Source organism: Anopheles nili, chromosome 3 (genome assembly GCF_943737925.1).
Source record: "Anopheles nili chromosome 3, idAnoNiliSN_F5_01, whole genome shotgun sequence".
In the NCBI taxonomy this organism is placed as follows: domain Eukaryota; kingdom Metazoa; phylum Arthropoda; class Insecta; order Diptera; family Culicidae; genus Anopheles; species Anopheles nili.
The window spans coordinates 47,649,928-47,769,503 of record NC_071292.1 but is presented as its reverse complement, the minus strand read 5'-3'; the positions used below and the strand labels follow the sequence as shown (position 1 = coordinate 47,769,503).

The following is a 119,576-nucleotide window of genomic DNA, read 5'->3' as shown; positions in this document are numbered from 1 at the left end:
CCAAGAGAATTTGGCACGTCGTGGACATTTCTTTGGGGTTTTTTTTTGGAAATACCCACCCACTCGGGTCTGACTCGTACACTTCGAATTAGGTTAGCCGAACGAGCTGCTGGAGTTCTTTAACCCAAATCCATCGTCAGTTTTCTGGTTAAATAGCTGACCAATGTATACTTATCTTTTAGATCTTTTTTCCCTATATGTGTTCACTGATGGCTATATTGTTTGTGTGCCATTTTTAGAAAAAAAAAAGATATTTAGCTGCTTGTCTGCCTTAACTCTGGCGCAGTTGAGAAAAAAAAAATCAAAAATTAATGTATATAACTAAAAACGTATAAACATAAATACTTTCTGGAAAAAGCTGATAGAATCGAAAGAAATAGAAAATCCTTAGAACCAGTCAAGCAACTACATTCTGCGAATCACAAGAAAACGCATGCAGTGATGCAAGAGATGCATTTGCAGTTAGGAATCATTCACCCTTGAGTGATTAGGAATGAGCCGGAGTATAATCGTTTATCCATCGGGATTCTCGTGCAAAAACGCCCCTCTGCTTCCAACAATTAGTTCCCTAACTCGCTTATCTCGCCTATTCCTTAGTTCGTAAAAACTATTGCCTGTTTTCATGGTTGTTTAATAAGTCAAACGTTCTGCTGTATGCTTGAACGAATGCATGCAACCTGGAGCCGTTTTACGCACCGTAATTATATGTGCACGGTTGAATAAGATCCGCAATAGAACTAATTCATTTTGCCTCTTGTCGGAAAATAATGGGTTTTTAAGTATTCGAAACAGGCCAACCTTTAAATATACAACGTGAGAATAATTTTCCTGTTGTCGGCTTGAAAAAAGAAAAATGAACTCACAACGCTTAGAAGTCTTTCTTGGGTTTGTGGTAAATGAAGTCATTGGGACTAAAATGGGTAGAGAACGCGTTACCGTTGCTAACTGCATTAACAATATGCTAAATGAAGCAATCGAACAGCATAACCGACAGATGACAAGCTCGCTTTCAATAACTTACATCTTTTGATGCGTTTTTATTGCGCAATTCCCCTCAACCGGAAAGCGTTAACGCAGCGAGGCCGATGGGCGCGTATTATCTTTAGACGCGACTTTGCTTAAGATATCTTCGATAACGGTCAAACGGTTCGCGGCGTGCTAACTGTAAAGCGTTTTTCATCCCGATGGACCGCAATTCGACACGCTCTAAGTACACTGAAGCAAGGCGTCAAAAAATAAGTCGGAAAAATCACAAATAATAAAAAAATGATAGCGTATTCGATATTAGCGGTGGTCTACATTCCCCTCCCAGTGGTTAGTGCTAATTAGAAACACATACATCCGCTGCTATTGGGGAGACATTTATCACGATTCTGAATGCCATTCGTGTCCTATTTGGTCAAGCAGTCATCGTTCCAGAAGTTGTTGGAATGTGTGGGAAGTTCTTCAAACGCTGGATTGGTTATGTTTAGAAGTGCTTTCCATAGTCAATCCGTCCCAGGTTCATCCATCAGTAGGTTGAGTTGATGAAACCACGCCGGATGAGAAAATGATAATCTTGATCATTTGGGCAAATGATCAAAAGGTTCTTAGTTGCTGCATACGTTGCTCTAATTTCAACATTTCATCTAAAATCCTCTCACACACCCTACATAAACATTGTGCAGCGATTTTCATCCAGCTTATAGTTCATTAAACAAACCAAGCAGACAGCTCATTTTCTTGCGTTGATCTCTCTAACTACTAATGACACAATCGCCTGAGCGATGCACCAACGAGCACGCGATAATTAGAACCGTCTTTCTACGGCCTCTAATCGAGATACACGCGCGTCAGGTCAGACTCCGGCAGAGATTCAAGGGCGCCTAAACAAGTGGTACACCGAAGGGAAGAAAACAACACCACACTAAATCATAATATGCGGCCGAAAACGCTGCTGCTGAACTCCGAACGGAGTGAATGGAAGGGTCCCCGGATGCGGGATGGTGCATTAAACCTGTCAAGGTCCTCTCGAGGTTTCGAAGAGGCATGAAAAAAAAATAACTTCAAATGAAGCCGGACTAGTCGTCGTTTCGAACGTATCCCGAGGGAAACCAACCCAGCAAGGTGCCGATGCTGGTGCACGAAAGGCGTAAGGCCCGGTGAAAGCAGCAACGTACGCCCGTTTGTGGAAAGGTACTCCAAAGGCTCCACCGGATCAGTGCGGGCATCTTTCGGGGTTCTTGTCTTCTTTGCTCCTGCTCGTGCACAGAGCGAAGCACAGCAGCGAGTTGTATAACACACCCGAAGCTAGGCATACGCTTGGGAGTACGTGGAGAAGCAAAAAGCGCACCGCGCCCCGTTCCTCTGCCACGTGAACGAAGGAAAGATGCGAGCACCTAGTTCTCGTCCCCGTTCCGGGACTGCGGGACGTCATCGGTGATGTTGGTAGAAGAAGAAAAACCGGGCTCATCTGCGGTTCGCTAGCAACCGAGAAAATGCGAGAAGAGCGTCCGGAACAGACATCTTTTCCCAGTTTTTCCAACCCCTTCGCTGTGTTCCACGCGTGCTGCGTGAACGGCAAAGCGAAAGAGAACCACATACACACACATAAACGCGTTCCGCGGGGCCGCTTTCGGTGCTGGCTGGCACTTTGGCGGAGATCAACCGTCGTTGGCCACGGCAGTTCAATTGCAAAGCTCGACCAGTGCGGACGAAAGCTGCTGCTGTGCCTTGTTACGTTTCTGTTCGGTTGTGGAGTTGCCGTCCGAGGAGCTTCCGGTCATCGCGCGATCGTGTGATTAAGCGTGGTGGGTTGAAGGAGAAAACCTCCCTCTTGGTGTGTATGTGTGAGTGTGGGTGTGTGCGGAAAGAAAAGTAGCTCACGTAAAAACGCCGTAACTGTTTGCTTACGTGAGGTCCTGTACCGCGGTTAAGGACAATCGACTGAACTGGAAGCTGTTGAGAAGTGATCAAGCGAATTATGACATATCTGACAGCGATGAAGTACCTGGTGTTTCTGGTAAGTACACTGTGAGAGAGCAATTAATATTTCCTTTAGGTCTGCGCATATTCCAGCGTTGTTTTTTTTGGCAAAAAGAGCTTCAAAGAACTAAAGAAAGTGGTGTAAATGATTCGCCCGGATTTCCACCACCCCAATGTTCGTCATAAATCGCAGGTCATTGGCAACCAAACCTGCCATCTGCCACTGAGAAGACAGGTGCCCAAATGGATGGAAGAATAGGAACTGTTGGAGAAATTCCTACGCGAGGGCGGATAGGCTCCGTTGCCATGTGTACCTAATAATTATGCAAATACCGTTCTACTTTCTGTGCGTCCGGAGCCAATCCCCCGGACATCGGTGGGCGCTGAGACATCGCCTCATTCGTCTCGGGTTTCGGTCAAACCGAATCCGCGCGCTGTGGTGGCCCCCTTTTTCGGGTGGCCGGGATCCATTGGGAGAAAGTTGTCGGCCGTTGATGGCTCTCGGATTCTTGAGAACAGTGCGAAAAAAAATACCACCCCTAGGTGGTTGCACAGGGGGTGAGCAAAATGGTGAGATTGAGATTGGGGGGTGTATAAAACTGGGTAAAGAGTGAGAGAGATGGGCATCGAAGCAAGCATTGATCAGCAAAGTGCGTCAGCACCGTGATGCATTTTCGTTAGTACCGCTTTCAACAATCAACTGTAGACCGACCTAAACACGCTGTTAAGGATTCGGTAGGACTTTCCTACCACTAAACCAAAAGGAGCTGGCATTAAGAGAACATTTCTAATGTCCCGATTATGTATTTCCCTTCATACGTACGATGGCACTGCTCGTCGATACGTGTTCCGGTTCAGCGGGAGGCCTTCTCTTCGGCGGCTCAAATGTGTTTGTAGGTCAGACCTGCCAGAAGAACTGTTAGCTGGTGTATGAGCGGCTTTTTTTTTTCTTTCTTTTTTTCCCCATACGCTTTAATTGATGAACGTTTCTTTCGCGTATGGTGTGGTGTGCATAGCGAGACTGCATTTCTCTGCATACCCCCCATTAACCCCTCCCGTTAGAGAAGGGGTTCTTTTGGTCAGGGTGGAAACGGTCTCACCATTAAGGTGTGGGATTCTTGCTTGATGATGATCACAGATCCGCGGCGGATCGATCGTAAGACCGTTACCACGAAAGCAACGTTCTAATCGGTTCGTTAATCGATAATCAACCTTTGAACCATACCCGCGGCGAACGGTTGTTTTCGACCGAAAAACCGTTTCGTGTGTCGAATTTTGAAGTTTTCAAAACAAAAACAAAACGGAAATTGTGCAGCAAGTTTGATTGAAAACCAACCGAAATAGGGAACGCATGAGCGTAATTGATAATGGAAGTACTTTGGGGTGATTGCACGAAGCAGTAACGAAGTGTGCGGCTTCGGGTTCGGGGGTTCGTCGCTTGCTGCTTTTGAGCGCACGAAAGGCATTGAAGTCTTTTGTTCCATATAGCGTATTTTTTGTCGTGGATTAAAAATAAACTTCTTTTTAGAGTATTATTTATTGCAAATTGTTTTAAAAGGATTACATAACATTGTTAGAAATTCTGTTTTCATTAATTACGTTTGATATTTTTTTTCTGGCTTTGGCTACCTTACTAAAATATTATTTTTTCTACAGTACAAACACATCGTTTTTCATCCGTTATCTCGCTGTTCGTGCATATTTTATTTGAATCTCTTCTTATCAATACTGCTTGCTTACAGATAAATATTATCAGTCATTTAATTAATTCGATTTCGACATTTACACTAGATTAGTTTATGTCTTGCTATATTATCGCCAACAGAATCAAACATTCTTCTACAAATGCTATCCGACTACTTACAGTAGTGGTTCTTCATTGCATTCCCTATAAGCTTGCACACGTAGGTTGGATGTTTGAATGGAAAAATGAGGCGTCGAGAAGACTCGCGGAAGTGCGCCGTGGGTTTCTGTGCCCATTTCTCTCACTTGCCTTCCCCAAATATAGCATATCCGTCGTACGAATTGGTTTCGCCGGTCGTGCGATCTGGGTGAGGGGGAAAAAAAGAAGGCTTTCAAAATGGAACAGCATATTACTCACGTACACATTCCGGCGATTCCCGAAGTCGTCAACCGGGTCCAGTTGGTTCATGAGGTGGGAGATATGTGTGTGCAAGTGTGTCGACCACGGTCGCAGAGACGCATCCGTTCGGTGTCTCGATTTATCAGAAGGCCTGTACCACATGAAGCGTAACAGAAGGGACCATGAATTGCTTCGGGGACCAACCGAACTCGAACTAAAGTACCACGGGAAGGTCTATTTCGATCCATGCCGGACAGTAGATTAGCATCGTGAGCGACCTGAACGGTAGGTCCTCTCTCTTCTTTGCTTTACCTTCCCGTCTTTGCCGCGTCGCAATCGAGGAAATAGGCCAAAGAAATCGGGGCTGCTGTACTAAGAGCACATCGCGGGTAATATCAACTGCGCGAGTGGAAATGGTAACCGGTAATTGTATCGAAGATTGCTTGAACTAGACAAGCCTCCTCCCTACAATCGCCTCGCCTTGTGCAACGGGTTTTTCATGCTACTCGGGAATGGCTCTTGTAGATGGCTCATGCTTTCATCCGCTTATTACTTGATTTGATGGTTGCGAAATTCTCCCAATAAAAATGCCATCGCCCAGTTGTGTGCCCGTGAATATGGTTTGTGAATGAGATGTAGGAAATGACCAATCCGAGGCCATTTGATGTTTTTTCTTCCCCAAACAAACTTTCCTATCGATAGACCCGAATCTGGGACGTCGGAATCGGGAAAAGTAACAAAGGATACGTGAAACCACACAGATCACCGGTTAGAAATCAATTCGAAATTAGCATATTTTCAGCTCTGAGTTGACACTTTCGTCGCAAATCTAATGCAAAAGAAAATCAAGCGCATAATGGATTAGCATAAAACACATCCATTTAAAGAAAAAAAAGTGGTTTTGATAGTAGAAATTCGGTGGAGCTCGGTTCATCTGCGGCCATGAAATGCATCGCAATACGGTTTAATGACAACCAGTAGCGAAAGGTATAAAAATTGCTCGACAGCCCATGAGGCCTCCACGCGAACAGAAAGTGAAGTGAACATTCACATGCTTGCATTATCCATGTCCGTCGAATAGCGATGCAACCCCAATTTCGATTTCCTTTTCTCGCTGGAGATCAACCCCAAAAAATCGAGCTAAAAATCGATGACCACAAATTTCACCCTCGTCGAATAAGACGTAGAAAGTGGTGAGTAGTCGCTTCTTTGAAGGAACCGAAGCAGTATCGCGCACAGCACAGGCGTGAAATTGTATTGATTTTGGGATCGAAAACAAGGTGATTTTTGGATGTGAAAGAAAAAAAGAACGATAAAAGAAGTGTAAGCGGAGCACATGCACAGCGGAGAAAGAGTCATTTGCAAACTCGTGCGCATAAACCGAGCTTAATTGAGTTTTGGTCTTCAAAGGAGAAAAAAAGATATTGATATCGATATCGATCGCGAGATGATCGTTGAACTAATTCCCGATATTTGCGATAGCACTACACGCGTATTAACCTAATTAGGCCACTGAAACGGAGAGTGCCATTAAGCACGCGCGGATCGCTCAGATGGCCGCAATTGATCGGTGGTGGTGAAGTACACGTTTTCCTTTTCTTTTCGTTTGTCTATCATAGAAAAGTGAGTGAATTTTATTTGAAATTTACGCATAAATTTCAAACGGATTTTGATTGTGGAATTGGAAATTTTGAAAATGATCATTTTACGAATAATGCAAGTAACAGGTGTTTTTGTATCCTTTTCGATAACAGCTGCTCTTTGGATGCCAAGTATTCATCAGGGGCGATGAACTTCTCGATTCTGAGGAGCCTCCTGAGGGGTAAGTCGACATAAATCAATAAGGAAATTAAAGCGGATTTGAACTGCATTATTTTTCGATGTCATCCAAAACCGCTTCACATTACGAAACTGTGTGCTTACATTAAAATTTTAATTCGCAGATACTATGCATTCATAGAGTCTCCTTCAGCAGTGCCGCCGAAAGTACGCTCGCCACCCTACACGCATATTAACATCGAGTGCAAGGAAGCGACCAACCCGAAGCCGTATGTATCGGCTAACAACCTGTGCGGGGATCTAAACAAGGGCAAAATTCCTCGTAATCCGATGAAACAGAACGTGCTAGGCGAACCGTATCCATTGTAAGTGTCCTTAGTCTTGGCGCGCGTGGGTAGCAATTAAATGTGTTAATGTTATGCCTGTGGTTTTTTTCCTGATGCTAGCGAGCTGATCCGTAATCAGACGCTCAAGTTCTTGTCGAAGACGCTACCGGTGTTAAAAGCGGACGACACGTTGCCCAAGGTAACGCAAATCATTCCTGATGATCCTGTGGACCAGTTCGACGACAATGGGTAAGCCGACAGGAATTCGTCCTTCTTCGTCAGGAATTCCCACAACATCCTTTTTCGTCGGTTTTTGTATTAATTTTTCTTTTGTTCGTTGTAGAATTGGACGCCGAATGGGAAAATCGATGCGTATGGAGGAGGAAAGCCCACGCATGGACGAAGATGGACGTGCACCAAGGAAGTTCTGCGACGGCGGTGGCGTATTTTGTGCCCTTTATCGCGCCATCCAGGGTGAGCCGATCACCAGCAAGTTGGTAGCAGAACGACGCGAGGAAGCTGCCGCTGCCTACCCACCACCTCCGCGGTATGAAGGACCCCCGACACCCTGTCCAGCCAAGGTCGAGTACGCAACACCCGTGTTCGCGAAGAACTACCAAGGATCGTGGCGTTACGTGGTGCAGATCCCCTACGAGGGTTACTTCACGCAAACAGTCGAAGTGACGCGGTGCTTGCAGGCTCGCTGCCACTATCTCGACGGTGGGTGTCTGTCATCTCCACGCTGGGTTAGCCTGCTGGTGGCGGAAATCTTCTATCCGAACGCCGAGGAACAACCAACCGCACCGACAACCACAACCACCACGGCACCCTCGATCCAGGACTTCCAGGCGTACCAACAGTACCTACAGAAACGTGCCGGCTTGCCGACAGACAACGTATACGAGGGTCCGGTCAACGGCAATCCGTCATCGCAACAAACTCCGACAGCAGCCGCTGCCACTTCGAAGCAAAATCAACACTGTGATGGACACGACGAGATCGGATGTTTCCAGGTGCGATTGTACTATGACTGGTTCCTCATACCCGGCTCGTGCAAATGCTGGCGGCCAGATTACTTCGCAAAGTACGTGCGAAAACGACCATCGCCGGATCTGTAAGCCGCAGCATCCTATCCGAGGTCCCTAGCATACTAAGGCTACCATAGTACCCGTACACACGCACGCGCTCATCTCAAAGGACTGACTGGAAGGCTGGTAGACTATTTATTATTTATTTCACGACGGATCCAGCCACCTAAGCGAACGAGTGAGGTCCAAGAAACGCGCACGTTCCGGGAAACGGACCATATCTTGAACTCTTTATGTTACTGCCAAAATTAGTAAGACTGGATATGCAAGCACACAAGGGACGTATGCTCACTTTCCGGTACGCTCGGAATCCTCGGGCGTCTTAGGTTATTAGAGGCAGTAGCTGTAGCTATAGCGCAGTGAACCAAGGACAGCAAAGCAATCGGTTGCGGTGTAACTTCTACTATCCTTTTGAACTGTTCTATCGGGGTAAAACAGAACACAGCCTGGCAGTGTCCCAATTGTACTTGAAAAAAAAAACAGGATGCTGTGAGGTTTTCGCATGCGCGTCTTCTGGATTGTGAATGCATTGTAATGCGGCTCAGTCGCAGCAATGACGTTGCCAACCACGCGAATGCAGCACACCTTTAAAATCCTCATACACACTAGCATTACTTTTTACTATGTAAATAAGACGTAAACCTTTTTAAAATACGATCGTGATTTATTTTTTTAAATAAACGGTTTATGACGTACTGAAGTGATGGGTTTGTTTTATGTGCGTTATGAAACAAAATGAACTTGTATTTTGAGACTCTTTTGGAAAATGAATATAAATAGTGTTTCTTTTAGATGGTTGAGGTTCTTTAAAATCAAGGTGTTGGAACCCGCTCTAATGCTGAAGCACTGTTGTTCCTGTTATCCTAATTCGTCAAAATACAAATTTGTTGGAATAGATGTAACGTGAAAGGAATTATTTTAAAAGTAGTTTGCAGTAGTGGTGGGGTAAAACAAAAGAAAATAAACCCATTGAACTTTGATTCATTATTATGGTAAAATATTGATTTATCAATAAACTTTTTATCAACTTATAAATCAAACATCATTATCAGTACATTTATATTTTTGTTTTTCATTTTAACATCCCATTTTTTAATAATATCAGTTTTGCACAAAAGAGCACATAATTTCGTTAATGCAGTAAAAATAATTGTAAAGTTTGTATGCTATAATAATGATGTTGAGAATGCAACAGGGGATAGCACGCCGAAGTTTAGCCGGACCGGGCCAATTCCGATATGTCGAGGTTGATACCACTTCGTCCTTTGCGTTAACGTTGGTAGATAGGACGCAATCCATTTTTTCCAAAATAAATTGGCATACAGTTGCGAGGTTTTGGAGTTGTTACGTAATGCATCTGGCGAATCGGTGTATGGGATCAGAGGCTTTACTCCAGCTGATGATCCTAACAGGATGTGGTTTGGGGTGATAGGGTCATCTTCCTCTCGATCAACTGGTACGTCCGTCAGCATTAACTATATATTCGACTTCAATTAGCCAGCTATTCAGAACTGTCTCGAGAATTGAATGTTATCGACGTTGACGGATAGGTGAGCGCCGTTGATAGTCGACATATCAGAATTGGTACGGTATGCTATAATAATTATGCAATAAAACCTTGCACGCCATGTCAGTCAAAGAGTGACTGACGGAAAATTTACTAGAATGCCATGTCACCCATTTTTCGGTTACGGCAAAAACGCTTCATTTTAAAATGCAGTTTTTAAATATTTAGAACAGCTATTATTGCCACGTATCACATTTATGACCAAAAAGAAATACGAATGAACGCAAAGAAAGCCAAAAATTCATCACAAACGTAGAACGTTAAGAATTAGAGCCGGTGCAACCGAGGCTCTGACGTATGAACAAGAAACGCTTGAATCGTGGCTTTTTGTGCACTTCCCTAAAAAAAACGCTTGGCACACAAGGTGATAATTGTAAAATTTGTATGTGCTATAAATTTTTCACATGGTCATTCATTTTGACAGCCCATAGCAAATCGCACAATCATTTTTCAGCATCTGACTTAACAGCATAGCGATCTGCATTCATTTCTCGCCCACATTTCGATGAATGTGGCTCGCCTCTGATCTCTGTCGGAGTTTTTCCTGTTTGATTCAACATATTCTGCTAAAATAAGTTCAATTTTCCTTAAATATGCCATTGGATTATATACAAACCTGCAGATTGTGCATGACCGATCGTCATCCCAACAGGACGATCGACGATGACCTGAAACGCCTAATACATATACATTTTCAGCTAAATGTAAGTGAATCGAGTTGGATTTCTAAGTAATTTTGTGAGGTTTAATATTCGGTGGGTATATGGATTGTATCGGTGTAATCGGGGAATGGATCCGTGCATATATCGAAATTTCACGTGTTAACGTGCCACGAGCGGCCTGGAACGATCGTTCGGATGTCGATGTTTCGGGAGACTTTTGCACCAACTACCGTAACGACTGGACGATGGTCTAGAACTCTATGAAATGGCTACACCAAACGATGCGTTTGTCCTTCGGTTGATGTCCTACAGCCTGTGATGTTACTTCTAATGTGTCATTATTTCGATCCTCCCGCTTCCTCCTCCCTACGCGCACATTCTAGTAAGATTAAACACTATCCCATTCCCATTCCCCTCTGTTTTAGGTCGATCATAATGATAATCGCTTTTCTACGTTAATCTGCACACCTTGTTTCAATAAGCTGAAAGAATTCGAACAGTTTCGAGCTAAAATATGGAATGTTCAAGCGGCGTCATGTAAGCAACTTGGGATCATTTCAATGGGTTCAAGAAATGATGAAATCATAGTTAAAACTAAAAAATCGAGTATCTCTATACGACGCGAAAAGCAGTCTAAATCCTTGGCTGCAATTCCTGAGGCGGAGACTCCTCCAGCTATGCGGAAAAACACCTCTAAAAATATTATCACTATGTGGAACCAGGCTAAATCCCCAGCGGAAATCGCCTCTGCTGCCGTCAAAAGAAATGAGCAGCTGAGACTAAGACAAACGATGGAAGATATAACAGAGGAGTTTGAGATACTGGATCTAGCGCAAATAAACGCCAATAGTGTGTCGCCCTTAAAAAACTTGGTGACAAATGAAATAGAAATTCTAAATCCTAATAGACAAAGCTCACCCGATGACGATATCTGACTGAGCACATACGAGCCTCAAAAAACTTCACTACAAAGTAAGTAATCAATTTTGATTATTGGGTAATAAGTTTACCTATTATTTCTGATTGTTCTTTGTCTTACAGATCTCGATGCTGCTAGCATCGAAAGTATTATAATATGGAGAAAAAACATCAGTGTCATTTGTGTAACATGAGATTTTTTGGAAAGTATGGACTTAAAGTTCATATGAGAATCCACACAAAATCGTAGCCATATTCTTGTCCTATTTGGTAGAAATAATTTCGATATATTAGTATGGTAAAAGAACATCTCATACAGAATAACGGTATAGGTATAGCGCATCAGAATTTTTTTATTTATGACGTGGAACCAGATCCAGAAGAAATCGGTATCGCAAATAATGATCCGAATCCGATAGTCTTCAACAAGCTATTGCTAGATCCAGAAGAAGAACTGAACTATCTAGAATAAGCAGGATGTTGATCTTATACTTTAATGTTCTTTAGTATTTAATTTTTATTATTTTATGTATTAACGAATTCCTTAGATATCTTTATTTGAAGCGAGCGGGTCAGTAAAGAAGAAGTTATTGCTCTGATTTTCTTGTCGACAAGCTTTGACTGACAGCTATAAAGAAAAAGCAAAAATCAAAAAATGAATAATTTTTAGGACATTTTAAGTACTTTGTTCATGAGAAGTATTAAGAGGAGTAGATGTGAAAACTACATCACGAACTCATGTAGGTCCACGCGGATGCAGCGGAGCTGATTTACAAAAGATGTTATGGGAAGATTCAAACGGGAGGAAGCTAGAGCGTCGTTTTGATTGCACGAATATGTTACGTTAAAAATAATTAAAGTACTCTTCATGTGTCTCTATTAATTTCTATATCATTGAGTAATTTGTTAATGTGTCATTTTTTTTGACGTCAAGTCATAAGAAAAAACATCGAAAAATTGATCGCCGTTGACACACTGCTTTAGCACAGCGTTGATCACATTGAAGTACATGTACTAAGAGTATAATCACGTCAGTTCGTAATTTGTTTGATAATTATAAAACCAATAAATATTATTTATACACTAAATAAAACATAAAAATAAATATCCAACGTTATAGTAAAAAGAGAGAAGCATTATCAATTGGTAGAATCATTGGTAGAAATGCAAACGGATCATGTCATTTATAAAGAAAGATACACAACATCTGGAAGAGTTTTTTTGTTAGAATCGTATACGCAATACACATGTGCCACCAAACTCTAATTCGTTGCATTATTAAATAATGAACTATACTTTCAAACGAAACTGTAAATAAATTTTAGAATGATGTATTCGCTTGATGTAATTTCTGTTAGTGTGCTGGAAATTTTCAAAGTTTTATTTTGTTTTATTTTTTCACAAATAATTTTGTGAGTATACATTAAAAACATTGAGCGTATCAAATTTGTGTTGATTTTGGTTGTTGGTATCCTTAATTAGTTGGTAAATTCGCCTAATATTTTTTTTACATGAGAACCTTTAGTTGGACCCTATAACTTTTACAAGTGGTCTAAAATGGTCTAAAAGCATACGCAGTGATATATGCAGGGTGAATCATCAAACCCTTTTCGAACATTCGAAAACTTAACTATGCATAGAATACTAGTGTGTGAAACTACAAAATTAAAAATACTTGTAATATGACACGCTAAATACGATATATCTGCACTTTCAAAACTCAATCTTAATTCCAGTACCTTTCGTGTAATTGATTCATCTCTAGGTGGCGTACTTTGTTTCTCCTGGTGAAAGTAATGTCTTTGATTGGGAAATATTCCTTTCCAAAGTATTGTTTCCTTTCTAAATAAATAGAGAATGATGACTATTATGAGCAACATATTTACAGCATAATTTAGAAACATTTTATCAACTATCATAATTCAAGAATAAACAAAATGTGAAAATGTGACCTACACACAACACTATTGCTTCACTATCGTTTAGCTGGCACTGCGGCTATCACATACCAGTGTTTTGAGTGTAGTGTTGCTGTAATATTCGTAAAGACGGTGTGACAGCTTGAGCATAAACAATCAACATTTCATTTCTTCTCTGTCGCACGCGGCTAGCAGTACTACGACCGGCGGCGCTGTACTGCCGGAAAATCAGTAAACGAAAAGACTGCCGCGAACAAAAGCGCTAGATTATCTCGATTTGTCTTACGCGTTGTGTGTCGTTTTTGTGTGCCGTGTATTCGAAACTCACGCGAGAATCGGAGAATAAGTTGTAAGAAAAAGATTATATTTAACGAAAACTGTTCAAACATCGGTCGGGGTGTTCCGAGACAGCACACCATTCATTTCCCGCCGTCTCGATCTACTCGTTTTTTTCTCGCCCGTCACCACAATTACTGCTCGGCGTCTGGCTGAACATTTTTACTGGCAAGGTCGAGAAAAATCTTCCTTGCGCGTGGTTTGTGCTTCGAGAGCAGACATTTAGAGTTGAAATACCGCTCCAGCCTGATGCGACAATCGGAGTGTCCATGTGCATAGATTTGGTAACACAGACATAACGCTCTCGAGCACATTGTAGCAGCAGCCACAGCCCATAGGGTTTCGACACGTTTCGGGTGTTGTGAAGAAGAAAAGCGGGTTGCTTGCGAGTGTGACCACGGTGTGTGCTGGTGGTGTTTGCGTTTTCAGCACGTCCCGCGTGCACCACAAACCCTCGCACCCTCCCGGACGCGTTCACTTCCACTCCATCGTAGGCGCTTCTCTCTTGCTCAGTCATTCTCGCTCTTTTGCTCCGGCTGCATTGGCTTTGTGCTTCCGGATGCATTTCGGGATGCATCGTACACAAATGGCGTAACTCGGACCGATACAGTTCGTGTGTGTGTAAGTGCGAGGGAGAAAGAGAGATAAATGGGAAGCGACGGCGAGGGAGCATATAAATATATATGTCCGTGAACTATGCTGCCGACCGGGATTCCGCCGCTTACGGACCACAGCAGCACGATTTTATCTCGCCAATGCTACAGCACTGGGTAGGGAAACTATCTCGCCCTCCATTAATGGGCACGCCACGGTTTTCCGATTCTCCGATGCTGGATACGTTTTCCGTGCGACGACCATTTTGTGTAAAGCGGGGGAATTACTACGATCGTGTGTGCACATAATACACGCGAAGTAGTACAGTGCGCGCACACTGCGACACATCGCATTGGTTGCTTTGATCTTCGCGGAAACTGAGCTTTCCTTTTAAATTATCTTTTCGATCTTGCGCTGATCACGCCGCGGTAAAGTCGGGCCCGTTTTCATTTTCTTCACCTTTTTTTTTGCTCTTCCCCTCCCTTCCGCCCCCTGTCCGGTCTTCGTCATTTTCCAGTGATTCTTAAGTAAGTATTCCGCGCTTCGCTCACGGCGTTTCGGTTGCTGCGTCACAAACAAAAGCGGAAAAGAGCAAAGTAGGTTGAAGCAAGCGAGAGAGAGAGAGCACGCGAACGTGCGAGATCCAGAACACGCAGTGTTGTTTCAGGCCGACGACGGTAAAGGGCGACGCGCGCGCGAGTCCCAAGCGAGGAAGGCGAGTGCGTGATAACGAGAGAAAGCCCAACCTCGGTGTGTGAGTGTGTTTCTTTTTTTTTAAGTTCATTTTTTTACCATCGCCGTTCGCTTCGAAGCGCTAAAACCTCCGACACGGGGCGCGATAACGAAGGGACGCTGCCTACCAAAGGCGCTACCCGTGAGTGTGTGTGAGACAGAAAGAGAGAGAGAGAAAAGAGGCAAGTGCCCGCAGCCACCACCACCACCCGGAGACGCATGAGTAAGCCGCCGACATTTCGGTTGGAAAAAGTGAAAGTGAGGAAATCGACAGACGCGGAACCACGGAGTTACTAGCCGCCGGTGGCCGCCATCATCCCAGCATCACCACACCACCGCACCGCACCGTTCCACCCCCACCCTCTTTCTGACTGGTCGCCATACTGTCCGCTCCACGCGGGTTTTGGCGTACGCACACGCGCGTCAATCACGCCAACGGAAGAACGCCGGGTGCGGGAAGAAAAACAGATAAAAGCCCGGCTAGCTCTCTCGTATCTGGAATGTCGATAGAAGGAAGCGCGACCGGATAAAGACGCTCACGCAACGCATCACCACCACCACCGGCGCCTTCCCACACGGCCACACGAAGGGAAGCGCAAAAGTTAAAGGGTAAAAACGGAGAAGAAACGGCGCATAACAAAATAGCTGAAAGAAGAAGAAGAAGAAGGAAAACAAGGCGCTTCTCCATTCCGTGCATGTGTGTGCGTGGATCGTACACCGGTGGTTGCGCTCCATGGTGGGGAGCAGGTCTACTACCTTCGACGACGGTTCGTGGTGTATGTGTGCCAGGTGAGGCCTTACGGCGGCTCTAGGATTGGATAAAGCAAGCCGTACGCCGGCAGGCCGCAAGGTGTCGACGATAAAAGGTAAGCCACGGTTTTACTACAAGCCAAACAGCTTGCTGGGATAAAGGGCAGCATACGGCTCCTGCTTGGAAGGGCTTCTTGTTCTAGCAAAATTTTCCCCTCGCGTTTGAACCAGTCGAACCAGGTGACAAGGAAAGAAGGGATCACAACCAGCCTTTTGAGAAGAAACCATACCAAAAAAAACGCTGGTATGCGTGTGCATCGCATTTACTACCGCCACTACCACACTGACGCCTCTTTCTCGCTGTTTTTTTTCCTCGATCGAGAGAGTGAAAGTTGCGGGAAAGCGCTTGTGTGTCGTATTGGCCGGATTGTGGGATTGTAAATTTACGCAGCATGGCCGGAGAGATGAAGGCCTCCTCCCCCAAAGGGAACGGAATCAGCAATACGGGCCCGCGGTGGGCTTTAATTGCGACTTTTCTTCTCCTGGGAAAACTGCTGCCCTCGGCTAGGAACGAGGTTGCTTTTGAGCTGGAGAGGGCATACCATTTTCGAAACCCCACACAAAATGGTACAGCGATACATTGAAACGGTGTGTGCGATAAGACAGACAGCGCTTAGTCAAAAATGCCGTCTCATGAGGGTGATGAAAATTGCACGCCAAGACAAGCACACACACATTCAAAAGCTTCAAAAGGAAGATGGTTCCTAATTTTAAAATCATTTCATTCCGAGCGTTCCTAAGACACGCTGGAAAATGCGGAAAAAAGACACTATCGTTTTCCCTTGTATTGCAGGACATCGAATTGATGCTTCCTTTTTTCCGATCCCTTCCAACCGTCAGTCATTAAACACCCACCGTGTTTGAGTGGTAGTTTTTTTGTGCACAAGAAAAATTAGCTGAACGACGAAATTCTTACCTCAAACATGGCAAAACACACCCCATCAGCCCTGCCTGCTGTTGCGCCAACACACGGCACCACTCTTGCCCCCAGCTACCAGCCGCTGGCAGAAGAGTTCATTGACCTGATTTCCTCATCAACAGCGCGCCCTAAGGATTCGGCGTGTCCCCGCACGAAAGCTGCTGTAACCGGTGGTGATGGTAGTGGTGCGGTTGCTTGGTTCTTGGTGGTCGTAAAACGAGGGGGAAATCGCCCTGGTTGCTGCTGATCCTTGGCCGAAGGACTCATCCTTTGGTGTGCTAGGCATGAACAAAAAAAATCATCCCAACGTCCGTTGAAGTCGGTCTCCTTGGTAACGGGGCACGAGCGCGCTAAGACGGTTTCCAACTTTCGTTGTTATTGAAATTTCCGCAGCACATCTTCGTGCTCTCTCTTTCGTTCGTGTTACATCCCCGAAAAGCATCTCCCTCGCGCCAGTTCCTGGCCGGGACGTTTGCTCACGAACACTACGCCAACAAGCGGGACCGGAAATACTACCGGGGCCGTATTTCGGGATCGAAAAAGCCTGGTGCATATTGTCCAATAAATTCCCTACCAAAACCTTACGGCCGAATCCGCCCTCTCGGCTATCAATCGGTCCCCAGCTCACAAGGGACGCCTTGTGGGAAGTGGGAAGGGGGGGGTGGGGTGCGCTGGCCCACATTTTCGGGGGTGATGGTACCGGGGTCAATGTATCCTTGGATCCTTTTGCCGAAAGTTCAACCAACCTTTGGTGGTGTGGCAACATCGCGACGTTTGATATTCGGGCCTCGTTTCACCGCGAACCCCCTCTCCCCTACCCCCTACCTATCATCGACTTGGTCACAATTTTTCGGGGGTGGAAACAATACACACACCCCAGCTGGTGCGCATGCGTCCGGTACGCGGTGACCGAGGAAGAGAGAGAGAGAGAGAAAGAAAGAGACGGTATCAACAAAAACAAACCCCGAAAACAACACACCCCTTCGCAACATTCTTATTTTGGGGGTTGAGGGTTGCGAGCGTGATCTGGTGCGGAAATCGGAGTGGTGGAAAAGCCGCACATGTACCAGTGTGGGTGGATGTGTATCTGTGTGCCGGTGTGTTTGCCATAGGTGGTAAACAAACGACCAAAACCGTGCTCTGATAAACGTTCCCCATTCTTTTCGTGTTCATTTTTGGGGGGTGTTTTTCCTAAACGTATGTCGTGCTGACGAACGGAAGGATAAAATGCATTCAAATTTCAACTGATAACGGCTAGCGTGTAATGTGTACTGCACACGTCACACCAAACAGTGGCCTATTTAAGGCCCCTATTTTAGGGACCTATTTTATTATTTCCAACGAAGGATGTAAAATGTCCTGCAATTTAAGGCAAACGCGTGGCGCAAAAAGGGGGAGTCACGGAATCTAATTTGCGATTCCCACTGCCCTGAGGGAGCCTTTACCGAATGCTGCCTGCTAGGTACAAAATGGTTCCGCCTTGGTTCCGGTATTTATTTTTTTCCCCCGTCGTTCTCAAGAAGGATGCAAATTTTGTACGATGCCCAGAAGCTAGCGATTGAGCCGCGAGAATCAATATTTTTGCGCCCCCTTTTTCCTGACGAACAACGGTCCTTTGGCGTTCAAACTAAACGACAGTTGAGGCCTGCTGCATCCTTTTGCTTGCTTCGGGATACAAATTACCTGCCAGAACTAGGCTGTGGTGGGCATTCCGATGGCACACACATATGTTGGCTCCGTACATTTCGTGCCCAAACGGTGTTCGGTAAAATGGCTGCGCTACCCTTGGGTCGCCTTCGCCGGAGAGAAGACAAAAAAAGGAAATAAAACATAAATATACGGTCTTGAAACCAAACCATCCGAACCACCGCGTGTAAGCGCTATTTATTCCTGCACGGCAGCAAACAGCAGATGGTTGTGCTCTCTCGAATGGTTTGAGAGGAAGCGTCTTACATAAATTTGTGTTCCTTCCCCGCCGGTTTGGGTTTTGTTGTTTTCGTCCGTTTTCTGATCCTCCACGTACGGTTCGGTGGAACGAACGGTGGAAGAATATTTCACTTCCACTTCCACTGTTCTTCATCGTTCGTTTTTTTTTTTGTTAAACGTCTAGCCGAAAGGGCCCTGTCGCAAATGGTTGCTCTGCGTACGACTTGTTTCGTTTCGCTTTGTTTCTTTGTAAAACGTTACGAGGCTCTTAGGTGTTCTTTTTTATTTAATGGAACTGTTACTTATTCTATGTTACAGTTTTATGCATCACTGTGAAATTTTTTGTCCTTTTATGTTTCTTTTGCCTGAAGGCAACATAAAAACACCAATGGAAAATGATCGTAAAATGCCTGTCATTATTTGTTCTTTTTTTCGAAATCAGACGCCTTTCAAATTAAAACTTCAGCGTATCTTTGGGTGCAAAAAAGCCAGCTAGTGTCACATTTAGTAACATCATGAGTTTGGAATAATGCGATAAAAGGCTGCTGCTGAACCATCAGAGACAGTAAAAGGATCGACGATTATTCGATCTCATTGCTAGAACCAATTGGCTGCGCTGAACACGTAATTGAATTAACTTGTGGCGTTGTTTTCAAAAAAAATTCCTCCCCCTATAGAACCAGATCGTGCTGTCGATGGTGGAGGAAGATTAACGCGAAAAGTATGTAACATTCGCCGGTACACATATGGTGACGTTCAGGCGCAAAAGGATAACAACAACGAACCGCAATCAATCCAACGAAATGCATCTTCTTCATGTCGTATTTATGCGGTTTTCCGAGCGAGCGTCCATGACTCTGGGTTCATTTTGCGGTTCAAGGGATGCCGGTCAAGGAGGGAGGGGGGGGGGAGGGGCAGGGAGTCAGCACAAGCAAAAGGGCGGCCTACGAAAACTGCAGAATGGCTGGTTGGCCAAGAAATGCGCCACAAGAACGCTAGAGGGTAGATTCGAATCGATGCGGCCGGATAATAGCACTACAATGCACATGCAACGAGTGCAAGTGTGTGTGTGCGTGTACGTGAATGGTCGAAAGGAGAAGGATGTAAGGGCAAGCGTGGACTGCAACGAAGCCGCATCTGCAGCGAGTTGCAGCTGCTGCAGGCCAAGCAGGTTGTTATTCGTCCGCAGACAGATGGAAAAGCTGCACGACGGTGGCGATGCATCCGAAGTGCATCGACTACACCAGCAGCAGATGTTTGCGGGTATCACAGAAGAGGAGGGGGACGTAACCGCGGGGACCTTCCCGAAGGGCGGCCAACATCTAGGGTGGGGAGCATCGCCTGCAAAAGACTTCCCAATTGCGATGCAAAACGGCGTAACGAAAATAAAAACACGTCTTCTCGCCACGGCAGGAGTCGTCAATAATACGCCCGTACTATCGCCTGGAGTTGATCTATTTCCCAAGCGATCGTTTGCTGCACCGGACGAATCCGGTAGCCGGGCAACAGGAATGATTATGTGCCCTTTCGAATGTAACGAACTGCATGGCGTGCAGCTGCGCGAAAACGCACGCGTGCGCGCGCAAATAATTGACGCCATGTGCGCGCGCGCGCGCAACCCCTTTGGCGTGTACTCTCCTTCCTTTCGTGTTTCGTTGTCTGTCCCTTTTTTGCGCCCTTTTTCACGCCCCCCAGTGCCATGGGGTGGAAGACGCATTTTTTTTTATTTACAAATGACGTTGTTTTGTTTTCGAATCTGCACGAGAGCGCTCCTATCTATCCTTATGTAGGAGGCAAATGAGTGATAAAGGGTGAGAGAGACAGACGAAGGGTTGCTTGGGAAAGGACCACGAGGGGTTGTTTTTGCCCCTCGCATCAATCCCCCAAAAGGGGGTAGTTCAGTGAGCCCCGCTCGCGATTCCAACCCCTTCCGCAAAACGTCGTGGTCTGTTTGCTTTCCTGTTCTTTCTCGCGCTCATTCGCCCTCTCGCTCACGCGTGGTTCTCCCGCGGTGGTGTTGTTGCCTTTCAAATTCGCCGACTACGATCTTCTCTTGCTCTCTTCGGGTTGCGATCTTTCTCTCACACTATGCGGGACTACCTCAACATTTAACGCTGCCCATTAAACCAAACGGCGGGTCCCATATGCCCTCTGTTGTGTGTGTCCATGCGTGTGTGTGTGTGTGTGTCGCTCGCAGCCTCCTTTGTTTCGTTTCCCATTTGCGTCTTTCCCACACACGTCCGGCCATCCGCCCTTCGCTTGATTTTCCCACCACCCGCCCAAACGAGGTTGTGTGCTTTCTCGCTTTTTCCTTCGTCGCAGGATCGACACAGCCTCGAGAGCGCTTGGAAGCATGTTTTGCAGCCCTGCTTTTTTTTCTTTGCTTTTCGCCGTGCCTTTCATGCGAATTTTCTTCACATCGGCAAGCGTTCGCGCGTGTGTGTGTGTATGTGTGGGGTGTGCACCGTTCCGGTTCCCGTCACATGGTGTCCTTGGACGGATGGAAGATGCGCCCAACGCCCTGCGGAGCCGCATCAAGTCAACCCCATTTCAGGCGCCGCCTTCGGTGTAGAAAAAGTGCATTCCATCCTGGGCGAGTGCAAGCAGGCGAGTGGCAAACAGTGTGTGAAACTCCCGTGTGTGTGTGTGTTCCGGTTCCTCGGTGGGAAACGAAAGCAAACCAAGTCCTGTTCACACTTTCGACACTGTTCGACAGCCGAGCTTTTTGGTTGACTATATTATTACAACTTTCTTTGTGCGCTTGATCACATTTTGGATCCCTTTTTTCGAGAAAACCCCGGACGAACACACATACACTCCTTGCCGTCAGGAATATCACGTATTGTGTAAAACCGGAAAAAAGGAATCTATTTCAGCTGCATCGATCTGCTTTCACTGATTGCATTCGATGGGCTGCATTTCGTGCTGCACATTTTGTCTCCATTGCTTTGCGTTGCAATTCGCATGTGCTCTTGGGGTGGTGATTCTTTTCCCGCACTTTGTTCGGTGGGCAACAGTGGTGGAAAAGTTAAACAAACCCCCACGACTATTCTATGCGCGCGTGTGTGTGCTGTGACGAGTATTGCTAGATTCGTAGCGTACACAACACCCGGTTTGGACAGGAAAAGAAAGCATACAGCATCGCCTCCACATTTTGACCGAGTTCGTGTCGATGAACCAAAAACCCCTCAGTAACTACAAGCATCTTCAACTTGTGGAGGTGAAGGGTCAATTTTATAGTTGAGCCAAAGGGCGTGGTGTGTGATGCTTTTGTTTGATTTTTCTCTCTTTGCAGCAACAATGTGTGGGAAATATTTCAGAATATTTCTGGACCCCAATTTACCCAATTTACATTTAACAAAGAAGCAAATTTAAACAGTTTACATTTTTGTTGGCAATTGCACCCAAAAGATTTCATAAATAAGAAGAAAAAAAAAGAAAAATTTTTAAAGTAAAATAGTGTCATTTATAGGTGAAAATGTGTTTTAATCCTTGAACACTCGCCTACCTGAATGTTGGGAATTATGTAGTCCAAAGTTTTTTGGACCTTTTCCAAAGTATACCTGCGGGGAAAAAAAATCCAGTCTATCCTGTTGATGCATCCTGCTTGCTAGAAGATGCTCTGGTTAATCTAAAATACCAATCAAGCAACAAGAACAAAGCTTGGTTAACTTGGCATATTGTTTACGCTTCCAAAATAAGAGCCCACACACGTAAGCAAAACCCGTCAGCGATGTATCCGCAGGACTGCCGAGACAGGCACCTGCTTCTTCCTCCGAACACCGGCTGAACCGGATGAAACTAAGAGCAATAGTAAGACAAACCAAAATACATTCGATGCGGGCCGATAAAATGAAATCCATCCGAGGATCAGGCGCATTTTCGACGATCCGGTCATTAATGCTTTCCTTGTTTTACGGGGCTACATTCAACTACAACCACAAGCATCTTGAGAACGTTTAGCCCTCAAAGCCCTCGGCACACCAAATCCCGATCGGGTGTCAGGTAAAGGCCCCCGGTCTCACAATCACGGCCAGTTGTTTGGTGCGTTGCTGGAGTGCTTCTTCGAACTGGCCTGGCCGTAACGTGGATATAGGCGTGTTGAAAATGCATTCGTTAAGGATTTCAGAGCATTGTAATCGCGTTCCATCCGTCTTTTTTATTTTCTACCAGCAGGTTTGGGTTGCTTGGGTGGCTTGGTCGAAAGACTTAAATGCACGATAAAAGCAGAATCTGGAAGCGGGCCCTTCGTGTGCGGTTTAAGGAACGAAAAAGTGTGCTTTTCTGATCCTGGTGATCCAAACAGGACACCAAGCCGGCAGGAATGAAGATATAATTACTCGAGTTACAACGTTTCGGATCTTCATTATAACGTGCTACAGCTGAAGCGCTACCGAAATACGATCTGGCAAAGCAATAATAATAATTTCATTTCGGAAAGGATTCTTTTCATAACGTTGCTACATAAGCGCAACGCATAAAGAATTTGTTTTCATATAAATCGTTTTATTTAATCATAAAGCGTTTGTTTACATCGTGCATCTTTAAACGTCTTTATAATTTAGTTGATTATAAAAGTGATTAAAGAACAAAACGATGTTTTGTACACTATATTAGCTTGTAATTTGTATATACCTTCGGTTCTTTTTGTTGCAAGGACATGAAATATTTAACTTCTCGATGTGGTTGAAAGAAATCTGAAAATGCTTTTTTTTCTAGTTTTCAACTGAGAGTTTGTTAGAGTTTCCCCGTAAGCAGCATTTATTAATTGCGGTGTTATGAAGCGAGAAGAAATTATGGCGTTCCTTCGAGAGCGCTTCTCGTCGTGTCTGCCTACCACATGTTGAACTGCCGCTGGCACTAACAATTGCATGCTGCATCCTGCCGAAGGGTATCCGTCCTGTCCGGGGCCCCCAGGGTTCAGGGAAAAGGGCCGAATTAACGATGCATAGGGCGAGCAGTTTGAAGGCCACAACACACGGAAAGGTCTGGCAAAGCGAAAACTTCGTTGGCCCATTCCATCCCGGTATGGGCAACGGAGCAGAGCATTTTAATGATTTTATGTTTTTATCGGGTCCCAATGGCACATGCGGAACGGGGCTTTTCTGCTGCTCACAAAGCGCACCAGAGGAGGGCCCAATGTCCTGGGCGCAACCGAGACACGAAGTGCTGCGAAAGGCAGAACGATGTTGCCCTCACTGGAAAAACGGAGTCTGTGGCAAATCTGTACGACATACCGTGTACCCCGTGAATGCTGCCGCCAAGACCGAAGGGCCTAAGGCCGAGGGCTAGGGCTAGGTCAACCTCTCTGGGGCGTCTCTTCAAGGGCCAGCATTCCCTGCAACAAGAGAAAGGCGCTGCGGTAGAGACGGCAATGTTGAAATAGGCAACAAAAAGTCAGCCAAAGTGAAAGAAGGACAGCGAGAGCGAGAGAAATCGTACGTTCCTTGCACCGAGCGAATGCAGCAAACTCGCTTGCGTCGATTTACAGTTTATGCATTTGGCGTACTTTATGCTTCTTGGTTTACCCGCCACCAGAGACCAGACCGTTTCGGGATGTGATCACGCTGCAGGGATGCACTGGTTTTTGGTTGGGTGTATTCGGCCTATGGAGGTTTTGGGGCCCTTCCGTTTCCTTTGCTCGTTGCGAGCAGAAAGGATGAACCCATGTAGTTTTCCGAGGGGTTCCAGAATGCCAAAGAGGCCTATTCGAGCCCCGGGACGGTTGTGGACATTAGCCAGGAAAAGGAGTTTGGCAGGATTCCTTCCAGTCCTAAGGGTTCACATGGTTTGAGCAAGCATAATAGCATTTGGCACAGAATACGAAGTAGAAACAAACAAATTCGTTTCTCTTCGTCCAGGAAGTCAACAACGAAATCGTACAAAATAGGCATCGTTGTAAATCAACCATAACCAATAGCTCTCCTTCTTGGAAGGAAATGGAACGGACGATAGCTTCTTGGAGTTTTTGCTTTCTGCGGCGTGCAAGAAGTCCTTTTCTTCGTCCTGTCTGCGAATCGCTACGGTAATTGAACAAGCTTGAAGCTGAAGATTCGTTCTCGCTACATTTTGTTCTATTGATCTGTGCGACGAATGCACTGTAAATTATTCGCACAGCTTGTGCACAGATTTATTTCGTCGCTTTCACTCCAAGCGTTTATTTCTTTTTAGAAATTTCGACGAAACACCCAGCATAATTGTGCTTCTGCATTTGCTAAATGTGGCTTGGTGTGTGTGTTTTGTTCTTTAATACCCTCACATCCTGTTTCCGTTAGTGGTGGTGGTTGGCGGCTTCAGGATCGGAAAGAAAACAGCGGGTCCCAATGAAAGATGACACTTGGTTTCGGTTGTGGGTATGAAGTGAATCAATTTTCAGTCCCGTCTTTTTTGGTACCCCAAAAAAGGTACATTGAATATTGATGGGAAAATTGAAACCTTACGCGCAGTTTTGCTTCTAAAAAAGGACTTTTTTCGAACATTTTTTGATTCCTCTTTTAATGCATTCGACAAATGCTTATTGCACATGAATAAGCATCCGGTTGAGATTGCTAGAAAAACAAACCTGTGCTCTTTACAATCTTAAGGATACAAATGCCATATTTCTTTATTGACGTAAGTTGCAATGGCAGTCCTATAAAAGCTGAAGATCTTAAAATAAATTCATATCCATAAAAGGAAAACGATTTTAATGTGATTCGTCTCGTATAGCATTACAACAAATCGTAAAGAATATTCACTCTCCGTTTGATTGGCATCCATGTCCCGTGGAACTACTCAAACTAGCGACCCCTAATTACGCTTTCGTACGAAGGAGGCATTCGTATTCGTATTCGAACATGCAATATGACGAGGTTAATAAACATTTTCCATTCTCTTTTTTTTTCAGGATAAACCACGATTATGGCACTGCTATCCAATGGTGCTTCCTCGATGCAGATAACAGCACAGTCGGCCAACGGAGGCCCAAGCGGTAGTGGCACCGATGGCACCGGAGATTTCAACTCCAACGATCATATCTTCTTTTCGAGCCTGTTCAGCGCGCTGCCTTGCTGGGATGCACCGCACAAGCCCAGCTCCGGACCGGTTATGGTTCCACAAAGGTACGACATCGAGCTTTGCTTGTGCCACAGGCGAAGCCAAATCGGAATAGGACGGTCAGGTTCAATAATCTCCTCTCGTACGATCTCCCGCTTTGCTTTCAGCAATAACAACACCTCACTGGATCGTGATAGCATTAGTATTACGGAGGACATTTTATTCTCCAACGTGTTGGGTGCAATCGGATCAGGTAGCAGCGTCGGAAGTGGCAGCGGAACAACTGGAATGGGTCCCGGAGTTGGCATCATTGGTACCGCGAATGGGGCGAACAGTGGTCACGGTGGGGCCTCCTCGGCGGTGAGCGAAATTTTCGGTGCAATAGGTTCGGCCGCGTCCCACCACATGACACCGAGCACGTCCCCACAAACGAACTCTTCGAATGGCAGCCATTGCCCGTCATCCGTGGGGGCCATCTGTGGCCGATGCGATACGCACGCGTCAAGCCGGTGTCTCGACTGTAACGACGTGCTGTGCGAAGACTGCACACATCTGCATGGGAAGAATGCCTTCACGAAGGATCACTGCGTGATCTCGATCAACACAATCTCACCGATCGGTTCGGCTAACTGTATGGTGGGGAACGGGCATGGAGGTGTGGTCGGACCGGTTGGAGTCGGGAATGGATCAATGGCGGGAGTGATGGGTGAACCGCATTGTAATGTACACGGTGAGGCGTTGCGCTATCTGTGCGAATCCTGCAAGAAGGTCGTCTGTCAGGAGTGCACCCTGTGGGATCATAAGGATCACTCGTGCATTCCGGTGGCGAACATTTCGCACGGCGCCCCGGATAAGATCATGTCGATACTGGAGAGTGGTAAGCTGGGCACGAAGTACATCAAGGCTAGCATCGATCGTGCGGTCACGTACTCGCAGGCCGTCGAACGGGACGCGATGGAGGCGTCAGCGCGCATCCGGAAGGCGATGCGTCATTTCATACTTGCCGCAGAGGATCGCGAGCGGACGCTGCTGGACCGAGTGGACAAGTTTCGTCAGCAGAAACTAACCTCACTCTCGGATCAGATGGCGGGCCTGCGGGCTGCACTGGCGGGACTCTCGCAGACGTCCGACATGCTGACGAAGGCGCTGGATTCGGTGCCGGTCATGACGAGCATGGAGATTGCGAAAACTCTCACGACAGGCGAGAGCCAGATGGAGCAGTTTGCAACGATGTACAAAAATCTGCAGCCGAAGGAAGAGTTCATCACGTTCGTGGCTCCGAACTTTGAGCTGCTCCAGGAGATCCGCATGCAAGGCGACGTCATGCTAGTGGGGCAGCGCAGCAACTCGGTGTCCTCGAATGGGTCGGGAAGCACGTGCATCCAGGGTCCGTCAGGGGTGACCAGTGGAAACCTTGGCTCCGGTAACGGCGTCGGAGGAGCCAGCAGCGTGGTAGGAATCGGTAATGTCCTTACGCGACGTCCGATCGTACGCAGCACAACGCCAGCGCAGCGTATTAGTTCGTCGTCCTCGTCCTGGGAACCGATGGGAAAAATACCGGGAGGCAGCTCGTCTGTGCTAGGATCTTCTCCGACGTCTTTCGGCATCGGACCGATCCCTGGAGCACCAGTGCTTGGACAGTGCATCCCAGGTTGCAACAACCATGTGGCGGCTAAACCAGCCGTCGGACCAAGTCTGACTTTCGGATTCGATGGGCACGAAGACGGACAGGTGTCACGCCCGTGGGGCATCACTGTGGACAAGGAAGGACAGATTTTGGTTGCCGATCGACGTAACAACCGGGTGCAGATATTTTATCCAGACGGAACGTTCAAGCTAAAGTTCGGCTCGAAGGGAACGGCCAACGGGCAGTTTGATCTGCCAGCTGGAATCTGTACGGATGGGCAAGGCCGCATCATCGTCGTCGACAAGGACAACCATCGTGTGCAGGTGTTTTCGGCTGGAGGACTATTTCTTCTCAAATTCGGTAGCTACGGCAAGGAAAGCGGTCAATTTCAGTACCCTTGGGACGTGGCTGTTAACACGAAGGGCGAGATTCTTGTGACTGATTCGCGTAACCATCGTATTCAGTTGTTCAGCCCCGATGGTTTGTTCATCTCACGCTACAGCTTTGACGGCGTCAATCACAGCCGGTACCTGAAAGGATTGACAACGCCGCGTGGAGCATGCTTTACGCCGCAGGGCGATATAATTATTTCCGATTTTGAAAATCATCGACTGCTGCTGATCGATGCAACTCTCTCGAAGGTATAGTAACAGAAATCCTTCCTAAATTGGTTGTGTCAGGCAATAGTATTGCTTATGCACATGAACTTGCTTAAGTTGGAGATTGACGAACTGGACGATAGGACTAATTATACTTTCACCTCCACCAGGTTTTGGCTGCCAAAGGGCATGAAGGCTCGGCCGTACACGAGTTTAGTCGACCATCTGGAATATGCTGCGATGACGATGGCCGTGTGATTGTGGCTGATTCAAAAAATCAACGAGTTTTAGTATTCTCACCTCAGCTCGAGTTCCTATGGGCGGTAAGAAGGCGTTGCAATAGGGACCGTTACACGTAAATACCGCCACGAAATTGTAACTTTTCTAAATTTTACCCACACTCATACACAGGTTGAAATTCGACCCTCGTCGAATGGTTTGCTGGCAATCGGCATTGACGAGAAGGATAGACCAAGCGATGTCGCCCTTTTACCGGATGGTAGGCTGGTGGTGATGGTAGAAACATCACCGGACGCGCGTGACCAATGCAGTCCGCAGAAAACATTCGTCCAGATTTACTAGAAACTTTCTTACCCAACGCATCGAACAAATATCGAAAAGTGAACGTTGGAACTTATCTGCCAAAACAAAAGAAATTGTTTCTTACGTGTACTGTGTACTCTGTGTTGCAAAACTACTTGGCTCGTATAGAGGAGCATTCATGAAATAACACTTGAGATAGGAATACCGAAAAAGGGTAAAGAAGGCAGAAGCAACAGAACGTTAAATTATAATATTACATATATCGCAACGCTACTACCTCAAAACCTGTTTGATTTAGGTGTTTTGTACGTGATTTTGATCATTTTTTAATCCTGGAAAAGCGCTCGTTTGCTTATCTCCTTCAGCTGACATGGGTAGACGATTGAAATTAAAACATAGAAAATTATAAACATGTAAACTTTACGAAACCTGGAAGCTTGAAAAAGAATTTAAATCGGAAACTGAATAGTACAACAAAAGAGTTTTATAAAATGATAAACCGCAGAATGCACCATCAGCGCAGGAGAAAATTTAATAGAGCTCACTCACAGGAGAGAGACAAAGAAAAGAGATAGTGTGAGTGCGTGTGTGAGAGAGAGAGAGAATATAGTGCAGAAGAGGAACATATGCTTTATATGGCTTCTCTGTATGTGGTGTTTTCGTTTGTTAGTTTTAAATTGAATAATTTTCTTAAAATGTAGTGAATATGGATCAAATCTAAACAAAGAAGGCAAAAACAACATGATGATGATGCATCGTAAATATAGTACAATTGTAGATTTAGCTAAGCACGTATAGTTTAAAATACAGGGCCAAACACGATGTGGAGGCACTAGTTCATTCAGATTGACACGTCCTCCAAGCGGAACGTGCGTTTTATTTTCTAGTAGATGATCCTAAGTTTGTCTTCTATTTGATAGAACTTGAATGTCTGGTATGTTTTATCCCTACCCAAAACACGGTTTTGATGTTTTATTAGTAAATTTATTAGTCAAACCTATAGAAAATGTGTCATTAGTAATAGTAACACTCCTCAGGCTGCTACCAGCCTGGAGTAACAGAGACTAGACACAGTAAAGCAAATTCGAGAGAGACATTGGCGGCCATTACTGCAAATTATACTATAAAATACGAATGGTAACTTACAAGTCTAACTCAAGATAACCACAAAGATTAAAGCTACATACGCTATTCGACAAGACTGAACACGAACGAACAAAAAGCAACTTTCAAACGTAAGCGATGAAACGTGATGATTTTTGTAACGTGTATACATTCGAATATGACAAAGATAGTAATGGAATAGAAAATTCATTTTTATAATTGGTAGAAAATTACACGATACTAACGTGGGTGGCTCCAACTAAGGTTCTAGGTCCCATGTCGCATTTTATAGTGTCAGCATGAAGACATCGCTCTACGGCTAAAAATTAAACGCACTGCAATAGAAGTTTTTATCCCACCTATCATTATACCTTTTTAACCCATATTGCATGTCTGGAATATATGTTGGTTCAATGTGAATGTTGTTTCCAGTTCTATTTAAAAGTGTTGTGCACAGTCAACGCTATTGCTTTACGCAATCTTATTTAAGCGAAGGTACAGAAGCTTTTTGTTCGATGTTTGTTTTGTAGGTTTTAAACCGACTGACCCATGTTTTGAAAATGACTGACCATTTTTTTGTATTACTTGTTTGTTGAGCACTAATCATTGATTCATAGATTTTAAATTGTGTGTCAAACATGATTCTACCATTTACTGTCATTTGTCCTATCATATGCATTTTGTTTCCTCTGCACCGTGTCACATATTTTCATACTTTTTAATGTAAACAGTTTAAATTATTCTAGGAATCATTATCTCACTAAGGACATAACAGCAGTGAACACTGTTGCTGCCGCCGTATGTAGTCAATTTACGCTGTAGTGAACGTTACTTGTAACTTGATCGTACCATTACATCCTAGGTCGACAAATCATGTTTAGTAAATTGTTTTTGCACAAGTTTGTATGTCCCTCGTTGGCATTTTGTTAATTGTATGTTTATTTTATAACGATATACACATTTGTTCATTCACACATTTGTTCGTACAAACATGTCCCAGTCAAACACGAACTAGAGTGTTCGTTTTTATCATCGCGTTCATTCTCCACTCCGCGGGGATAAGAGGAACATACATAGATAAACGCATAATGCTGTTTACAGTTTTGTCAGAAAACGAACGTAGGATACGATTAGCTGTTAACTACTAGTTGAGAGAACTGACAAGTCGTTTCAACTACGCGTTACAGATATATCGTGTATCAAGCGTCCTGTGGACGATTATAATTTAAATGATCATTGAAAGGTAGCGCGAGGCTATATTTCGCAAGCCCTGGAAAAATCTTATATGTAGAATAATTGTTCCGTATTCGAGCGTATTAAACGTATTGTTAAGCTTCATTCTTAACGAAATGATCAATTTAATTGACGAACGGCTACGTATTGAAGATTATATCTCCAAAACGATCCAACAGATGAATCGATTCTTTAGAATCTCTGCAGCAAATTATAGAATTAACTATAGTATGTGAACCAATTGTAATATTCTTCAGCTTGTTCTAAAAGCAAGAAGCAATGCAAGATACTGCCAGCAAGGTTGTTCAATTTTTCGACTAATAGACCCGTAAGCAATGTATAGATTCGTAAGCGTAGCCATGTGTAAACATCAACTATATGCATTCTTATGGTGTGTAGAAAAACTAGATAAATTAAAACGATGAACGGCAAACTTCAAAACAAATATGATTTTAATACTTAAGTATGTTTATTTACCAGGATACCAAGACTTGAAAAAGCAACTCGCTTGTGCGTAAATCCATTCATGGACAATTATATATACATATATTAACTCTTGCGTCATTTAAAGTGACCAAAACACAATGTTTAAAATAAAACTAAACAAGGCAAAATTTAGTATTGTTTGCTAGAAATACGCATAGCAGAACATACTAGAATTAAATGGTACCAACCCATGAAACAAAACACCAGACCATCTGCTGGCATAAGACCATTTTGAAAATTTACAGGCACATTGCCATCCATGCAAGATCCAAGAGGATACAAACGAATGACGAAAAAATATAGAACGTAATCCACGTGTAGTGGATGATTTATATTCCAAAAAAAAGGGAAATGTAATGGCAATTTAAAACTGCCTCCATTTCAAAAGTTGTGATTTTGTAAGCGAAACCAAGTAGTGCAGACAGTAAAACACAGCAAGAAAAGAAAGCATTAACAAAAAATGACTAAAAGTATTTTGTCACATTAAGATGTCGAAAGCGAAGAAAGTGATTGTCCTGAAAATAATCAAAACTGGGCAGGCAAAGAGGAAGAAGCGAAGTTTTGGTACACGGTTGGAACGCAAGACATACATGATGGTTCGAAGAATGTTGCAAACTACGCGTTATGCAGCGAAAAATCGAATCATCCGACTACAAAAGAAGACGTATGTATTCAAGGAATGAGAAAAATGTGGCATTTGCGTAGCAGGGTATCACAAAGGTTGAAAAACGTTCTATGGCATCCTGAAAGCGCGCTTGTAAGTGCTTTTTCGATACTATCCCAAACGGTGGGAATATTACGCTGATCTTGGGATAAGATTGACCAGGAATTTTTGTGCGAACGTACAACGAGCGAAATCTTTGTCCAAAATTTGCTCGACGATTCGGTACAATATAACAGAGCGAGAAAGAGGGCTATAAGCATTAATCAAATTACTAGCAAAAGTTGCCATAAACATATAAGAATCGAATATTGCGATAAAAAAGAAAAAAAGAAGAAAAAACAAAACAAAAATACATAACGTGGAGTATATTTTATGTACGCTAAAATTTTAAAAGACTAGTGAATTAATTGCAAAAAAGCAGCATAAACAAAACCGTAAGAGCTAACGCGATATATGCTCAACACGAAAAACAAAAAAATCTTGTGAGAATTAAAACAAAAACACATGTGACAGGCGAGGCTAAGATCTCCATAAGACAAAGAAATCATTTGATGAACTTGTGAGCAGTATGAAACGATAGATAAAAACATCTTAAATACTTTTTTCATAGATTAAGCTAGGCTTGGTGCTTTTTTCATTACAGCCTATATCAAAAGATGCTAAAATTGTAGATTATTTTACGATACGTTTTGAGTTTTCATTTTCAAATCCTGCAATTCCAGTCTTTTAAAAAACCAAGCCAATAGGTATAACATTTAGATAAGTCTGAAGCAGTGTGTGTGCACGTGCAAAATGTGTGTGTTTATTGTAGACTACGAAACTGTACAATCGTACATTTCCACTAGAGAGCGTCGTTGTATTAAAAATAACATAATATCATACGGAAGCATAAATTTCATATTTGTAAGCAATCACAGGAAACTACAATATAGTTGACTGTTTTGAGGAGATGCTTACGAGAGACCGATATAATACGGTAGAGCCAATGTAAGCGCTCCTTAACCCCTCTTTCTATCTTTGAGGCTACCGATTATATAGATTTTGTATGATTCGGCGGTGGTATGTTTATGCGGGAAGAATCCAAATTTTATTTTGTTCAATTTTGCGTAAAAATTCCACGCTTCATGCGTAGCTGCCGAAAGCAATTCTCTTAAACTTGGCTGCGCTAAAATCGGGTATGCTATCAGCAATCGTACGACATTCAGTCCTCCATCGATTAAAGGCACGAACACATCACAAGAAAGGCTGATGGGTTGCGGTAAAAGCGAACCCAACCTGTCAACTATAATATTGTAAAAACTTAAAAAAGATTCAACAACACCATCGGTACAATCCACGTTTCACATTCACAAATCTAACAGCAAACGAGTTGGCTGACTGATTGAAACATGTAAGACTGAACGGTTCGAATTGTACGTGTTATACAAGATGGCTTTTTGTAAGCAAATTTACTTACCCCTTTTTGCGTGGTACAGATAATTGATGATCAGAAAATTGATGCTACTTACACTATAGACGGCAATGAACTAAATAGTTTGATTTGCATATGAAAGACAACATAGTTTTGTCACCAAATTTGGCTACCCATATTCGAGCAGCGATTAGTAGTATCAAGTTTGTCAACTATAAGCACATTGCAAAGCTTTTGATACTCCAAATAAGAATTTGTTAATATCTACACCTATACCATACTCTCATTTAGCATTCGTCCTCATTCAAGCCTACAGCATTAAAATTGCCAAGTTCATTCTAAAACGCCCAAAGACTAGACACAAGTTTTAACAGAAAAAATCATTAAACATAATGAGCAAAAGGAAATGAAACACTGCACCAAGGAACATTTTTGGATAATATATTTTTCTTGTATACAGTACTCGTATACATGTTGCTTGTATGCTTATACAAGAAAAGTTCCTGAAAAAATACTTAAAATTACTTTTTGTTTAATTTAAAAAAAGACAATGATAACGAATAATAGTATCCATTTGATAATTCCAGCTTTGCTGTTATAAAACGGTTTCCTCGTTGCGATACAACATAAAACATTGTGTTGTATTTGCATAGCTACATGATTAAAATGACAAGTAAATAAAAACGCACATTTCAGTGCACCAAAATCAACACAAATCTGACCTTTACAGGATCGCGTGATGAGTAGATACATAGTACTATTTTTCCGACTCTCGCATTGAAGTCTACGGTGTATTTACATAAATTGAAACAAAAAAGTTCACTTCAATAACACATGGCTTAGCGAACATGTAAAAAACAAATTACAAATTTCGTACAACACTCAAACTATTTGAAAATATACACAATATCAACTATGTTTGTATGACATTACCGTAAGAATGATTAAGAAATGAGATGCTTACAATGAGTGAAAGAGTCGGTTGAAAAGTACAATATTTAAAAAGGAATGCAAAGAGCCGTACAGAAGCGAAGCAACACTAGAACAATTGATCGATTGTGACGTTTAAACTACAAGTTGAATGCAGAGTACTATAGACATGGAAAATAAGGCAAGCAAAGCAAGTGGTTACCAACGACTGATTTTACAAAGCAAAAACATGAAGTAAACAACACCATGTAGCAAAAGCTATCGCAACGTGTGAGACAAAGAAGAGCGTGCACTGCCTTCGTGAGGAACACTGCGGTGACACGCCGATTAATGAACGTTAAACTAATCCGAGTAGTACCACACAACTGTCCGTACAACGGATAAAAACACTCAAAAACAAAGAAAACAAATCACTGATAAATAGCCGTTAAGCATCACAATCTTTCTCGCAAAGTTATACATTTGCTGTCCTGCATAAAACTCATCGCATTAGTAGACATCAACCGCAACATCACTAGCATGGCCAGGCAGTGCGTTTCATCATTGACTCATAAAAATTTCATTCATTAAAGGTGCCGAAGAAAAGCGAAACGTACAAATTTTGTGTTGCATAGTTTCACAAGCTTTCTTTCGATTCGCCGTTCGCTTTATGGCAACGACAGCAATTGTAAAACCAGTTCCCAATACCGAAGGTAATTTTTATGACAGAACCATTAGCTATAAAAATAAAAGGAAGCAAATAAACCACCGTCAAATGTAATATCTCTAAATCAATCAAGGTTTTTAATTGCGTGTGAAAATATCAAACAGAGTGTGTTTTTTTAAAACTGCTTTGATTTTATTTTCTTAATTACTATATAGTAAATAGCAGTTTTTTTGCATTCTCGCGTACCTTTTATCGTTCCATTGAGACCGCTGCACGTGCCAATTAGGATGATCCCAACGTATGTGAAGTACAGCATTGCAACCACGTGACTCAAACTTCTTTGTAGGTGCGTATAAACCATTTGATTATCATTTTCCATGATGTGGGTTATGGTCATGAATAGTGCTAAGACTGTAGAAATCAAGCATATCGATCGTTATTCGATCATTCGCTACATTGGTAATAGCCCGAAAACTTAGATACTCACCCCAGCCGATCATCCCATCCCCTAAATTGGAAATATACCAAGGACACGGATTCTCGTCTCATCGGAATATTAAACTCACCATCTCACTTCGCTGGTAAGTATTCATTGGATTTGCTGTCAACCTTCAATATTTAGCGTCTTTATATAACTCTTTGTATAATTGTGTATATGTTTGGGATTGTCTTTATTTACGAATTCTATATACTATACTAACTATATATGGACCTTGGGTCATTACTTAAAAAATAAATTTGTCCATCCAACTTTTCCATTATCCTAGCAGATGTTTCTTTTCTCAGGATGGGAGGGGAGCAGCTAGTACCTCTGATACCCTTTTCTAAGCTGGCAGGCGTCAAACTGATGGACAAAGACGTTCATAATTGTTCGACATGTCCTTGTGAGCATATCATTTAAAAAGACTTGCTGCTGCCTTGGAGTGTTAAACCATCGATCAGTAAAAAGTTATGACTATTTGATGTCAATTCATTGGGTCAGGACATTAAAGCCTATTTCGAAGGTCGTACAGTTCCATTGTTAGAGTGTAGTTGATGGATGGATAATCGTTATTATCGTTTTTATTATTTCCTGCACCACTTGTCTGATGAAAAGAAAACTCTCATGGTACGATTTGTTTAACAGAGCTCCTCAAATTAATGCTATTACCGGTTGTTGAGTTGAGAACAATACCAAATGAGCGATGTGCATGTTTCCAGCCCCGCACGTTAATGACGGTAATAAATCCAGAAATATTATTTTTAGACAAATCGTTTGAAATACGATAGTCTTCTTCACCAATCAATAATATCAGTCAATGATTACTGTAAAAGATAATGGACTTATAATGTTACCTTACGAAATTGTATTGTACGAAAGTTTATTGTAATATCTGGCTATTAATTGAGGCAAACATTATCAACATTTTTTTTCTTTTCAAAATTTAAATTAAATGCCATTATGTGCTCAATCGAAAATGTGCAAAGTTAAACTATTCCTGTTAAAGGTGGTACATACATATTTGATGCAACAGCATCATATACAACGCAAGTTGATGTTGCCATTATCACGCCGGTACGACAACAACAAACCCGATACTGGTCTGAGAAACCGGTGGAACGAGAATTCGAACGACATTGCATTTTGTTGGGAGTTTAATTGTACAGGTCATCCTAAAGATATATTTATCGCAAGGCGGACTCAAAGCTCATGGGAAGACTACTTGGGGCGTAAACGCCATTGCTCTTTAGTATAGTAGGTAGTTGGTTCAAAGTTCAAATCGTTCCTTTAAGGTAACCTTTGACGAGAGAAGCAATTATATATTGAAAATTGATTTCACCTTGCACGATTCTGGTATACTGACATCATGCATTCTACGTTAAAGATTATCCGCAAATAATGCAGTATAACTTGAAAAATATGAATTTTAGAACATACGAGGATCTGGATTTTCTTTAATCACACTGAAAGTTGATAAATATTTAGCAGCTTGTTGTTTCCTACAAAAGAAGATCTTTATAATGTTGGCCATATCATTGTGCTATAATTCTAAATACGCACCGTGAAATGTAAATTTGACAAAATGTAAATTCCAAGGCTACAATCCGTGGAATTTTCGGGAAAAAATAGCTTTTCCCGTTTTAGCTCAAACCACACAGAGCCTGGATGGTCTCGGAATCTGGCAATCTTCTCACCTTTGCCGGTTCACCCCTAATTGCCAAAAAAAGTATTTAATTTTAGACACAACCTTGACACACACACACAGATCGTTATATAGACCATTTGTTGCTGTGTTTTAAACAGCTTTTGGCCATTGGTAGACCTAAATCGTAGTCTATGGTGCATGCAGTTAGTAATGCTGGAACATTAAACCGGGGTTATCTTTTATGCTTCGACTTTTAATATCGGCTGTACTTTGTGTGTACTATTTGTGCGTTTTGCTTTTAAAATATGGATAATTTATTCATCAGCCATCATGCCGTCATTTTAACTAGGGATAAATGCTTTTTCTTACATTTTGAATTGAATATTTTTTGCTGTTAGAATTGAAGACCAGTTTTTAGTTGAAGAACAATGTGATGATCAAAACGGGTAGCAGCAATTGCAAGCCGAGTTGTAACCATTTCAGTCACAACCAGACGAAGCAAGAAACCACTTACGATCGCGCCAGCAGAGTTCAGTCTCGCCTGTCCTGAATGCCAATGACAATGCGCATTGTCTCACGATCGTTTATCCTGCGGATCAAAGTGCGAAAAAAAAAGGCACGACAAAAACTACGTTTCTACGCTGACGATACCTTTTAACGATAGCAAAGGGATGTAAACGTTACTACGTTAAGATTTTTTATTTGTCCAATTCAAATTAATCACCCTCTCGGATGTGTGAGAGATTGCAAGCCATCAATCCACCCGGTGTCGCTTTAAACCATCATCGTCGGACACTGTGTCGGTCAACATTTTTTTGTTCAGCTAGTTTAATTCTCTCTCTCTCGCGCGCGCGCGTGGGCTATTGCTTTTCCGACCCCAACGAACGCTTTTCCTCTCATCACTTCCTTTTCCACCCTCTCTATTGTTTATTAATTCCACCAGCCCACAGCGCCACAGCCGTCTTGTTACGCACCAAACTCTCACAAACGCAAACACACGCCTTCACGGTGGTAGTGGCCAACGAGTCCCGCTCGCCTTTCCCTTCCGGTGCATATCAACGAATCCCCGCGATGCGCCGCTCAGTGCGTGAACAGCACGCAGGCAAGCGCGGTGTGAGCGAGACGGAACGAACACAAACCATTAGACTTGAATTTCTTTTCACCCCACGGCATCCGGCGACGCGGACATCGCGTTGACGACGGTGAGTTTCAGACCAGTGGCTTAGTCTGAAGTGGTTCTCTCGCGACGAAGCTGTGTCAAACGGGAAGCAATGTGTCGTGCGTGCAGTTAAACCCAACGTCAATGGGAAGATTAGATTATTACGCGGCAATTGACATTGCCGAACTTCTCTCTGTTGCCGGTGGTGAAAAGTCCACCCGATAGCGGTTTCTTTCCGTGGGGGTCAGGTCAATGTACCAAGTGAACGAATTAACTGGCTCAACTCTCGCTAGCAATGTGCATCGGTTCGAGTGGATGCGTTGAAACGCGTAAAGTACTGAAAGGTCACAGTTAGTTCAGTCAACACACGTGTCTGCTTGGAAAACAAGATACCACAAAACTTAACTTGAACTGGGTGTGATTTGTGTTGTGGAGATTAACTACAGTGAATTTGAGTGCACTTTAGACGGTAAAGTTCCTGTTGCATAGGTAAGCCAAAAACAGCCCAAATCCATCTTCACAACGAAATCAGGGCTCGTTCAGGCGTTCCCGTCTTATCGCTTGCCCAACCATGCACTTGATTCAGTGTGTTTTCGTGTTCCATTTGGGTGGTTGTGAGAGAGAGTGCGTGTGGGGGTGCGTTCGCGAGCAGAAGTAAATTTGTATACTTTACTCTTTCCGCAAAAAAAGGCTATGGTGAAAACAGGGTTTTGGTTTGTCTTATATAACAAATTACTTCGACGCCGGGCGAAGGAATGTGTTGTTAGCTCATTTCCTTGCATTCAGGAGGTGCTGGTTTTTTTTGGGATAGGATTATCCAAAGCCCTTAAAAGTGTCCAGCTAGCTTTTTTCATTTTCACTAGTGCGATGCTACGAAATGGTTATTGTGACACTTTGGCTTTCGCGAAAGTTACTTTCCAAAACACTGGGAATGAAATTTCAAACGCCACTTTTGCGCAATCGGTGCCCGGTCAACCGTTTGGTCAACGAAAAGTGACGAAACCGTGCCTATCTGGGTATGTTTATAAATTTCCGGTATTTGACCTTGGGATTGCAGTGATCACCGGCAAAGATTGGATTTTCCGCTTGGCTGAATTGTGATACATATTTATGCGGTTGATACCCAATGAAAATTAGGAAGGTTCGCTTTCCTTCCGTTGGATTATGCTACTAGTCTTTTGGTAAATAAAAATATAGTAAAAACATGATGAAAACAGCTGAAAACCCTAATTTCGGATGCCAATACCATTCAAGGTTGATAGAATTTCCCAAACTGGTAGTTAAATGCGTTTGGAGCTAAACCATCCATATGAAGACGATTTGCGCTAGCTCGTTAAACATTAGCAAATCGGATTGTATCAAACTTGTATGTACGTATACATTTCGCACCTTTTGTTAGCTCCATCGTTTGCGACGGTCCAACGACAGCGAACAGAGAAAATTCCGTAGCATTAAAATTGCCAGCATATAGTATTCACAAGGTGCAGTTTAAACATTGATAATTGCTCAAATAATTAAGGCCCAGCCTTCTATTTTATCGTACTTTTCATGTTCTCTACAACCGGTTTTCTACTATCAAAGTATATTCATTTTTATCACTACTTTTAGAAAGCAACACTAGGGATTAAAAAACAAATATAATAACAAATTGTATTAACGGACTTCATATAAGACGGTCGTGCAACATGGCTATGAATTTTAATACTTTTGTTGTTGTTATTGTTATTTATTTAAGAACGGCCTGGCTGTATTTGGAATTTTTATACTTTTGATTATTATGGTTTTCATACATTTGTTATATAAAATTTATAATACTGCACGCTTAAAACGCCTCTGAATGTTAGTTCTGATTGCTATATATGCATACAATTGACGTTTATATTATCCATAAAGTAACAATGTTTTTAACATTGCTTGCATATTCTGATATGCGGTATGGTATAATTCGCTTTTCTCCAGTTTCAATTCATTGGATGAAAGATGCAGTGCTTGTAATAAACCATTGTTATTGTTGTATTAAAAACATGGTAAAAATGTTTCCTCATTGTCCATTAATCGCTTTAATCTCCTATACAACTATAGCTCCTATACAACTATAGTTTAAATTTGAGGGAAAACAGTAAAAAGTTTATTCAACAAAACCGTGAATTTCATACATAACAATATGCTTAGAAATATAAAGTATATAAATTGGATAACATTTTGTTACATGTTTCAAATACGGTATATTACATATTATATTCAAACATTCATATGTATTCCATGCTAAGGGAGTCGATGATGGACAAATCGACCATGAACGTCGTCGAAGAAACGCGCCTCTTTGGTGAAGTACCGCAGGTGACACTCGCATTTTCGGGTACCGAAACTGATCAGAAGAATGTCGTCGAAGAAAACCTGCTATCGAATCAATCAAACTCGCAAGTGAATAATGATTGTCAACAGGATAATAAAAGCTCCGGTGTCAGCAGCGCCACAAGCAGTATGGCAAACATGGACCTGAATGCCCCTAAAACGAACGATTTGCAAGAGAAACTCAATTTAACCGATGAATCCGGCAGAGAGCCTCAGCCGGACTCGATGACCACGGTTGTGATTGATATGGACCCAGCCGTAGACGGTAAGTGGAAGGTGGTAGACGACTGAATTATTTTTATTATTTTCCGTTTACTTTATTTCGTTTTCTCTTCAAGGATTATATTCAAGATGTAGGTCAGATAAATATATGCTACATGGTATTAAAAAGCTTATATATTATTCTTTTTGCAAAACAGGTCCTAATATTGACCTCAAATTAATCCTTTCATGAGGTTCATTCATCTATCCGTTCCAATTTTGGGAAATTAGAGTAAATTTAATATTTCCAACCTATCCTATATTCTTAAGTTTCACATTATTCCGAAAAACATTTTAAAAATTATTACCAGGTATCAACGACGAAACGATAAGTTTAATATCGTTTTTTCTTTTGTAAAAAGCTTTGACGCGTCTTCCTTGGTTTGGAGCTTACATTTTGCGACCAAAAGCTCTATAGAAGCTTTCTTTCGTTACCATAAAAAATTTCACTCAAATTTTAGTAAAACGTGTTCCTTTTCAGTGTGACAAGATTTTTGTTTTGATTTTAAAAATTATCGTGCATATACTTACGAATAGATTTGAAATTAATAAAGGGGAAACTGTACTTAACCATTGCATAAACTTTATTTCATGATTACGATCGTATGTCGCAGTAATACGGAGTAGTAATGTGAATGCTAAAATTTTGTAACAGTTAAAGAATGTGATTTAGAGCTTTTGTAAAGTCGCAATTTAGTAAATTTTTTTTATTGCCTCCCCCTTACCAGTTCTCAATTACAAAACAATTTACTTGCAATTGAAAAACAATTGCAAATTGAATGTTCTATCGGAAGATTTTTTTCACACTTTCCCCTTATTTAAATTCCCTCGGCTTAAGGAAGGCTCCCATCGTAAACGCAAATTAATTTCGGTTCCTTTGTGTACGGTTTTACTCTAAGCTTTTCGTGTTTCAATTGATGCAAGCGGTCCGGTCGAGCATGAATAAGCCTGAAAGTGAACACGCAACAACGAAAGCACACAACAGCAAACACACCTCGCGCACCCATGCGTCGGGGATCGATCATCATCCATTCTCTTGCAATGTACATGCCGCTCAGCGAGAGCATATATTCATTGCACGTACTTGCGCGAGATGGCATACAACTGGTACAGTAATGGTCCGATGTTGCTCGGCACATGCAGCCCAAGTCCTCAATAAAAGTGAATTTGTGCTTTTCATTGCAATACGGAATGCAATTTGCTTCCTTCGACTTGTGTTTTAGCTACTGTTACAACTCTATTGGCTGTCTTTCCCATGTGATTACAAAATTCTTTAAACATCTCTTATGTACGATAATAGTTAAAACAATCACTTTCACATTTGTTACATATGTTTTACATTTGCATGCTCGTTTTATTACCAATAAATTATTATTTAAATATATATACCCAAATACATTTACGTAGGTAGCTAGTAGGAAGCGCAAATTGAGCGGTTACTGTACACTCGCGTGACGCTTGGCCATATTCCATACTCGTTGTTATATGCGTACTCGAGCGCCTTACGTTTGCTCTCCGAAACCAGTGACGCCTCGGGGGTTTTGCTCCCGCACAACAGTCACATTTGTTTCGTTCGTTCAAAAACAAAACGCCCGTCCGCTGGAACAGAAGCAGAAGCTCCGCGAGCTTGTCAATAAACCAGAAACACTCCATTAGTGCATTTTGCGTGTGCTCCGAGGTTAGTTGCGTACGGATCCTTCCCCCTATTTCCTGTGACCTGAGTTTGTCGGGTCGTGGGTCAGTGAAAGGGCCACGTAGATTTAGCGCTTTTTTCCTTCCTGTCTGGGTGCTTTTCTATTGATTCTATTGTGTAAATGGGTGCTATTCTATTGTGTAGCTTTTAGTGTGCATAAAACACGTGTGTCATGAGGACCTGCTGAAGCGCCGTTTTCAAAGCCCTGAGGCTCGCTGGCAAAGCTGACGGGCCGAATAACAACCGAGGAAAAAGAAACGCATCAACAAGCGTTGAAGTGAAACGTGGTGGAAGTGGAAACTTAAGTAACCTTCAGTTCGAGTACGCGCACTCGCACTCTAGGTGAACCTTCTCCTTTTCTGTCTGCGCGTGTCGCTGGGAAGAGAAAACTCGCAGAACCGGCCACAAACATGCGGCTCCTACCGGGGACAGGGCAAAAGTTAGGCAAAGTGGATCGCAACGACGGTGTACGCTTACGTCGGAAGACCTACTCTACGTACTTGTGCAGTTTATGGTGCTATTGGCGGTTGAGTGAAACACACGCAAGAGTGTAGTGTTGTAACATGCGCTAAACAAACAGAAAACAAAAACGTAAAATCTTGCCAACTTAAATCATGCTAAGACGAAAAAAGATTCCATCAAAATTGTGGCACAAATGATCCAAATCCAAGCTAATTTCAAAGGTGACGCATTTCGTCGGTCACGGTTGCAGTGGCAAAAATCTTATCGTAGCGTTTATCTTATCAACGGTATATGCCGATGACGGGTCGCATCGGAAATCAGCTAAATCCTTGATCAGCTTGGTTCTAACCCATGACAACAGTAAGAGTTCATTGCAAATAACTCATTCGCTAAGCGGCCACCAAAGCTGTCGCGTTCCGTCTCCACCCATCGCCGGCCTGACCTATGGACTTGTGAACCTTCGCTGGCATAGGGTAAAAAAGTCGAATCATGATGGTATTGCTGCTTTTTGCTGTGCAGCAACAGCAGGATAAAAGTACAGCGTCGTTACTTTGGCACGAAAAAAATAACACACAACGTGCTACGACGGTACGAGGAAACAGGTTTTGTTAATGTTCCGTTCATGCAAGATCTGTATGTAGTAAAAGTTAAGCATCAGGAACTGGATGCAATGTTTCTTAAAACGGAATGTCATCCTACCCAAGCGTGCCCTAAAACTAAGTTGTGACGTGTAATTAAACGTGGCGTAGTTAATTGCATGTCAAGCTTTGCGTTTAAAAACGTATCATCGTATTGCACTATTTGTCACATCAGCGTGTCAAATTGGGGTATTTAAAAGTTCATGCTTTTAGATTTCCATTAAACACTTCCATTTAATGCTTCTTCGACAGACGTAGTTAATTCCTTTTCTCTATATTACCCAAAATAATGGAAATAATCAGCGCCGTCAGCAAAGAATCGTTATCACAGGTGACCTTTGACACGAGGAGTAACAATGTCGATAAAGCATGAAAGCGATGGAAGATAAGAACGTTCATAGTCCTCTCGGCTTAGCCACGGCACCAACTCAAATGATGGCAAGCAGAATGGTTTTATTTCCCTGCATCGCATTCCCTTCCGTCGTTTGTTGCGATCATTTTGTGGGGATCATTTTGCTGTGTTAACAACATGACACGGTACCAAGCGTGATAGTGTGTCGTTGCGTAGGAAATTGTTCCAGATGTTCACAAACACAACGGTGGCCTCTGTGACTGGCATTGTCCACTGCCATGGACATCATAACGATGCACCAGTTGCACTCTGTCCCGTTGGTTTGGTAATTGAAGCGAAACAACTACAATCGCGACGCTGAACTTGTTTGATGCGATTGCTAGTATATTCAAGGATAGGCTGTGACAAAAAATAACATCGTTTAATTGTTAAAACTTTTCCCAAAATTACAGTTGAGGTGTGTTTAAAACGCTGATAAATAAAGATAACATTTAAATAATAATACTAGCAGATACCACACCAATATGAGCTAGCTTGTATTGGGTCAGTGACTGTTTTTATTTATAAGCAGCGCGATCCTCGGCAAACGGTTTCTCCACATTATGGAAGCTATTTTTAAACAATCTATAGTAACCTTCACGAATTAACCTTCTCCAAATGTCTGTCCTCGAAGTAAAAGTTCAGCAACGTTTTGAATTTTAATCAGCGAACAGAGCCAAACACTTTTATTCCTCAGCGTCTCGTTCATATCGATGACTCCTATGCGAAACAACCGCATATGTGAATCTGTGATCAATAAAACTGAAATCCATTCATTGTAGCACAAATGAATATAAAAAAAATCAAGGAAAGCTACCAATGAGATTCGGAAATATTAGGCAAATTGCCACCAACCAAATCGATGAACAAATGCTGCTACGCCCCTTCTTACGCACATTAAAGCCTCTAACTTTCTAGTGAGCTTCTGTTGAGCACAGCGTGATTTGGCACATTCTGCAGCATACCAAAACAATATTCAATTATTTCATTTGTCATTGACCGCCACTTGAAGGTCACAAGTAGCATTGGTTGCTTTTCTGTTTGTTTCGCTTGCTTCCATAAGTAAGTGCTCTTGCACAGATCATGGGCATTATATCAATGCAAAGATTTACCTCTGAATGCAATGTCTTTATTCGTGTTGAAAACAAAACTCCTCCACGCATAGAAAATGAAACAGATAATGTTTGCTTATTCGCGTGTTAAAAATTGGCAACTAATTAAAAGCCAAAATTTAGTAAGGCCATTGCTGCTACCGGTCATGAAACACTATGAAACGATGGCATGCAGTGTTCTTTTGTTATATTTTTAGATGCACATAACAGAGACAGAGAGACATGGTACTTCCTTCTTTTACCGACAAGATGCAATAATTGCAATAATTGAATTATTTATAATCACTGGCAAACGTCATCAGCGCCAGTTCGAATTAGGCGGATGGGGAAATTTCTCATAAAGATAAACATAATCATGGCTCGCGGGGAATGTGTCAACCCGAACTCCAAGGTTATGCAGGATGGGTTTCAGGCCAGGTGCCATTCGCGATCGCACATTTGCTGGTCAGGCACGAGTCAATCGTGCATCGACAGCGCTGAACTGTGTAGAGGTAAACCGGCAAAGCATTTTTTTACATAACATTTTTGTCTCTCCCTCTCTCTCCAACCGTTGATTGCCCTCGCCTTTCTTCATGCGTCTCGTCGTGATGTGGTTCCGTGATGTCGATCGATTACTCGAATCTGCGTTGCGGTCGCATCTGTCTAGGTCCGACAACTCGCTGCGGTTCCTTCGCGGTTCGTTTTGTGAGCGTCCTCGTCCTCTTCACCCCCTTCCTGGGAGTTTAATTGCAGGATGGGAGTAATAAGTGTTCAAACGCCTTGCGCTGTGTTGTGAGTTTGAATCGTCGTTACCCAACGGAGTCGATTAACGCACTCGAAAGCACGTCCATCAAGTGCGGTGGGGGCATCCATCGGGTGGTGGATACTTGACGTGAGTGCGCCACATTTCGTGCGTGTGTATAGCTGCCGCGTGATATTTTTGTGGAACGTATAAAGCATACAGCAGCAGAGAAGATGCCGATACATCCTAATCGTGTTTGAAACGAAGAGTTTTGGTTCATAAACGTGTGGTAAAGGCAGTAACTATAGTTACTATCGTGGATGCGGAAATTGTCTTCCTTTTTTTGCTGCCAGACACTCCCCGACATGATCGCAAACTCATTTTTTTTAACTATAAACAAATGTGTACTGTGATCCAGTGACATTGAACGTAAACATTAGAATAACGTCCTATTCGTAATTCGAATTCAGTGCTTAGAAAAAAAACGTATTTAGCAGTGTGCATGTGTGTGCATACATTCGGAGCAGAGCAGCAACACGTCAAATGTTTTGACATTTAAAGCAAAACAAAGCCCGGCTTACAAACTAGGTTAGCGAAAGTGATCAAGTGTGGCGAATTAGCGACACCGGTGTTGTAAAATTTGTTTGGAGACAGTGCAAACCATAACGCCGTGTCAACCCTGCTTACAAGCAGATTTGGGTATATTTAAGTTAAACTTACTAGTAATTACTTCTCCATAAAGGAAAACAGAGAAACTACATGGAGTGAATGCATCAGCTGTTTGGATTTATGACATTTAATTTTTGCAATAGTTTCGCAACCGAAGAATATTAAGTATATTCGTCAGCAACTTTTTATTAGAAATGTTTTCTTAAAATTTAAATTTAATAATGAAATAATGATTCGTTTAGCACTATTCGCTGTACGTCAGCTTCGTGTCCGAAAGAGACCATAATGGATATCACCTGCATCTTTTTTTTTAAATAGAATGTGTCTCATGAGTATAACAATATAGTTTTTAACCTCTGGTTTCTTTTATTTTTTTTTGCAGGATCTCTCGCGTTTAATTACTCCAACATGAGTTATTCACAGGTACATCATGACATGACTAATTTGAGTTGTTACACCCCATGAATTTGTTCATTAATCGTTTCTTTTTTACATAGATCGTCCAGCAGCTTCGAACCACATTCAACAGTGGTAAGACGAGGGATGTGGATTTTAGGTAAGGGTAAATGTATGACCAAAATGCAATTATTAGAGTGTTTCATACTGGTTCTGTGCTATGTGTCGGATAATTTTCAGCTCAAAATTGTTTATCCACGTTCTCAGAAATTAGTTCTTTCATGGTTTTTAATAATTACAGATTGGATCAGCTGAAAGCACTAATGCGATGCTACGAAGAAAACACCGCCGAGATGGCAAACGTGCTGGCATCGGATCTACGCAAGCACAAGCAAGAAGCCCATCTGCTTGAAATCGAATTTATTCTGAATGATCTGCGCAATACATTGTACAATTTGCGAGAATGGATGAAACCGGAAAAACCTGAGAAGAGCTTGGTGAACATGATGGATGGGGTGTATATCTACAAAGATCCGTACGGAGTGGTACTTGTCATTGGTGCCTGGAATTATCCGCTGCAGCTTACCTTGGTGCCGGTGGCCGCTGCAATTGCAGCAGGAAACTGCGTCGTAATCAAGCCAAGCGAAGTTGCTCCGGCTTCGGCGAAATTTATTGCCGAAATTCTTCCAAAGTATTTATCATCGGTATGTTCTAATGATATTCTTAATCACCCCATGTTCGCCGATCAAAATTGGATTGATTTAAATGATCGTTGTTGTGCCTATTTATGCGTTACTTATGGATGGAAATCAATTCTAACGTCATGTACTAATTTTGCACATTTTCTCGAATACAGTTTGATAATTAAATCTTATCTCGATTTTGCGAAAAATGTTCTATCGCATAACAATTTCTCATTGATTTTTAGTCGTAATTTACTTCCATAACGCTAAAAAAATTATTGCAGTGAGACCCTGCATAGAATATTTAATCAGTTCACTATAAACCGCGGAAATAACACTAACTTTATTGTTCCTTTTGCAACACTCATTTTCTTGTAAAGGTGTGTTATTTTGGTTCATATCTACTAGCTGTAATGATTATTATAGCTTATTAGATACTACTGCAGTGTTCATCATTAACGCTACATAAAGATAATATTTTTCAAAAATTGTTTCATTGCTTTTAGGCTTGCTATCGAGTGGTTACCGGTGGCCCCAAAGAAACCTCAGAGTTGCTGAAGGAAAAGTTCGACTATGTGTTTTACACTGGCTCTGGCCGCGTTGGCAAAATCGTTCATCAGGCATGTAGTGAACACTTGACGCCCTGTACGCTCGAGCTCGGCGGCAAAAGCCCTTGCTATTTGGATAGCACGGCTAACATTGAGATTGCAGCTCGGCGCATCCTATGGGGCAAGTTCATCAATGCTGGCCAAACGTGTATCGCGCCCGATTACATACTTTGCAGCAAGCAGGTTCAGAACCAGTTTATCGAAGAAGCACGAAAGGTGCTGAAAGAATGGTATGGTACGAACCCAAAGGATAGTCCAGATCTTTGCCGCATTATCAACCAGAATCATTTTCAGTGCGTATTGCCAAATTAGAATACACCAAATGATATGCCTAACGGATTCTAATCTATACTGATTTATATTTTAAATAGGCGACTTACTTCGCTTCTGAAAGGTGCAAATGTGGCTATTGGTGGTGAAACAGATTTGCAAGATCGTTACATCTCTCCAACGATCCTGGTCGACGTAAAGTCAACGGATCCCGTGATGCAGGATGAAATTTTCGGTCCCATCCTACCAATCCTAAACGTCGACAACGCATTCGATGCAATCAAATTCATTAACTCCAGGTACTGAAATCGCTATCGATACTAACTGCGCGGGTGGCGCTGGTACACCAGAACTTTCCATAATATCATTGACTTTTGTTTCTCATTTTTTTATTTGTTTTCATTTTTTTGTGTTGTTCAATTCTTATTCATTGCTGCTGTTGTTTTCAACATATCCTTGTCTTTGTCGCTGAATATCATCATCGGTTCGACTTCGTTTTATTCGGTTTATGCCTCTCATTTTGTGCCGTCGCATGTGCTGCTTCCTGGAATTCGATGCAAACATCGTCAAAATTTGATAAAAACATCCAATTGGTCAACATTTACAAATTTTGTTCATGGCTCATTTGTGGCTATTTTATTTTATATTGTTGCAATTTGCACTCAATTCACCATCATTTGCACTCGACAACATAGACCCCCACCTCTGGTGATGTACATCTTCACGCTAGACACCAAAATTCAAGAACTTTTCGTTAACGGAACCCGATCGGGCAGTATGTGCCTTAACGATACGATCATGCAGTACGCTGGTAAGGATGCAACACTGCTCTTCTTCGTGCAGATTTCAGAAATGTTGTAACCCGCTGCATAGCAGAGTGGTGGTGGGCTAGTTTTTTTTCTGCTAATTTGTAACGGCTTTGAACCTGTAGTATGGTAAATGCCCAATTACAGATGATAATCAAATCTTATTAGAGTAATATTCGGATTATTTGATGAGTTTATAGTATGTTTTGATTTTAACAACTTGGTGAAGGTTTCTCTTAACAATTATCATTGTATCGTTGGGATGGGAAAGCTTTTTTTGGTAATGGTTGATTTTATCCACTATATAACTGTTTATTATCTGATTTTTTTACACCGATTGTCCTTGGTTATGGAAACGCAATATGCTACATCATCCGCGAACGCTAGTGATAAGCCTCTCTGCCTATACATCTTCAGTAAGAATGAGGCAGATAGACGTACCATGATAGAAAAAACCTCTAGCGGAGGCGTTTGCGTGAACGATACCCTAATGCATTGTGCAGGTTAGAGCTAATCGTTGTTTTATATCGATTTAGAGTAAAAAAACACTAACACAAAAAAATACGCTGAAAGTGTCTGTAGAAACAATACTACGACTATTATTTTATATTCAAATTTGTCATATTTATATTTTACTGATCAGAGCTAAGTTGCCTAATGAGTTTTAGTTTTGGTAGAATAATAACTAAATTAATTATTAATATCAATAGCCAACATGTGCTTGAAATTTGAGCTCATTGCATTTACCGTTCATTGTGTGATTCGCTCCCATTTTTGCTAAAAGTGCTTCCGATATTGATAATATTTATGCTTTCTCTTTCCTCAGAGACAAACCTTTGTGTTTATATATGTTTACTCAGAACATTAAGGATCGGGATGCCATAATTTCGAATACTTCCAGTGGAGGCATTTGTGTTAACGATGCTCTAACTCATTTTGCAGGTTAGATAAGCAAACCTAGTCCACACAATATCATCAAGAGACAAGATCCAAGACTAGCATTCGAATAGATGTAAACAGGAACGCAAGATTGGCTTCAAATCGTGTTGCCTGTATGAAACACTCGACACCAAAATAGTTTTTCCTTTATACATAAGCTTCGGGTTTTGCTTATAGCTCGTTCGTGTTCAGACTGTTTTCCTCTATGTTGCATCTGTTGTCGAAGATATTGCAATAATTCACAGAGCCATTTGCTTTTTGTTTCCCAATCATTGGAATACGGGTCGAAAGTTTTTATAAAAGATAATAAAATTGTATGATTGTTCTCATCTCAACAGCGATAAACCGTTGAGTTTGTACATCTTCAGCAATAATGAAATGGATCGTAGTCAGATTATCCAAAACACTTCCAGCGGAGGTGTTTGCATAAATGATACGATGGCTCATGTAGCAGGTATCTGAAATACTTGTTTTATTTTTTTATTTGTCTTTTGCGAAGCATATCCGCAAGAGTGTATGCCGTTTTCTTTCAAATATAATCTGTTTCAACATTTTTGTTGCACAATAATCAACCAAGCAATAGCCTGTAAACTTTACATCATAACTTTCAGCGTAGTTTTTACAGCATCTATAATATAGATAAAAAAATTAAAATGTACATAGAATGTATTGTAGAGTGTTTGAATTGATAGTAAACTATTATAGCTATTTGATTATTCTTTAAAATAAGCACTAACCGATAATAAGCTTTCTAACGTAATAGTTAGTTTAATAGTCTCTTTTCTAGAATCCCATGTGAATTGCGTCGTTGCATGTTAACCTTTTTGAAAATGGTGTATTTATATAAGATGTCTCTTTCCATCAGTTGAAGCATTGCCATTCGGTGGAGTTGGCCCTAGTGGTATGGGTTCTTACCACGGTAAATACTCCTTTGACACGTTCGTCCACAAGAAGTCCTGTTTGACGAAAGATTTCAACCCAATTGGCGAAAAGCTGGCCGCGTAAGTTCCCCATCCCGATAGAATTCCCGTGGTTCGGATAACATTGTATTTCTATTTTTGGTTTTCTTTTGTGCTACTCCTAGTTCTCGATACCCGCCGTACTCGGAAAGTAAGCTGTCCTTCCTGAGCGTTCTGCTGAAGAAGCGTCAGGGAATCAACTTGAACTTTTTGCCATATCTATTGATGTTCGGTATTGGTGTTGCATCAACCCTCGCGCTGAGCGCCATCCTTAAGGTAAATACGCATAGACCTATCGTTTCTGCCTACACAACCATGGTCCGACTTCCTACAAGCTATGACATAGACTAGCGTTGAACCTCCATTCAAATATTAATATGATAAATTTTCATGTCTTATGCGATCCTTTTTCAGAGACGTTTGAAATAAACCACCATTAATAGAGGGGGAGGCGTAGCTTGGTGGGTTGAAAGATAGCAAGATCCTAGATACGATCACAAAATGGCTGCGCAATTCATCGTTTGTTGAACTTCTTTTTTCTCGACTCGTTCAAAATAAAATGAATTGAAATGCACATAGTATTAAACACCAATTTCGGGAAGGTTATGCATGCTGTTAAACAGTACCTTTGGGCGAACTGAATAAATATTTTGAACTCCACAATTTTATACGTTTCAATGTCCCAATTTTAAAGATAGCGTGTTTTCTGTAGATAGTTTTCATATCCTATTCGTCGACTAAATTCAGATACGACCTACGCCTGATTAGCTTTGTGCTGTAAATAACAATGTTAATCATTATTATGGCGTTAGAGAGAAGAATGGAGTTATTGATAAGAAAATATATTATGCTATATCAATTTAATTCATGCAGAAGTATTTCATCTTCCATAGTAGTGTGAACTAGACCAGACGACCAACATGGCAGCTTTGTTATGTTTATTTTCTCTCACAATTTTCTATTGTTTCTACCCTCAGGATGACGAATAATGCTGTTCATCGACTCTAACGCTGGTGAAAGCCGATGATCGTAGAGACTGTGACTGTACAGGACAACAGAAGTGCCGACCTAGAAGAAAGGATAATGCTGGTGCATCCTTCATCTACGGAAATACCGGAAAAATAACTTAAAAGATAGTCTTTTTTTCCATTTTGTTAAACGTGTAGATCACTTGCAATTATTTTATTTCCGCGCAATGTTGTCTGGATAATTTTAATACTACACTCCGCCGGTATGGGGGATGGACGATATAGGACAATTAGGGAACTGAAAAAAATCTTTTTTTTTAGACATTTTATTAAAACAATGTTTTCTACAACAATTTTTCAAATATCAAAGAAATAACGTTGAATGTGGCATTGGAAATTGTTGTTGCGTGCTTTAAGTTTTAAATTATAATCGTGCAAACTATTCACAAATCACAAAACATAGGACATTCAGATGCTTGCGCACAGGGTATTGTTTTGGGATTAAGCAATAAATGTTGGGTAATTCATATATGTATTGATTTTTTTTTATTTCGTTGTATAAGGTCATAAATATATTTTATGAATAAAACAATCAAAAAATAATATAAAAGAGTCAATGGTTTATAAGAGTTTTTATGCCGAAACTTTCGTTGCATTTGTACTATGAAATATTTCATAATGAAACGATTCATTTTGTTCTAATCTGTCAATCCCAACCAGAACGCTGGACATAATCATCATCATCAGCATTGTATACAGTTTAGAAAAAGTAAACAAAGCATTATGCATAACTTGTGAATTTGGCACATAAATGAGACAGCGCTAGCAAAACGATGAGTGCGTATTCGAGAAGGAGCGTTTGTTGCGCAAAGCATGCAATTGACGTTAGTGACGTTTATGTTGTTTACAATATTTTTCACAGCGGTGAACAAAAACTTGAAGAATATTACGTACAATTTCGATCATTTTGCGCCTTTTTATTCATTTTTGTCCCATAACCATCGAATCATATACACAAAAACGATTTACGGATTGTGTAGTATATTTTTTAAATTAAAAGTGAAACATATCCCAGTTTCATCTTCATACATTTGAAATTGAAACAATCATTTATCATTTATTGAGCGAAGACTATTATTTTAAGTCAAATGATGCGAGCACACCGCTTGAAATAAACGGTTGTTAACAATTTATGAAATAATTATGAGCTATGCAAATGATAAATGTTCAAACGATTTGGCAAGGAAATCTATTCACAGAGAACATGCTCATTAAAAGGGAATAAACAAGCGCTTGGCAAACAAAAAGGTGAAATAATGAAGACCGAAAACTTTTCACGCACTGCACCGGCAAAATAGATCAAATTTTAAGCTAAAGTAACAGGAGAACATACCATCCAAGAGGTGATAATTTGCCGTACTGAACTGAACTGCAAATTCCGACACCCTGTGCCACTAACGGTCTGAAAGATTCACCTACTTACCAATAGATGACGCTATTTCTTTAACGATTGAAACGTTTCGTGAATTGAAACATTTCAACAAGCAGAGTCATCTATCAATATCAATAGAACAACAAATTTTCTCTTTGAAGTATTTAGCGCCATCTATTACTGAAAAAAATAACAGTTACAGAGCTTGAAATGTTTCAAATGATTGAAACGCTTCAAGTGCTTGAATCGTTTTGACCATGCGGAGCATTTTGTGATACGATCGTTCAGCATTATGGATGGTATGCTCTACTATTATTTTTGCGTAAAATTTTATGGGTTTTGTTCCTACAATTAGCGGTACTCTGTTTAATGTCTGTGGATTAATTTACAGCATATCTTTTGAATACTATTGTTTATTCGCTTTTAATCGTGTATCTTACCAATATATTTGTCCTGTTGATTATTTGTACATCTGCTTTTTCAGTAATAGGCAAAAATGTTGAAATCTCCAAGAAATTCGAAAATTCTCTGGGAAAAACGAGCAACAAGTAAAAGGAGCGCACACCAGCTAGGAGATCACATTTTTGTCGATTGGATCCGACAAATAAAATCTCCCAAAAATTCGAAAATCTGAAAATTTTCAATAAAAGTAACAGGAGCGGAAACAAGCTATGAAGTCACTTTTTTGTCGATCAGATCCGAAAAAAAATCTCCAAAAAATCTCCAAAAAATCCGAAAATCGAAAATTTTTCAAAAAAGTAACAGGAGCGCATACCAGCTAAGAGGTTACTTTTTTGTCGATCGGACCCGAAAAAAAAACCCCAAAAAAACTCCAAAAAATCTGAAAAACCGGAAAATTTTTCAAAAAAGTAACAGGAGCGCATACCAGCTTGGAGGTCACTTTTTTGTCGATCGGATCCGAAAAAAAATCTCCAAAAAATTTCCAAAAATCCGAAAAACCGAAAATTTTCCAAAAAAGTAACAGGAGCGCATACCAGATAGGAGGTCACATTTTTGTCGATCGGATCCGAAAAAAAATCCCCAAAAAATCTCCAAAAAATCCGAAAAATCGAAAATTTTCCAAAAAAGTAACAGGAGCGCATACCAGCTTGGAGGTCACTTTTTTGTCGATCGGATCCGAAAAAAAAATCCCCAAAAAATCTCCAAAAAATCCGAAAAATCGAAAATTTTCCAAAAAAGTAACAGGAGCGCATACCAGCTTGGAGGTCACTTTTTTGTCGATCGGATCCGAAAAAAAATCCCCAAAAAATCTTCAAAAAATCCGAAAAATCGAAAATTTTGCAAAAAAGTAACAGGAGCGCATACCAGCTAGGAGGTCACATTTTTGTCGATCGGATCCGAAAAAAAATCTCCAAAAAATCCGAAAATTCGAAAATTGTCCAAAAAAGTAACAGGAGCGCATACCAGCTTGGAGGTCACTTTTTTGTCGATCGGATCCGAAAAAAAATCCCCAAAAAATCTCCAAAAAATCCGAAAAATCGAAAATTTTCCAAAAAAGTAACAGGAGCGCATACCAGATAGGAGGTTACTTTTTTGTCGATCGGATCCGAAAAAAAATCTCCAAAAAATTTCCAAAAATCCGAAAAACCGAAAATTTTCCAAAAAAGTAACAGGAGCGCATACCAGATAGGAGGTCACTTTTTTGTCGATCGGATCCGAAAAAAAATCCCCAAAAAATCTCCAAAAAATCCGAAAAATCGAAAATTTTCCAAAAAAGTAACAGGAGCGCATACCAGCTTGGAGGTCACTTTTTTGTCGATCGGATCCGAAAAAAAATCCCCAAAAAATCTCCAAAAAATCCGAAAAATCGAAAATTTTCCAAAAAAGTAACAGGAGCGCATACCAGCTTGGAGGTCACTTTTTTGTCGATCGGATCCGAAAAAAAATCCCCAAAAATTCTCAAAAAATCCGAAAAATCGAAAATTTTCCAAAAAAGTAACAGGAGCGCATACCAGATAGGAGGTTACTTTTTTGTCGATCGGATCCGAAAAAAAATCCCCAAAAAATCTCCAAAAAATCCGAAAAATCGAAAATTTTCCAAAAAAGTAACAGGAGCGCATACCAGCTTGGAGGTCACTTTTTTGTCGATCGGATCCGAAAAAAAATCCCCAAAAAATCTCCAAAAAATCCGAAAAATCGAAAATTTTCCAAAAAAGTAACAGGAGCGCATACCAGATAGGAGGTTACTTTTTTGTCGATCGGATCCGAAAAAAAATCCCCAAAAAATCTCCAAAAAATCCGAAAAATCGAAAATTTTCCAAAAAAGTAACAGGAGCGCATACCAGCTTGGAGGTCACTTTTTTGTCGATCGGATCCGAAAAAAAATCCCCAAAAAATCTCCAAAAAATCCGAAAAATCGAAAATTTTCCAAAAAAGTAACAGGAGCGCATACCAGATAGGAGGTTACTTTTTTGTCGATCGGATCCGAAAAAAAATCCCCAAAAAATCTCCAAAAAATCCGAAAAATCGAAAATTTTCCAAAAAAGTAACAGGAGCGCATACCAGCTTGGAGGTCACTTTTTTGTCGATCGGATCCGAAAAAAAATCCCCAAAAAATCTCCAAAAAATCCGAAAAATCGAAAATTTTCCAAAAAAGTAACAGGAGCGCATACCAGATAGGAGGTTACTTTTTTGTCGATCGGATCCGAAAAAAAATCTCCAAAAAATTTCCAAAAATCCGAAAAAACCGAAAATTTTCCAAAAAAGTAACAGGAGCGCATACCAGATAGGAGGTCACTTTTTTGTCGATCGGATCCGAAAAAAAATCCCCAAAAAATCTCCAAAAAATCCGAAAAATCGAAAATTTTCCAAAAAAGTAACAGGAGCGCATACCAGCTTGGAGGTCACTTTTTTGTCGATCGGATCCGAAAAAAAATCCCCAAAAAATCTCCAAAAAATCCGAAAAATCGAAAATTTTCCAAAAAAGTAACAGGAGCGCATACCAGATAGGAGGTCACTTTTTTGTCGATCGGATCCGAAAAAAAATCCCCAAAAAATCTCCAAAAAATCCGAAAAATCGAAAATTTTCCAAAAAAGTAACAGGAGCGCATACCAGCTTGGAGGTCACTTTTTTGTCGATCGGATCCGAAAAAAAAATCCCCAAAAATTCTCAAAAAATCCGAAAAATCGAAAATTTTCCAAAAAAGTAACAGGAGCGCATACCAGATAGGAGGTTACTTTTTTGTCGATCGGATCCGAAAAAAAATCCCCAAAAAATCTCCAAAAAATCCGAAAAATCGAAAATTTTCCAAAAAAGTAACAGGAGCGCATACCAGCTTGGAGGTCACTTTTTTGTCGATCGGATCCGAAAAAAAATCCCCAAAAAATCTCCAAAAAATCCGAAAAATCGAAAATTTTCCAAAAAAGTAACAGGAGCGCATACCAGATAGGAGGTTACTTTTTTGTCGATCGGATCCGAAAAAAAATCCCCAAAAAATCTCCAAAAAATCCGAAAAATCGAAAATTTTCCAAAAAAGTAACAGGAGCGCATACCAGCTTGGAGGTCACTTTTTTGTCGATCGGATCCGAAAAAAAATCCCCAAAAAATCTCCAAAAAATCCGAAAAATCGAAAATTTTCCAAAAAAGTAACAGGAGCGCATACCAGATAGGAGGTTACTTTTTTGTCGATCGGATCCGAAAAAAAATCCCCAAAAAATCTCCAAAAAATCCGAAAAATCGAAAATTTTCCAAAAAAGTAACAGGAGCGCATACCAGCTTGGAGGTCACTTTTTTGTCGATCGGATCCGAAAAAAAATCCCCAAAAAATCTCCAAAAAATCCGAAAAATCGAAAATTTTCCAAAAAAGTAACAGGAGCGCATACCAGATAGGAGGTTACTTTTTTGTCGATCGGATCCGAAAAAAAATCCCCAAAAAATCTCCAAAAAATCCGAAAAATCGAAAATTTTCCAAAAAAGTAACAGGAGCGCATACCAGATAGGAGGTCACTTTTTTGTCGATCGGATCCGAAAAAAAATCCCCAAAAAATCTCCAAAAAATCCGAAAAATCGAAAATTTTCCAAAAAAGTAACAGGAGCGCATACCAGCTTGGAGGTCACTTTTTTGTCGATCGGATCCGAAAAAAAATCCCCAAAAATTCTCAAAAAATCCGAAAAATCGAAAATTTTCCAAAAAAGTAACAGGAGCGCATACCAGATAGGAGGTTACTTTTTTGTCGATCGGATCCGAAAAAAAATCCCCAAAAAATCTCCAAAAAATCCGAAAAATCGAAAATTTTCCAAAAAAGTAACAGGAGCGCATACCAGCTTGGAGGTCACTTTTTTGTCGATCGGATCCGAAAAAAAAATCCCCAAAAAATCTCCAAAAAATCCGAAAAATCGAAAATTTTCCAAAAAAGTAACAGGAGCGCATACCAGATAGGAGGTTACTTTTTTGTCGATCGGATCCGAAAAAAAATCCCCAAAAAATCTCCAAAAAATCCGAAAAATCGAAAATTTTCCAAAAAAGTAACAGGAGCGCATACCAGCTTGGAGGTCACTTTTTTGTCGATCGGATCCGAAAAAAAATCCCCAAAAAATCTCCAAAAAATCCGAAAAATCGAAAATTTTCCAAAAAAGTAACAGGAGCGCATACCAGATAGGAGGTTACTTTTTTGTCGATCGGATCCGAAAAAAAATCCCCAAAAAATCTCCAAAAAATCCGAAAAATCGAAAATTTTCCAAAAAAGTAACAGGAGCGCATACCAGCTTGGAGGTCACTTTTTTGTCGATCGGATCCGAAAAAAAATCCCCAAAAAATCTCCAAAAAATCCGAAAAATCGAAAATTTTCCAAAAAAGTAACAGGAGCGCATACCAGATAGGAGGTTACTTTTTTGTCGATCGGATCCGAAAAAAAATCTCCAAAAAATTTCCAAAAATCCGAAAAACCGAAAATTTTCCAAAAAAGTAACAGGAGCGCATACCAGATAGGAGGTTACTTTTTTGTCGATCGGATCCGAAAAAAAATCCCCAAAAAATCTCCAAAAAATCCGAAAAATCGAAAATTTTCCAAAAAAGTAACAGGAGCGCATACCAGATAGGAGGTTACTTTTTTGTCGATCGGATCCGAAAAAAAATCCCCAAAAAATCTCCAAAAAATCCGAAAAATCGAAAATTTTCCAAAAAAGTAACAGGAGCGCATACCAGCTTGGAGGTCACTTTTTTGTCGATCGGATCCGAAAAAAAAATCTCCAAAAAATCCGAAAAATCGAAAATTTTCCAAAAAAGTAACAGGAGCGCATACCAGCGAGGAGGTCACATTTTTGTCGATCGGATCCGAAAAAAAAATCTCCAAAAAATCTCCAAAAAATCCGAAAAATCGAAAATTTTCCAAAAAAGTAACAGGAGCGCATACCAGCGAGGAGGTCACATTTTTGCCGATCGGATCCGAAAAAAAAATCTCCAAAAAATTTCCAAAAATCCGAAAAACCGAAAATTTTCCAAAAAAGTAACAGGAGCGCATACCAGCGAAGAGGTCACATTTTTGTCAATCGGATCCGAAAAAAAAATCTCCAAAAAATTTCCAAAAATCCGAAAAACCGAAAATTTTTCAAAAAAGTAACAGGAGCGCATACCAGCTAGGAGGTCACATTTTTGTCGATCGGATCCGAAAAAAAATCTCCAAAAAATTTTCAAAAAATCCGAAAAACCGAAATTTTTCCAAAAAAGTAACAGGAGCGCATACCAGCTAGGAGGTGACATTTTTGTCGATCGTACCCAAGTTTTCAAACCTGAATAAAAGTTCGGAAAAGGCGGAAAAAGTCACCTAATATTAGTTTTCTTTCGATTCTTTCTTTCGTAACGTTCGTTTCTTTCGTAAAACCAAACCAACTACACGGCCGTTATACTTTGAGTACAGTTTATTGACAGATAGATTTGAATTTCGTCGACTAAAATAAAATTAAAAATTATCACCAGATCGTTCGATAGAATGTTTTCCGTGCTCCGCCATTCCCGTTCCCTAACTGGTTCTCGCTGGCCCTATCTCTTTCCCTATGCTGCTGCGCTACAACTAGATAGGTATGTGTTACCGTACGTGAGAACGCTCGCGTAAAGCTCCTTTTAACTGTGGCTGGCGACGCCGCCAAGGAATTGCGGATCCTCCGTTCGTTCCTGTTGAGCTTGATCCGTATTCGCGCTTCACCCTAACACAACGTTTGCATATACGATAAGCTCGCTCCTCGCTGTTTGTACACATTTCTTGTGTGTGTGTGTTTTAGCTTACATCTCTTCTTACACTGTACGTGTTCTTATGTGTAAAATTGAATAATTTAACTCCAACGGATTGGCTTATGATAACGGTTGCAGCATCGGCATGGTACACCGACCTCCGGTGGCAGCGTTTTTTCTTTTGCATATGCATTCACGTAAAAACAAACGCTCAACATTTGGGGGGTTTGTGGATACAACATTTACTATCTTTTTACGCACACGAAACATAAGTACAGCGCTATGAAGCTTTTACCGAACAGCGGGGAGAGAACTCCATTTGGACGCCTCACCCGCCAGGTGGCGCTCATATCGCGCCACCTACAAACCGCCAATTGCAATCAATCACGTTTTGTAAATATCACAATTCGTTTATTATCTTACATTACCTATCTATGCCTACGCTTGCGCCTTTATTCATGCGCGTGTGTGTAAGTATTTTTGGTTATATATAGAACGACTAAACGACTAACTAATGACTTTACATGTTAACGACTTTTCGGCTCAAGCGTAATTTCCAGTCACTGGTATTTTCAAACGTGCTGACGGCTAGTCAAATTCACGATCCGAACGGGGAAATCCAGCGTAATTGCATTAAAATCATTTTATTTTTTTGAAATTGATTCACATCGAAAGAATGATTGATTCCCCATCGTTTAGTATGAAATACCGGGATTTACATCCAGAACTTTTTCTAAAAATAACATTCCCCGTTCAATTTTACTTTATCTGTAACCTGGCCTTCTTCTTCTTCTATTTTGCGAAATGAGATGTAGCCTTCTATATTTGAATACTCCAGAGTCACTTCTAATATATTCAAAGGTTGACCACTTCTTTATAGAAAATTTAACAATAGTTTACCAACGTGAGATGAAGTAAAAAATGGTGTAACATAATGACGTTTATTACGTCAACCTCAGCGTGCCGTATTATTGTTTTGGTTGTTCATTTTGTTTTTAAATGTTGGGTCTAAGCTCGTATAATTCTATTTTCTTGTAATAGAAGAAGGTTTTGACAGAAATAACAGCTAAAATGCATTAAAATATACTGAGATATTGGTATTCTAAATCTTAACTTGTATTTTGTAAGAGACACAAAGTCTTAATAATACTTTTTTCATTTTTCAGCGATTGAGCGAATGTGTTAGCCATAGCCCAACCAAACATTTCTATTACTGATTACTTTAAATATCTCTCAACAAGGGCGGTTTAAAGTAAGTTCGAATTATTCAGTTGTAACAATGAACATTATCTGTTTTAATACTTATTCCATTAGCTGTTTATTGTGTAATTCTCTATAATGTAAGGAATCTACCTTTACTAAATGACCAACATTTCAATATTTTTTGAATGTGTGTTTGAACTCACGCTAATTAAAAACGTAATAGAATATATTCCACCTAGCTAGAGTGAAATAGACAGACAAATTATTCAAAAAACGTAATTCATTATTCAATATACTTTAAGGAGTATATGCTGTACAATGACAACGTTAGCAATTTTTAAACCACATTGCCTAAAAAATCCTATCGCTTACGAAACAATACAACAAATGCTAAAGGCCAATGGACTCCAAGTAATAGCAAGAAAACGTATAATGCTCTCCAGGAACGAAGCTGAGCAGTTCTACCAAGAACATCGTAGCAAATTCTTTTTTCGTCGCTTAGTGTCGCTTATGACTAGGTACAGTTAATAAATTCACATGTTTCCAGATACCCTATGCATTTTCAACTATTGCTTTATGTTTGCAGTGGCCCTTCTGAAGTCGTCTTACTTTCTGGAGATAACGCAATCCAACGATGGAGAAGCTTGATGGGACCAACCAAAGTTTTGAAATCTGTATACACCCATCCGGACTGCATTCGTAGCAATTTTGGTATATCAGATACTAGAAACGCCACTCATGGATCAGGTAATCCTAAGCTTCGCGTAAAGCCTAGTTCGAAATATCTTGATCTTGAAATAAACAATTGTTGGTTACCATTTCAGATTCAGAGCAATCAGTTGCTTTAGAGAGAAAATTTTTCTTTGGAGAAGCCGTTCTGTAATTATTGCAGTTTTCTATCGCCGTCTGTGAAACGTAATCATAAAATAGTTAAACATGCATTGCATATGCTGAAAATAATGCGGAGGCTGGTTATAAACCATGAATAAATAATTCATCTATCCTAAATATTTTATCTTTGATATTTACCCAAGGCGAATAAGCGCGAGTATATAGCGCAGCATGTTTGCATGTTGCTTGTTAAATAAATGGATTTGGAAAATTTTTGTTGGAGCGATTGTGCGATGAATCAATAGTTGATTGTAATATGTATGCATAAATTTTCTAGATACCGCCTGTACCGCTGTACCGCCTATGAAGGCGGAAAGGTGGGCAATTTAAAAAAGCTCGCACAAAATGTTGTCGTAAAATTGATAACATTTATAGGATGAGGAAAGATGGATTTGGAAAGTTCTATTAAGTGAAAAACATCGCGTTCACTCGACGAGCACAGGACGATCTGCATCAAACATTTTCAAGGTAAATGGTTAGGTAAGATAATGATAAAGTGAAGGAAAGAAACTCATCTCATTCAAATTCTCATTAACGTGAGAAAACAGCTGATCATCTAAAAATTTTCCCGAACGCCAGAAAATTGGAAAAAAAAAGTGTATCAGCGAAGCGTGAGCCTCAACATGTGCTCGCATTGATCCCAGCCATTCAACCCGCTTACTCATGCCTCAGGAAATATGTACCGGCTATACATGCTCTGCACAAACAAAAAATCATAACAAATTGATGTACAATCGATTGACAAATTCATCCTTTTGGGATGCTTCGATTCACAAGTCACATCATGCATCGCCAGTCTCTAAGATTTTGTTTTCTGTTATGAAAGAAACGACATATATTAAGAAATTCGTTAGGGGTTTCCTGGCGCATTTATTTGCATTTTTCAACTACCAGTGAGTAGACGCCCTATCGGCTTTTTGACAACTAAAATGACAAATGACAAACAAAAATGACTGGTTTGCTTTTCACAAGTGCGATTTGCTGCTTTTCTGTGCGGAATTATTGTAACAGCTAAATATCGTTCAGTAACGTAATTTTTTATCTCTACAAGTCGCAAATACATTGATAGAGCGTTTTACGTCAATATTAGAGAAAATGTCCAGCAATAACGAGCAGGTTAAAGAATTCGCACAGATTACCGGTGTATCGGAAGAACGAGCCGAGTTTTTTCTAGATGCGGCCAATGGTGAACTGCAAGTGAGTAAAATTTTGATATTGAAAAGCTCACGATCTAATAACACAGTTGCAATTTGATTTTTGGTTGTTTTGTTCTCTCCTATTTTAGGTAGCTTTGAGCAATTTCTATGAAGCTGCGAATGACGATGCTGATGTATCGGATGAAGAAAATCCGCCAGCCGATCCTTCACCAATTCAATTTGCACGCACCGACTCTAAAGCAAAGAAAGCATCCAAACCACATGCAAAGTATGCAACGTCGGGTTGATCACCGTGATTTCATACTATAAATATGTTTGATGATATTTTTTTTTATTTTTCAGCATAGCAACGATTCATTCATTGAACTCATCTTCGTCGGAAGATGAAGATGAGCAGGGCCAAGCCTTTTACGCCGGTGGTTCTGAAAGATCAGGCCAGCAAGTTTTGGGTCCTCCGCGAAAAAACCCAATCAAAGATTATGTGTCGGAGATTTTCCGTTCCGCTCAAGATGGTAGCTTGGAAACATTTGATCCTTCCGACGACAGCAGTGGTCCCGGATCCTCGTTTTATACTGGAGCGGGATACCGCCTTGGACAGACTGAAGATGATCATCAGGAAGTGACACCGCGTGGGTCTCGGTCGGCATCCGGCTCACAGGCCTCTGAAGTTGTGACATTGACACTATGGCGCCAGGGATTTGTCATCAATGATGGTGAGCTGCGTTTGTACGAAGATCCGGCGAATCGTGATTTTTTCGAATCCATCAAAAGAGGAGAAATTCCGGAAGAACTGCGCTCAAAGGGTCAAACTATGTTTCGTGTGGAGCTGAAGGACAATCGTCGTGAGGAGTACGTGAAGCGTAATAAGCCGTATCAGGCATTTGGAGGATCTGGACAAACTCTCGGCAGTCCTGTTCCACCCATGGCAACTACTAGCAGCAGTAGCAATACTACCAGTAGCGGTAGTAGTAACAATGAACAGAATGAAAAACGCGCCTCAGAAGAACTCACCCTGGACAGCAGCCAACCGACGACGATGCTTCAAATTCGCCTGACTGATGGAAGCCGTCTTTCGGCGCGATTCAACCAAACGCATACTGTTGATCATGTACGACGGTATATCGTCAGTGCTAGACCCCAGTATGTATCGCAGAACTTTGCGCTTATGACGACGTTCCCGAGCAAAGAGCTAACCGATGGAGCTCAAACCTTAAAAGATGCTGGACTACTAAATGCGGCCATCATGCAACGGCTTAACTGATCACCTACGTTAGCATGAGATGTTGAAACCATGGCAAAACATTTAAAATAGCAGTGGGTAACGCTTTGCAAAACCTTCTGTAGACTTTACTATTAGTGTATCCTATTTTGCTGGAAAAGAACTACAAGTTTACAGATTCGATGTTAAAAATCAAACATTTTTTCTATATTCATTCACAAATACAAACCAGGTTGTTGCAGCTATGCAAACTTAACACACACAAAAATAATTTCTCCGCAACGCAGTATAATAACGAATGTTTGAGAAGCAATTGTGATAAAATTTGAAATCGTTGCCGCTTCTTGAAATATACTTAAACCATAAGGATGGAAACATTCGTGGAATTCAGTTACGTTCTTTGCGGTGGTTTCAAGAGACAAATTCCGTTTAATTCAAAACAACATCCAGTTTTTAAATAAAATTTGATTCTATTAGTGATACGGGAATCCACGTATTTTGTTTCGTCAGATGCAGCGTTCATCCATCAGCTGCCCTGTGCAGTGTAGAAACCCATTTAGGATCAATAGCTGTATTCAAAATCTAGTTGTTCTATTTTTTTTTATTTAGAGCGAAAGAGGAATATCAATCCATGTTTTGACTAGCAGCTGTACATTGGGACGTAAGAAATTTTCTTTGTTTTGTAATTCTTTTTCTCTATGGCCTGGTTTATAAGTTATTTAAAATCTCACAATAAATAAAGCAACAATCGCCTTAACTTGGCCACCCGCCTCGGTCTTTCTCTCAAGCATGTTGATGAAAATTAAAAGGACACGCATACACAATTTAAGCATGCATTGAGGTCCTAATGCAGAGCAAATAAAATAACCATCGACTAATCGTGTTCATTTCCGTAAATTACTCTCTGTTAGTCATTTTTAAAATGCCGTTGGCATTAAGCCCATCGCTTCCAAAAACTGGCCCATCGGCGACTGTTTAACGCCAACAATTTCAACGGCGTTAGTGATTTTATTCTTGATGTTCCTCAACCGCATGGATGCGTGCACAAACGTCACTGAAAATATGTAAAAGAAAACACAAAAAGTTAGCATTGCTTAACGCATAGCGACGCTATACTTGAAAAAATGTCTTCTTACGTGAAAATGGAAGTAGTATCGCGAACGCCACAATCAACACAGAATCGAACAAATAAAGCACCAGATAGCTGCCTGCAATGGTGCCAGCTAGAACTGCCCACTTGTTCGGTTGCTGATTCGGATCTGCCCCGACAGAACGTCGCGCATCCTGGGCGAAGAATCGAACAAACACATAAACAAGCGCCACGATGATCGTCAGGCCCAGCAGGACCTTCATTGGGTGAATCAACCCAACCAGTAGAAAAATGGCAGCACTCGCCAGAAAGTAGTTGGTTTGGTAGTAAAGGAGATTATTCACAACCCTATTACCCCACTTTTCCCAATCCTGGAAATTGGGTAGCTGAAAGCGAGCCGATTCCAGCAGAAAGTCACTTAGCGAACGAAGCGGCGCCAGGTGTAGATTGTCTAGCGATCCTGATCCTTGCGTGGTCGTCATATTGGCCTGGTACGGGCTGGTAAGATTTTTTCACTTTCCAATAGCGCTGCACAACTAAAACAAACAATCTTCGCAGTCCAGCAAAGGGCGAACGAAAAATAATTTATCGGATGAGTTAGTGCAACAAACCGCTGCTTGCAACCACACCAGCAGAGCGGTGTGGCTAAAAATATCACCAATCACTAACGGACGGCAATGACGAAGCACTTACCTATCAAAGAATTCTTATGTTTTATTGTGCACCGTGTAAACACCGAGAGAAAATCTACTTGCAACGCGGTAGCGTTCGACACGACATTCGGATGAGTTGGTCAAATGAAAATGATTTTGACAGCGCCCGCGCTATGATATCATTCTTGAATAATACTAGCTACACTATGTTCTCATAGATTAGGCGCAGTACAGTGAAAGAACAATAATTTAGATATCTTTTTGCGCGATGCAGCTGCAGTATGCATTATACCTATACAACGAAAGATTATTTTGCAACGTTTAATGTTAATCAGTATTTAATAAATATTTTATTTTAAATTGGGCTACGTTAACCGGTTGTACAGTCTGTTATTCAAACAACTGTACTTGTCGGTTGCTACGAATGTCAAACCCAAAAATAGATATTCTGTGCAGAGAAAAACCAAAACAAAAATATCTTTCCAAGGAAATCTCACTCTAACTTGTTTGCGGCTCATAATTACGGATTTTATTCTTGTTAGGTCAATGAACTTCAATGGGTGCGTTTTGGAACAACTTGGAGCTAGTCTAAACCGCGTGGCTAGCCGGTAAAACACGTTACAAGCTGCCGCACAACGCTGTAGTTAGTGACGGCTTCCTGGTAACGAGGTGCATAATCCGGAATCTTCGTGGTAGGCAGCAAGCTGCTACGCATTCACATCTTCTACATTTTACTGCAATGCGTAAATACCAACAGCTGGCGTTGGTGCTGCTATCGATAACATGTGTTGTGATACTACTGGTGTATAAAAGTGAAAATAACCGGCTGAAGTATGTACTGGAGGTGGTCAACATATTTGGTCGCAACGATGCCGCCAGCTTGATCCGCATTGACAACAGCAGCCGGTTGCATAGTTCTCCGTACGATTTCGATAGTCCCCTTCCGGCCTGGCAGCGGCTCAGTGAAGGGTTCTACGTGTATTCATCATTCTGGCAAAAAAACGAACTCTCCGCAGGCGGTACGGCTATCAGCATTGCTGTGGGACTCGAGCACGTTATAGTGAACTACAAATGCCAAATACAGCACGGCTCGGGCGACGTCGCCACTGGGAAGCTACACTTCACTCGCTTGGAGCATCCGACCGGTTCGGTGAAGGCTCCCAACGGAGAAGTCTTTGTGGTCTACAAACTTCTATGCAAAGTGACCAGAGATTTCGGCCAACCGACAGAGGTCATATTCACGGATACGGCACAGTCTGTCAAACGATATGCTCCACTACGGGTGCTAGAGAGCCGATCGGTGCAACAAAAAATGACAATGACGGCCTGCGTTGATATGAGCGATTATTTGGAATTAGAGGAGGAATTTCGAATGCCCTCAGCTGTTTTGCAGTATTTCCTGCACCATCAAATAGTGGGTGTGGAAGATTTCATCGTGTACAATAGCAACGCTCTTAATGGAGCAACCACGTCGTTGCTGTACAGTCATGGCATTAAGATCAATCTGTTACCGTACAACTTTCCCTTTAATATGGCGGATAAAAAACAAAACCGTCTGCTCATCGAGATGGATTGTCTGATGCGCAACTACAACGCGGCCAAACTTACGTTCATCGGTACCATCAATGAGTATCTGTATCCCAGTTCGCGACTTCGCGTGAACAACAAATTCCTCAAGTATGCGTGGAAAGTATCCAGCGACGTGTCCCGTTTCACCATTGCTAGCCGGTCGGTGTGTATCGACAAGCGAAAGAAAATTTTCTCCGACAATTTGCTATACGATGTGGATGCTCAGTTGGCCTCCCCAACCACGCATCCGTTCCACGTGTATAAACCACAGGACTATAATCGCACAGCAGGGACCCCAGATTTTGTAAAGACTTTGGATGTAGATCGAAGCATGATTTTCGTGCATCGGTACGGTGGCAAATGTAGCAGCAAAACGAACCTGCATGACTGGAGCATCAGTCTCCAGCCAGATTTTATGCAATACGTTACTGATGTTGGTAGAGAGCTAAATAAACTTATCTTTCGATAAGAACATTTCCTAGTGCAATAGCACACTTGCATCCGCCAACATTGTTCTGGATTTTTAGGAGAGGACTAAGAATGCAGAACGAAAACTGTTGTCAGGCGGCGGTGATATCTGTACCTTTCTCTCGATGCCGCAAGCAGTCGTTATAGGAGGGCGTACAAGTTAATGTTAAGTAAATTCGCTCCAAAACATATGCGAGTATAGAAAAGAAACACACTCACAGAAACTACGGCATTTATGCAAGTGTGCCAGTTGATTGGCTTGGAGCCATAAGTTAATTTTTCAAAAAAACAACTTCTCGTTTCAATTGACGATGTGACCATTTATTATATTATCATAAGCATCATAGTCCTAAACAAACAAAAACAGTTATGAGAAGGAATTAGTCACCGTAAATCGCATTTTATCATCACTTTTAGTGTAATTCATCTGATCGTTCATTTGTTTTTTTTCATGCATCGTAGGCATATTATAAGTAAACCATGAAACATCAGTCATGGACCTCCAGTAAATGATAGAAGTTGCTACGCGAAAACTAGTGTATAAGTAAATCATAGGATTACAACATAGTGCATGACGAATCCGTGATCAAGATACAGTTTTTTCAATACTGCAGAACAATAATTATTCAATCAAAATCTTCTTCTATTCCTATCTCTCTTTCTCTTTATCGAAAGTAAACAAAATAGCACATATTTGATCTAATCGTATAAGTATAAAACAGCATCCAAACAATATAAATTTTATTCGAATTTTCAAATTAAAGTTTCACGGATACCTAAACTTAAACATTGCTAAACCATTTATGTATGTACTGTTTGAAAGAAAGTTAATGATGTTATAATTCAGTCATTTTATATTTTTTAGTAATCTCTTCATTTATCGGAATACATGCAATTATTACATTTCTTTAGAAAAATGCTTATAAGGAGGATTGTATGCACGGCACAATCAAGGGTTACAATAATTACTCCTGTGGCTTTCTGAACTGGCAACTTTGCCGCCGGAATGTCAACGTTTCATCGAGCAGTAGCGGTTTCGCAGGGCGAAAAAGTGACAAAAAATGGCCGATCCAAATCAAAACATTATATGTGCTCCGGACGATTGTGCGATAAAGATTATTAAATGGAAAGTGCGCGAAGGTTTTCCGGTAACTATCGGCAGCATTATACTGTTCTACGAGTTATTGGAAGGAAGTGATAAAGAAGTGAAGCGTCTGAAGACGACAAAAAGTGGCGTCGTAAAGAAACGCTTAGCGCGAGAAGGCGCGACTGTGGCGAAAGGGTAAGCGCATCATCGATTCCCACGGATCGATGAAATCGATTAAATTTGGCGCAGTCGGTGTTGCAGTTGTTGATCGATTGTTGTTGTTGATGTTTCCTGGCGTCCGTTTACAGAAAGCCGGTACTCGAGCTAGGTCAATGCAGCCACACAACAGTTATCAAGGACATGTGCGCCGATTGCGGGGCAGACCTTCGCCAAGATGAACCTAGCAGTTGTTCCAAGGCTTCGGTACCGATGATTCATTCCGTACCGGAGCTGAAAGTAACGGAAACATTGGCCAAAAAGCTCGGGCAAGCCGACACTGAGCGACTGTTGAGTGACAAAAAATTAGTCTTGCTAGTGGATCTTGATCAAACGCTAATTCACACCACAAATGATAACGTGCCAAACAATTTAAAGGTAACATTTCAACTGAAATATTGATTCTTTTTTCAAAACTCTCTACACTTTTGTCATTATAGGATGTATATCACTTTCAATTGTATGGTCCGAACTCGCCGTGGTATCACACGAGGTTAAGGCCCGGAGCACTAGAATTTTTAGCTAAAATGCACCCCTACTATGAGCTCCACATATGCACGTTTGGTGCGCGCAATTACGCGCACATGATTGCCCAGTTCCTAGACAAGGATGGAAAGTTCTTTTCCCATCGCATTTTGTCTCGCGATGAATGTTTTAACGCGACTAGTAAGACAGACAATTTAAAGGCATTGTTTCCATGCGGTGATTCCATGGTGTGTATTATCGATGATCGGGAAGACGTGTGGAATATGGCTGCAAATTTGATACAGGTTAAACCGTATCATTTTTTCCAACACACTGGGGACATAAACGCTCCGCCAGGAATGTCGAAGAACGAGCTTGATGGAAAAGGTGTTGACTTCAAGGAGTTAATGAATCAATCGATGAAAGAGAAAAAAACAAAAGACACAGAAGACGAGGGTAGACCACCAACCCCTAAAATTCAGACACCGGAAGACAAACAGCAAACGTGTGATAAAAGCATGCCAGAAGATGTGTTGAACGACAATGATGGACAAACAAATATAAACCCTGTAGAAAAAAAATTACTAAGTGGGCATGTTGATAATGAAACGAAGGATATAAAAGAAAAGCAAACTGACACTGTTACGGATGACGTAAGCAATAAGCGAGATGAAAAGGTGGCCCCGATACAGGATGCTGTTTCATCAGAAGACAAAAATGAAGATGGGACTGGAGGGAAAAAACAATCGACCGACGAGGATATCCGAACTGAAGCGAAACGTGAGGATGATATAAAAGAAGTCCATAATGAGTCGTCGACACAAGAGGATCTTGCTGCTGTAGATAAAGAACCCGATTCAGAAGATTCTACCAAAGTGAACGCTTGTATTAAAGAGGATGAAAAAGAGCTACTTGAGATAGAGGATCCGGACGATTATCTGCTTTACCTCGAACATATACTGTTGAAGATTCACGAAACATTCTACGAAGAATACGATAAAACAAAGGATATCTCCGATTTGAAACAGCTCATACCTAAGGTTAAAGCGCGGGTTCTCGTGGGGACACGGCTTTGCTTTTCCGGGCTTATACCGAATAATGTAAAATTGGAACAAAGCAAGGCTTATCTGATAGCGCGCAGCTTAGGAGCGGTTGTATCACAAAACCTGGAACCAACGACAACGCACCTCGTTGCGGTCACCATCGGAACGTCAAAGGTAAACAATGCGCGAAAAAATGCTAAAATAAAAATCGTCACCCCAGAGTGGCTATGGTCGTGTGCGGAACGTTGGGAGCACGTGGAAGAGGTTTTGTTTCCGCTGAAAGCATCAAATCCGGCCAAAATGCGACAACCGCCTCCACATTGCCACAGCCCAGGTTAGTAGCAGGTTTCTCAACAACGAAACCGAAACGTAACAAAATGAAATTTAACCGTTAATTTATACATCCTTCTAGAGCACGTCGTTAGCTATGGGACAATGTCAAAGTGTCGGGAAGAGCCCAAGTTCATGGACACCGTTAATCCGCTGTTGAGCTTTTCAAACGATGACCTTGATGCAATGAATAACGATTTTGATAACTTTTTCGAATCGGACGATAGTTCTAGTGATGAAGAACCAGTGGACATCGAGAATCCTCCCATGGAAAAATCACTGCGAAAGCGTAAACGCGTAGAGGAGATCGAAACCAACCGTGGACGACATAACATATTCCGGAAGCGAACCGAAGAGGAAGAGAAAGAAAACAGCCTAATTCTTGAACAGGATAATGTTGAAAATAATGACGAAAATAGTCAAACAAATGCTTCTTCGGACGATGATGACGAGAGTCCGAGTGCGAAATTCCGCCGCGGAGGAGATTTGCCATCGGATTTAGATATGGGATCGAATAGCGAAGGAAGCAATGAGCCGATTGATGATGTTGATGACGGTGATTGGAATATGATGGGTGCAGCGCTGGAAAGAGAATTTCTTGGTTTGGATGATTAGGTCAGAATTTCACACTAGAGTACAATGTAAAGTCGTGTACAAAAGTACATAAAAGGATTATGAATAAAAAAGCACACATTCTGTAGATATCCGTAAAGTACGTTGTAATATTACTTTTATTTTAACTTTAAAACTACTTTTTCACATAACACGTGCATTGCAATCACTATATTTAAATATTAATTCATACCGCAAACGGTTGTTCTTTGCCATCCTCATGATATTTGATATATGTTTCACCGTGCGTGAAATCTCGTGAACCTTCTAGACGGCCCCGAGCTGGTGCATTAGAATAATCAAATGCATTCTGTGATTTACCGAATAGCCGATTAGCTTCCTCTATATCTTCACGGTATTTTCCTACCACTACTTTTTTACCAGTAATTGGGTCGGTTACATCGCCCAAAGGATAGACTATCTCCTCAATCGTATGAGATATTAAACGAGTCAACTTTTCCGACATTTCCTTTATCAAAACGATGTCGCCAGTTTTACAACGCTTATCGGGATCATGGGCGAAGTAAAACTCGTCCTTTTTGAAATACTGCAAAATGTAATGGATAGAGCTATGCGATAAGTTTGAACTTATGCAACTTACAGCATTTAGCTGTACCACTCACCATGTTAAGATTCGTATCCAACTCCATTCGTCGCACTCGTATTTTAGATGCATTTTGCTTCACACACGGAACAACTTGTCCTAAGAGCATTGCCGCTCGGCTAGCCATGTTTTGGTTGATAGCGCAGTACAAAAAGCTTTGTGGCAAAAAGTAGATTATTTTCTAAATTCCAAAATAATCACACCGGCATGGATTGGATCTGTCAACATATAAACAAGGTGTCTACAACTACTTCAGAATCTAGTAGTTAAAATACTACCTATAATTAGTATCATGTAAGTAATTAAAATCTAAGAGGCAAATCTAAAGGAAGAAAGCAAGCGTTGCTAATAGTAATAACGAACAATAGTCGCAGTGAAAATTGTTCATTATAACCACAGTGCGACATGCGTTGATTGTCATTCAAGTTCTTGTCATGATTGTCAAAACTCAAATGTATCGCCATCTTTGATTTGCTTTTTGACAAAGTTTGGCTAGAAACAGGTTGCCTGCGTGGTTTTGTTAAGAGCAGGAAAGTTACGAATTGGTGTAAAACAGAAATTTTTAACAGCGGATATCATCCAAAAACATTCCTCTTAATTCTCAAAAATAACTGAGTAGCTTTACCGTAAGTTTGTTAACGTATGTGTTGCCGGTATAGACCGATTATGGCGTAGACTTAAACCTTCCTCGCTGACACCAACGCGGCCATTTTTTAACCTGAAAACGGCGTTGCTGCTTCTTATGCACCTTTCTTATTACTACCGTAAAACAAGTTCGTTCATGATTACCTCTTCTCTGAACGTATATTCACAGTTTGTATGATGGCTGACGATAGTCTTTTAAACGATTCCAATTTGGCCACTCTTGGAAGCAATGATGATGAAGCCGAGCTTCTCATAGAGGTAGGTTACTAGTGATAGCGCTGCGTTCATGCCATTTTACTTCGTTACACCCAACTGCTGGTCGTCGACGCAGATCACACGGTATAGCTTCATTCGCTCTAATAGATGACGTTTTATCGCAGGATGATTATCTCAAGGGATCAGAATTGCAAATTGATCCCGAGCTGGAGGCCATCAAAGCACGGGTGAAAGAGATGGAAGAAGAGGCGGAAAAGTTAAAACAGCTGCAGTCAGAAGTCACAAAACAGATGACCCTAGGCTCACCTACCGGCTCTACGCCCATGTTGACTGCGGAAGAAAAGGCCGAGGTTGACAATAGATCCATCTACGTAGGTAACGTTGACTACGGTGCGACAGCAGAGGAGTTAGAAGCTCACTTTCATGGATGCGGCGCAATTAACAGAGTTACGATCCTCTGTAACAAAGCCGACGGTCATCCAAAAGGATTTGCGTATATCGAGTTTGGATCAAAAGAATTTGTTGAGACTGCTCTCGCTATGAATGAAACACTATTCCGAGGAAGGCAGATCAAGGTAAACCCGAAGCGTACGAATCGTCCAGGAATGTGCCAAACCAATCGGTTTCCTCGCGGAGTACGAGGACGAGCCGCTAGAGTATCAAGAGCCTGCTGTTATGGAGCGCACCGTGGCACCAGGAGACCCATGTGAGTGATTTCAAACAAAATTATGTGCAAGTACAATTTTTTAAAATGACGTTATGACCTACGATTTGTTTTTTGTTTTATTTTCAGTCGGGGCTACCGTGGCCGAGCTACGTATTACGCACCTTATTAAAGGGTGAAAATTCCTATATCTAGATGTATAACCAGACTAGACGTTAGGATATTTAGCTAAACGTAGGGGTAAGTAGAGATGATTTTTTTTTGCTACTTGTACATTCACTTACATTTGTCTTATCCTGTTATTATCTCTTCGGTGATCAAATGTTACTTCAATGTTTAAAATTAGACTACGCACTTTACAAATCAAAACAATGTAGCTAGGACTCACATAGTGTAGTTTTCATTTGGTATAAATTATACTAAATGCTGATTTACAGTCTGCATGATCCTTCTTCGCACATTTGAAGACTATATTGGCTAGCTTGATGATTTGGTTTGATATTCGTTTTAAAATCTGTACTAAAAATATTGTACATTTCTCACCTCGGCATGTATTTGAACATAACGTCGATTAATAAGATTATACTAAATCTATAACGTAAACATGTTTGTTAGCAGTTTTATCGATGTGATGTTTGGCCTGTTGGCAAAGTAGATGATGTTTTTTTTTATTTTAAGAAGCTATAACTGCTCAACTTTTAGATGGCTAGAACAATCTTACTCTTACAATCTTACTTACTGTAAATTTAACTTTTTTTGTTCAACTTTAAAACTCAGTAGCATTGCTTTGTTAATTTTTAGATAAACATTGCCCTTTTTATCTAATTTTTGCAGATAATAAAAAATATATAATGATATTTTTCAAAAAACATTATTTGTATCCATCACACCTCGAAAATTGTGCGCTTGCAGCGTGTAGCCTTCTCGGCCACAGCTTGCTTAACGCGCAACAGAAGCAAAAATGCCCAAATACACCCTATCACCAGCAGAAATAATGTTTTTTGAAATCCCTGAAGCAGACACTGCGTTTGGCATAGTTCAAAAGAAAGTGATGAACAGAAACGCTACAAAAAATACAGTGGATAATAAAAAAGGACAAAAAAATCGAAAGCTCCACAAAAAACTGAAATAAATGTCGATTGAAAAAAATCGAAAAAGTCCTTTTGAAATAAAAAGAAAAGATAAAGATGGCATCATGTAGAAAAAATGCATATATCTTAAAAAAACGGATAACCAGATGCCCACCAACCATAAATCGAAGAAAAGATGGTATTGAAAACAAATACGGCGCATATTTGAGAAGAGAATACAATATTGGTTCAAAGTAATTGAAAAAAAAATCGTACAAGAACAAACAACAGAAAACAGGTGACACACTAGAAGAGACAACATAAAACGCGCCTATCAAAATAGGAATGATCAGAATATGAACAAAAAGAAATAATAAACTGAAGAAGCAAAATTATGGTTTTCTGAAAAAGTTTTACTGTTTGACATACCGAAAGAGATTGGGGTTGATTTTCTTTTCTACTAATTCTAAATATTTTTTGAAATTTTCTTATACGTTTTTTATTTACTTTTGATGTGTGTTATATATTGTGGACGTATTTCTGCATTTAAAATATGTCGTCTTCGTACAAATCTTCGGTTCTTGTGTACGAAGTCTTGCTACAAATTTTTGAAACAAAGTCTTGCTTCTTGGACATGGAACCAACCAAAGGAGTGACATTAACAGAACCGGCCAAGCTTCCTATGCTGATACCGTTCGACAAAGTTGTATGACTTCCGACAGCGTTACTAGTACTGGAGATCGCATTCAAGCCTTGCGGATGAATGAGCTGGGTTTGCGTATGATGTTGAGGCTGTCAGGAGGTGGTTTTCTTGTTCTGCTTGATGGCAATTACATAGCGCTGAGCCACGAACAACGGCGGTGAGTAACCATCAGGGTACGTCGGATCCTCGAACAGTACCTCATACTCTTCGTTCGCCGTCTGAGGTAGCTGATTGATGATGGCTTTGTAGAAGCAAGTTGTTTGCGGATAGAGTGCCATGACGGTTGTGCCTTTAGGAAATAACGCCTGCCCATCTGTCTCTGGATTGGCGCGCATAAGCGGCAATGGAACGATCCGACGCCGGCTAAGCACATGCCTATCCTTTTGTTCTTCGTCGATGTCGTCTACTTCATACTTGCTGGTCGACGACACGTACTGTACTACTTCAGCTAGAATCCAGTTCTCTTCGCCCTCTTCGCTCTTGACAAGCGCAGCTACCATGTCCCCCGGCTTAGAAATATAGCTGCTGTCTGCGGGAATTGAACCGCACAAATGGGGGATTTTTTCTCCCGGCTTGCTCACGAACAGAGGTAACGTTTGGGCTGAAATTTGAAGCATTTTCATCAACGCACCACGTCGTATGGTTTCCTTGTTTCCTGCGTTACGAGCCTGAATTCTGCGCTCGTTGCGGATGTTTCGAATGTCCTGTATCTTCGAAAGCGCCTGTCGTATGAGCGTTTCTTCTTGCAATGCATCCTGAAGGCCCACTTTGTACAACGTCTTTAACTTGTGGTTTAGAGCAGGTGATTTATCATCGTTTGACATCTTGTTCAACCTTATCATTTGATTGATGTTCGATTCGTTGCGTTTCCGTTCCGTTTCAATTTCACACACCAGTGTTTTAAGAGACTTCAAACGTTCCTTTAAATTCACACAAAGATTGAGAAATTAGGGAAGGAAAACAGTATGTCCGTAGAAACAACATACCTGCACCTGCAGCGTTGCTTGTTCCGCTGTTAAGGGCATGACTGAAATGCAAGGCCAAACAAACCGGGCTTGCTAGTACAAGAATGAATTTGTTGGTCTGATGCTAGATTTTCGTAAGCTGTGATAAAACACTTGGCGTGCAATTTGTGCAACGATAAGCTTTTTTTCCCTGGTTTAACATACACTGCTAAACTTAACAGCTACATAGTTCAAACTTGAACAATCGTTTCAAATCGAAAAAGAGAAAACAGCGTTTAATGGGAACTGTATATAAGGGCCAAAGGTAATGTTAATTTGTTTTTTTTTCGCATTTTTAACTCGACAGCAGCAGAACTCAATTGACAGCAATAGTTAAAGCCCGGTTGACATATATGCATAATCATGATTATTCAATATGATGTTAAACAAAAGCATGAATATGGGAATTAAAAAAAATCACCCACACAAATAATCTTACTGCACGCATATATAAAAACAATAACCGGAGAAAAAGTTTCCGTATTCAATAGTTGTAAATTAAAGTTTCCATTTGTTCTTGTGTGTCAACCACGGTGAAGATCAGTGCCACCATTATGACATTATTTACGTTTCGATGCAGCAGATGGCATCGATGGGTAACGCACTCTTTTGCACTCCAATTTGTTAGTGTCTTTCATAAAATCTGCGAGGACGGTTCAGCGCATAAGTTAAAAACACTAGTGTATTAATGATGGAGTGATATTCAAGCATTTTAGTTTGAGATTTTATTGCTCAGAAGTATATTTTTATGGATGACGCGGTGGTGAATCATTAAACGCGCATAAGTCAAACCAAACACCGCGCACACCTGAAAGCTTCGGCTTATGACATATTTGGCATCGCGCGCATTTCTGTGGCCTAATCCGCATGTGATCTATTTGCGCGCAGTTCAATATCAAATTAAAAAGCAATTACCATGTTGTGAAATAAATGCACCTGTCTACAACGGAGAACTACATCATTATTGGGAGCATCAAAAACAACACTTTATATCTTACGTGTTCATGCGGTAGTGAATGTTTGGTATTTTTATTTTTCGTGGCCGCTGCAACAATGATTACTAAGCAAAGCCTGAGTGGCAATATTTCTTTAGGAAATGTTTCTTCCGTAAGTGACCCTTCTACAGGCAGAGCACCGAACATCTCTATCATTCATCCAAATGTCATTTACATTCCCACAGCTCGTTAACGGGTGTGACAGCAGCAGCGGAGATTCTTCCCATGAAGAGATCAGCAGAGACGATCAAGGCAGCAATGATCGCCGAACGAACGATTGTACCCTTCATCGTGGTTCTAGTCACACAAAATCTATACCACCCGGTTTGCTAGCCTCTGACGATAGCTGTAATGCGGTAGACAAAAAACTGGGCAGTGACGACGAGCAGCAAAGGCGGCGTGCGAATTTGTTCAGGGATTCCGATCTCTCGTTCAATGGCAAAATAAGCCCATTGATAGAGGGCACAGGACGAGTAACAAACTGTGCTCTAGAAGTATCAACTATTTCTAGTAGTTATGGCTTCGTACAGATAAAGCCGAAAGCTTCAGGTTCTTATGAGTGTGATGAAGCTGCTCAAGAGAAAACACTGAACGAAACGTGTGAACTGTTAACAAAAGAGAACAAATCGTTGACTCATTACGAGAATGAACAGTCGCCAGATATGTTTGCGGAAGATGACGATACGGTGGACGACAAAAAGAAGAATGACGAAAGCCTTTCACGCGCGTACCAACGTACCAGTGGAATGTCCTCGAAGGAGTTAGAGTGTGTAGATGAGAGTAAAGTGGATCGTATAGAGCGTACTTTGTTGAAACGGTTACAGATGTCGCTTGCCGGTATTCCACCGCCTCCAGCGTTAACGTACTCAGCTATCGACGTCGGGAGTATGCTTGCAATTTATCACAGTAATGCTGAGCGGTGGTTAGCAGCACATAGCTTGAGTAAGTCGGACAGTGCCCGGGAAGCAACGGACAACACAAACGAGACTGACGGTAGTGCTACTGCCGGGATGGATGATAAAAAAGCGCAGGAGTGCCTTAGCAAGCCAACTCAAACATTGGCCGATTTGGCGAACATCGCATGGCCCGAGTTAACGAAGCACCGTGCTCATGGACTGCACTATAACCGATCGTTGGCAACGGAAATGTTTGAATTGTTAAGCTTGAAATACATCGAACGCTATCTAAGCGCGGAAACGAGCTCTTCCTTTAATATGACTATTTTGCAGTCAAGTGCAAAAAAACGGAATCAACGACTGAAGTAAGTACGGCTAGAGAAATATAGTTTATATGTGTTTTTTTTTTACTTTTCCCTACGTATATTTCTTTTAGATTATTGAGCCAATCGCCCGGTAGGCGACTAAGCCATCTGGCAAAACGCAGGGCAATATTTTCGTCCGAGAGTTTACTTAGTAATAGCGACAGCAAATGTGCAACAAGCAGCAGTGGAAGGGGCATTATTAACGCAAATTCACTTAGGAAGTTAAACCCGCACAGAGTATGCAATACCAGACAAGTGTTTCTAGATCCCAAGTAAGTTGCTTTTTGCTTCTTTCTATTTGCAACTGCAAACATTAAGCGCGATAGTTTGCGAGCATTATATCGTAAACAATTTTGTTATTCGGCAATTTTTCACTCAAGCTATCATTAGTTAACATGTTTGCGATTGCATCATTCATAAATTACTTTACAATTTACACTTAATTACATTCTATTATTTTTTTCCCCCAGAAAATCGGACAACCGTAGGAAAAATAAAATTAAAACTCCTAAACGTAGGACTCCAGGCGGAAAAAAGTCACCCCATCGACGGACCCCTGGATCATCCAGCAAAAGCTTGACACTGAGGCACGTTGTTACTAGTTCTAAACCAGGTACCCAACCGGTCCACGTCCCGGCTACTCGTGAAACATCAAAACGGGCCCTTTTCCTCAGCCCTCAGAATGGTGGTGTGACGGCCTCTGCACGCGCTTACGGCAGCAACAGCAAACAAACAGATCGTTCTATATTCTCAGAGGCACGGGTATTGAAATCAAAACGGTCGCTGTTTTCGCCAACACATGAGTCACAGTCTAGCATTCAACCATGTTCAGGCGCATCAACATTTGCAGGAACGGCTGCTTCGTCGTCCTTGAAAACGATGTCAGTTAGCAACGCGGTATCGTCGAATAAGCGAGGACGCTCCCCTGCGGTCGATAACGATAATGACGAGCGGACGGAGAAAATCCCACGCATGGAATCCTCCGGACTGAGTGAAGAGGATCTGACCCCACGGTCGCTAAAGTTTGCCCGCAGCAAAAGTTTCTGCGTTGGTTTGCAAAGTGCTGGTGGGCAGCAAACGGGGCCGTCGGAGTGTGCAACAGGTTTAGGAGGGAAGTTGCTATTTCGTTCTAATTCGGAGGTATCTGCCGAAGATGGCCATCGTCCCGTAATGATGCTGACGGAGAATCATAAGAAGGTAATATCATCTGCATTACATAATACGTTATTCTATTTTATAGCTCCAATATCAATTGCAGAAGCTACTGTGGGCGGTTTCACATGCGCTGAATAGCAAACAAATCACCACAAAACACGAACAGTTTAAAGAATACGCGTCCAATCTGGTACGCGTAGTGAAGAGACTGTTTCTCGAGTTTAACGATCTAACCACCAATCGGACCAGCGATAAATTGCTCAAGTAAGGCCTGCATAGCTAATCCACCCATTTGGCTTGAACCGAGAATGAATGTTTTTGTTCTTTTTTTTTACAGCTTAGCAAACAAACACGTGTACGAAGTGATACAAGGTAAAAGCGTGGACGATATTTACTTCCGCGAGAAAATACGCATCATGCATACACGAAATATGCCGAAACTGCAGGGTTACATCGCACCTGAGGAATACGAAAGGCGAAAGCTAAAACGCACCGGGTCGATCGTAAGCATCAGCTCCGATGTTTCATCTCCGTTTGATTTCTCGCTAAGCGCTAGTCAAAGCCTGCTCAGTCAGAGTTCCGTACTCTCGCAGGGAAGCTCGCTAGGGGGTTTGTCACAGTTATCCCAAACGAGCAGCAGCTTCGTGCGGGGAGGACAGATTAAGACTGCGGCTTCCACTGGAAGTATGAATACGGTTGGACTTGTGCGTGGTGTTGGAACTAGCTTAAGTACCACGGTGTTACGCGAAAATGTTGACAGTGAGCTGCGACAACGGTCCACTAAGAAGCTACTGAGCTTTTCGGGAAAGGACCAGAAAAACGTTAGTCCCTTCAGAATGGAGAAAAATAGCCTTTTAGGAGGTAGCGCGAATGCCAACAAACTGCTGGTCGGTGGTGCGCTTAATTCTAGTATCATGAAAGCTAAGCGACAGATTTCATTCGAGTAGCGAAAACCCGTTCAGGAGAACTATTGGCGAAGCGTTGCGTGTAAGAAATTCTTTATTCCTGTAGTCTGCTTTTCCAGTGGTTATCTATTTCGTGACAAGATAAAAATGGCCACTTTTTTATATATCGTTATAGGAGATCATGATTTCAAAACATAAAACGCTCTTAATAAAACATTATCATGTATTAGAAAATAACGTATCATGAGGATTCATTAAAAGTGATTTTACGAAACTATCGTTCGCGTTTGTCATCCAATCGATCATGTAGACGATTGCATATGGCGAATCGTTTGACAGCCTCTACTCGAAGACGTCAGCTGTTCCCCACTGCTACAAATCGTAAACAAAACCAGCGTTCTGTTTTTCTTGCGCAGTATAGCAGCCTCTACCCAAAACATTCAAGAAAGCATACGGAACGGAGGTGATAGGTGATGCTTGCTATACGCTGGTAGCATTGAATTTGTTGCGGCCTTGCGTATTTGGTAGAGTGGGGGCTCAAAGGAATCAGCTTCAAGGTAAGATACTCATTCGGCAGTGGCAGAGTGATGTTCGTTTACGTAAACACGTACGTTTCGGCAAAGAAGCCCTTTTCAAAGTATCGGCGGAGCTGTTTGTTTACATAGGTTGGTTAGTTCGTAAAAGCGACGACGACACCGGTAAGGCTTATGTCACAGCTAGGTTGTGTTGCTATTGTTGTTGTTTGTGTTGTCGCAATAGAGGGAGCGTGTGTGAAAATAGACACGGCGTGCTATTTTTAGTGACGCACATGGTGGGAACGGTTTTGATGATTAAAATTAACAAAAAAAAAGAAACCTATCAAATTAAGTGGTTATTGAAGGGGAGAAGAAAACTTATTCAATCACAGTTTGTACACCTTGCGTCACACACTAAGAGGTTATAATTGTTAGCAAAATGAAATCGCAACAAGCAACATTCATGTTTCATTTTTATTTTTGTGCCATTTTAGAGCTTAGAATGTTGAAGATTCGCACGGGGCGAAGACGCAGTGATGATAGAAACCCCGATTGGACAACAATGGTGGTCACTCTCTAACAGTCACACACTACCGATAGTGTAATGCTCATCATTATCGACATTGTAAACCAAGGAGCAAGTTCAAAATACTCACCAAACTAGCGCCTCGTAGCCGAATGACGAAAGAAGAGGCATCGCGAAGGGCGAACGAACTGAGGACAAACGAGCGATTGGCACCTTGAAACGTGTACCGATAACGGTGAAGGTGAAACGCAACCCACGGTTTACGGTGTAGCGACGAATTCGGCAAATCACTAGTGGAATGGAAAGATCAGTGGCTTTGCTGCCGCTGTTTACGCTGTTTGGCGTCCCATCGAAAACGACTGTCACGGCGCTAGTGCCAGCAGCAGAGGGTGCGGTGACGGTGGTAGCACTAGCTCTAAATTCTAACCTCGCAAGCGTGCGCGGCTAGCAGCTAAGCATCTAAGGACACTACGAAGCGCGGCAGCAAGCAGCGGCAGTCACGTATCACACACGGCAATTGAAAAAAGAAGGAATCGCGCGCGCTCGTTGCTTTGTGCCCCCTCCTATGTGCGCTGTCGTTTTCGTCAGGTGATGATATAACAACCAACACGGGTGCTCTAGGGTGCACGGTGTGAAAATTCGGTCGGTGCTCCAGTTTCGCGGCCGCGAAATCGTGCGTCTACCGTCGGGTTGGAAGTGGTGGTTGAGGAGATTTGAAAATAAGAATGCCACAGACACTGTTGTCACCTTAGCCTTCGACGCGTATGATTTTTAATGTTGTGATCCTTGCGCTTGAAAGTTTCTGAACCAGTCTGCGCGACCACGCTGTACTTTCCCGTCCTCCCGTCGTGTTGAGGCACGCGTAATATACGCACTTTCAACAATATTTAAAAAAATCCACGCAAGCGGAACAGCATGGATCGGGATAAGAATGAAACCTCGTCGAACTCGGGCATTGCCGGGGGGTTTGCTGGATGCATCACTCGGTTCATTTGCCAGCCACTAGATGTGCTAAAGATTCGCTTTCAGCTGCAGGTGGAACCGTTGAGCGAGCAGCATGTGACCTCGAAGTATCGAACCATCGTCCAATCCACCCGGCTAGTTTATCGCGAGGAAGGCCTGCGAGCGTTCTGGAAGGGCCACAACCCCGCCCAGGTCCTCTCGATCATATACGGCGTGGCACAGTTTTCATCGTACGAACACTTCAACCATCTGCTGCGTACGGTCGACACGTTCGAGCGGCACCAAAGTGCTCGAAACTTTGTTTGCGGCGCCCTGAGTGGCACGTTTGCAACTGTGATAACGCTTCCATTGGATGTGGTGCGCACACGACTGATCTCGCAGGACCCAGGGCGAGGGTACCGCAGCTCTGTGCAGGGCCTAAAGCTCATATACACACACGAGGGCGTTCGCGGACTTTACCGTGGGGTCGGTCCGAGTGTGCTCCAGATAGCACCCCTCACTGGGGGTCAGTTCATGTTCTACAACATCTTCGGCAGCATGTTCCGGCAGTACTTTAACATCAGCGCCAACGAGTCGTTACCGGCGATTGAGCTGTTTATCTGCGGTGGATTGGCCGGTCTATGCACGAAACTACTGGTGTACCCGCTCGACCTCGCTAAAAAACGGCTGCAGATCCAGGGCTTTGCTAAGAGCCGTCAGACGTACGGCCGGCACTTCGTATGTGATAACATGTTCAACTGCCTGTACAACATAGCCAAGCAAGAGGGCATGATCGGATTGTACAAGGGCCTGTACCCAGCCCTGTTGAAGGCGTGTTTCATGTCCGCGTTCTACTTCGCGATCTACGACGAAATGGTGCTCATCCTTAACCACTGATAGTGAGATACCGGCGGATTTAGAAGGCTTGTTTGATGCAAATTGAGGGGATTCTTTTACCTCGTCGTTGGTGGGATATGAGTGAAAAGCTTAGCTGGCTGTTTTCATCGTCCCTCTCTGCAACAACCCTCGCAAACACTCGTCTTCCAGCCGGCAGTGCTTGATGAGTTTTACCCTTTGCGCGACAGCAGAATGCCAAGTGATTAGCTAGTGCGTTCAATTTTCGGTTTGTATACTGTTAGTGTTAATCACTGATTAACGAGAAGATTATCGATTATTTCATATCACAGGCCTAAAGATTCCACCCTGTAATGTGAACCGCCTAACATAGCGAGCCGTGTAAGAGTATGTTAGAAGATTTTCGTCTGTCTTAATTTGACCGGAGGTTAAAAGTTCCTGTAAGTGGAAGCAAGCAATTGCGTGAAAAAGGAAAACAGAATTAATTGACGCAATAAAATGATTGCAATTATTGGCTAAATCCTATCGAATAATGAAATTGAAATGAACTGTCTATCGCACGTACTGTGCACGAAGATCATTATTTTAAAATTGCAATTGGCGAAGAACCTAAATCATAAAACGCTTTGAAAGCCTTTCGTAGGAGACGGCTTAACCGTGGAACTATGATAAAATTGTATCGCAGTCTTTTCGTTGTACAGCTTTTCGAATCATATGCGCGAAAGCCACGTACTTACACCACTTTTCATTTTTAATTTAAATACTATTGTAACCATTGACCATTTTTCGTGTGAGCTTTTCAATATAAGTTACTTTTGTATTAACCATGAAGGGCTGCAAAGAACTCAGGAAAACTTATAATACGTTACGAATAGAACTTTAATAGTGCTCTGTAAAAGGAAGCAACGGAAACTGTTTGTTTTCAACGAATTTCTTCTTTTGATTTGCTATGGGGCTGCAGCTAAGCTGCTGAGAAAATTTTTATTCCACGTGCGGTATCGTTTATTATTAGTTAGGCACAATATCGTAGTACCTGCCAGCATTATCCACGACGCGGCGACGGGACAGTGGTGGGGTTAGAGCGATCAGAGCAAAGTATAGTAACAAAACAAGTCACAAAAAATTAACAGCTGCAATTTTAAACACAAAGCCACCGCTATATCTAGTGAGACTCATGCCATTACATAGACCCGTTGCTAATAGAGCATGTGAAATTGTTGCTGATCCGCTTTCTATACATGAGATAGACACAAGATTAATGCCCAGGTAAGATCGCAGGACGAAACACGACTCATGAATTACGAGGTATTGATAAGTATTTAATCGCGAGCATATTTAACCCTGACATCGTTGATGGAGTTGTCCGTAAACTGTAGGATTGCAGAATATACGTTAGATATCAATGGAGCGCACTATAAAGTATGATGTGTAATAGTTACAAAAATCAAAGCGAATCAGGAAAATATAATTGTATAGCAAAAAAAGCGGAAAGTTGCTTACAAAACTGTACAGATGGAAGGATAGAAAGAAGGAACTAAAATAAAAAAAATTAATCGACAATAAAGCGACGTTGTTGCAATGAATATCGAATTCTTTACGCTATTCTTGAATCTGCTGATGCTTATCACATGTTCAACAAAATGTCAATTGATGTACGCATGAGAACTAGGCTCAGAGAGAAGATAATACATGTCACTGTAGCTGTACCAAATTGTTGACAGTGGAAAAAGAGAACATTTAAAACAATAAAAACGTCATGAAAAATTAACATTCTGTACAGAGGTTTATTTTAGTTTTCAATCGAATGGGAACTCATCTTCATGTCACTTTCGCCCATCCTGGAATGAAATCATACCACTCTCGCACACTGTTTGCATCAATTGGTATGATTTGTTCTAATTTCAACAACTTTGCATTGGTCATGTTATGCATTTTCTGACAACAGGCAGTTTATGCTTTTTACATCAACTTTCCATCTTAATCGTCTTAAACTCAACAGACAAAATATACATTGTTCTACGAATAGTATCCGAAAGTACCATAACATCGTTGTCTGGGATAATTCGTCGGTTTTGGTCGGTTCCACCGTGGCTGCGTTGACTATTTGCATTATTATTTACCGGATCTCTTCATCACGCTTAGCAAAACCTCACTAACCATATTCGATGCTTCATTTCCAGTCCACAGAGCCACATCAGCTTACATGAAACAAAACTGATTTAGGAAATTGGTACCGATTTCAGAAAATAATTGTTTTCAAAATCAACATTGAACAGAAAGAAAAGGAAATAATATTTAAAAACTCGATTTAAAAACATTCATCGTAGGCAATATTTCTGTTAGTCTCCAATACTGTATTGTGTGACTCTGATCACACTGGTCTATCATTTGAATTCGTCTATCATGTAGTTGCCACAAGGTGGTCATTTGTCGATGCCACCGAGGAAATGGTTGAACGTCCTCGGTTCTTGTCCATCTCTAAAAATGTATCGCCGTAAGCCGTCTCTGCTAATACAGAACGGATCATTAACGCTGTTCGTATCTGCTTTGAGGTCACGTTTTGTTACTTCCCCCCATCACGTTATATACACATTTTTGTTACTACGATACAGATGATGTGGTATGCTTTGATTTGTTCGTATTTTATCTTACTTACAGTAAGACCCCTTCAATGCAGCAATGCGATCAGGATGCAGTTTGGTGCAGCTTGCACATACCCCTACGCTCGCCTGCCATGTTTGGTTGCCATATGTTTGTACCAACTGGTGTATATGTGTGTGGGTAACGTTCTAGTTTCGGCCTTTTCCAAGCCATCAACCACTTGAAACGCAATCGAAGTTTCGATAGGACGACTTCCTTTACACGATGGCCGTCTTCACCAGGCACGACTGGGAGTGGTTTCCGATGGAACCGTCCAAGCTGTCCAGATCGAGCGCAGTGTCAATCATAGTTGATTCTTGCAACAAACGCATCCGACTGGCGCTCGGGGAGATGAACATTGGCGAGCCGCCGTTCGCGTGGTGTGCCGTTGAAGTGCTGCCATTGCTGGAAACTGGATTGGCACCTATTGAGGAGGTCGCCGAAGCGGCAATCGGCACCGTTCCGGAACCGTTCGACGACTGCTGAATGATCACGTTCGGATCAAGCGTTTTGATGACATTTTTCATCTCCACCGTGCTGATAATCGGTTGAGGTGGTTTAACGTGTTGCTGTTGCGATACAGCTCCATGCACTGTGCTGGACCCGGACGATAATTTGCCAGCTGAACCCAGGCTTTTTGGCGCGGCGAAAGAGCTGGACAGTACGGGATCATCCAGGTCGAGATCGTTGCAAATGAACGACGAGCTGAGCAGCTGCGACGGGTCATCCAACCCGTGGTGTTGCTGATGATGAGGACCATTGTTCCCTAATCCTTGATGGTGATGCAGCTGCTGATGCTGCTGCAATGGTGGACCTATTGGCACGGGAGGCGAGGACAATTCTGAAACGGCACCACCGGAACCAGATACGTTCGAATACACGTGCTGAAGTCCGCTAGAGCCGCTAATCGGTGAGGAAACGTCCGCGGCCGACATGTTACTGCTTCCGAAACTTGCCCGCTTCGGTGACAGCAAACCGACGGCCGATCCCGACGGGGAAATCTGGGCTGGTGGTACGTTGCTGTAGACGTTTTCGTGTCCACTCACGCTGCACACCATCATCAGCTCGCTTACGTTGATGATCTCGTCTGCACTTTGAATCTTGTCGCACTCGCTCATCATCATGCTGGAGTGATAGTTCCCCTTCGAAATGTTGGTGGCGTTCGTTCCGTTTGCAATGGAATCGCGGAACAAATTCGTATAACTACCGGTCAACCGATTGTCGGAACTATCGGGAGGCGCACCTATCGTCCTTGTTTCTAGTTCCATGCCGTCCTCGTCTAGCAGTACGGTGGTGGTAGTGGTATCTTCTACGCCGGTTAGCATCGAAACGTTACCCGTTGTCGAAAGCGGCACCTCGTTCTCTACCAGATGCGCCACACTGTTGGACTTATCTGCGTGATGAAAGAGCAAAGGGAAAGAGAATACTGAATTAGCAATCGAGTACTCAAACAAAGAATTTTGCGATTACGCTGCCCGTGAATAGGTAGCAAAATTAAATGTATAGAATAGCGAAAAACGCAACAAATCACTATTATCATAGCCGAGCAATGTGCGCTTCAATGGAAGGATAGTTTGTTAGCATGCCTAAAAGCAACTACAGGTAGACCTTGTTGTTTAGTTATGTTAGTAAGTAATAAATTGAAGGAGCCACTAGAAAAAAAACCATGCATGCTGTGTTGCAAATCAACATTAAAATTTGATGGATGCGAATAATTTAAACAACTGTAAAACGAAAGATTCGGGATAAAAAATAATAGAACGGTGTTGATTTACCGCTAGTATAATAAAACAAATACATAGCTTAATGTATAATAATCGAAAACAAGCTATTTTTGCGAATAAAACATTAAACCATTACTTGTACTATAAACTAATCATTCCGGCATGTCGAACTATGTATAATCTTGTATGATATTATTTTAGCAGTACTTTTAAATGTGTTGGTTTTAATTAATTAATTTGATTATTATAGTATGTTGAATTATACATTCGTACGCAGGACTGACTATCCAGCTACGTGAAAATTTCAAGTCATAAAAACCTTTGCTTAGCTTAGCAAGGTAGGCCTTGACCGTACATTGGTTGTCGAGCCAATTAGGAAGGAAGGAAGGAATTATACATATATCCACTTCAAATAAGTCTGATTTTATATGCGTTGAATTTTTTAAACGAAATCTTAAAATTAGATTTCATTTAATTAGAATATTTAAACTATTAGATCATTCAAAACCGAATACTCTTTCTCGAATCCTCTATGATTTGATCTATTCGATTATTACGGTTTGATCTATTCGTTCTTTGTATAACCGTTTCGATTCCTTTTTTTAAACTCGGCAAGCTAACATAAAAAATGTTAAGTGATTTTGATGTAAAATAACTAAAAACAAAATCAAATTAAACCATTCTGGATAAATCACATCCATTAAAACAAATTAAAGTTAAAATTCTATCCAAATTGATAAGAAAAATGACTAAAGATATAGTACTTGGATATGAAAGCGTTCTCACGACTTTGATTAATTTAGAAAAACAACATTCAATTACAGTGGGATGAAAGTAAATGCAAATTAAAGCGATTGGTTTCATTGGATCCAGGAAAAGGTGAGAAGAAACATTGTAGGATTAAAATTTGTGTACAATTGAAAATGCAAAAGAAAAAATTAGTTAAAAAGACGAATCTTAGAATTTTAGAAAAAATGTGACACTCACCCACACTCAGCGCAACAAGTTTAACATTGATAACGGCACCGTTAGTAAATTAGCACGGATAAAGTAAAAGTGCAAAAGTAAAGAAAATTTGTTCGTTTAAGTAATTTGATCTAGTCGTGCTTAAAAACAAAACAACCAATCGCCAGACAGAAAAATTAGTGTATGCAAATTGTATAATGTTCTTGCAATGTTTATATTAGTTCGAAGAGGATTATTTCCTACTGCCCTATTCATTTTTCTTATACATTTACATTCTTCAAGATTCAACAATTCCGAAGAGATGATACGTTTTTAAACGGTATGATTGTTCCTGTTTTTTTTCCTGCTTTACAATATTATTCATCGTTGAAAGTCCATGAACATACTTGAACATGATATTGGTTCGTATTTCATCTCTGTAGACCATATTTTAACAAGTTTGGTAATTTTTGTAACGTACACAGCTAACTGAATTATTAAAGAAAATTTATGTACCAAAATTCCTCTCAATATTATTGTTCCTGCAAGTAATGCTGAAATGTGCTTTGTATAGTAGCCAAGTAAGCTAGTAACGTTGTTATAATTTGGGCAAAATAAAACAACAGAGCATTCTATTGTTTGAGGTTATTACAATATGTTTCGTTGCAAAATGTTGGGAAGGTACAGTTCATCATCAATTCTATGCTGATACAACTCAAATTCATTACCAAAACGTTGTCGCTTGGAACAAATATTCTTGTAAATATTTTATAACGTTTTTTATTGTTCACTATGGACGAGTCTTAGCAGAACTTTATTCTACAAAATAGCAATTTAAAGTATGGAACATCAACTTCATCAGATATCGTTGGAAGAACTTTAACTGTGGTCGGGTTTTTTCATTACATATAACATCCCTTTTAAAGAGATTTATAATTTTCGTAAATTTTCTATAACATCTCTTCATTCATATCATCTGCTCTTATCCTACGGGCGCGATAAACCTTTGGTTTCCGTATCACAAACACATAACAACTTTTCTTCAGTAATTATTTATCTTAAGGAACAAGCCTTTGATGTAGCAATACAAAATTTGCTATACTTTACCACATTTACGGAACTTGAGACAAATTTTGTCAAATTTCCGTTCAAAGTTGTCCGTTTAAATTCTAAGTTTAAGTTCAAGTTTGTCAAATAATTTTCCAACAGTATACCTAAAATAATAATCGTTTGCGAAGCAAAACCGTATGGTTCATATGGAAGCATAATGAACATGAAAACATGACTCAATGTTGCTAATAACCAAATCATACACAAGAAGAACAGCTTTAATAGTCGATCGTTCTACTAACGCCTCCTGTTGAAATCACTAAGCCAAGAATTTCAAATTCTACTTTGCCTTCTGGCGAATAAGTTTTTATCAACATTTCGAGCAGGAAATATGCACTATTTTTACCAACATGATGCGGCTAATCAGAATGTTCGAACGATTAGTACATTTTTAGGGTTTTTGTAATTTTTTTCATCTCATATTTTTGAGTGACGGTTAACGAAGGTGTTTAGATTATAAGTTATTTATTTGAAAATGAATTTTAAATCAAAAGCGAAAGAACGCTTTGGAATTAAACTTTAAAAAAAATTGACTAACACGTATCGACATCTAACACTTCATATCAATAAAGTGCATGTCTATAAAATAAAACAAGAAACAACAAAAAATATCATTTCCAAAATCCGTATCTAAAAAGATACTTATGTATCAATGAGAACAGAAGTAGTAAAATAAGACACACACACACACGCACACTATAACCTCTTACTGTCTAGTAGTCGTTTAGGAAAAAGCAGTGTTTTTGAAACAAACATTGCAAAAAAATCTTTTATAAAAGAACAGAGCAAAATCTTGAATATATGTGCATTCTTGAAAACACACGCACAAAAGCAAAAAGAAAAATACAGAAAATCAAAAGGATATATGCCACGCAACGAAGCTGCCAACGGAAGATGAATTCAACTTGATTGTTTCACTTCCGCAGCCGTGACATGCTTCTGCAGCGATGCATTGCAAGAGCAATGCGACAGATTTTGCGCAATGACGAGAGTGGCGGTGGCGGTGGTGATGATGGGCGAGATAGTGTGTGTGAAATTATAAAAAATTACAAAACTAAAAATGTAGTATATGCTAGGTTTCGTTCGTGGCATCCTCGTGTATCGAGTTGAGGTCGAAATTGTTAAACTGATACTCGAACACATTGGAAAAGCGCTGTTTGTCGCCCCCAACACGCCGCTGTACGTACGGGCTGCTGTTCGAACCAGCGTTGGCTACCACTCCTGCATCTCCTCCTCCTGCTCCTCTACCATTCGCCGCTTGTGATCCGGTGCTAGGTCCTCCACTTCCACCACCACCATCTCCTCCGTCGCCGTAGGGCGTTGTAGGGCCATTACCACCTCCGAGCGTGCTGGCAGTGCTGAGCATGCTGCTTCGATTGCTTGACGAAACGCACGTGTTGGCACTCCAGAAGCTTGGACTAAATTGGCTAAAGGAGAGCGCGGGTGAGACTGGGTTGGTTCCACCGTTAGTTCCGCGACCCGTTGGACCGACAAGCGGTGAAGGAAGCGCCAATGGCGGAGTCGGCGATGGGGACGATTTCACGTGATAGCTAGGTTTTCGGTAAAATTTGGCATATCCTCCTGTTCCCGCTCCACTCACACTACTTGTTGCTGTTCCCGTAACACCTCCATGTTGGTGGTGCCGGTGCCTGTGTCTTTGGCCACTTCCGCCCGTCTTCGAGTGCAACATCGGGTCTAACTCGCTGCTGCAGCTTGGACTGCTGCAACGGACCGTTCGCGGGCTGTTCGGGCAGGTGTGCGGCGAAACATGCGAATGCGGCGGATGGTGGTGATCCGATAGTGTCGTGATCGTGTCGTAGCTGGCCAGGTACGAGCCGGATCCAGAGCCGGACGGAAGCATGTTGCTGCCGCGCCGACGTTCCAGCGATGAGGTAGCGGAAGACGTCGAGTTGGACGATATGGTCGCGGTCGAGGCGGACGCGGACGACGAGCCGCCGGAAGACGACGACGAAGCCGACGAGTCTTTCATCATCAATCCGTTGCTGTACGGAATCACCACCGGCACACCAACAGCGGCCGGGTTGAAATGGTTGTTCAAACTGTTCGTGCTACTAACGGGTGCGTTCTTCGAGCAATAGACACTTCCGTCGTAGACATGACCGGTACCCAGACTGGTTCCGTAGAAGCCCGGTTGCTTGCCAGCTTCCAGTGGAGTGTGCGGGTAAATTGGAAACTGCAGATCGTGGGATGATTTGCGGGCGCCAATTGCCCGATTTCGGTGATACGGATACCGGGGCAGCGTCATGTTGAGATTCATGTGCAGCGGCGTAGGTTGGCCTTTCTGCTGTAGGAGATGTTGCTGCGAGATGCTTGTTCCTCCGTTGGGATATTCTCCAGGCGGTTGCTGGAGCTGATGTTGGCCGTAGTGCAGAAAATCGGATTGGCTCTTTAGCAGAGGCATCGTTCCACCGCCCGGTGGCATGAGCACCGTCGAGGGTGACCCTAGCAGCTGGCTCTGGTCGCTGTAACAGTAGGCTCCGCCGCTGGTACCATTGCCAAGACCTGGCCCATTGGCACCGTACTTGGATTGTGGTGCGAAGTACTTAAAGTTGGTCGGAATCGGCACTGGTGCGGCCGGTAGGTGGTTGGGTGGTGGCAACGATTGCAACGAAACCGTAGCCGGATGAGGCACGTGATCGGGAAAGCCCATTCGATCGATGGTAGCGGCGGTGTGTGGGTTAGTGAGCGGGCAGGAAGGCGGCAGAAATTGTTGTTGGTGGTTGTGGCGATTGCGAAAGGGCGCATCGGTAGGGGATGGGTGGTTGTTGATGGTATTGTTGTTGTTAGGAGTGTTATGCGAGTGATTGATATTGAGAAGGTTGCAAGTCGCGGAATGGTGGTACAGTTGTTGTTGCGGTTGTTTTGGCGAGAGGTTCACGTAAGACAAGGATAAATTATTATATTGTGATGGAGATTGTGATGATAGTTGCAGATGGTTCATTGGTGGAGGATGGTGGTTAAAATTCGTTTTATTCGCGGTTGCAGCAGTAGCAGTTTTGGCTGCCGTTGCATGACTCGAGTTAGTTACATTCAGATGGTTTAGATTAGTGATAACGCCGCTGCTAACTGAAGAAGCAGGTGATGGTGACTTACCATTTTGTAAGTTATCATAGCTTCGCTGTCGATAGACTCCACCTCCTCCCGTTGATGCAGTTTGTAGTTCGTGCTGAAGTGGAAATAAGAAGATGGAAGACGAATGAACAATTAGTTTCATCATTGGATGAAACTTTTTTGATTCTTGAAATTGTTTTTTTGTAATGACCGAAAATAAAAGCGTCAGTATTAGCCAACAATGCAACGCAATCGTTTAGTAGTAAATTAATTATTATACCCGTTTAAGCTTATAAACTTTATTGTAAATTAGAAAAAAAATGGATCAAAAATTAGTGACGTTTTTGAGGTTCGTGGTCAAGTGGATGCAAACAATACAATTAGTTTTCTATTTCTGGTTGACACACAAAATCTTGACTTCTTGTTATTTTTTCATAAATAGCAACCGGACTTATAATCATCGCAATTAGAAAAGAAACAACACACAGATGCTCAGAACAATTGCTTCCATTCTAAGATGTTTGTTTGTAGCAGAACATTCATTCATTCAACATTCAACTTTTATTGAACTTATCTTTAAACTTTTACTGAAATAAGATTAATTTTAGTTATGCCACGTTAGCCACCGATTTAAGCAGCTGAAAAAGCACTTCGATTCATAGAAGCTTATATGAATACTGGTATAAGAATGATACAACATATTGTTGATACAGTTGTTAAAGGAAACAAGTATATTTTTAAATTACCAAAAGCTAGCGGAGAATGAATTCTGATCAAACTGATTACATTTACATATCATATATATCAATATAATCAAAAGACCGAAACTTTGTTCTTATCACGAATCATAATATACAAACTTATAAAGCAACGATGTAACAACGAGCGTTTTAGTATGAATAGATCACACCGTATGTGAGAAATTTGTATTGCAAACCTTTCAGATTGTATACGTTGGCAAGGAATAGGAAAAATTTGACCAATTTTACTTTAAACGGAAAACAAAACTTCCCGCTGAAAAGAATTGCAGATGCAAAGTGTTTATGAAAAGACAGCAAGGTGAGAATGAAAATTTAAAGTTGAAATAAAATTATAGATTGTGTAAAGGAACTTGTTTTGATTGTTGTTAAACTTTAACACTGCACGGTCGATGAAGCGTTGTAACTTACTTCCAAACTGTAATGTTTGTTAAGGTTATCCATTCCCGGTTGCATCACGACTAGTGGTGGCACAGTGGCACTGTTGTACTTGTCTGACGCCTGCATTTGCGTTCGATACTCGTCTGTTACGACACCGCGACTGAAATTTTGCAAACAAACAATACATGAAACCACAAATTCATATGTTCAGCATAATTCGCAACCTACCGATCGATCAGAGATGGCGTTATGGGACCGCACAAGATGTGGAAGCAGTTTAAACAAATGTTACCTTGCGAATAAGGATTTATCACCTGTTGGCCACCTTTTGAGCTAAATGAACCTTTGATCTGAAAGCATTTATGAACCAATATTAGGCGCAATTTAAAAATAGCTTTGCGCTATATTTGAACCGGCTAGTTACGTACATCTTCATTCGTTGTTTGATCACTCGTAGTAAGATAGGTGTGAAATCCTGCCAACCCGATAACGGACCACACAGAACAGAAACAAATTATCGCTATTATCACACTGGAAGGCGTCCGTTTGACGACGTCAATGAACTGATTATCTTCCTTTAATACTAAGCATAGAGAAAGAAACAACAAGATGCATTATTTTCGAGCACACCTCTTACGCGTGTTATAATATAGAAATTTGCACTTACACATTACTATATGCGTGGTTGTGCAGGAGAAAATGAAAACTGCTAGGAAAGCTAGAGAGACGATGAACATGTAGAAGAACCGGTAGTTTCGCTTCCCGACGCAGTTGCCCACCTGCAAGACACAACGAAAGGAATTCATAAACCGGCTCGTTAGGCGCCATACCTTCGTATGTCTGCAAATACGCACCCACGGACAGTGATGATCGAATCGATCAACACAATTATCACACAAACTGCAGTGGGAGGCTCGCGGCGGTCGAAATATTTTACACGTAAAGCAATACTTAAGCTTTACCGTTTGCCCCTTCACGAAGACCTCCTTCGTGCGGGGCGGCGGCCTATAGGTAGGACTGTTGAGCGAGTTCGGCACCTCGATCTGCTTCTCGATATACGCCGCCTCGTCCTGGGACGCTCGGGGAATGATGCCTGGATCACTGAACGCCGTGCGGAATAGAGCGCTGAGAGTGAAGATGAACAGGATGCCACCGATGATCGGTATCGCGGGTGTGATTTTTTGTGCCAGAAAAGGACAGCTACGACGAGAGCAGAGACAAATACAAACTTGCAGCACGCTCCAACGGCCAACGTTACCCGTGTCTAGTCGACACAAATCATGGAAACTTACTCGAACACAAAAAACAATCCACTGGTGGCGGTGATCAGTATTACCGTGAAGTAAAATACGCCCGAGTTTGGTGCCGTCATTAGGTAGCCGTCGCAGAAGAACTTGTTTCGGCCCGCGAAGATCTCCCACTTTTTTGTCACCTTTTGACTTGGTGCCATTTTTTGCGTATGGAGCCGCCTAGTTTCGTGCCGTTTGTTCGCGTACGTTGGCAGGTTTTTGCTAGCCCAACGATTCCTGCTAATAACGATTTGCACCGCTATTGTAGAAAAGTCCTACAACCACTTACTGTACGCAGTAAACACCGGCATACGAAAAAGATTCGGGGCAATCGTATATTTAACTGCAGCGGTGCTATGGTAACCGCGCTCCGTCTTAGAAAAGAAGGCTGATTCAGACTGATTACTTTCTCTCCCGGGTTCACGGCTCGTTATTTCCTTGCCACGCCGTCTTGTTGTCTCAAGCTGAATAATTTCGGCAATATTTCCTTGCCATTGGCATCGTGGGAGCCGCAAATGGTAGGCAGATTGATTACATTTCTATTAGAAGAGAGAAAAAATTAAAAAATCTTTCTGCTTACAGATTGATGTAGAAATTTATGTTTCTCTCTTAAGCGGATCATCAGGGTACACACGGCGGTATGGAATCATAAACAAATTTGATTTCGTAGTTTTTCTTAGTTTTCCTCCGATATGCATGATGTGTGTCGAAAGCAGACAAATTTAATTATCGCGCGGTAAAGCCTGGCAAATGATCGATTTGGAGCAGTCGGCAACTAAGACATTCCAACCAAAATTACCTCGCCTCCCATTTCATTTCTAGTGCTTAAAATTGGACAAACAAGCGCTTCGTGCTGATGGAAGTAAATCGCACAGCCGACGAAACAGAGGAAAACTAATCACTGGCTGGCTAAACAGATTGAACTCCCCAAGGGAGGCCCTAAAACAGCACGAAATATACCCTCATTGGCTAGACTGTCCAAACCGTGACGTAACTGAAATATCATTAGAAAAAAAGCGGAAATTTGAACCAAATTGTTCACTAAACTTATGCATTTCTCGCGTGTTTCCTTACTGATCGGATTACCTACTGGTAACGTTCAGTCAAATAGAAACACATAATCATCCGGAACGTAAATGATGCCACCAGTATTCTTACAAAAAATGGTGGCAATAAGTTAGATTTTTCACATTTGTGCAGCAGTTTCACAGAAGAAGTGTTACAGTAAGATAAAATACGTACACTTATCTTTTGAATTAAAATGCATTGCAACTTAATGTTAATTGATGATATATATGTTTTGGTCCAATTCTTTCAGAGAAAGCATTTTATTCTTTACAACTCATACTGTGATTATTAAAAGGGCATGTATTTCGAGACTATTTGGGAAAAAAAAACCTTCGGGTAAAGTCCTCTAATAAATGCAGTAAAATGCTAAAATTGCTGATTATGCTACATCAATGCATTTCGATATGCAATGGCAAATTCGTAGGGTGTTTATCATTGCTGTAGATTTGCCCTGTCAATATGCGGCCAATTTGACGCCTCAACAACTGTGAGAAACAAGAAAATCAATCCGAAACATATGGACCGTGTCTATGCTTCACAATGCTTCCAGTTTCTTGCTATGCGGAAAAACGTGGCATACAAACTGTTGGCATATGCATTCGGCGGGGGGAACGTGATTATTTTCGCCACCTTACGCTAATTATGCCGTTTACCCATTGGATCGATTATCTGTAGTTTAATGCAGTATTCTTTCAACGAACCTATCATTCCACTTTCAGTCACATTTTCCAAAGCTGTTTTATATATATACATTATATATCTATATAAAGATATCTATATGTCTACATAAACTTTATATTAAATGATGCATGATGTCTAACAATTATGCCGTATTGTCATGAACATTTATAAACTGCGTTTGCGCTAAATTTGAGTGCCACAAAAATGCTGTACTTTCATATTCGATCAACAAACAAAAAAGTTTAGACGTGACCCATGTTACATTTTGCAGATACAGATCGACCATTACTCAGCAGACTGAAAAAGATAAGGCCTTCCGTTAACTGCCGGTGTTTGTTGATATAATAAAAGCCAAAATTATTGAGCGCAGGTTTGGAGGGGTCCTAAGCCTACCAACTGACTATATAATAACGATAAAGCAATGTAAAAGTAACAACAACACGATTAGATTATTTTGATACGGATTAGAGGTGGCAACGGGCAACAAAAGTTATTCATTGAACTTGGAGGTCAAATCGAACGATTCCAGGTGGAACAAATACAAATTTCAGAAAAACCAATTTGCTTGAGGTACTTAAATTTTGTTTTTGATTACAAGAACATTACAAATAAAGTTCATGGATTATTTCACCACAAGCTTTAGGACTTAAACAGATAAATTATGGTCGTATGGGGCTTGTTTTAAATATCATATGTAAAGAGATTATTGTTAAATGCAAAAAAAAAACAAAATAAATGATATACAATAATCGAATTATGGACAGGATGCAATATAAGACAAGAAATACTCTAACATTTTTATCTTGTGTAAACGTTTGTGCATTGCTAAGCCATTGACATTGTTAAGGCAGACAAATGGCATCAATATATAATAAAAATAGTAATAATCACTGCTTCAAGTGGCATGATCGAATAGCGCAAGTCGATTGTAGGAATACTCCAAGGACCTCTCTATGTAAGCGCATTTATCGGTTTAACAAATGTTAGCGCAAGGGTAGTTTGACGCTCCCTGTGTTTATCAGGAATGCGCTTCAACGAAATAGAGCAACACGCATGGCAAGGTTGTGCTCCACAATCGATTCAGCTAAGAATGCTCCGGTTAAGGATCATCCGTTAAGGAAAGGAGGCAAAATCTTTAACCCAGAAAAGAATAATGTAAACGGAAGGCGAATGGCGTATCTATTACCACCTGGTGTAATGAAAATTTATTGTAGATTGAAATTTTTATTGTAGAAAATTTTGAAGCAATTAAAAAATGTAAATAACATCCAAGATATTATAAAGTAATGCGTCGTTTAATAAGTATTTCGCTTTCTTACCACTTCATGATCACAAACGAACAGGATAAAGGGAAAGACGTTGGTGATCAATTCACACAGGATGATGTTCGATAAAGTTGGTTTACGGAGAGGTTGGGCCACTAAGGACACAGTCCATATACTATTTAATCTCAATATCACACACGTACACAATCACATGTACAATAGACAAGAAATGCTGCAGCATGCTTTCAGGATTCGACTGCTATCACTGTGTACTTTCGTGCCGTCTGCAAATGGAACCACCGGATGCTGCTTGTTCGCTTAACGGCACACTGCAAATTCATTTCGTATCACCACCGTCATTCACCGGCTGGAGAACAAACAGGATAGGAAGAGTTACCCGCTGGGTTTCTTTTATTTTCCGTATCTCTATCCTTCAGTTTGTTGCCAACCCACGTACCGTGTCATTGAGAAGATGTCACAAGGCTCGTGGCGCTTAAAACAACACAGAAAATAGAAAGAAACTATGCTTTTGTAATAACCATTCTCAACCTGCCCGGAGAAACCAAGCGACAAGTTATTTCACATCGATACAGACTTTTCCTTAAACGAATGTACGATTGACCTGAATAGTTGTGCTTGTCGAATTTTCCGTACACATTACACTGCAACTTTTATATTACACGGCGAAGGAATTCGGAACACTTATTGATTTTGGGATATCACATTGTTACGCTCTGGTTTTGCACCAGTTGCGTCTAACGTTCGGTTACTGTCTTTAGAGTAATTCAACCGAGCACGGTTTACCTATTATCATAGACACTGCACTGCTGTAGTGGCGTACCTGCTACGACCTGCTACAAACAGTATGATAAAAGGAACAAGCAAAAACGACACAATAGGACCTACGCACAAACGCACGCACACACACACATATACACGTAATTGTGACTCATACGTTTGAGCACCAAAATCCGTCGTGATGCAGTGCCGATGCAGGTTGCATGGATTTTTCTTCGCGTTACATTTTTTCAAACATATCAAGAAACCCTAAAGCGTCGTAAGCTTATAGCTCCTACTACCGACACGAGCCACTGCGAGGCCATCACGACGGTCCATTTTAAACCATTTTCCAACACCTGCACCAGGGGAAAGTAGCGACATCAATATGGACTTGAACGTAATTTTATGTATTTGTTGTTCTTGCTATTGCTACTCGACTTGTAGTTTGATGTTGCCCACTTCAAGACCTTGGAGTGTGCTAACGCAGGTCAAGGAGACATGTAATGTATTCAATCAAATGACCAGTCCAGAAACCTTCGTTAACAACGAACAGAAACACATTGACCGCATCACATTTTTCTACGCACGCACCAACCACCAATGAACATACTAAAACCGAATGGATCGTGAGCGTCGGAGGCGAACAGTAGTTTTACTTTTTTTACTAAATTTTGCACCAGTCTTTGAGCCACTTACTTTTTACACTTCTTGTTGTTTTTCTTTTCTTCTAGAAAAATGTCACCGAAAAAGATTGGTACATGACGCTCTTCACACATTGCGTAGCAAACTCACAGACGAGATGTTAATCAAAATCCCTAGCATTATATCCAATGTATCCTTAAATTGGTTATGTCCGAATATTTTATCTTTTTGATTTTCACGGTGTGGTCAAGATTTTGGTAAACAATCATTTTTGACAAACGACATGTTTATAGTGCATACTTTATAGCCGCATGGCTTGCAAATCTTTATTAGGCTGTCTAAACTTATGCTTGTTGTTCCTGGACACGATACACTGCAAAGATTGGAATGGATTAATTGATTGATTGTAACAACTCATTTGCATCTAATTAATCCTATTTACTTCATTACGAGTCTGTTTTTTCATCAATAACGAATAACTTTTCATTTATGTAATTTTCTCGTAAATCTGAAATTGATCAAACAATCTGCGTAGAAAAATTAATACAGAAAATTTGTTTTACACTCAGTTCTGAGGTATGTTTTTTCAATGCATTCAATGCAAAGCATTGTTAAATTGGGTGGCAAGGGGTGAACGTGTAAATACGTACATCATGTTAACATAAACGTACGGATGTCTTTTTGAACGCTTAATATGCCAAACAAAACGATCGTCCGTTGCTGATGCTCACTATAATTATGATCAAAACAGCAAGAATTAACAGCACTAATTATACAGTAAAAATATTTAGCAAACACACAAATAAAATGTTAATTTTTAAACATAAGGGTTTAACACGTGATCAAATTGAAAATTTAATCATTGCGTTATCATACAGCATTTATATTTGATAAGATATATTTCTCAGTGTTGCAGTTTCATGTGGATTCAAACGCTACCTAAACAATGTTTTGTAATATATGAAAATTTACATTCATACCTTGGTGATACTTAAACCTTTATTTATACATAATTTTTCGTCTTGAGCTTTATGGAGATCTTAAAAAAGTTTATAATATTTAATTGTTTGTTTCATTGCATTGCATTTATTAGTTTCAAATTTATTTTAGAACTTCCGAAAAAATCAGTGACAAACGAAAATGTGGATGCTCATGCAGTTGTATAAACTGGCTTGCATTCGATCCAGATGTGGTCTATTTGTTTGAGATATTCCGGATTCTTTACAGCGATCTTTCAAATACAAATATTTTTTTCAATTGACTATCGTTTTTTTACTACCAATAAATGTATTTCGAAAATTTGCTTCAATGTTAGAAAGGGATCAAGAAATCAATCAATAGTACTTACATCGATTGAATTATGCTAAAATCGGCAGTTATTTTCCTATGAACCAAACTATTACAATACTTATTGAGCTGAAACCAATATGCTATAACCTTATGTAGCATCGAGGTTTCGATTTGATTATCCGAATTTTTAGTACTTTCTTGAATCTTCCATTAAAATGTATACACTTGTGCTATAACCAATAGTAAGTCTATTAGCATTAGAAAAAAGCAAAAATTTTCAATAATACCTCCCAGCACAAAAAGGTTTATACTATCCAGCTATAGCTTGTTTATACTAACCACCTCAAATGAGCAGATTTTGTAAAAAACATAACAAACTTTTTTTAAATGCCACCATTTCTTGAAGTTACTACTATTTCTCCAGTATGCAATCAAAACTTAAGCAATGTTTTCAATATGTGAATTACTTTTGGTAAATAATATTCTAAAACAGACTTCTAGTCTTCGTTAGTAGTTGTTCAAATTATATCTGTTACTCGTTTTTACGTTTATCGTTTTTGTTTTTTGATACTGTTTCTTACATCTCGCAAAATCAAGCTTGATGATCATAATTTTTCATTTGCGAATGTGTTCATTAGTTTTGATTTATCAAATCTATGTCATTGTGCCAAACACAGGATTATGACGACATATACCGGGACCGTACTCTTCGTATGCAGCTTTCGTGTGGCAGACTTGGTAAAACTCGGGCTGTTAATACAAAACACACAAAAAATAAGACATAAGTTTTTCCTACGGTAAACATAAAATAAACAGCTCTCACCGTGGATGCCAGCATGCTACCTCCAAACCAGACGGCATATCGTTGCATATGATGAGAAATTACGGACACATCAATAGGTTTTGGCTAAAAAAAAAACAATTAAACGAATAAAACAATACTAATATTGAATGAGAATCATTTTACCTTAATCCTTCCTTCACTAAGATTTTCACTAATTCTCAGTCGTGCATCAACACTGCGTTTAATATCGCGCTGCAGACGTCGCCCTATAACAATAACAGTAGAATTATTATGACTTTAAGATTTTAGGAATTGTCAGACAAATTTTCAAATAAAATTCAGCAAGTATATCTTATTTTAAATCTGTATATGTATCTTTTCTTACCAAAATCACGGAACATTGTGGATCCACCGCTCAAAACTATGTTATTATATAGTGGTCGTCGTACATCGATAGGGCAGTTTTGTATAACTGTATCTACAATTTCCGACAGAGGCGTTGTAAAATCAGGGTTTGAAAATTCCGGATGAAAGAAAATTTCCGGCCCCAGGAATCGCTCGTACCCGACGTCAACTCCGAAAGGATTCTTCGTAATGGCATTGATGCCTTCATAGTGGCGCATCCACTTGGTCGGTTCAGCATCGTATTTTGCAAACTCTTTTGCAATGTCCGGACAAATGTAGCTATATCGCTCTTTAATAGCTTTCGCTGTTTCCAAGCTTTGTTCGGGAGGAATACCAACCTCACGCTCGCGCAGCAAGCTCTGGATGAAGGAGGTAATATTACGGCCTGCAATTGGAATGTGTTTGATGCACGAACCGATCACGTATCCCTCGGCCACAGGAATAACATGTGTTACACCGTCACCACTGTCAACCACGATACCGGTTAACGTTCGCTCTTCGACCGGGCGGGAAGCCCAGCTAGCTGCAAGTGCCAGCACTGCCTGAACGGCAATGTACAGACCCGGCACGTTGAATGTTTCAAACATGATTTCGGCGGTATATTCTCGGTTTTCGGGTGTGTTTAGCGGAGGCTCCGTCAGCAGAAAGTGATGATCTTCTGGTTCAGCACGCAGGTACTTGAAAATGCATTGCTCCAGAAACCGTTCCATCAAGTCCCAATCTTCAACCAAACCGTGGCGTACGGGATACTACATAGGTAATTGAGATATGTTATTCAGCTAAGTGAAACACTGAAGAGTATGAATCATACCTTAACAGAGTATCCAGTAGCATCGAACGCTTCATCGCCAATGTAAAAATCTAAATCTTCCACGCCTTTGGTCACTCTGCGGGCATTCTGATCACCTACTTTGGCCGATTCTTTAATTGCAATTGCAGAAGGAATGATGAACTGCGGTTCCTTATTCGCCGCAAATCCAAGTTTTGTGTAGCTACGGGTATGTATACAGGTATGATACAAAAAAATGTAAAAAAATAAACGACTAAGCATGAATAATATTATCATAGCGAGTGATTCCTGCATTTAGTGATTTGATCTTAACTCTTCAAATAAAAATGAATATTTTATCAAACCACCCATGATTGTGTGGCCCATCGAGTGATGACACATACCCAGTTCCTACATCGATTACACACGCTGGAAGTCGTCCGGTCATCTTTACTACCCTTATGGACCTGAATTGGCAGGACACACAAACACTAAATGTAAAGATGTTTTTCTACGTGTCTTCTATTCAGTTTTAAGTAAAGAATTATAGACACGGGAAACAGTAGGATCAGCACCTTATAACAAGGGGAACTTTTGCCCGATAAGAGGTACTTATATCCACAAAACAAAACCACACCTAACTACTGCGACCGTACTTGCTTCTACTTCTTTTTCAACACGGGTGGCATAGATATCAGGCTTAATTTTATAAGCCTATAGGGATTGCACTCGAGGGAAATGCACTATTCAAACAATAGTGCGTAACTGGTAACTAAATAGTAGTCTGGTTGGGCTATTTCGATAAGTTTACCATTCGATATATGGACAAATTTTATTTATTTTCACTAACAGATTCTTCTTCAGCTTTGTTGGCTGTCAAAGCAGTGCCTACTTGGGAAAAACTGTTTACATTGCATAGTTAGAATGAACCGGTTTAGCGTAGCAAATGGGTAATAAAATTGATTCTTCTTCGACAATTGAACCAGATTTACAGATAGTAGCGAGAAAAATTATTGTAATGAGATCAATAAATAGTATAGCATTGATTAAAAACTTTTCAAATATTTAGGAATGTCATCCAAGCGGCTAAACTGGTAGTTTTATTTACAACGAGCGGAGATTGGTCAGCTGACATATAAGTACAAAATTACTTCATGATTTGGGCTTTCGTTTTAGTAAAAATTACGTAAAAACACAACAATCTCCTATCGGTAGTATACTTGCAGTTGCAACTTACAAAGCTGAGCAGCCGACGGCTTGACGCGTTAACGAAAATGTTTAGGTATGCAAACAAAAGTGGCGTATATGGTTAACTTATATAATAAATGATCGTGCTTAATTTTACTGTTGTTAGTCGAATAGTTGTGTATAGTTTCTTCAATTTTTTTTGTATCCATCAGATTTGCTATTAAAGTCGGTCTTGCTGGGAGTTTCATTTACTACACTAAACAAGAAGGTATTTGGGAAGAGGATACTGAAAAAGTTTATGAACGATATGCTGCAGCTTTAAAACCGCATGTGGAATCAGTAAAGCAACAAATCCCTCTGGATGTGAGTTACAGCGCAAATGCGATCTACATATAATACAATTTGATTTATACATTTCTTTACTTCATAGCTACCGGCTCTTCCTTCCAGCGGAGAGCTATGTTTTGTTACGAAACACTATTACAATGAGGGTGTAAAAAATACGATCAGGTTCATTCATCGACTTCCTTGTTATGCAGGACAGTGGGCCAAAAAGGGTTCTGACGCGATAAAACAGGCATTGGATGCACCATCTCAGAATCAAACGGTAGAACCAGTTCTACCAGCCCCCGTCAAAAAATAGTTTTAAAAAAATCGGTGATGATTCTATAACTGTTAGTTACAGTAAATAAAAATGATATTGTAACTAACATGGTAGTGTTTTTGTATAATTTGCATTTGTACATTGCTTGCCACGGGTAGATAAGCACTAGTATTAACAGAATGTTTAAGAAATTGCAAAGCTGTGCCCTTATTCAAGTAGCAGCATAAGCTTAGTTTATAGCAAATAATAAAACCACTATCGTATAACGGACTCGGTTTATTTGTATGAAAAAGTAACAAAACATATTTGAAAAAAGTAGGGGCGCCATCTCCCTAGCTTAAAAAATTCTTCAAGTTGAAGAATTATAGAACACACCACATATGAATGAACTATCTCTATTGCTGCTGGTGACAGGTAGATGTACAATAGTAATTGGAAATGGAAAACAAAACACAGAGATAAGAAAAACACATTCGCTACAAGTAAATTTGCGGTTTTTCCTCTTGTATTAAACGTCAAACTCCAGTTTGCACGACGCATTCAAACTTTAAAAAGATGGACCAGCCGCTAGATGGCGCTATGCAATTTTGCCTGACTAAAGTTCTATTTTTAGAACCAAGTGTCTTACGCACATTTGCCGGGAAAAGTATGTTTTTGTAGCTTTTAGATGCGCTACGCATTCTCTTCTCTTTCTCTTTTAAAGGCAGTGCTGTACGAGGAAAATGGGGTACGAAATAGTTACGCCTGAATCAAAAGCATGCATGGATCAGTACGGATTGGAGAGGATACGCAGAGACTTGTCTGACGGATGCTTGACATCGGATTTTATCGTATAGGCGCATTAACATTAACGACGGCATGTTACTGTTATGCTTTCTGTTCCTTCTTATCAGTTGCAACGTCTTCTTCACCACTGTCACCATCGGCATCTTCATCACCAGCGTCATCTGCCGCTCCTGCAGCTGCCCCCCCTTTGTTCTTATTTCTCCTGCGTCGCTTCTTCTTGTCCTTACCGGAGCTAAGAGCATTTTTAGAGGTCGCCAATACTAACTCCGAGGCTAACAGCTTCTTCATATCCTCATCTTGTACGCTGTGCTCACTCTCGTAGCACGTCGCATCAAATGGGTAGCCTGTCACAACTTTCAATCCGTTCGGAAGGACGAGAACCGTGTATTTGAACTGAGCAACATATTCATCTGAAAGAAGAATCGAATAATGAACACACGTTATATTTATAGGTTATATTTTGAAACAAACTGCATAGCTACAGGTCACATGAAACTGTGACAATGTTTAAGAATCGTTCATGTCCGCTTCTATGCAACCAAGCACTAATAATCATGCATGTACAACATGCGATTATAGCAGAAGAATCGTTACAGAATAATATTTTAGCGAAAAACGTTTGTTAATACAAACTATTTTAGCATAAAGTATTATGTCTGAACGAATTGTTAAAAATCGGTTTGTTATGGCAAGGTGTCTGGTCGTGGGACTTTAGTAAATACTGCAGCACGCAATTCTCCTTGCGGAAATTTTCATTTACGCTTTGATAAAATTAAGCTACTTACTATGCTTCTCATATAATACTTGGAAAGGTTCAACCATTTTATGTGCAACGCATTCGTTGACACCTAGTTTGGCCTTTGCCTCCTCTTCGAAGTTCCGCAAATTGAACGGCATTGATCCGTACTTCTTTTTGACCTGGTTCAATGATTTCGGAAGATGGTGCGTTAACGATTGATATGAAAAAAGACAAAGGATTAATAATTAAATTATGTAGATATGCACATGGTCAGATGCTGATTGCACTCCGTTGTTTCCAATAAAGAAAAAATATGTAATTTATATACCCTCAGCTCTCATAATCTTATACAACTCATTGGGTGATTTTAGTATTATCAGAAGCTCCAGATCGTATTATTTTGAAGAGAAAGTAGAAAATCAAAGCAACATTCATTCCCCCATCCAGATAACTAGGCTAAACTATAACGACGAGAAAAGGTGCGAAAGAATGAAATGTCACATCTTATGAACAACATTTCATTCGTGTCACCTTGCTCCCCCCATCACACCTGTCCCAGAAATTCAGAGAAGGAGAAAGAATTTGAAGATCAACACACACACATTTTCTGCAAGATAATTTTTCACTGTCGCCTGCTCAAACACCGTGACTCCCTCGAGTGCGTAGGTTTTAATCATCGGGTACAATTACATATATATTATTGATTTAGAAAGATTTAGGTGATGTGCTTTTCTCTTTTTACTACACCACACCACAAGATTCGAACTTCAAACTTCTGAATCCGTGACAGAATGCATCAGTTGAAGCCCAACTGGTCTCCTTGACAACATGCGCACTTTGATCGCTTTTGTCGATCGTTGTGAAAAGATCTATCTTACAGTCAGCTAACACTTACCTCTCCGAAAAACGCACGCGATGCTTTCAGCTTAAGTTGGTAATTTTCGTCCGTCTTCTTATAGATAGACACCCGGGTATCGAGTTCCTTGCCGAGTCCTTCGCCAGTGCTGATCAGCACGTCCATCGCGTACACTTCGTATTTTTCGAACTCGCACTTTTCGTGCTCCTTCTTTTGTGCTATTGTCGGATTCTGAATGATAGTCTTTTCACCGTCAATTTTGAACTGTTTCAACTGATGGCTTAGCATACCCTCGATTGGCTTGCACTTGAAATCGGCCGCGATCTTCTGCACAGCCTCAGTAACCGCGTAGTTGCCGGTGCCGTCTTTCAACAATCGTAACGCGGCCTGACTGGCATGATAAGCTGCTAGAACGACGTCTGCCGGTCGACCCTTGCACTTGTTCTCGGGTGTCGCACCCACCACGATCGTGTGCGCCGACACTGCAATGAATCCGTCGATGTGAGCCCCCATGTCGATCTTGACGACATCGTTCTCCTTCAGTAGGTAGTCCGTATCATTGCGCGCTGGTGAGAAATGGCATATACAGTTGTTTACTGAGAGGCACGTCGGAAAAGCAACGCCCTTTTTCATGCCTTCTTCATTTTTATATTTCTGTATTACGGAAAGAGAGGAAGTAAAATAACATTTCATATCGATTAATTGCTTCCTGTTCTTAACGAGTATGAAAAACAAAAAAAAATGTGTGTCCTCATAAATTATTTCACAGATTATATCATTGATAAATGTTCATCTCAGATACTATCTAGCTTTAATTAGTTCTTCCTTAGAGGAAGATGTAATCATCGGACAATCACAAATATCAATAACACCAAGAACGATGAAAAATTATGGACGTATTCCTACAAATGTGGGATTCGAACCCACGCGTTTTTGTACAACGCGAACGACGCTACCCGACTTAGGCATAATTTGACTACAAGACAGTTGCTTATACTTTCACCAGGTTCTTTCAGGAATATTATAGCCTTGAAATATTTTCTTATCGCATATAAGAATTTCTCACCTTCTCAGCTTCTTGCGCCAACATTTGATCGCCTTTCCGACATAGTTCTTTCACCGAAGCTCCGACCACACAGGCACGGATTGTTGTTTGAAGGATTTCTGCAGAAAAAAAACAAGAGTTCTTGTGAGCTCACCAATAATCTAAAACTGAACCTTCAAATATTTAAATACATTTACAAGCTAATTTTATGAATTTTGAAGGTTATAAATAAATATCTTCTATATTTTCTATTTCAATTACACGAATGGTGGTCCAGCATTGAGAAATCATATCGCCAATCAAAGTAGAACCATTGATATGCTGAAAATCCTTTATAAGCATACACACATTGTTTGATAACCTCGCAAAATGCAGCTGCTTCGAAAACGTGGCCTCCTGCGACAGGAAACCGGAGCGCGTTTTGTGTAACACCTTTCACACACATACACATCTGTTGGTATGTCGATGGAGGGAAAGGATGGCACCACGCCACACGCAATCAAAAACTGTGCTACAACATAAGCCACGCGTACCGCTTGACACGCAAAAGTGAAAGGATTTCCCCGTGCAATAGCTTGTGATCTGATAGTTGGCCCACATTAGACTATAAATATATAAACACACTTACTGTTCACAATATCTCCGGCTAATTTGTACTTCTCGACGACGGTGGAGTCGTCGATCGTCAACTCTTGCTCCGTCTGTTTCTCTACGGGTGGCATGTTGCTGCGACTGTTCTTTCGTTCAGCACAAAATAAACTCAATCTTTGCTCCTACTATTTGTAGTACAATACGAGTAAACTTGCTCAAAATGATTCGTTTGAGCAATAGCGCAAACTGAATCTCGTCAACAGGATTCCGTACGATTTTCGATTGCGAAGCGCTCTAAACCCGTGTGCACGTTTCGCTTTGACGCGGCAGAATTTTTTTCACATCCCTTGCATGTGTGTACCTAGGGCTTTACCTGTCATCTGACGGTGGATAGACGTTGTCATGTTTGACATCTAAAAGAGCGGATAACATTACTGGCCCATAAACTATTGCTGGAGGCGCACGAGATTTTTCTGTTAGTCCGTAAAATTTTAACATAAAAGAAAATAAATTATCATCAATAACCTTTTCCTTAATGTACTATTTCTTCTTGATGTACCTTTAAACAAATTATTTTCTGCTTGGCTCATACACTTGTTTGTCTGTTAATCACGAATTGAAAACAATTGGTTTAATACCTATTTTCAAATGACCATTGCTGAAACACTCATTAAGTATTCTGAAAATTTGTTGGCTGCATCTGTACATGGATCTATGTTCTTCGACAAATGCAAGCAATTCAATATACATTAAATTTTTTCAAATGACAAAAATTGTACATCTTTCTGTATATGGGAGTTCGCAAATTGATTTCCGTTGAAAAAAACTATACTAAAAATTGCTACAATTCTATTCTGTTTCACATTTTCAAGACAAATTCTGTCTTTCCATATGAGAAAGCAGTGTAACGCTGTCTTGAGTAAGACCCTTTAAACGTCATAGAGATTTCTGTTTACTTCTGACGATGCACGGCCAATCTAGCGTTGGTGAGCAACTTATTGAATCTAGGCACAGCCGAGCCTTACTAAAACGACAAGTTAAAGTGAATGGATTAACGGACAGAATTCTTAGAGATACAAACATCAAATAATAAAATGGACCACTTCGCCAATATTTATGGTGGTGAGCATCCTTCAACGGTAAGGAGCGATTTATTGGGTTTCATGTGCGAATGATTGTCTCTAATTGGGGATGTTTTTTTTTATTTATCAATCATATCAAGGATCCGTTGGACATAACCTCTGAAATACGAAAGAACCAAAAGCAATCAATTTCTACAAACGAAAGCTCAAACGCCTTGGAATTATTAATCAAACAGGAAAGGTGTGAATCGGATGATGATACTGAAAATCAATACGAAGATGTTAATAATGGTATAGTAACTGGAGTCGATCGTGTAATACAAGAAAGTTGAATATGTTATTTAATAATAATTTTCGGAACAAATTTCATACGGTTTTAGATGCAGTCACAACGTGTGGTGTAGCCAATTATAATGTTGAAGGTACTTCATCGAACCAGGTAAGCCACAAAGTTAGGTGCAGTTTGTATTTCTCACATTCTATACAAGCTTAGGAAATTATAGGTAAATTATTTTGAATTAGCTTTCGATTTCGATTATTTTGAATTAGCTTTCGATTTTCATTATGTGTTATTAGTGTTACTGTTTACACTCCCGGCAGCGTTTACTAGCAAATTAGCTAAGTAACGGGAAGAGAACACGGCACTCCCGAACGGAAAAGGGTGTTAGTGGGTCTGGAGCATTAAGAGCAACTATTGAATGTTCTTTTCTCGTTTTGAAGCTTACCTCATTAAATGCCTCCTATCGCTGTCGTAAGTAAAAGCAACAGAATAGGATTTTCCCATATCGACGCTTGCCTCATTTGAAGCTCTCAAATTGACGATTCCTTCCTTATGACATACCTCATTCAGATTTTAGAACCATGGGTGTCTATTTTTTTCAAACCCTTAATGATAACATATTCAAGTAACATCTGGGAACCTTTTTTATTTTTAGTCAAATGTAATGAAATAGCTTTTTAATGTTTTTATAACCGTCTATATTCCAATACATATAACTAAAATAACTAAAGTTAATAAATAATTTTAATAAATATTTACATCAGGGTAACTTTGTTCTAACTTTTATAGACACTTATTACAGATAAAACAAAAATGGAAACTGTTGGCTCTCAGCTAGTTATGTCGTCGGTCATAGCAAAGCTTGATCAAAAAATGGATGCAAACATGAAACAGATGATGAAACTCACCAAAGCGATAGCTTCATTTAAAAAACAAATGAACAAGCTGACAAATAGGTTGTTTCCATCACAGTCCTCCAATTCAAAAAGACGTAGGCACAGTATGGTTTCAATGAATAAACCATTTTCCTATTCAAAAGTCAGTTGCAACGAGGAGCTAGATACCTTAGAAAGCCACCTCTCTACAGACGATAACTTTCAAAAGATGGTAGAAATGCTGAATCAGCAGATCGATACGATGGATTTTAAGCAGCGAATGAATAAAGCTCTTCGTTTGTTGTTCACTCGAAATTTTTTAGTAGATTGCAGTTGGAGAGGTGGCGGGAAACCTGGTCCCAAAATACGAATGTCATCCAACCAGCATATTTTACGGCTGTTCAAAGTAATAGGAGAAAATGGTTATAACTATGTATCGAATTCAGACGTTCGAATTTTCTTTCAATGCAAAATGTATAACGCGGCCAAATATTGTTTAAAAAGTCAAAACATCATGCCATAGTACTTTTAGTAGTAGCAGATATATATATATATATATATATATATATATATATATATATATATATATATATATATATATATATATACATATATATATATATATATATATATATATATATATATATATATATATATATATATATATATATATATATATATATTATTTGATATAATAATCAAATCGTCCTCCGACCTGTAAATTGGCAAACGTTGTTTAAAATTAATCTTTTATTCTGAATATATGTTGCGTTTTATTACGTAGATTGACTATATCCTGAAAAGTACTTTTTTTTTTGGCACACAGTCTGGTTACACAGTTTAGTGCTAGCGTCAAGATACAACATACGTTGTGAATAACTCCTTTTCATGTTGGAAGTGTTATAACGACGGTAGTCAAATATTTGAGAAATTGAAGGGTTTCAAAACATCAGTCATTGATTTTTTCGTATTCTTCATCTATGTGAGATATATATTTTGCTTGTTGATTTGATGTTGATTGAGAAACATGTTTAATATGTTACTAAAATAGGATATTTATTTATAAGTATTATTCTTTTTACTATTTTAGGTACCAAATGCCGCAAATTTTTACAAAACAAGTCAGGATCCTCAAATAACGCCGTTGACCATAGGAAAACTTGAAGAAATAATAGAAGCAAACAAGATACAAACAATGAAACTAATCCAAGCGGTACGTTTGTTACAAAAACAAATAACGGTGCTGAACGACAAGTTGTTTCCACCACAGCCATCCACATCAAAACAGGTTGTGCGCCATAAAGGTTCTGAGCATGAACCGTTTAACTATCCAAAAGTCAGTTGCAAAGAAGAGCTGGAAGCTTTAGAAAAACATCTCTCCACAGATGATAATCATCAAAAGATGATAGAAATGCTGAACCAGCAGATCGATACGATGAATTATAAGCAGCGATTGCATAATGCGCTTTTTTTGTTGTTCACTCGTAAGTTTCTAATAGAATGCAGTTGGAGTGGTTGCGGGAAACCTGTTCGGAAAATACCTTTTTCACATTACCACAACATTTTACGGCTGTTCAAAGTAATAGGAGAAAATGGGTATAACATTATATCGAATTCGACGCTTCGAATTTTCTTTCAATGCAAACTTAATAATGCAAGTAAAAGTACAATGTTTACAGGGAGCAGGAAAAGTATATGTCGTGTTAAAATGCAAAACACCTCATCATAATTGTAATTGTGTAACCCAAAGTGTTTTACGTTTTTGATCTCATGGAATTGTAAAACTGGGTATACTGAACATGAGCTTGGCCAAGCAACTTGAGTGGCCGAGAGAGCTAAATTTCATATCTAATTAAATTAAGCAAGTTTTAACATCGACGTCAATAAATTTTGACGTTCATCTTTTCGATAATTGTTAATTAGTCATCTTTTCGACGGTCAAGCATCACTATTGCTAGCATTACTGTTTTTGCAGTTTCATTTATCGGAATGAGGAAAAACCAACTTGGCTTTTCACGGGTTTTCGAATTCACTGGTCAGCATTTAATGCAATAAGCATTTGAAGGTGTTTTAGAAAGGCCAGAAACCGAACCTCGATATTATACTATAAGCGACTGGTAGAACACATCATTTATCTTGTGTACAAAAAGAGAAAAAGACTCAATTGGAGCAACAACACTGGCATTTCAGTTTAGACCACTACTTACAAGATTCTCCAATTCTTCGAAACATAAACAAAAAATCTTATACATTAAGAACTAACAGAGAGTAAAAACTAGTAAGCTTCATATAACTGATGTAACGGCTAGTATAAAAGTTACAGTTAAAGGCCAAATAAATCAGTATTGATCTAAAACTCGTAAAGAAAGAACTTATATTTTGCCACAACGGAACTCTCCTCAGGTCTGCTTCTAGTGAAAATTTTAACTATCGTTTCTGTGGCGAACCAAATTGCGAAGAGTAACAAGCGGGAAGGTAAAAGGAACCTAGCGAATTGTGCAGATAATAAGTAGCGAACAGCGCAAACCCATTTTAAAGAAAAACATGCTACGACACGAGCAGTAGCTCCGGGCAGATAGCAGAATTCATAACTTTTTATGCAAGCATACTACAGAAGCCATTACAGCGAAGCATGTGATTATTGCAAGGCATTGTAGTTAATCGAGGAAGCATGGCTAAAGTAATTATTAGCTACATAACAAAGCGACAAATGAAAAATAGATACGGATACATATAGTTGTAATTGTAAAGATACTTGTAATAAAAGTTAAATTAAATTAGTTAATTGTAAAGATACTTGTAATAGTTGTTGTAAAGATACTTGTAATTGCATTGATACGGTAGAACATAAAATATTGAAATGTGACAAACCTAGGCTTTAAAAAAGTATATCCACTGTGTTGTTCAAGAATGGTAAGAAAGAATGTAGAAAATGAGAAAGCTGAAAACGCTGATATCGTATCAATATTTGTAATGAAGAAGATGTGAAACTTTTAAAAGCTGAAGCATTTTAGAATTATTAGTTACAACACAAGAAAAAATTAAAAAAAAGTTAAAATCAATGTAGTACACAAGAAAGTACGCAAAAGATTTGAACGAAACATTATAAATGACTTTAGCATCGTCAGACATTGACACATAATAAAAAAGCATTCTCTTCCTGTAAATATTGCTGCTGGCTTGAACAATATTTGAAGTTACGGAGCCGTTCTCCGGAACGATAAATGAACGTGTTGTTCAGTTATGAGTCTTAAAGCCTAACGATCACGAATTTTCATTAGCCTCTATAAAAGCCAAACCAAACAAAAAGCCATCATTTGCGAGTGGTCGCCGAATTGTGATAAAGTTATTGTTGCTTTGGTTTCCGACGCTATCAGAAAGCGTGATGGATGACTTTCATGGCAGCGGAGAATCTGGACCGCAAACGGTAAGCGTTAAATTGTATTGCCTCGTTTGGTAATAATGTTTTAAATAACCTCTTTATTAACCATATCTAGGATCCATTGGACATATCCTCCGAAGTGCTACGGGAGTTGCAAAAACAAACTTGTGTAATACAAGAAAGCAGTAGCACTCTGGAACTATTAATCAAAGAGGAAAAGTGCGAATGGAGTGATAGTCCTGAAAATCAATTCACAGATGGTAATAATGGTATGATTACTTCATGCATCTTGTTGCTTACAGCATTAAAGATCAACACGTTGTCAGTGAATAGCAACTTATTGAACAAATTGAAATTATTTTTAGATCCAGGAACAACGAACGAAAATGCTGCGATGAAAGCTGATGTAAGTAAAAAATTGTATTCTGTGTGCATGAAAATGTAAATTGGTTTTCATTGAATACTATCTTGATATGACGTTAATATAATACAACTATATTATGGTTTAGTTTATTAGAACATATAAATCTTATCTAGCCTTTATGCTTCTCGTTGAAATTTATTTGCGCTTCTTTAGCTACAATTTGTGCTCTAGTTACTATTGATCTTGTATTTGAAAATATTTTTACATATGCTTTTTTTGTATTACAGAATAATGTAATGGAATGTAGAATAATGTCGTGCTTCACTATTTTTAGTGATTGAAATAATATTGATGTTATCAAAACCTCTTTCCCAAGTTGAAAAAAATGAAGTTATAGAAACATTTGCACTTAATATATTACTTTCTTAATAATTGTGCAGTTGACAACCTTGATTGATTGTATTACAACATTGTCGTTCTTTGCAAAGTATCGCTAGTAGAATAGTTCATATTTCCATTATATTTCTGTCGTCAAATCTTTTTTATATAGTGTATACTGTAATGTTATAAAATGTAGAAATTTTTACAAAAGCTTCTTATAATATAAGATTAAATAAGTTGTTTCGCTTAAGTAATAATACAAGGAATTTTGTTATATTTTAGACACGGATCACAAAGAAAACAAATATGAAAAGTACAAATCCTCATCCAATGACGGTGATTGAAAAATTAGAAGAAATGGTGAATACAAACACGAACCAAATATGGAAACTAACGAAAGCGATAGTTTCATTAGAAGAACAAGTGAAAAGGATGACAAACAAGTTGTTTCCGCCACAGCAAAACACACAATTTTTGGAGAATTTCGGCATTTCAACAGAGTTATTTTCTCAGCGTAAGCCATTTGCATATCCAAAAGTTAGTTGCAGAGAAGAACTGAATGCTTTGGAAAGCCATCTCTCCACGGCAGAAGATTTTCTAAAGATGATACAAATGTTGAACGAGGAGATTGAAGGAACGGATTTCAAGCAGCGAATGCATGAGGCGCTCTTTTTGCTGTTCAAGCGGAAGTTTTTAGTAGAATGCAATTGGCTAGGTGGTGGTAAAAATGGCCCGAAAATACCTATGGCACGATATGAAAATATTATACGGCTATTCAAAGTAATAGCAGAAAACGGGAGTAATACTATACCATATTCAGTGGTACAATATTTTTTTAAACGTAAACTTGCTAACGCGAAAAAAGGTGCAGTTTACGGCGGGAACAGAAAATCTAAATGTCGTCTTAGAATTAAGCAAGTCTAACAATACTATAATATCGTTTTTATATTTTCTAACGTACGTCGCATGTATTTTTGGTATTCAAAAAATATAATAAATAGAGTTGGTATGTGGTCTGATAATTATGATTCATGTTTTTTTACATACAGTCGCTAATGTCGAGAATAAATGGTAACTCCTGTTAAGCTGAAATGAAAGGAATTCTCAATTCAATTTGAGCGTAGTACTCCTATGTCGAAGTTTTTTAGTCTTTCGGGGGTCATCTTTAACAAGCCAACGCTTATTCTAGCTTAGGGGTTTGTGCTCGTATGTTGAATAGCTTAAAGTACTAGCTTTGATTTTACATCTATCTGCAATGTAATTCCTTAAAAAAACATGTCCAATGCAGTGCAAAGGAAAACACGTAAAAGAGATGAACGTAACATTATAAATGACTTGACACATGAATTAGAATAAAAGGGTTTCGCTCACTGTAAATATTGTTGCCGGTTCAATTAAAGTGACGGAGGCACGAACGTTTATTAAAAGTGTTGTTCAGTTATGTGTCGTAAAGCTAAAGGATCACGAATTTTCAGTAGCCTCTACAAGAGCCAAACCAAACAAAAAGCCTGAATTTGCGAGTGGTCGCTAAATGGTATTATAGTTATTATTTTTTAGGTTTGCGACGCTATCAGAAAGCGTGATGGATGACTTTCATGGCAGCGGTGAATCTGGATCGCAAACGGTAAGTGTTAAATTGTATTACCTCATTTGGTAACGAAGTTTTAATTCACCTCTTTATTAACCATATCTAGGATCCATTGGACATAACCACCGAAGTGCTACGGGAATTGCAAAAACAAACTTGTGTTCTACAAGAAAGCAGTAGCACTCTGGAACTATTAATCAAAAAAGAAAATGATGATGCTGAGAATCAATTCATAGATGATAATAATGGTATGATTACTTCAAGCATCATGCACCATCTTGTTCAATATAGGGCATGAAAAAAACATGTTATCAATGAATTGTAACTTAATTTCGTTTTAAATAAATTAATACCAATTTTAGATGTCACATTATATGGCGTGGGCAATAATAATTCCGGAAGAATCTCCTCAATGCAGTTGAACAATGGCGTGAGTAACACATTTTACTTCTTATGCTTTATATTAAACATGTTATTTATATAGTTTGTTATTCATAATACCATGGGGAATTCATATAATGGTTTACTACATCTAGTGTGTATATACTGTCAAGTGCTTCATCTTTTATATTCTATTCGTATTCCAATTGAAATATTATCCCAAGTTCTTAGGAACGTTAATATGATGCTTAAGAATGTGAATCACTTCTTATCAAATTTGGTTTTTTAACAAATTTCATTTGTTTTCTTGTTTTCAATGTAATGCTGGTATTCTTGTTTTTTTTTTACTTTGGGAGATTAGTTCATAAATCTATTTTTCAGAAACATATAGCAGTTCCTGTATATAACATAATCTTGTCAGGCGAATAGTTATGTCCATAGGGCATTATTTTAATTTTTGATGTGTTTTTTTTGTATTTTTGCAATAATTACTGAATAAATGGCTAATTTTTTTGGCATGCATATATTATTTGAATGAAAAAATTATAAAAAAATAACTATATTTGCATATTGCAGACACTGAATGCCGATCAAATGAGTAATAGTCATCTGACGACGTCGCAGATCATAACAAAACTTGATCAAAAAATGGATGATCACATGAAACAGCTATCGAACCTAACAAAGTCGGTTGTTATATTACAAAAGCAAATGACGGTCCTGTTTGATAAGTTGTTTCCGCCGCAGCAAAACTTACATCATAGTATTCCATCAGCAGTCACCAGTTTACAGCGTAAAACATTTGCCTACCCGAAAGTTAGTTGCAAAGAAGAACTGGAATCCTTAGAAAACCATCTCGCCACAGACGAAAATTTTGTCAAGATGGTTCAAATGTTGAGTGAAGAAATCGAAGTAAACGATTTCAAGCAACGAATGCATGAAGCCCTTTTCTTGCTGTTCAATCGGCAGTTTTTACCAGAATGCAGCTGGCGAGGTGGTGGGAAATATGCGCGAAAAATACCCATGTCACCAAACCGCAACATTTTACGGCTATTCAAAGTAATTGCGGAAAATGGAAATAATACTGTACCATATTCAGCGGTTCACACTTTTTTTCAATGCAAAATTTATAACGCACCTAATGGTGCAAATTATACCGGAAGTAGAAAAAGTGTATGCAAAAAGCCTAAAATCGCACCTTAATGATTATATATATATATATATATATATATATATATATATATATATATATATATATATATATATATATATATATATATATATATATATATATATATATATATATATATCGTAAATTTTTGTAAAGAACTTTAAAATAAGAAATAAAACTATATACTTACCTGTGGTAACTATAAAGTTACCTTTAGCATTTACTTTATTTGCGTAGGATTCGAAATATTTTGTATGTTTTACATATTGTTTATTGTACATATACATATTGTAATATTGTTTTGAACTAAAATAAGAAAATTAATATCAGTATTCCCAACATCTTCAGCACACGCATTACTCGATCACCAAGATCTCATCTATGCATACCAAGCCTCCTTTGTTTTGTGGTGGCAGTACTTCATTCTTACCTGAATAATATATGCAATATCCTACTTTTTATGTTCAATGTAATGTCTATGTTTACGTTTGTTTATTTTAGTATTCTGTTATAAATGAGTTAAAAACATGAAAGTAAATATGGTTTTAATAATTGGATTTCGTGGTAAACATTTTTGATTCTCAATGTCGTTTCCTAGGTCACTTCTCCGTTATTATTAAATTTGGTAGTCAGTTTGCATCAACTTTAAGAACATACTTCTATTTATATTAAATAGTAGAATCAGCGCAACAGCAATAAACTTTAAAAATTATTGAGGTATGGATATGAAAGCGTTTATTTATTTTAACATTTCTTGCAGCACGTGACTAACAAATTTGATAGTCAGCTTGATTGTTGGTAAAACCAGCACGATCTGTAAGGCTGATCGTAAACGTGTAGCATCTGGAATCTGCACCAAA

General features: G+C 40.4%; 18 protein-coding genes across 19 annotated transcripts; 12 read left to right on the top strand and 6 right to left on the bottom strand.

Moving 5' to 3' along the window:
* Window positions 1-2,980: 2,980 nt before the first annotated feature.
* LOC128725323 (uncharacterized) lies at window positions 2,981-8,801 on the top strand. The gene is made up of 5 exons (XM_053819056.1): window positions 2,981-3,001; window positions 6,802-6,869; window positions 6,991-7,191; window positions 7,273-7,401; window positions 7,496-8,801. The coding sequence occupies exons 1-5, from the start codon at window positions 2,981-2,983 to the stop codon at window positions 8,268-8,270; spliced, it is 1,194 nt and encodes a 397-aa protein (XP_053675031.1). The 3' UTR covers window positions 8,271-8,801.
* Window positions 8,802-25,523: 16,722 nt separating this feature from the next.
* Window positions 25,524-28,466, top strand: LOC128726347 (protein wech). Its single transcript, XM_053820151.1, has 4 exons — window positions 25,524-25,723; window positions 25,826-27,926; window positions 28,055-28,207; window positions 28,296-28,466. Exons 1-4 carry the CDS (start codon window positions 25,524-25,526, stop codon window positions 28,464-28,466), a joined length of 2,625 nt encoding a protein of 874 aa, XP_053676126.1.
* A 12,000-nt stretch (window positions 28,467-40,466) lies between these two features.
* Window positions 40,467-52,633, top strand: LOC128726799 (aldehyde dehydrogenase family 3 member B1). Its single transcript, XM_053820626.1, has 10 exons — window positions 40,467-40,806; window positions 46,871-46,911; window positions 46,986-47,044; window positions 47,186-47,588; window positions 48,074-48,468; window positions 48,547-48,744; window positions 49,639-49,754; window positions 51,056-51,191; window positions 51,275-51,425; window positions 52,127-52,633. The coding sequence occupies exons 1-10, from the start codon at window positions 40,467-40,469 to the stop codon at window positions 52,136-52,138; spliced, it is 1,851 nt and encodes a 616-aa protein (XP_053676601.1). The 3' UTR covers window positions 52,139-52,633.
* Window positions 52,634-61,258: 8,625 nt separating this feature from the next.
* LOC128726176 (nucleoside diphosphate kinase 6) lies at window positions 61,259-62,017 on the top strand. Its single transcript, XM_053819968.1, has 3 exons — window positions 61,259-61,458; window positions 61,527-61,687; window positions 61,765-62,017. The coding sequence occupies exons 1-3, from the start codon at window positions 61,259-61,261 to the stop codon at window positions 61,821-61,823; spliced, it is 420 nt and encodes a 139-aa protein (XP_053675943.1). The 3' UTR covers window positions 61,824-62,017.
* A 909-nt stretch (window positions 62,018-62,926) lies between these two features.
* On the top strand, window positions 62,927-64,469 carry LOC128727529 (NSFL1 cofactor p47). The gene is made up of 3 exons (XM_053821449.1): window positions 62,927-63,028; window positions 63,117-63,256; window positions 63,331-64,469. Exons 1-3 carry the CDS (start codon window positions 62,927-62,929, stop codon window positions 64,247-64,249), a joined length of 1,161 nt encoding a protein of 386 aa, XP_053677424.1. The 3' UTR covers window positions 64,250-64,469.
* A 319-nt stretch (window positions 64,470-64,788) lies between these two features.
* On the bottom strand, window positions 64,789-66,090 carry LOC128727530 (PRA1 family protein 3). The gene is made up of 3 exons (XM_053821450.1): window positions 65,991-66,090; window positions 65,344-65,847; window positions 64,789-65,261 (listed from the first exon to the last, which is right to left on the bottom strand). The coding sequence occupies exons 2-3, from the start codon at window positions 65,777-65,779 to the stop codon at window positions 65,125-65,127; spliced, it is 573 nt and encodes a 190-aa protein (XP_053677425.1). The 5' UTR covers window positions 65,780-65,847; window positions 65,991-66,090; the 3' UTR covers window positions 64,789-65,124.
* A 599-nt stretch (window positions 66,091-66,689) lies between these two features.
* LOC128726732 (uncharacterized) lies at window positions 66,690-67,988 on the top strand. The gene has a single exon (XM_053820557.1). The coding sequence runs from the start codon at window positions 66,690-66,692 to the stop codon at window positions 67,986-67,988; it is 1,299 nt and encodes a 432-aa protein (XP_053676532.1).
* Window positions 67,989-69,048: 1,060 nt separating this feature from the next.
* On the top strand, window positions 69,049-71,830 carry LOC128723173 (RNA polymerase II subunit A C-terminal domain phosphatase). Its single transcript, XM_053816887.1, has 4 exons — window positions 69,049-69,269; window positions 69,383-69,668; window positions 69,731-71,132; window positions 71,211-71,830. The coding sequence occupies exons 1-4, from the start codon at window positions 69,049-69,051 to the stop codon at window positions 71,741-71,743; spliced, it is 2,442 nt and encodes an 813-aa protein (XP_053672862.1). The 3' UTR covers window positions 71,744-71,830.
* Window positions 71,830-72,529, bottom strand: LOC128723174 (28S ribosomal protein S17, mitochondrial). Its single transcript, XM_053816889.1, has 2 exons — window positions 72,364-72,529; window positions 71,830-72,287 (listed from the first exon to the last, which is right to left on the bottom strand). Exons 1-2 carry the CDS (start codon window positions 72,469-72,471, stop codon window positions 71,928-71,930), a joined length of 468 nt encoding a protein of 155 aa, XP_053672864.1. The 5' UTR covers window positions 72,472-72,529; the 3' UTR covers window positions 71,830-71,927.
* Window positions 72,530-72,871: 342 nt separating this feature from the next.
* LOC128723161 (polyadenylate-binding protein 2) lies at window positions 72,872-75,279 on the top strand. Its single transcript, XM_053816875.1, has 5 exons — window positions 72,872-72,970; window positions 73,159-73,247; window positions 73,370-73,911; window positions 73,999-74,109; window positions 74,704-75,279. The coding sequence occupies exons 2-4, from the start codon at window positions 73,164-73,166 to the stop codon at window positions 74,039-74,041; spliced, it is 669 nt and encodes a 222-aa protein (XP_053672850.1). The 5' UTR covers window positions 72,872-72,970; window positions 73,159-73,163; the 3' UTR covers window positions 74,042-74,109; window positions 74,704-75,279.
* Window positions 75,280-75,478: 199 nt separating this feature from the next.
* LOC128725831 (SAGA-associated factor 29) lies at window positions 75,479-76,667 on the bottom strand. The gene is made up of 2 exons (XM_053819604.1): window positions 76,629-76,667; window positions 75,479-76,562 (listed from the first exon to the last, which is right to left on the bottom strand). Exons 1-2 carry the CDS (start codon window positions 76,665-76,667, stop codon window positions 75,735-75,737), a joined length of 867 nt encoding a protein of 288 aa, XP_053675579.1. The 3' UTR covers window positions 75,479-75,734.
* Window positions 76,668-77,699: 1,032 nt separating this feature from the next.
* Window positions 77,700-81,108, top strand: LOC128726089 (uncharacterized). The gene is made up of 6 exons (XM_053819877.1): window positions 77,700-77,753; window positions 77,827-78,902; window positions 78,974-79,174; window positions 79,373-80,099; window positions 80,161-80,321; window positions 80,395-81,108. Exons 1-6 carry the CDS (start codon window positions 77,700-77,702, stop codon window positions 81,002-81,004), a joined length of 2,829 nt encoding a protein of 942 aa, XP_053675852.1. The 3' UTR covers window positions 81,005-81,108.
* A 1,810-nt stretch (window positions 81,109-82,918) lies between these two features.
* Window positions 82,919-84,180, top strand: LOC128726174 (mitochondrial thiamine pyrophosphate carrier-like). The gene is made up of 2 exons (XM_053819965.1): window positions 82,919-84,068; window positions 84,133-84,180. The coding sequence occupies exon 1, from the start codon at window positions 82,919-82,921 to the stop codon at window positions 83,840-83,842; it is 924 nt and encodes a 307-aa protein (XP_053675940.1). The 3' UTR covers window positions 83,843-84,068; window positions 84,133-84,180.
* Window positions 84,181-86,129: 1,949 nt separating this feature from the next.
* Window positions 86,130-95,880, bottom strand: LOC128722716 (palmitoyltransferase app). 2 transcript variants are annotated; one of them, XM_053816394.1, is made up of 8 exons: window positions 95,723-95,880; window positions 95,285-95,630; window positions 95,098-95,209; window positions 94,859-95,013; window positions 94,659-94,780; window positions 94,461-94,590; window positions 93,334-93,406; window positions 86,130-87,833 (listed from the first exon to the last, which is right to left on the bottom strand). In XM_053816394.1, exons 1-8 carry the CDS (start codon window positions 95,878-95,880, stop codon window positions 86,659-86,661), a joined length of 2,271 nt encoding a protein of 756 aa, XP_053672369.1. In that variant the 3' UTR covers window positions 86,130-86,658. The 2 variants fall into 2 exon arrangements, with proteins under 2 accessions (XP_053672369.1, XP_053672368.1); XM_053816393.1 differs by lacking the exon at window positions 86,130-87,833 and adding an exon at window positions 91,292-92,805.
* A 5,299-nt stretch (window positions 95,881-101,179) lies between these two features.
* On the bottom strand, window positions 101,180-103,937 carry LOC128727314 (actin-related protein 3). The gene is made up of 6 exons (XM_053821209.1): window positions 103,808-103,937; window positions 103,446-103,626; window positions 102,615-103,383; window positions 102,413-102,495; window positions 102,269-102,352; window positions 101,180-102,195 (listed from the first exon to the last, which is right to left on the bottom strand). The coding sequence occupies exons 1-6, from the start codon at window positions 103,849-103,851 to the stop codon at window positions 102,100-102,102; spliced, it is 1,257 nt and encodes a 418-aa protein (XP_053677184.1). The 5' UTR covers window positions 103,852-103,937; the 3' UTR covers window positions 101,180-102,099.
* A 667-nt stretch (window positions 103,938-104,604) lies between these two features.
* LOC128726137 (MICOS complex subunit MIC13 homolog QIL1-like) lies at window positions 104,605-105,329 on the top strand. Its single transcript, XM_053819927.1, has 3 exons — window positions 104,605-104,685; window positions 104,804-104,954; window positions 105,022-105,329. The coding sequence occupies exons 1-3, from the start codon at window positions 104,678-104,680 to the stop codon at window positions 105,232-105,234; spliced, it is 372 nt and encodes a 123-aa protein (XP_053675902.1). The 5' UTR covers window positions 104,605-104,677; the 3' UTR covers window positions 105,235-105,329.
* Window positions 105,330-105,519: 190 nt separating this feature from the next.
* On the bottom strand, window positions 105,520-109,369 carry LOC128723057 (proliferation-associated protein 2G4). Its single transcript, XM_053816761.1, has 5 exons — window positions 109,250-109,369; window positions 108,643-108,740; window positions 107,616-108,230; window positions 106,767-106,899; window positions 105,520-106,391 (listed from the first exon to the last, which is right to left on the bottom strand). Exons 1-5 carry the CDS (start codon window positions 109,341-109,343, stop codon window positions 106,063-106,065), a joined length of 1,269 nt encoding a protein of 422 aa, XP_053672736.1. The 5' UTR covers window positions 109,344-109,369; the 3' UTR covers window positions 105,520-106,062.
* A 2,309-nt stretch (window positions 109,370-111,678) lies between these two features.
* Window positions 111,679-116,593, top strand: LOC128724470 (uncharacterized). Its single transcript, XM_053818194.1, has 5 exons — window positions 111,679-111,855; window positions 112,738-113,028; window positions 114,947-115,091; window positions 115,134-115,237; window positions 115,859-116,593. The coding sequence occupies exons 1-5, from the start codon at window positions 111,679-111,681 to the stop codon at window positions 116,498-116,500; spliced, it is 1,359 nt and encodes a 452-aa protein (XP_053674169.1). The 3' UTR covers window positions 116,501-116,593.
* Window positions 116,594-119,576: the final 2,983 nt, after the last annotated feature.

Coding starts and splice junctions, on each gene's coding strand:
- LOC128723057 (XM_053816761.1), bottom strand. CDS start 109,343: ATGCCACCCGTAGAGAAACAGACGGAGCAAGAGTTGACGATCGACGAC. Junction 108,741..109,249: donor AGCCGGAGATATTGTGAACA/GTAAGTGTGTTT, acceptor TTTTTTCTGCAG/AAATCCTTCAAACAACAATC. Junction 106,900..107,615: donor CGCGTGCGTTTTTCGGAGAG/GTAAGTGTTAGC, acceptor TCATTGAACCAG/GTCAAAAAGAAGTACGGATC.
- LOC128726174 (XM_053819965.1), top strand. CDS start 82,919: ATGGATCGGGATAAGAATGAAACCTCGTCGAACTCGGGCATTGCCGGG.
- LOC128726137 (XM_053819927.1), top strand. Junction 104,955..105,021: donor AGCAACAAATCCCTCTGGAT/GTGAGTTACAGC, acceptor TTTACTTCATAG/CTACCGGCTCTTCCTTCCAG.
- LOC128723173 (XM_053816887.1), top strand. CDS start 69,049: ATGGCCGATCCAAATCAAAACATTATATGTGCTCCGGACGATTGTGCG. Junction 69,669..69,730: donor ACGTGCCAAACAATTTAAAG/GTAACATTTCAA, acceptor TTGTCATTATAG/GATGTATATCACTTTCAATT. Junction 71,133..71,210: donor TCCACATTGCCACAGCCCAG/GTTAGTAGCAGG, acceptor ACATCCTTCTAG/AGCACGTCGTTAGCTATGGG.
- LOC128726347 (XM_053820151.1), top strand. CDS start 25,524: ATGGCACTGCTATCCAATGGTGCTTCCTCGATGCAGATAACAGCACAG. Junction 27,927..28,054: donor TCGATGCAACTCTCTCGAAG/GTATAGTAACAG, acceptor CACCTCCACCAG/GTTTTGGCTGCCAAAGGGCA. Junction 28,208..28,295: donor AGCTCGAGTTCCTATGGGCG/GTAAGAAGGCGT, acceptor ACTCATACACAG/GTTGAAATTCGACCCTCGTC.
- LOC128727529 (XM_053821449.1), top strand. CDS start 62,927: ATGTCCAGCAATAACGAGCAGGTTAAAGAATTCGCACAGATTACCGGT. Junction 63,029..63,116: donor CGGCCAATGGTGAACTGCAA/GTGAGTAAAATT, acceptor CTCCTATTTTAG/GTAGCTTTGAGCAATTTCTA. Junction 63,257..63,330: donor GCATCCAAACCACATGCAAA/GTATGCAACGTC, acceptor TTTATTTTTCAG/CATAGCAACGATTCATTCAT.
- LOC128723161 (XM_053816875.1), top strand. CDS start 73,164: ATGATGGCTGACGATAGTCTTTTAAACGATTCCAATTTGGCCACTCTT. Junction 73,248..73,369: donor AAGCCGAGCTTCTCATAGAG/GTAGGTTACTAG, acceptor GTTTTATCGCAG/GATGATTATCTCAAGGGATC. Junction 73,912..73,998: donor CGTGGCACCAGGAGACCCAT/GTGAGTGATTTC, acceptor TTTTATTTTCAG/TCGGGGCTACCGTGGCCGAG.
- LOC128722716 (XM_053816393.1), bottom strand. CDS start 95,880: ATGGCACCAAGTCAAAAGGTGACAAAAAAGTGGGAGATCTTCGCGGGC. Junction 95,631..95,722: donor GGATTGTTTTTTGTGTTCGA/GTAAGTTTCCAT, acceptor CTCTCGTCGTAG/CTGTCCTTTTCTGGCACAAA. Junction 94,591..94,658: donor ACGCCATCTCTGATCGATCG/GTAGGTTGCGAA, acceptor GCAAAATTTCAG/TCGCGGTGTCGTAACAGACG.
- LOC128725831 (XM_053819604.1), bottom strand. CDS start 76,667: ATGCCCTTAACAGCGGAACAAGCAACGCTGCAGGTGCAG. Junction 76,563..76,628: donor AAGCAACGCTGCAGGTGCAG/GTATGTTGTTTC, acceptor GTGAATTTAAAG/GAACGTTTGAAGTCTCTTAA.
- LOC128727530 (XM_053821450.1), bottom strand. CDS start 65,779: ATGACGACCACGCAAGGATCAGGATCGCTAGACAATCTACACCTGGCG. Junction 65,262..65,343: donor GATACTACTTCCATTTTCAC/GTAAGAAGACAT, acceptor ACATATTTTCAG/TGACGTTTGTGCACGCATCC.
- LOC128725323 (XM_053819056.1), top strand. CDS start 2,981: ATGAAGTACCTGGTGTTTCTG. Junction 3,002..6,801: donor TGAAGTACCTGGTGTTTCTG/GTAAGTACACTG, acceptor TTTCGATAACAG/CTGCTCTTTGGATGCCAAGT. Junction 7,402..7,495: donor GACCAGTTCGACGACAATGG/GTAAGCCGACAG, acceptor TGTTCGTTGTAG/AATTGGACGCCGAATGGGAA.
- LOC128726732 (XM_053820557.1), top strand. CDS start 66,690: ATGCGTAAATACCAACAGCTGGCGTTGGTGCTGCTATCGATAACATGT.
- LOC128723174 (XM_053816889.1), bottom strand. CDS start 72,471: ATGGCTAGCCGAGCGGCAATGCTCTTAGGACAAGTTGTTCCGTGTGTG. Junction 72,288..72,363: donor TGGATACGAATCTTAACATG/GTGAGTGGTACA, acceptor TACATTTTGCAG/TATTTCAAAAAGGACGAGTT.
- LOC128727314 (XM_053821209.1), bottom strand. CDS start 103,851: ATGACCGGACGACTTCCAGCGTGTGTAATCGATGTAGGAACTGG. Junction 102,353..102,412: donor TTAGTGAAGGAAGGATTAAG/GTAAAATGATTC, acceptor TTTTTTTTTTAG/CCAAAACCTATTGATGTGTC. Junction 102,196..102,268: donor GTAGCATGCTGGCATCCACG/GTGAGAGCTGTT, acceptor TTGTATTAACAG/CCCGAGTTTTACCAAGTCTG.
- LOC128726089 (XM_053819877.1), top strand. CDS start 77,700: ATGATTACTAAGCAAAGCCTGAGTGGCAATATTTCTTTAGGAAATGTT. Junction 77,754..77,826: donor CTTTAGGAAATGTTTCTTCC/GTAAGTGACCCT, acceptor ACATTCCCACAG/CTCGTTAACGGGTGTGACAG. Junction 80,100..80,160: donor TGACGGAGAATCATAAGAAG/GTAATATCATCT, acceptor TATCAATTGCAG/AAGCTACTGTGGGCGGTTTC.
- LOC128726799 (XM_053820626.1), top strand. CDS start 40,467: ATGGACAAATCGACCATGAACGTCGTCGAAGAAACGCGCCTCTTTGGT. Junction 47,589..48,073: donor TTCCAAAGTATTTATCATCG/GTATGTTCTAAT, acceptor CATTGCTTTTAG/GCTTGCTATCGAGTGGTTAC. Junction 48,745..49,638: donor ATCAAATTCATTAACTCCAG/GTACTGAAATCG, acceptor CGCGAACGCTAG/TGATAAGCCTCTCTGCCTAT.
- LOC128724470 (XM_053818194.1), top strand. CDS start 111,679: ATGGTAGAAATGCTGAATCAGCAGATCGATACGATGGATTTTAAGCAG. Junction 113,029..114,946: donor ACATTTTACGGCTGTTCAAA/GTAATAGGAGAA, acceptor AACCATATCTAG/GATCCATTGGACATATCCTC. Junction 115,092..115,133: donor TGAAAATCAATTCACAGATG/GTAATAATGGTA, acceptor TGTTGCTTACAG/CATTAAAGATCAACACGTTG.
- LOC128726176 (XM_053819968.1), top strand. CDS start 61,259: ATGACAACGTTAGCAATTTTTAAACCACATTGCCTAAAAAATCCTATC. Junction 61,459..61,526: donor TTAGTGTCGCTTATGACTAG/GTACAGTTAATA, acceptor TTATGTTTGCAG/TGGCCCTTCTGAAGTCGTCT. Junction 61,688..61,764: donor AAACGCCACTCATGGATCAG/GTAATCCTAAGC, acceptor TTACCATTTCAG/ATTCAGAGCAATCAGTTGCT.